Raw genomic sequence first — 139,639 nt, forward strand, 5'->3', positions numbered from 1 at the left:
AAGCAGCAGGCAACTGCCTGCATGATCTTGGCACCGGGACCTGGCTTGTGTTAGAGCAACTGCTTCCTCCCCCTCGTGAAGGGCCATAAATATGTTCAAACACACCCTACAACACCATGAGTCCCATGGAAGCCCAGGTGTCCCTTGTCACCCACGTTCAACTCCTTCCTCGGAAAAGCCAACGCAGGAAGAGCTGCCCGGCCACAACTGAGCCAGTCTGTCCAGCACCATGATCCCACCGCTCCTTGGCCACTGAGGGATCCTGCCCACGCAGCCACCAGCCCTGCCTGCAGCTGGAGACGGGGGAGACACAGGACTGGGCCTGGGAGCAGTGGGCTGACAAACCCCCATGGCCTTTCACTAGGAACGGCTGAGCGCAGCACAGATCAGACCCTGCGAGCTGTTGCCATGCCAGGAAGCAAAAACAAGCCACTTCCAATCAGCATCAAGTTCCCAAGGCCGTGCTTTGCCCGCCGGAGCGCGGTGCCAGGCTCTGGCAGAGCCAGCCCCGGCCCGCAGCGGGCAGAGCACAGCTCCATGCCCGGCTCACATCCCACCTGTGCTGGGAGCCCCCCGCCAGCAGGGACGGGCAAGGTCAAGAGGTACAATGTAAAAAGCTGTCAGTGAGAGGGACAAAGGTCACCGAGCAGTGACTTACGCCCGTAATCAGTTTATGGGATTTGATAACCGCTTCAGGCCAGCCAGCTGGGAACTCGCTACGACCGCCTCGGCTCAGCTTTAGCACAGCAGCACCTTCCCACGCCGGGGGCGTGACGCAAACAGGGTTTATTGATGCTCCTCAGTTACCCAGACACAAGCAGCACAGCAGGGCCAGTGTAGCACGAGCCCATCTAATCAAAGCCATCAATTAATACTTCCTGTGCAGCCCCAGGGAAGAATGGCCACGGCTGGGTCCTCGCCTTTCCTCCCCCCGAAGGAAGGGGGCTCGGAAGGAAGGCGAGTGCTTCCAGGATGTGAGTCAGCAGGACGTTCTGGCCATACCTGCTGCTCAAACACTGCCGTGCACAGCGGGCGTTACCCAAGCTCCAACTCACGTAATGCAAGTGCCAGCCCCAAAGGAACATGAACGCACACTCCACCATGCAAACACTCCTGATGCTGTTCGCAGGCTTCGTCCCATCACGTAACCCCAACCAAGACACCCTGCCGCAAACAGGCCTGGCCCAACACCAGCGGCCACCAAGGAGGAGGAATGAGCTCAGCAGAAGTCAGAGCTGTGCTGGGGGGAAGAACACAAGAACAAATCTATTTGCTGCCCAAGTGATTTTTCTCAGCTCAAAGGACTTGCACCAGTTTGTAGCTTCACCTCTCTGCTCTCGTCCCCACTGCCTGACTGTACCTGCCCGTACGCCCAGGCAAACGCTTCCTGGCTCCTCTCTGCCTGACCCATGCAAAGCCCTGCCTACAGCTGCCGATAGATAAAGACCTGGCAAGTCCTATCGGGGGAGGCCAGCCAGCTTGGTCCTGCTGCAGGCTGGCAACGAGAAACTGCTTTTGAACACCAGAGCCAGCTGCAAGTCCCAAGCTGGTCCTGGGGTCAGCCCACTGCACCCACTTGGGGACAGCAGGATTGCTCCTCACAGTCATATGGAGATGAGCTCAAGGACCTTTAAAGTTACCACACTAGCGAGAAGCGGAGTTACCAGTTGGTGTACAAAGACCAGGAGACAAGTGTGTTCAGCAGTGAGGGCGAGCCAGAGAGACATCAGGGTAAGCTATGCCGAGACCAGCCTTAAACCCCGCGGGTTCTCAGTTAAACACGTCTGATGGTCTCATCTGGAAAAGTCCCATTGCGCTGCTTTGCCATCAGCACGTGCCACAGCAACACACGAGGGACTTGTCCAGGGTACGGGGAAGGGAAAGGGTGGATTTGTTCCTCATGCCCCTGGTCTGGTGAACCCTGAGGTCCCACAAAGCACAGCTGAGTCAGGCAAGTACCACTGCCCCACCTCGGCTGCTTATCTGAATGGTGCCGAGTCAAGCACCTGCCCTATGCATTTACAGGGCTGTAAAGGATAAGGCCCAGATTTATCATTACATGCGGGGGCTTTGACTGCACCACGGAAAGCTCAAAAGCCAGTCTACCCTGTATGTCAGCATGAACACTCCTTCAAGGTCTTCCTGTGATCTCAAATTGCTTTCATTCAAAAAAAAAGTTCAAAGTCCACCATCTGCAAAACAGCTCAAGGCTCACTATTATTTCAGGGGTGGCAGAGACCAGGGAGCAGCGAAGGCAGCCAGCAGCCTGCTCTTCAGGACACAACCAGCGCACACAGCAGCTCTGAAAGAGCTTCTCTGCCAGCTACACGTATTGATGCTATCCTTCAAACTCAGAGAGGGAAAGAAATGAAGTTAAGACCAGCTGTGTTTACGAAAAAAACAATCTGCATTATCAACAGGAACAAAAGGCTCCTGGGGAGCGGAAGGAAAACACAACAGTTAGGACTGAGTGTGCTCAGGTACTTCCAGAAGCAGCCTGGTATCAAAACGCCAAGCTGTTCTCTGAAACAGGGGCTGCATCACCTTCACAGTTATTTTATGGACAAAATACTCTGAAATCTATTCACCCTAGGCTGGTGTGAGAATAGTCCCCAGCTCCTCCTGATTTCCAGTTACCTGAATTCAGCACTAGCAACAGTCACATCTAAGAATACCTCACATGATGCAAAAAGTCAAGCTAGCATCTTAATTTCAAACAACTGACACCTTTAGGATTGAACTTGGCAAAGCAGCTGAGCCCACTGCGGTTCCTTCAAAAACAAGGACACAGCCCTGTGTTTTGGGACACAGGCTTCCTTTAACACACCACCTTGTTGTACAGACAACACAGTCCTGGGTCTCTTTTGAAAAGCTCTGTTAATGCAGCTGAGGATGATGAACGCCCTCGTGTCCTAGCACAAGAATCAATCTCAATTCTTCGCATACAGCCCTGGTACCACCCTCCCGCCTTCCTGTTCAGCCCTGATGACAAGGATTACATTAAAGAGCCATTTCCACATTAAACACGCCATGAACACGCAGTCCTTCCACTCAGGCCCAATTAGGAGGGTGGGCACTTCCTCTGCGTCGTCCCTCGCCTCATGTTTCCAGAGGCATTAGTGCTCAGAGCAGACAGCTCTTCCTCCCAGCCCACTCTTCCTTTTCGTCTGGAGCCTGCCATGCTCATAAACTTGTATTATGACATCAAGCTGATATGAAATGATGATTTCACTGCAATTAAGTAAGGAGCAGATAGGGCTGATAGAGCTGGCTAAGCAACAAGTCTTCTAAATTGGAGAATACTGTCAAGAGAAATTAAAGCCTTATGCAAAAAGCCAACTCAGGATCACAGAAAAATTCCAAGGCATCTAGCCCACCCTCCTGCCCAAAGCAGCACAGCCACGACCTAGGCGCTCTCACCTCTGCTGCAGGGTTTTAGGAAAAGCACTGCACACAAAGCACGTTCAAGTTCCTGCAAGCTGTAAGCAACGCACCCATAAAACCAACTGAGAGAACAGGCAGAACAATGCAACAGCAGAACAAGTCAACACATAAGCTTGAAAAGTAACCCCCATACAGACAGAATTCAATGGAAATCAGAAAAAAAAGTTTAGGATGGCACACACCAGACAGGCTCGACACACATACCAGCAACATATCTAGCTTTCAGAGACTGACAGTGTTTTCAACACAGCCAGGGCTTGAATTCATCACTTCCTACCTATACCCAACACCAGCAGAACAGTAGGCAAGGCAGTGAGAGTGATGTTATTAATGTCAGTAGTAGCTGAAACCTAGAGCAGTCTGTCCTTCTTTCAGAGCCTTTTATGGGAGAGAAGAAAGAGGCTCTCAATTGCTTGTAACAAGGAATGGCTTAAATAGGTTACAAATAATGAACCAGTATGCTGCACATATGAGCTCTAAATTAAGCAAGCCTTTTTGAAAGGTGGCCTTAGGTCGCCTCTTGGAGTTGCTGTAAGGAGGTTAAAAAATTGCTTTGAAACTCCATACACAGCTTAGTAAGATGACTAAGAACCTGTTGTCACAGCCTAGTATCATTACCTGATTTCTAGCCCTTTCCAGGGAACATGAGGGTGTAGTCCCTGCACTTTATGGCCCCTGTTACAGTGATTGCTACTTGTAAAGGGCCTGGGATTGCTCGCAGAAGTTTGACTTTTCATCAGGACGGTAGATAAACCTCCCAACACAAAACCTCTGCAGAGCTGCAACCAGAAGTCAAGATCCACAGAGTTTTTAATGCTTCCAGTTTTATGTCTTTGTTACAAACCAAATAGATTATACAGCAAATGAGTGTTCAGTATCACAGCATCTCTTTAAGGAAGGTTGCCATCGTTCAGCATGTCTGGTGCCGGCCGGGTTTCTGCAAAGCAGCACAACAGTTTAAGCTCACGCTCCTGTGCATAAGTAAACTCTATTGACACACCACGTCTGAAAGACTAACTGGACTCCATGCTCCTCCGTAGGCCAAGGCTTGCAGTTGCAAGAACTATAAACCAATGCGTTTTGACACTCCAAGCATATGAACTGTCTTGCTTACAGTGCTTATCAAGGGCAGTTTTGTTTCTAAAATGTGACAACCCTCCTCAAAGTCATGAGTAAATTTAATGGACAGAGGAAATAATTTCTTCTCCTGAAACCAAATTATTTCCTCTGACTTTTGAATACCTCATGTCAAAGCAAGAAAAGTGGTGCCAAAATAATTCCAAGGAGCCACCCTGAAAACAGCTGCCAAGAAGGCATTTCATTGATGCTTCTTCCCCTTCTGCCAATGCATGTTGTCAGATGAACTGCCTAGACAGCAGAAATCATATGTAAGGACATAACGTAGTATTCTAGATACCAGTTCTTAGAAACATACCAGTTTTCATGTAACAGAGAGACACTGCTCTGATTCAGAAGAGAAAGTTTCCAAATGTGCACCGGTGTCTCTGAAGCCCGGCAGACGTTTTGCCTCCCTGCACTCCCAGATTATCTACACAAATGTTTATTGCGCACAATGTTCTCCAGCTAAATTTTAACATCTTCTCAGGGCAGATCCTTCTTGTAAAAGGAGTAGGCACAGTGATCGCACAAAAGCACGGCCTTGATCCAGATTACCGCTCCGTGACGACAGAGAGTGCACAGTGTAAGTATTATGATCTTGAGGAAACAGTTTTCAAAATGAGAGACCTTTTTAAACAGTAAAATATGAACTGTGAGCAGGAACTCTGCTACATGCATGGAAACTGTTCTCAAAAGCTAACATTCAAACAACATTTACACAATAGGCATCTGGCAGCATTTTCAGACATTTTTTAATTTATTCTGACATGCTATAAAGGAATAAATTACACTGTTAAAGAATTACCAGCAATAAAAGTATTTCTTTCTTTCAGCTGGGCTAGAATAGGAGTGAGAAGGAAGACAGCCTGGGGCAGTAACCAATGTGAACTCTGCATGGTGCAAGGCTGTCCCCAAGAACAAGAGTAAATCTGGTCATATCCACTTCACAAGAACTTGAAAGAAAATGCCTTGGTTTAAAACCATCCAAATACTCCATTCAATTTTTTCTCAAAACTAGCAATCACAAGTCAGTCCAGCCGATGCATGACACGGCAACGCTCAGGGGCTGCCAATACCAGGTCTGCAAAAGATGCCATTTCATTTTAAAAAAATCCAATCTTAGTATAGAGGGCTGGTCTCAAACAACAAGTTATAAAAATGCAAGACGGCCCCTTTCCCCTCAAGGAAAAAATACAAAATTTATTTAAAAACAAAATGAGGAAGAGTTACAACACTAAATCTAAAATGATTTAGAGAAAGAAATATGACTTCTTTTGCTTAACAAATGGCCTTGAAACTTGGTTTAAAAACAGGGTAATGTAGATTTCTTAAACTGAATTAACAAGGCAAATTAAAAAAAAAAATCATTTCCTTACAGAAACAGTTTTTAGTTTTTAATGAACTTGTAAACAAAAAAGCTCCCGCTTCAAAATAAAAACAAAATCCCAGATCATATAGATGTTTACAGTGATTACATTTATCTAAGCAACTTACATACAGGTTCAGTTGTAAGATGTTAACTAAATTTCGTGACAAATATGCTGTTTTTCCTTTTATACCAAGAACATTATAGAGTTAATGCAGAGTCCTAAAGAATATCTAGTAGTCGCTAAGTTTCTCTTAAGTCTTCACTTTAGATGCTGTTATTTCTAGCACAGGTAAGCAGGCAGAGTCTTTCATACGCTTAAAAACTGGAATCTTTGGTTACTACCATGTCAGCTGGCTTGGTATGTTGCACATAGAAGCCAACAACTTTAAGAATGTTTTAAGTGTACAACTTTCAAAACCCAGGGAGGAATAACCAGAAAAGAGTGCACAATTGTGAGCATTTACAATTATCACAACTGTTGCCGAAGACTGTTCATGCCATTCTTCCAAAACAATGAGATCTCATAAGCAGTGTAGTTCAAAAGTAAAAAGGTAACAAAAATTGGCATATGCACAATTTTCTCCACTTGTGTGTCAACCATTAGTTAACTTTTCCACTTGAAAAAAATGCAATAGAAAACTGGACACCATGTTTCACTATCTCAGTAATATTCACAATTACAGCTGCTACAACTCAAAGTGCAGCATCAGTGACACTGCCCAGAGCCAGTTTATACTGATATTAAGTTCTTTACACCAAGTAAATGGTTGCCCACAGCCACTGGCAAGTGTACGTATGAACTAAAATTTCTAGGATTTGGGGAGTGACAAGTCCTGCTCCGATCTGCTCTGCTTTGTCCCATCCTCGCCATGCTCAGAAACCTGCAAGATAAACACAAGGGCAACTTACTGATACGGGATGAAAATGAGAAGCAGCCTTCACAGTAGGAGAATTAAACATCAGTTATGGTCATTCAAAGGGGAAAATGCTGCTCCGCCTCAGGACTGCAGAGTTCCTGGCATCCATTTCCAAAGCTAACCAGCATTTGCCACCACCCTTTAGCTCAAACAAACACCTCTCTCTCACTCCTACTGCTGCACTGGAAAACAGGCTAACGCACCAGCTGGATGCCACGTTCCTCAAATGGGAATTCAGACTAACAGTTTGAAAACAAGATGTGTTATTGCCGCTAGGAAGCAGGATGTAATTTCATAGGATTGTTTTCTACTTGTCTGCAATGCCTCGTGTTTATATCCTTGAATGTCAAACTGTCATCTGATTGCAGTGGTGCTCTTCCGAGATGCAGTACAGCAGTGTCACACAGACAGAAGGGTAAGGAACACGAGTAACTTACCTTACAGTAACTGGTGTTTACTACATGCTTACATGTACAACCCTCTGGGCAACCACAACAAGTGAGAACATTTGACAGGGACTAGGAACCTAGCATACCTTCTGTCTTTGGAAGGACAAGTGAAATAACTCACGTGACACGGGAGGTGGAGTGTCGAGAACAACGCTTTTCAAGTTCAGAACTCCAAATGACAAGTTCGAGACATTGTGGGAAGGGGAGAGTAAAGGTGTACATACACAATCTCAAAGAACCAGTTACTGCAAGCTAAGCCAGTCTTCATGTGACTGCTTATATACTCATTTCTGGTGACTCAGGTAGTAGCAACTGTGCTTTACAGAGGTAACAGGAGTCTCAACCAAAGAGTACTTTGCCAAGCAAGCTTCCGTTCTGGATGCCCTCCAAACAGCATGGTATTCTGTCGATGTATGAATTCATCTGAGCAACAGCTCTGAGTTTTTGCAACAGAAATCTCTTCAGAGTGGAATACAGTCAAAGCTGACCTCAGCTATAGCTTGTGTTGTCAGCCAGAGAGAAGCAAGTGCAAACAAGTCTTAAACATAGCCTGACATTCAATCAAAAATGTATCTGGATAGTACCCAGAAGACACCCTTAACTCTTCCAGAATAGGCTACAGGTGATTTAGAAGACATTCCACAGCTTTGTTTGAACCCAATCTTAATGCACTGAAGGACAATTTCCTTTATCCAGCACTAGCAATTCTAAAAAAAAAATATCCTACACCGGAATTAAGACAGTCATTCTCACTTGAGCGGAAATTCTCACAGACACTCCAGTGATTCCTTAGTTCCACTGGCACAGAGTTGCTTATAACCCTTACTTGATGCACACAAACAAAAGTTACACTGTTTTTCCATGTAGTTTGTTCAGCAGTGAACACTGATTCATCATTTGAACCACTTTCTCCACCAAAGCAGCCAAAACTAAGTGAACAAAGGAGAGGTGTGCTCCCAGTGTGGACAGAAACAGATCAACACGTTGCTTTAGAAGCTCGGACGTTTCAAATGAAAATGCGACCCTGAACCGGAGGACAAATGACATGCTACCAAACATACGCTGTTACTTGTCAGAACACCTCAAATCCAAGGTACTACGGTACAGGCAAGAGAATGCACAACTCTACAGAGGGCAATAGGGAACTGGATTCAACCCACAAAGTCCTGTTAAGACCACACAGAAGTGTTCCCAACCACAGCTGTCTGATGAGATGTTGAGACATTCCTGTAGCACCCAAGACTTTGCCAGTACAAAGAACATGCTGAAGAGTTTATGCTGGCATCTAACAAATCTTCACCACATACAGGGCCAGCTCAAACCTGCACATGCATCACTCCTTGTCCCTCCAGGGTGTTACCCAAAACTTTGACAGTCACTATGCTACGTGAGGGATACTCAAATTGCTTCATTATTACTATAACTGCAGATCTGATCAACGGGGGAAGAGTAACTGTACTGTCATACTCTAAGAAGCTCCTCTACTCGAGAAGTGTTCAAACTTTATTAAGTAGCTGCTGAGACAAGCAGTGAAAAATATTTAGTTGTCATCTGGCTAGATCTCAAGCAGGGAACTAATAGTCTGTCCTGAGAAATACTGCCACGACCATAGGCGTCCAGTGAATGCTAAAGGGACAGCTGACAGGCTTACAGAACTCTACACTGACGTGAATTAAAAACGTCAGTCGCAAATGGAACTGATAGACTTTATCCTGGAGATTGACTGCTTGAGTCAGTTTTATGACTGAGGGAAGCTGACTGTAAGCATTGTTACAAATCACACCTGAACAACTGCTGCACTGTCAAGAGATCGAGTGCTAAACTTCCCAGCGTCAGCAGAGAAGCTCTGTCTGTTGAAACAGTTCACCTCTCCCAAGTTCAAAAACAGCTGATCTTGCTGTTACAAAAGACACTGCACAGGGTTCCAGAGAGGGACAGGAAAAAAATAAAAGAGAAAAAAGACCATTGACAGAACAGGCTCCCTGGAACCGAACAGAATATTCAGCCTGAATAACCTATAGGACACAGTGAGATGGTTTAACATGGATCTGAGTTAAGCCAGCCAGGAACATCTATAAATGAGCACACTGTCCAAATAATCTAAGTCATGTAAGTCTCTGGGTATTATTTGAAAGAAATAAGATTCCACCCCGCTGCTCCACTCCCAAGACGCACATCTTCAATAGCACTTGCACTTTATACAGTATACTGTCAGACTTCAACCAATATATGCACCTGTAAACTGTTATTTCCAGTACTCTCGTTAAACTGGATATGGTTACCAGAGGGGTAAAATTGGATACCATGAAGCCTTTTAAACCACTTCAGCATAGGCTTTGCTACAGCAACTACATGAGAATTTAACTGAACTCTGGAAAAAATAAACCAGGTATTTCATTAATCTTCAATGTGACAGCAACGTATAAGCCATTCAGCCTCCTGCCTGAGCTTAGCTGGTTCCAGAAAATCTTCATTAACAGGGAGTATTTTCCACAAAAAGGCATGTAGGATTTTAGAAATCGGGAATCTTTACTTTGATGAAGAGACTAAGCTAACTATTTTAGGAGCTGGGGAAGTCTTCAGATGTTTGCAAGCACTACTTTAATGCTTTGCTGACATTACAGCTTGATCAATCCAAAGGTCATAAGCCTTTTCTTCGTCTCGGGAGGGGGGAGAGGAGAGAGTCATTCCCCCAGAAGGCTGTTACTCCATGCAAAAGCCAATGAAATTCTGCTAGAAAAACAACTTCTCCATAGCTATAGCGACAGGCCTATAGTTACTAAAGGACAGTGTGATGGGCAAGGTCCATCAAGAAACAGAAATGGTCTATAAGGTTCAACTGCAAGACAGCCCCCCTGTTACTCACAGTTGTCAGCCAGCTGCAGCCTTGCACTCTGTCACTGAAGTAGAGGCAGATAAACATTATAATGACTTTTCCTTCACTTACAGTATAGCACTTGGTCAGAGATCACCTGAGCCAGGAAAGCGGCACATGAAACCTCAGAATACCTCACCAGCAAAACAGTATTTCAAGCACATACAATTTGATTTTCAGGGCAGTGTCTGTACAGATCATCACCTACGCTAAGGCCTTCACTTTAAACATGAGCCGTTGTGAAGAATCCATACTTTTGCTCAAGTTATTTCCTCCTGCTCTAACCGCCAACCTCTCCACACCCTGACATGAGGCTAGATTCAGTAGTGGGTTCTGAACTCTGAACTTCTGTGTTTCAGGAAGCAACCTAAGCCTGGGTGCTTCATCACCGAGTCTGCTACATACTGGTGTTACAGCTGGGAACTGCTTCACAGCCTTCAGTGTTGTAACACCTGTTGGCTCCAGCAAAACAAGTTGGACTCTCTATGCCACAAAGAATCCGACACATAATGGTATCCTATGAAAATTTTTTTTCTTCAAGAAACCGTTTCAGATAGAGTGAGTCTTGGGAAGACTAGGAGGTATTTTACTTCATCCAGAAAAATGAAGAAGTGTTATATTTTCGGATAGCTATTTTGACTAAAGCCACCTGGTAATGTTTGAATGCCACAATACATGAAAAACAGTGCTTTGGTAAGTTTACAGTAAACACTTCTGTATTTCTTCGACATTCACATCTGCCATGTTAACTTAATGTATAATTTTATACATATAAAAACGATAGTCAAGACAAGAACGTACTGAAGAGTAGCAAGCAGCAGCAATACTTCAAAAGGCTACCTCAGTAGAAATAACTTAAACCTAGCTTCTCTATTCTCACTTGAACCTCATTAGCTTCAATTTTATCCACAGCTCATCTTGAGGAATCAATTTCATTACAAGACTGGCTGTAATAGTCACTAGCTGTAGCAGTTTCATTCTAGTGACTTACTAGACTAACACTGGCAGATTTACATCACAAAAATTTTAAAAAGCTTCAAGAATATGTAAAAAAAATACAAGTGCCTTTTCAGAACTCAGTTTTCATTTTTTACACAATTACATCTTGAATATTTCACAGCATTTCCCTTTGAAACCATAATCTAGAAACATTAAAATTAGTCAAGAAACCTGAAGCCCCACCCCATAGCACCCAGATACTTCAGAAAATTGTGACTTGGCAGTCCACAGCAGTTCAGGGTTACTCCATGATTTAGGCAAGACATTTTGAGCTCACTGGTCCTTTCCTTTAACTCTGGACCAAATGTCTCAATGTAAACCCACTGGAGGAAGCCAGATCATTCACAATTTTCTGTTTCCAATGATTGAGGCATACAGAACAGAAATAAACCCACAGCACTATACCAGCTGAAACAGAGTAGAACCCAAACTCTCTAGATCCTTGCCTAGTTAATGAGAATTGTCCCTTAGGAAGTGTTAGGTCTAGGATTTTGGATTGTATTACATATTTATATATATAAAAATATATATATCATATGTATATATATATAAATAAAAATAAATAAAAATGTCACATTCCCAACACCAAGTCAGTTTCTTGTTTTTTATTTTTTTGGAAAGTGGTTAATGTGGGAGCAAAAGATGCAGTGGTTAAAATGACCCAACATCCCCAGAAGAAATGGTATGAAGAACAAGGACATTTTGGTATAAAGTTAGTAGTCAAATTCTCCAAGGACGTCTTTTTCTTCCGCTTTTTAAATTAACAGCCAAATATATTTTTTAAACCACCTCCTTGATCTAACACTTAAATCGCTGACATTGTCCAAATTAGTGTAATTTTTTTTTTCCTGTAACGTCACTTGGTTCTTGGCTACTAACCTTTCATGTTACTCTTGGATTTGTCAGTTTGCTTGCCTGTGGGGGTTTGGGCCTGCTGCCCCTGCCCACTGGAAGAGGCTGCCTGCTGTGCTGCTTTCTGCTTTAACATTGTCCAGTCGAATGTGTAGTCATATTGGTGGTTCAAGGTCCTAGAAAAGAGTGAAATACTTTACTGTAACACATCATAACTTCCTTATTGCTAATACCAAGCATTTGCTGAAAACCCAGAACTAGAGGTTAACTCTTTTTGTAAGCTGCTTTGGAGATTATGAATGGTATATAAACGCTAAGTATTACTAACTTAAAGGGATTCTTGAAGCAAGCCCAAATACCATCAAGCAGTGTTTTCTTCACCATTTACACAGAAGTCTGCATTTGTAGAAGCAGTGCTTCCTCACAACCCAGCTTATCCATTTGTCTGCACAGAGGTTCTCAGCTGCTTTTTTTTTTAAAAAAAAATATATAGTTTTAAGGAGAGACTGCACTATTGTAGATCATCAAATAAAAATTACTTTAGATTCCAGAAACCTGGAGGGAGACTCTTGAGAGATCAGTACCAGCTCTTCTTTTGACAGATGCTGTTCAGTCCACAAGGCTGAGTTTCTCTAAAAAGCTCAATGAAACAGCACTCTTCCCTCTTCATTGAAATCCATCTCCTGGGCACCACTGCTAGTCCCATCACCAATCTCCAAACGTAAAAAGCTTCAAACATTTCTACCAAGGGGTTAATTTCTTAAGCTACTTGCAACAGAACTCGAAGTGTAGGCTCAACCCTCTAGTGTTAGTGGTCAGATCATGCAACTCAAAACCAAGAGAATCTTTTCCTTCGTGTTTAACATTGAACAATATTTTTCAGGTCCTTTAAACAGCTTTTGAAACTCTGAAAGGGAAAGAAAGTCCCAGAAGAACTCCCTACACCACACACGAGCAGCTTTCTGCAGTGCAGGTCCCACAGAGCAGTTACCAACTGGTAAAGCACTGACAAATTTCTGTACTTTTCCGCTTTGAGACTGACCTGAAAAGAATACGGAATAATTGCCTCAGATACATGTAATCTGGTGCCTCTTCAAAGCGCAGGCCACGACAGTAGTTCAGATACATGGCAAATTCTGCAGGGAATCCCTGTAAATCAACAGTGTTAATCAAGCCATGGCTTGCAGTAAAAAGCTTCTAACGACCCTATAAGGCAGCAAAAAGCTGTATTTCTGTCTATAATGGCAGAGAAAAACTAGCTTAAGATTCATATGTGTAATTTTGCCTCTAGTTATTCCTTTATTCTGTATTTCAGAAAGTGGATTTGATCAGCAAGTTACCAGGTACACATTCCTTACCCAGAATTGTTACCTGATGCATGTTTTGCAATCACAAGTCCTCTGCTACCAAAACCTTCAGCATACAACAAATTTAAATCACTTCATCCTAATTAAACCTAGTTCTTATTAACTAGGTCTCTGAAGTAAGTAGTAATTGAGTCTCAAAAGATTCCAGTCATGTTTTCTCGATAATCTACTTGAGCATACTAGAGGCAAGGTCAGTTATCACTATTAAGTGTGGAGACTTAAACCACGAAGACTTCTTTCAAAGATTCCTTGCTTTACATATTTATACATTAACACTACATTAAAGCCCACATGTAAACAGATAATAGTGTACAGTACAGTGCTGTACTACAAGAAAGAAAACATGGGGTATAACAGTTCAGCAGTTTGGAAGATGTTGTCCAACTGTAAGGGTATACAGATGTGCATGACTAGGAAGTGCAATCCTTGGTGCTGCTGTATGATGTGCAGAAACTACCACGTGCTCTTTGTTAACAAGCATGTGGCTGCCACAGTTCAAGAGAAATCTTAAGACCCAAAGGACAGCATTGGAAAAACATCGTTCTATGATTCTATGGCTTTAAAGATCACTTGGCATCCAGCTCCACTACAGCCTCTGTTTGAGAGACAGAAGACAATCTCAACAGTCTTGAAGAGGCAGAAACAAGTATATACAGGCAAGCTATACAGCTCTACCTTGGTTTTATTTATCCAAGGGGGCACATGTAGAACTTTCACTGTAGAAGTTGAAGAAATGAACCAGCCTCACCTAAGAGAGCTGGAGAGCTTGCACAGCCAACAGTCACCAAGAACTGCAATGACGGTGGCACGAACTACACCAAGAAACAGCAGCGAATGCCTACCCTGTTACACACACTAACAGTCTTGTTGGGTGGCCCGAACACAAGGCACTCACGACTGCCAGAGAAGTATTATTCAGCAGCAAATGCCATGGGAGACTATCTAATATACTAGCTCTAGTTTTGAGAAACAAGAAAGAAAAGAACTTCCATTTCACAGTATGACATCATTTGGAAACTCTTACCTTACACAAAACCTCAACAGGAGTGGACATTTTCTTTTCACTAATCTTTTCATACTTTTGCTTCTTTGTTGCAGCCTGTGGAACATGTAGGTCACAATATAAGAGATATTGTGCAACACTGGATTAACAAGGACAGCAGCAAAAAAAAAATGACAAAAATCCTTTGGTCAACTGTAAGTATTTTATGTGAAATCTCCAAGTCCCACACACTTATTGCAAAGAGAATGAAGGTCAATCTGGTATTAAGATTTGGACACAGTTTAATACCATTTGTCGCAGTCTAATGCTTCCATCACGTGGCACAGCTCGTGTAGTTCTAGCTGCTGTTTTTGTCCATTAAACAGACCAGACTTGCATTTCCATTTGCCAAAGTTCTATTAATTCCCACTCAGTACCCGCTTCAAGGGCTGCCTGCGTGTTTCAGTGAGCAGCCATTACATTCATTTGCAGCTGAAGAGTTCTAGTGTTTCACAAGCTGCTTGCCTTTTTAGAAAACTTGCAGCTGCAACACCATTTGAGTTACACAATGTGAGTTACACATGTGAGAGTTACAACTCTCACATGGAGGAAGAAAAACAATTAAAATATGAAAACAAATCACTGAATTCTATATAACAGAAATAAGAAACATTTCCCATGCTTGTACTTGGCTACCACACATGATAATACTTGACACAAGGGTGTCACAGCTAATAATTATTCAGTCATACCATCAACTGGACTGAAGATATCACTAAAGCTGAACTTGCTAGGCAAGAGATTATTTCCACGCTCTCTAGAGCAATTCAAAAAGCCACTAACAATGTTATTTTCTGCTTCCCAAAGAGGGCCTCAGCCTACAACAGGACAATAATAATTTGCAAAGATGACGTAAGCTATTGTTTAGCATAAATGTTAAGACAGTCAAACAATACACATTTTGCCTGATGCATGAGAAGCAGAAAGAACCTTTCTTCTATATTCTATAAATATCATGGCTTGGGAAAAGCCGCTTTGTATAACCGAAGCTAAACACTATACACAGCCACCTATCCAGACCAGCAGGCAAAAGCACAACACCCAAACATAAAAAAAAAGGGGTGGGAGTGGGGTGGGGAAGAGCAACTTAACCTACCTTTAACCCTTGCCAAGGCAGACTGGTTCTGTTAAAGTACATCAACACATAGCCTAAAGACTCCATGTCATCCCGACGACTGGAGAAAGGAAGAACTCAATGAATTACAAATTTTGGCATGGCATACTTCATTCCAAATACCGCAAGCGTTACAAAATTAAAAAAAAAAAAGAATACTTAAGGAATAAAACCTAAGCTTTGGTGCAAAGGAAGGTCTCTTTCTAATACAGCTAATACATCTGGGTGTTCAGGATTCCACTGTCAGACATGTAACAAGTCTTCACAAGCAGGAAGGAGATCCTATTCATTTTTCAAGCACAGAATAGTCAGTAGATATTGTGTGTGGTAAGTTTCCATCTGCAGTTACATTAGAATAATTTGGGAAACAAAAATTTTGGAAAATAAAAAGATGAAACATTAAATGTCTCTCCCATTCAATTAAGTACCTTGCATAGAAACTAAAGTTTTACCTGCAGGAATGGAATGCATTGTAGGAGAGATACATGACATTAGCCTCAACTTCACTAAGGAAGATTTTTTCCCTGAACCTTGCCTCAGTCTGGGACCAATACTGAACATCTAGCCCCAAAAGGGCTTAACTCCTTTCTTTCCTCACTTCTGTTAAAAAACCCTGAATTGCCTCTGTGATTTTTAAAACACAAGCAACATTTAGAAAGCTGCATGCATCAATCTGAGAGGTGCCTCTGCTTTCTTCCCACAGAAAGTCTGTTTCAAGGCAGCTAGAGAACTCCAAAGTTATCCATCCCTAGACTTCACTGAGAATTTGCACGCAAACTCTCATCTAGAAGGCTTCAAATGTTTTCTGTACTGCATATGCTCCAGATTCACACTTTAGTCACACGAACACCATCCTACTTTGCTACACAGCTTTCTTGATTACTAAGGCTAGTACAGTTCACTGAAGTGGAAAAAATGCTCCATGTTTTTTTCCTCTTGGCAAAGGTCTCTCTTCCCAGCTGTGGTACAATCAGATTTTTCCTCTGACTGCCCCTCTGCAGCTGACATCTATTTAACATGAGACAGAAAAATAACTTATTTTTCTCCTCACAGCTCCTCTATCAAGAGGACCTGACAGGTGCTGCTGCTGCTTTGCCACCCAGGCAGATCTGCAAGAAAAGTAATTTAAATGGTGGCAGGAAAGACTACATACCTACTACTCCCACAAGGGAGTAAAAGGTTGAAAGTGGTATTGCAAGCAGGATTATATGTATAGGTGAGGGTAAAACCGCTCCCTTTAAGTGAGAACCATCTGTAAGAACCTGGACAGATCTACCTCCAGATCTTAGTATCAGAGGAAATAAGTTGTAGGTGATGCTTTATGTCATAGCCAACCCAATATAACCACTAACAATCACCAGAATGGCCTGTCACTCCCTCAACTCATGTTCCAGCTCTCTGACCCTTTGGGGAATCAGTTCAGGGAGCTATCCCAGAAGAAAATCAGCTTGGCTCCCTAAACCATTTCACCACAAGTACAAAAAAGCACCAGCTGTGCCCAGAGGTCAGGGAAGGGAAGGGAAGACTGGTTCACTCTTGACAGCAGCTAGCTCTGAGGTCATCTCAGCCGTAACATGAAACCACAGCCAAAGGCAGAGGGATGAAAAATGATACTAAGACCACAAACTCCAGCCTGCAAAACTTGCTAATTCTATTAGAATTGCAGATTTTAATCAACAGGATTCAGTGAACCAGTATGGGGCCATGAGAAAATTACATTTTCTGAGAAGGCAGTGGTAAATTCAGAAGCCATAAAGGGATTAATAGTTTCCATCCCCCATCCAGTTCATTGCTTTAATGTTTTATTCCATGATTTTGTAGGAGGAAACATTTAGTTCTGTAAATCTGTAATGGATATATAAGATTTGAGCATACACTGATAAAAGTGATTTTCAGGATTTGGAAAACAGGACAATACTCTCCATTACTAAAACAAAAAAACGGGTAAAATTGCAGACAGCTCCTCAAGAACAGCTGTCATTATATATGAAAACATGTTCTGTAACAGTTACAGTACAGCACTAACAGTTGAAATATTTTGCCATAAGCTTCAGGACTGGTTTCTCTTGATTACAGGAATAAATTGTTTGCCTCACTGTTGGCTTGATCTAGACAGTTTAATAGCTTTTAGCATGCACCAAGCTACATTTCTAATTATATTAGAAATCTCAGTACCAGCAGAGATGGTACATGACCTCCAACTAAATTCGAAAGCAATAGTCCTTTGCAGTTCCCTCGCTTCACTGTAAGGTGCTAGCACAGCTATTGCCGTACAAGAACGGCTTGGGTTCTATGACATGTACTTCAGAAACGACACTTGTCATTTACCCTACTTGACCCACATGTCAAGTAGGCTTAAATAATGACACTGACAGACAATACAATACACTTAAGGAACCTTAACGAAATTAAAGCAAAGAGGAAACATGGAGCATTTTAAAGTACCAAATACTTGTAAGTTACATGCTCTGTTGAAGCTGACCACTGGAAATTCCATCATTCCCATCTTGATTAAATTGGAGGTCAGAAGCACAGACATTCACGGAAGTTTTAACTATGTCTAAGCGATCTCAGCATCATGTGGTAAAGCCACACTGTTACACTTATACATTACAATATCTAGGTATATATGTAAGGAAGAGAGGCATTACTTCATATCACACGAGTACCTAACATACACTTCCAAACCACCTGAAGTGCTATCTCCGCTGGACTGCTGCCAGGATACTGTAGTAGCAATGTTTTTGATCAAGATGATAAAAATGTGTTTGTTGATTAAGCAAATCTCAAATATAAATATATATATATACACACACATACATGTGTACATACATACATAGCCACAACCAAGGTTGTTATACCAGAAACCAAAATACAGTGTGATGAAGTAGATCTTTATGTCTTGCTTGCAGGCAAAAGGATAAACAATAGTTTACTGTAAACTTGAAGGGAGAGTGAGAAAACAGGACACAAACACCAGCTTTAGAATACCGTTTCTGGCTACAGAATTGCATCTCAAGCCAGTCAGCAGTGGCATCAACAGGTACCAACACAACCAGAAAAGCACACCATTGTGTTTGTGAAGGTCCTCTGACAGATCCACATGAAAATATAGCTTATTCTTCAAAAAAAACGAAACAGTATGCAAAACATCCACCTCATGCTTGCAAGACTTAAGACTCCCTTCAAGAAGCAAATTAGGTACTTGGATTTTTTCCCCCTACCCTTACATAGGCAGCCAAAAAGAAAAGCACTTGCAAAGGGATATATACACTTATTCATACAAAGTTAGTTTAGACACTTCAGAAGCTTACAAATAAGATCATCTTGCAGCCTCTAAAATCACAGCAGTGATCTCCTTGAACTCACCTCTGCTCAATGCCAAGATGTGCATTGATACTGGCATATCGAGCTGTGCCAGTGAGATTTTTATCTTCTCTGTATGGTATGTGTTGTCTTGTCCTGTTGTCCCGGTACTTTTTGGCCAAACCAAAGTCAATAAGGAATAACTTAAAGAAAAATGAGAAGAAGATTATATTCCTATACAATGCGAGGAATCCCCAACCTCTTTCACTAGGCATTAGCTACATTTTAAGACATCCACACAATGTAACAGCCTACAGTTAAGAGGAAGCAAAGTAAGTGTAGAGTTGCAACTAGCTTTAACTAGCCAGTTCAAAAACTTAATAGTGAATTAGTTCAAGCCTTTTCTCAATCCAGTGGAATAGATTAGATTGTGCTACTCAGCATCTGCAGCTTAGTTCTACAACTATTTTGTGTTACTATTGTAGTTTGTACCACATTAGCTTGATAACCACAGTGCACAATTTAGGAAGGAAACTAATATGTACAAAAGCACACTTCACAAAACCCCACTCCCACTAGAGCAGTTTACACATACAGATAGTTAATGGCAGCTCAGCAGCTTAATGCACATGATGCACATCCTGTATTCTTCTCTACGTCTCAAAGAACCCTGGCCATTCTGCACAGCATAAGGCCAAAACCTTCAACAGCAAACAAGACACCTTGCTTTCAATCATATGCTCATTTTAAGACTACCAGAACACGATCACAGCAGCATGACACACTTGCTGATGCTATTAATACAGCCAGGAAGCTAGAGCCTAGTACATGGAATCCAATTTAGGTTTCTAATAACCAAGCTTGCCCAATGATTTGGTGTTTAGCAACAACTGGGTGCGTGCTAATTAGTGTGCTAACAGGCAGCCTATCTATGAAAGTTAATAGAGACTGTACCTTCTTGCAACAAGGTTTCAGAACTAGGCAAAAAAGCTGAGGCAGAAGTAGGTAAGGAATGTTTCAAACTCTAGCCATCAGTCTTCAAGCTACAAATCAGGCTGAGCTCCTGATTCCAACGCTGGATTAATGCTACACAATCGGGTACTATAACCCCTACAGATTAATGAATACTGCAAAAGTAACTCAGGTGGGGGAAAGAGACGATGGAAAGAAGACATAAGGTTCAAGAAATTCTCAGTAAAAACCTATTCGGTATCACCTTAAAAGGTGATTCCAGAACAGAAGATGCAGCTTTAAATGCAAACAAGTACTGGAGATTGATATGCAGGTATACCTGCATCCAAGACTGAAACAAAGGGTCACTCTGGCACACTGGAAGTGCTGTGAATTATAAAGTGACACTTGACATGGAAGTATCAAACACTGAAAGACTGAAAGTTTCTGAACTGCATGGTAGGTATGTTTTAGAATTCTGGTTGAAGAAGATTTTCTAACTATAGTAGTCTAGACAGGAAAAAACAAAGCTAAAAACCTCTTAATCCACTGATGTCAGAGCAGAAAACCTTGAGTTGAAGCCTTGCCATGATTTATATGCAACCACAAAGAACAGCAGTTCTACATTTGCTGTTTTAGTGGAAGTCATCCTGAAGTCCAGAATGCTTTGAGCAAGAGCAGGTAAACCCAAGTTTTTACATCAACCACACTAGTCAGACTGTTCAGGAAAGTGGGAGTCTTGTCTTTGTTGCACCCAGCACAGCTACTGCTAGATGTAGTGACTGACTCAGTGAGCACAGACATGCTCTCCAGCTACCAGGAAATTAGCCATTTTGATACTAAACTCCTAAAGCAGATAGTACAAAGCTTCTATGTGATTACTATACTGCAAATGCAAGTTCCCTAGAAGCAAAGCCTGAGCTTAAATACAGTCCCTTATATTCTGATTAAAGCTTTCTGATCCAATGACAGCCTCTGATGTATAGTTTGCAACAGCTACTTCTGCAGGGCCTTTGCCCATTAGTTTAAGCAAAACACTATGCCTTGACAAGGAGGCAAAACCAAACACTATACACAGAATATTTTCACTGCACATTTGGTTACAAACACTTTAAACAATTCGAAGTCTTCACATGCTTTCTGTAATCCTGGGGATCTTGCTATTAATTAATAGTACGAAGGGACAAAGTCACAGTTCACAAGGCAAAATAGTTAACGCTGGAAGTGTGCCTCTCATACATAAAGAGCTGGTCTCTAGCCCTGTTTAGCACAGACTTGGTAAGACTATTTTCTTCAAAAGAGTTATAAAATAAAGTTCTGCCTCTTCCACAGCTGCTACAAGCTCTCCGTGTTAGACCCAAACAAAGTAATTCTGCATTCTCTCAAGAGGTTTGGGTAGAACCTCCTATTAAAAAAAAAAAAAGAATCAATTCAGCAACACACACTAGTGAAGTAACTGGATATTATTTTACAGCACTGATTTCTCCAGGGAAGTTTAAGCTTGTTCTGTATTTCCCATTCTAGATGGGTGGAAGGCAAAGGAGTAAGTCCATCTTGCAAAGAGTTAAGTTGGAAGATACAGACTGATTTGGATGAGCACAGTACGTACTGATGCCAGTCAGCAGGAACACAGCCATACAGACGTATTTCCACAGATAACCTCACACCAACTTAATTCTGTTTGTTGCACAATCAGCAGGAAACTGGAGAATTAGGGCAAGATTTTTGCCAAGAGTAACTAGAGAAGTAGATCAAAGTCTCTGCCTCAACTGATAAGAAAGTTTCAGAAGCAGCCAACAGAAGCCTGTCAGCTCGCGTACAGCAGCTAGCTGCCTGGGATTTAGTACATGAAGACTATCATTGTGGAAAGCTACGGACTGATTCTACGGCCCAACTCCTGAGCTATGATTCATATTCAGCAATTTCCATCTGTCCTGCTACAAACTGGCATGTCTTCATTACTCTCCAATTCACCTTCTCTTAAAGAGTCAGAAGTACTACATTTAACACTACAAGATAAGCTCGTGCTTCTCCAAGACACAGCTTGTTGAAGTAATTTCATTTTATAAGCACAATGGATGAAAATATGAGTCCTCATTACACATTTGGCAAGATTTTGGACAAAAACTGCAAGGGAAGGAGTCTGGCTGAAGCAATAACAGAACGTCTCCACATGCATTCAAAGACACTGCAGGAACCCTACAGGAAGGCAAGCAGACAGCCCTACGCAGAAGCCCTGCTATTTCACTAGGGTGGCACACCTATCCTTCCACACGTTCAACAGATTGCCTTTGAGTTTTAAAGGACAAAAGTAAAACCTGCTTCTGCATCTGACATCAAGCACGTACATTTAGCCCTTTTTAATATCAAGTTTAGAAATAATTCCACAATTTAAACAAGCGCCACAGTGAAACATCTTAGTAATGTTACATGTTTGCCAAGTATGTCTGAATAATGCCAACATAAGAGGTGCTTTTGCAAGGTCTACATTCTCCATAAAAAAAAAAAAAAACAAAACCAAAAACAAAACCAAAATCAAAGTAAAGCACATGAATTTGGGGTTGAGGTTGGAATAGGAGACAGTTCAGACCTGGTTTAATCCTGAGAAAGATGGGTCCTGAGAAGTACTAACAGTCATGCTTCTTTTCCTCTTCCCCACTGGAGATTCTAAACACTGAACAAACAATAGAGGGTGGCAGTGCATCAAACAGTATTGCTTACATTGCAACAACGGCTGGCGCAGACAGGCAACACCGAGGCGTTCGAGAAAGAACAGGGTAGCCAAATGCCATCCTTCTTCCACCAAGCACTGTAGTTTTCAAAAAAACTATGTTTGTATTTTTTTTTTATTTTTTTTTTTAGCAAGGAGAAAATTTGAAAGATGTGACAAGGTAAATTTCAACTGTGAGCCGCTCCAAAATGGCACTGCCTTGACCAGGGATAGCAATGGTGACATTTGGCTCTATTAAAAAAGGAAATTGGAAGTTTTGCTTACAAAAGTGTCCTTTGGTTCCACAAACTGCCCTTCCCCCAAAAGACATTTAGAAAAAGTAAATCTTCAGTAAGGAAGAGGTAGAAGGCATTTAGTCACCTTAAAGTTTACTTTCATAAGCATGCAGGGCTTACTTCTAGCAGAGCTGAAAATTCATCTTTTAAGGTGGGAGCAAAATTTCTCCCTATCACCAAATTAAAATTTGAAAAAATCAATTTAATTTCTTTTTTTTTTGATATAACTGACAGGAAGCTACTGGAACAAGATTACCATGCTATTCTATTCTTTGTGGCTGATTTTCTTTAAACTGTGTACAGTCATCTCTAAAAAACCCCAAACTACACTTAGTTACAAAAAGAAACAAAGTAAATAAATACTGTATGGTGGCAAGTGTTCCCTAGATAAAGTACTTGGTTCCAGACTGAAGCAATCCACTCCTCCTTTTGCTCATGTAAACCTATTGATTTGTACTTCCATCAAGAACTACCTCCCTGATCTCTAAAACCTTGCCACAGTAACGAAGCCCATGCCTACAGCGTTTACCACCATATCATTGCGTGGCTTCCTAACTAGTCTACTAATGGGAAAAAAATATAATGGTTTACAGGCAATTTTGTTTTTCATTTCAGCTGATGCAGATCTAATGTGTTCCTCCACTAAAGTAAGCATAGCAGCATTTTCTAGGCCATTAATCCACATCAAGATGAAACAGAGTGCAGCAATGCCAACCTAGCATGACTGTGCAAAAGTATAGAAAAATGGCCCAAAAAGAACAATTAAAAATCAGAAACTAAAACTAGGGGGAAAAAAAAAAAATTAAAGTTTAAGTTATACTCTAAGTCATGCCAGAAAATTAAGGAGCCTAACTGCTTGACACAGCAGAGAAAAATAGAGCTCTACAGAGTGAAAAGTATGAAACTTGGGAACAAGCAAAGTTTAACAGCAACAGGATTACATAAAGACTGCCTTTCAGCTGGACTGACAAGCTTTTCCAACAATGGTTGTATCTAAACATTCAGTGCACTGCACCTCTTCAGACAAGAGCTGTTATCTCATGTTAAACAAGCTTTCCCCTTCTAACGTTCATGGCCCTGAAGTTGGCATTCATACAGGCAAACAAAGGTAAACATTTTAACCACTAGTAGTGCCTAAAGAGATGAGACATTCTCTGGTGGCATATAGAGAAGAGAAGTGGGAATCTTGCTTCCAATAAACAGCTTGATCACGTACATTTGTCCTGAAGTTAATTTCTATTAAGTAGCATGCTTAATGCATTGCCAATGCTGCCTGTCTGCCCGAGCTCGACATACAAATTGCAGGATTAAGCATATTTCACTCAAGAGAACTAAAAATAAAATAAAAACAGTTTTTTCTTCTATATAAGGTTTTCAACGGGAAACATGCACTTCTGACTACGTTTACCCATCCAAACAAGTGCAACAACCTCAGCCCGCGCTCTCGCCCTGCTTTTTTTTTCCCCACAAAATAAATAGAGAGCAGTTTTTTGTTGTACAACATACTCAGGTACTCTACAACTTAACGGTTTTCCATCAACATATTTGCATAAATTAATTATTTATAAAGACAATTGATCTACATGTTTGCTATTAGTTGTATCCACAATTCTGATAGCTGAAGAGCTCTCTTTACCAGTCTGTCACTGCAAGATTTAATGCCCTGATGACTGGTAGGTCACGAGCTCCCACATTGGCATGAATTTTTTTCATCCCAGGAACTCAGCCCCAAAGCCAAAGACAGGATTTGACTTTATCATTGAGGAAAAAAAATGCTATTACAACAGTCATCTCGATAATGAAACTCCATCATTGAAAAAAGTATCTAAGTATTCTCTAGGGTTAGTTTATAATCTTGTTGCAAGCCTAGAAATCATCTTGCAATCAAGTGCATCTCACAGGGTGGGTCAGACCCCTGCACGTGTATGCCACTGCATTTAGAAGCAGACACTGAGAAATCCAAGTTCCCACATCAAAGAATCATGGTTTGGCATCCAAAACATCAGTCTTAGCAGTGAGTTTTAAAAAGGTTGTGCAGCTTGAATCAAGTAACATAGCCATTCCCTTTGGATCTTTTAAACAAAGAGCATTAGACTAACCTTATTACAGTGACGCCCAATACCCATTAGGAAGTTATCTGGTTTAATGTCTCTGTGTATAAAATTCTTTGTGTGCACATATTCAATTCTACTGATCATCTGTAAAAAAAAAAAAACAAACAGCAACAACAAACCAGGTAAGATTTCAATGAGTAACAATAATTCTCTTAGACCTTCAATGAAAGCATGAATTTTTAGTGTTACCTTCCTCTGCAACTTAAGTTTATATATTTGATTAATTAAGACCAAGTCTTTTTTTTCACGTTATTCAAGTAAATTTATTTTTCTTATATGTTAAAATTTCATAATCTTGGTCAGGAAATGGCAGATTAAATACTTGAAACTATTTCCCAGACATTCAAGTTCATGTTCTAACTATAGTGTCCCATTAAAGAGTAATCTCTTCTTCCTACATCAAACAAAGGTTTTCTATACCTACCACAAGACAATTTTAAAGCTCATTCCCTCCCCCTGTCCCCGTTATTCATTCATCTTGTTATTCATTCATCATCAAGCATCACTTTTCCACGTAACAGTTTTCACGGAGCAAGTAACAACCTGATTATGGCCCATACTGTCATATCTAGGCTACCATGATCCAGGAATAACAGTCAGCAGTGAAGACGCAGAGAAACTCTGGCACATCTGCATCATCATTACAGTCATGCGATTTCCTGTGCGTGAGATCACAGCACATGCATTTACGCGGTGCAGCTTTTCAGCTACTAAAACACTCTTCACGCAGTCTTCAGTGAGTTGAATTGTTACAACATCATACCCTTGACAGCTGTTCTACTGGGCTGTGACGTAAAAGCCAGTTCCGTGCACCGATATCACATCCCGTCTGTTTCCCAGATGACAATCAATTAGTGTTTATCATCCAAAGGAATACTGCACGAAAACCAAATGGGTTCCCTGGAGATGCTGCAACACCCAGACTCTAGCTAACTGAGCAGGCAAATGGCTCTTTAAAGCAAGCATACCACTCACTTAAGGCAGCTGAGAATAGGGACAGCTGACCTCGTCTCCATACAAATGCCATGAGCTTCCTTGGACCACAGCCTGGGATTCTACAAGCATCTGGCTAAGTGACAACTTGGTACTAACATCAATTACGTAATATTAGATGAAATTTAAACTACCATTGAAAATTCAACTTGAGAAACCCTTACTGCCTTTTGAGTAGCTGAAGACAGCACAATCAAGCTGTTTATTAAATAGCAAGAAATAAAGATGGCTGGCCATTTCAAATGCTGTACTCATGACCAAGACGAAAAACATCATTTGCTAGAAAAAGACTAAACAGATAGGTACTCCTGACGCCTTAAGTAATAGACCTCAGTTCTAGAGGCCTTGATTAAGTTTGAGGCAGTGTCATCTCCACTAACAGCTTTAAGAATTTTCTTTAAGCACCACAACAAACAAAACCGTATTTATTAGCTCATGGTCTGGTACTAGAAGTTACAGGAGGTTGTGAGTGCATAGTGACATTCAATAAGAACAGACCTGTAGACTTGCATGTTGCCTACCTGCCACCACAGCTGGCCAACATGTAATGGGTTTCCACTGAATCACATCAGCCATAACTGGAGACTGCTTCAGACTTTCTAACACGACCTCCATCGTTGATATTGGGAGTTAATCCACCCACATTAGTCTTGATACTTTACTAAAGTTGCTCTTGTTAGATGTGCAGCATCAAGGAGTTGGTATCTGCACTGCCTTCCCAGTACAGGTCTACGTTCATTTTGCATGCCACAGCACAAAGAAGCCACCACAACTTTGTTCCTATATAGGTCAAGCGTTCACTTAGCTATACACAACACTGCATAACACATTATTTAACCCACTTAGAGAACCACATTGCACAAAATACTTCATGGTTTTCAACTTCTTCACAGGAAGATTTGGACGTACCTGGTCTGCTAACATAAGTACTGTTTTCATCGTAAACCTGCGAGAACAGAAGTTGAATAGGTCTTCGAGGCTGGGACCAAGAAGATCCATAACTAGAACATTGTAGTCCTTTTCTTGACCATACCACCTGCAACAAAAAAATATTCAGTATTAGCAGGAATCCTAATGCAGCCAGTGTTATTTAATTTCACAGAAACGTCTTTAAATGCTTTAGGCTTTGTTTTCAGGTATTAACTTCCCCGCAACAGACCAAAGCGGCTCACGCAGTTAACTCATATACTACCTCTTTGTTCATTCATCCAAATTTAACAAATGGCAATCAAGTTCTACTGTCCTATTAAGTAGAAGATAAAGGCTCTTTACAAGGTTTTCAACATCATAAAGGGAAAAACACTTAAGTGTCATAAAAGCAAAAATACAGATGTAGCAATATATCAATTGCAGCCAAATAGACCGTGGTATCCACCCTTAAGTGTCTATCAATTCAGGGCAAAAAATTAAATGTTACCAATGCTGTGAGGACAAGCAGAAGGCCTCCCATACATACTTTTCCTTCCAATCCATGTCTAGCATTCCCATCAGAGTAGTGTTTTATGTTATCTGCAACTGGGGGAGAATATTTCATCACCTAAGCTGCCTGAGAAGGCCTGGAGTCACACCCTTCACTTCTGCAAATCTCAGCTGTGAATTTCCACACTTTAAACGGGCACTGAAAGACAGAACCTAAACATTCTTCTCTACAGTCCTTCTTCACATCCCAGATACCTACAGTTAAGTGAGAGGTGTGTGTGAAAAACTGTTTGTGAAGCTGTGTTGAGTACTAGTACATCACTGTAAAGAGTCAACACCTTATCAATCAGAAGGCTGCATTTTGCCGTTGCTAGGCACCTAGCCCTTAAGACGAGGACCTAGTACCAGCAGTCAACGGATAAGGCACTGACCAGCTCTCTCCTTGACATTTCCAACAGTGGTGCAGACAAGATACACTAAGAATATACCCCATAATAAGAGCATGCAGATAAAAAAAAAATAAAAATCAAGATTCAGCTCAAACACAGTAGTAGCTGGGGCTTAAGACCTGTATAGACATTTTATTTCCACTTTAGGCAATGACTCCAGAAGAATAATGCATAGTTGTCTGGAAAATAGTTACCACTGATAAAGTCGACAAATTCCTTGGTACTCACAGGATTCCAAGCTTAGACAGGGTAGTGAAGTAAAATGTTTACAAAACCAGAGAGAACAGACTCTATATTTGGCTTTGTTTCAGGAACTACTGGCCTGCACCTTCCCAGTGTCGGATTCTAGCAGAAACCATGCACTTTTACCAAATTTATAACAATGTATTACAAAGTTATATACAGGCTGTGGATCATACTCCTTGTTTTACAGGTCAGTCTAGGACCTTTATTCATTCCCTACACCAAGAGGGGATACAGGAAATACGTATTTTGAAAGCAGTCATTCAAATGAAGTGTCAACAAAACAGTTCTCCTCCAGCATGTTAATGATCACACCAATACTGTTAAATAATATTTATCATTTTTTGCCTTCTAAAAGTTCATTGAATGCACTACGATGTATGAAGACCCACAAGTGACTCAACTGGGAAAGCATGCTGATGGTATTATTTGATAAAGCCTGCAATTCATGAAGAGGTTAATATTCACACTGCAACCTGACACCAAGCCATGAAATAAATGCATTTTGAAAAGACCTGCCTAGCTAGGCCCTTTTAAGGAGTGATCAGAAACCAGTTTCAACTGGAAGAGCAACCAAGAAGAGTATTTAAAAAATGCAATGCAGAGATGGAGAGTGTCAAAATGAGATGCTGCTAAGAAAAGTTCTTAATCAACTACAAACCAGCTCCAGTTCAAGAATTGTTGACTACGCCTGTAAATCTACTTCTTGGTTCCTACCGAAGTCACTCTCATGCAGACAGCTGAGCAGTTTAGACAAAGCTCTATAAACAACTCTACAGGTCACAGTTGAAAATGAAACAGTACGGTAATCTAGAGTAATGAAAACTGGACCAAATGACCAGCCTAGTTATTCTGTCATACGAAATTCAGGTTTGTTGTGAAAAAGCCTAAAGAATAATGGGCTGAATTGAAGCATTCTAAGGAATAAATCAAGATCTAGATAAAATATTATTTTCTTCAGGAAATGGAAGTCCAATTCAGACTCTAAGTGTAATCGTTCAGTACAGTAATGGTTCAGTGCCCAAGAGACTGCAGTACAAGGGAAAAGGATCAAAGATTGTCTTCAACTGAGCTAAGAAAATTTAGTTACAGCATCACAGAAAAAGCGAAGCTGATGAAAAGGAAGCCTACCCTGGGAGCTACATTTTAAAAAGCATTTGGTTCCTCTACAGGGATCTCTCTGCTTAGTAAGTGCAGTAATTCAGGTTGATTGCACAACCTCCATTTGGCCTACTTCTGCATATGCACAAGAAAATGTTAATCTCCTGACCATTTTGCACTGGTGGAAAGCAGAATCAACTCTGCAAGACAAATAAGATGGGTCCTCTTAACATTTCATGTTTACTTGCCTGTAATTCCTCACAGAAGATTGACCCATCTATTCACTTCACTACTGGCAACTGAAACTTCAGCTAGGGCAGAGTAACTTGTGCTTTATTTACTTTGCTAACACTGCAAGTAAGTTTTCATTTCCCTTGGAACATTCCCAGGGAAAATGGGATTAAGAAGTAATGCTGCATCATGTCCATTCAAAGTGTAGTAGTTGCTACTACTGGCAGCTCTGAGTAAAAATGTTAGAAGTCTTGGCTCTTCTCAGGAAACCTTGGATATTATGATACATTAGAGCTTGGCAAGTACTCCTTACTCCCATGTTCACATAATCAATGTAAGATGCTATATAAGCACACATCTTGGATGAGCACAAATTCAGAGCACTTTGGCATGCAAGTTCTAACACTACTGTGGGCTAAAGTGCAAAACAATATGGCAACAAACTGCACACAATTCAAAAAAAAAAGCTGGTGTCTCAACAAGAAATCTTCAGAAGTTCTAATACTGCAACAGCAGTGAAACTTGGAGCAAACTACTAATAGGAAGGAATGATCCATACAAAGCCCTGGGCAACTATTAGATGACACTAGCGTCTCAGAACACAAGTGTCCCACATGTCTGTTAGAGTTCCATGGACTTTTTTTTCTTAAGCACACCTGGAAGTACACTCTCATACAAAAGCTGAGGAAGCAACAGCAGCAATACATTTTAAGCAGGGAGAGTTTTAGAGGGGAGTGGAAAGTGGGAGCAAGAGATTTAACTACTTGACACTTCACTTTGGGTGGGTCATGATTCTGCATATAATTACAAACAATGCATTATTTCAAAAAGAAAAGCAAAATTACTAGACTAGGAAAACTCATTATTTCTTTAATTCACTCCCACCGTGCTCTATGTCCCATTAGGACATATTTCCTAAACAGAGAATTTTGATTCTGTAGCACAGGTCCATTTATACCTACTTACACCAAAAAAACCACACAAAGTATGGATTATTATCAGCTTTTTTTGAAGAACAGCAGTAGATTATCTTATTGAAGACTTCACAAAACTTTAACAGGACAGTATTACTATGAAGAGCTAAAAGTTACCCTTGAACAGGCAGTGTAACACTAACATCTGACACAGCTGCTAAGAACCCCAGTCCATATTCAGCTGTAAGGCATGCCCAAGCTCACACATGCATGAAAAAGGCTTTGTCACTCTCCCTCGTCTCATCTGTTTAAAGCTACAGACCAGTCAGAGTACAATAAATATCCTTTATGAAGCTTTCCATCAAAGCATGGTTAAAGACTGAACACAGTGACCTTAATTTGACTTCAGTGACTTGTCTACTTTGAAAGACCAAGACTCACCACGTCAACAAGTTTCCAAATCATGTGGTTTAGTAGCCCGATATTGCCCCAGTATAGGCACACAGCTGCAACTTTTTGTAAGATCTTGAATTTCAGTGTTTGTACCTCTATGCTGTGTCACATGATGCAGTGGTTTGAAAGTATTTAGTGTCCAAATCCCATACAGTAAAGCAGGTACAGTGCCAGATCACATGACAAGTGAATGTTACTTGAACTCATGTGGGGTGTTTTTTTTAATTCCCTTGACTAACCTTGAGACAAGCAAGTGAAGCAATGATGTACATCTAGCAATTAATAGCAAATACTGTTCTATTTGCCCAAACTTAAAATCCTTTTCTGTTTTCAGAGCTGCATCTTTCAAAAATTGTATGATGTCTGTTTCAGCAACTGCGTATTTTGTAAATAATGTCAACGACAAAATAAGTGTTTGAGAAAGTTTTTGTTAATCGTTTTTTTAACTAAGAAGCCCTTTTATTTGGTTATTAAAATATTCCCTTCACATCTAGTGTATCTTCCTTTGAAAGGGTCAAATTGAGGTAGGTCAGTTAGCAAAGAGAGGTGAGTGAAAGGCTAAAAGTATTCACATACAGCCTATGAAATTACAGTCTCGGCTATGGTACCACTTACACAATTTTAGTAGATAACCAGAAGTTTCATCCATTACACTGGCACTTGTAATTACAACAAGGTAACAAAACCAGCACAATTATCAAAGCTGTGTGAGCTAGTTATGTGCAAAATAAAAGGATTCAGAAAATTCCCACAAAAAAAAATATCTCAAATTCAGATCAAGATTAACTAAATTACTGAATAACTGTACAGCTGTTCATCACTGGTAAAGAAACCCCAAATCCCATGTATTCTGAAACCATGAAGGCAGTAAAGGCATTGTCACCATTAGCATAACGGCACATCATTTTGCCTACAGCTTATTATATACAAAACCAGAACATCAACTCAGTCACAGAAGTGTTCCTACTACCAGAGCAACTAACACAAGACTATTTTGTTCTAGCTTAATAAAAGTTCTCCTCAACCAACACCTGCTTTGCCAGGTAATCTATCCTCCACTAAAGGTTTCTGCCAATTCGATCACTGACTATTCCAGTGGAGCCTGTGGTAATCTGGAATTACAAACAGAACTGCAGAAGGTCATGCTTTTGTGAAACAAAAACGTATTTTCTGGTGCCTCACTGCAAGGAAGTACAATGCTTCTGTGACAAGACTTTAATGGTTAAACTCCAGTTTAATGGTAAACCTTTAGACTTCCAGAAACCTTTACAGTCACATTAAAAAAAAAAAGTTGATCTGGACTTCTTTGACATTACATAAACTTTTGCCACTTTCATAATTCATAGTATTTGACCCTTTGATTACTGTCTAGTCCTACGCAATTAGTTTCTCAGCATTTGGGCTTTCAAACATCAAGTGGAAGAGTTCACTTGACAAAAATGGAGATTGTCAGAAGAACTAAGGTGGATTAAAAAAGCTATTAAAACAAAAAGTGTACAGTGAACAAGCAAGCTGGAAAGAACTTGCTACTGGAATTACCTGAGATCACCTTATTAGTAAGTTTGACAAGTCAGCAGGCACTTGAGGGTGAATATGCAAGTCTGGAAGGCCTCATCAACACAAAAAGGATTCAGACATCCTTCAGAAAACCAAATGACACTGAACTGACAAGCACTCTGGAACTGTATTCCATTTCTGCAAGCATTACGTCATTTATACAAAAGTCTCTGAACTAGGCATTAGTCAGATGATGTGACTAAAGAGAAAACACAGACCTCCCTATAATCATATAGCTCTAATATCAGGCATCACTGAAAAATAAGAAGTAATCCTAATCAGTGAAAGTACAGGCGTTCCACAACAGAAACTGAAGCAATCTGTATCGATGCTTAAGGCACCGACGTGCAAGCCCTGTCACCAATATTCAGGGAAGGAAATCCAAATCAGAACAGGACAGAAAGGAGACTTGAAGACAGACAGGAAGGTGGTGACCTCTGTAATCACGTATTCAAACAGCTCCACAAGGCAGCTACGGAGTTACGCAACTATTCTTTATAGATACAGGAGGACTGTAATAGGGAGGAGGTTATTAATGAAAAACAGGGAAGAAATAAATGGGAGATGTCTGCGTGTGGGTACAAGCATTTATCTTTAGGCACAGAATCTCTCTCTCTAATGACAGAATCATGAGCACTGCCGTGCTAGCCTAGAAAGTTTTAACATTGCACCTGACTGATTCACAGAAAGAACAGCATGTTGTCCGAAGCAGGTGCTGGATTTGAACCAAAGTGGTCCCTTCTGGTACCATGTTCTAGACTTCTCAGGACAGACATCTCCCAACAAATAATGTTTCAGACAAACTGGAAAGTATATTCTGCCTGTAAAAATATACTAATTTGAGTCTTAACAGATACTGAAGCAACACACATAAGAAAGGTAATCTATCCTCATGAGATTCATGTCTAAATTGCTACATATTTTATATTTCTAGTTTACATCTCCCCTGAAGCTGGAAAAGCACTTCTTAACTGTTAGCCAGCTGGGAGTAATATAAATGAACTTAACATAATATGGCATGACTGAAATATTGAAGTGGAATATTTAGCAGATGTCATCTAACTTTAGTTGCCATGGCGAGTATGAATTAGGCCACCCAAGTACTAAATAAAGAAACAGCAAGGAACACCCTACGCTATGAAGTTAGATAGACTCTATAAATAAAATTCTGTATCATTTTTTGTACAGTTATGAGAGAAATATGAATACATGAAATATGCCAGTGCAACTCATCTCCTAAGCAACAGGGTCATTTCATCTGCCTAGTGTTATGTTGCATACATACTTCCATGTAGCTGACCTGCTGTTTTGCTAGCTGTTTAGTGAGGTACATTAACACCTGGTAGGAAGCAAGGAGAATGTAAGTCAAGTTTCTTCCATAAAAGTCAGAAGGTTCAGTTGAGAGGGTAAATAAACCATTAATCTGCAGTAGGTACAGGAAACACTGCTGAGGAAAGAGTGTTTCAGTAGTACCTCTGCTGATCACTTGTTCCAAGTAAGAGTAACACTGAACTGAAACTGTGTACTTCTGCAGCTGCTTCTGCAAAGGCTGAGCTATGGCAAGGAGGAAAAAAAAAAATAAAAAAGGGACAGCTTCTTTTGTTTTCAAATTGTGGTCTCTCTTGGATGCTTCTAAGGAGTCCACAAAGACCAATTAAGACAGAAGTTTAGACTGTTATAAAACATGAAATAGATTTTGTTTAAAGATGTTCATTCTCTCAGTAGAAAAATTTTAGTTATTAATTTAAAAGGCTAGCTTTCTATTTTACTTTGAGCTACCAGAAGAAGAGGCTTCCTCTTATCTACTACAGTGGTTCTGCTCTTCAGCATTGCAGCCTTAAGTAATAACAGAAGATTAATTAATAGGAGGCTCTATTGCTAGAGCCTTTCTCCTCATTACTCCCAGACCTGGGTAAAAGTATCAGTCTTACCAACAAAAAGAGGATAGAAAACTTTTCAGACTTTTATCTGACTACTAGTTTTGTAGGGTTTTTTTTGTTGGTGTTGGGGGGAAGCACTGGGGGTGCTGTTTTTTGTTTGTGGGTTTGGTGGGTATTTTTCTGGTGGTTTTTTTTTTTTTTTTAGGCTGCAGGAAGTTATTGGGAAAGCAGTTTAAAATTAAGGTGTTTGAGAGGTGTATTTACAGAATTTTAAGCACTGCTTAAAGAGATCAAAATTTGGAAAATCTATTGTGAGAACCACCCTAAAATTACCAAACTTACCACATTTTTCCATTACATGTGTTACTTAGTGAAGAGGAATACAGGCAGAGTCCGTTAATCTATTATTAACCAGCAACATGGCTGTAGGCAACCAGAAGAACAAAATTTGTAGATGCTTTCATAGATTATTTTTTTGCGAGAACCTTTAAAATACACTTTACTATTTAGAAGATTGCGTAGTGATACATGGGTGGCAATACTGAATTTCTCAACATCAAAATATTTTGCAAGAACTTATGCATTGAGAAGTTCAGAAATGCAAGGATTTACTTGTTCAGTTTGCAAGAGAATGTTGCATAAAAATCGCTACATCAGTAGCTTATGGTTTTTAAACTTACAAATAACTAAATTTAAAGATCCCCTTGATTAGCCTCACATGCTGTACAGGATCTCTTTGGCCTTGCCCACAAGAGAATACACACAGTATCTGTTTCACACTCACTAGGCTCTCTTCCTGCTCTTGAGTGCAACACTTCTAATACATTACCAATAGCCACAGCTGGTTCCAGCATAGCTGTTTTCCATGTGAAACTGATGACACAAAAAGAAGTTATCCCATGGTATTGCCAGGAGAAAATTCTGAAGCCCACTTTTCTTTCAAAAGTACATCTGAAAGTACCTAAAGGTAATCTTTGTAAAGGATATGAACAGTAGTTAATAAACACCATAAATGGCAAAAATCAACAGTGGCTGTCACAGATAATTTGAACAACTGTTTTTGTCAAGATTGCTTTAACAGAGTTACGCTATGAACAGAACATACAAAAATCACCAAACACTCTGCTGCGCTCCTCCAGGCCAGAACCAAGAATCTGGGAATAAAGGAAGCTAGTCCAAATTAATAGGATCAGTGCCCAGTTAACAAGATTACAGCTAAAAATGCTTTGCCACTGAAAAAGAGAGGAAAAAAGAAAAAGACAGCTGATGGCTGAGAACAATGAGAATAAGCCCAGCAGAATACTGCAGACTTTGCATTGTGTCCTAAAGGCAGATCAGATAGAATGTTAAGCTTGGTTCAAGAGCCTTTTGTGAAAAATGAAGGTAATAATTAACCAAAATTTGTGCATCACGAACATAGCACAGCTTAAAAATCTGTAGAGCATTTATATAAGGTTTTGTGAAACTCCAGAAACGAGTTCAGAAACTTTGCTGCTCTTCGAGGAAACAACAGTATAGCAGCGAAGTCAAAGATTTTCAAGTCTAAAAGGGTTTACAATATTCAGAGAATAAAGACATTCTAATCTCAACTTTTACTATTTTATGTCCAAACAACGTGTTGTTACAGTGGGAGCGCCAAGGCCCCTTGTTCACCCTCCACAAGTGAAGGCTCACAGTTGATCCCACAGAAGCAATATTAAAAACCTTTTAACACCAAAACTGAGATTTTGCTCATTAGCTTTCTTGCAATCAGCCAGAAAGGCCATCAAATCAACCTTAAAGGCTATAAAAAAAAATTGCTTTGCTCTAGATAATTTAAGTGACACTCCAGATATGCTGTCTTATCATTACTAAGTTTGCAATCACATCTAAAGGGCAGAATTCAGTTTTCAGAACAGGTGCCCAAAATGAATGAGCAATCCATATCTCACCTATAACTTCAGCTTTGTGAGTCAAAGAACCCCAGCAGACCACTTTAGTAAGGCCAAGCCACACAATGCAACTTCTAATAAGTTGATCTTGGCCACTGCATTGATTAAGTAGATTGAAAAGTAGAGAACAAGTCCCTCATTCTTAAACGAGGAACGCAAGATTGCATGCCTCTGTTTCCCAGATGTGTAGCACTGAGATAAAAATGCTGCTGAGCCCAGCTTATGCAAGCACAGCAACGGGAAAAGCTTAGAATGATTCCTTAATTTTCTATCAAATGCTCTGTTTTATGCTGCTGTTTTTTAAAAGTGTCACATTACAGACATTTTAACAAATGTCTTGAAAGATTTTCCTTTAACTTGATGCATCCTTCTAAACATACTGAGCCAAGAACAGTTTATTCCTACTTGACAGCATACCATTATAAAACAATGGCAGAGCATGTATTACCAATTACACATGCAAAGTGACCTAAGTACAAAGTCATACATTCTCCCAGCTTAGCTGCTGCCAAAAACGAACGTCAGAAAAACTTGAATTGTCTGAAACAATATGCACAGTAATTTCACTTTGGTCCTAGTCTTCGTCATCACCTATTCAAAGACATATCCTTGTTCAGCACCTCAGAGATACACCCCATTTGGTAGGTCAAGTCCTCCTTAGATTCAGAGTACCATGGATTCTACTTCTACTAAACACATCACATTTTAATGTTTGTCACAAGAACTGTCCTGAGTACCCAGCTCAGCTTCCTCTTAAAGAAGATTAAAAAAACCATAAAAATACTACTTTATAGATTTCTTCAAGCATCACCAGATGTCATACAGCAAGACGACAACTAGTAACAGAAGCCCTGTCAAGCAGCATCTGGTACATACAAATACATTTAAAATTAATGCTGCTTCTAAATACAAAAGGTATTTCAAAAAAAAACTTTCTGAAAGTCACTTTTCTAGAAAAACACTACAAAGATTAACATTGAGAACCTGAGAGTGAAAGACTTTAAGACTCACTGACTTTATCAAGTAGATCACACACCCTTAGCACAGAGAGTCTACAAATCAATTTGAATTGTTTTGAGTATTGCCTCAGTTGTCAACTCTTATTCAGATTCTTGTAATCTTGTATATTTTGGGGGGGTGGGAGGAGGAAGGGAATGTGTGTTAAAGAAAGGTTGTAGTTCCCCTGTGGTGTAAGACTTCTAAACCTCAGTCACTGGTTATACAGAAAACCAAGTCAGATACAAGAACATCAAATACAGAGCAAAAAACCTTGAAGATGACTGCTATAATTGAAGCTAGAAGCAATTTTCTCAACACACAAGATTACTCTTCCAGTATTTCAGCTTTAATTAAAACGCCCTCACAGGGCATTTTAACCAAATCCAAGAACTTTAACAGCAGTTCACTTCTGTTACATGGGAAAGCTGAAAAATTTGCAACTTAGGCCTCGTTATAGCTCAAAATGTTCATTTACTTTTTAAAAAAAATAGTTTCAGAAAGCCAGCTTTTCCCGTTTTGTGATGAAACACCTGATACCCACTTGCTTTGGCCGTCTTCCCAGTTATCTTTGTTTTAGCACGTAACTATACTGTGATAGCTTTCCAAAATGCAATTTCTGTTCTTTCAGTTATGAAATAAAGGCACCCATCTGAAGAAAAGAAGACAACTGTAGCCTGAAATAAAGACTAAATCTCTTTTCACATAAGCAACTCTGTTTAAGCTGCAAGTATTCTGCTGCTTATTCAGGTATGTTTATTCTGTTCCTGCAAAAGGCTGTAGTGAATGAGGACAGCCAAGACAACACTGTCTCCTCTGCTATACAGCTCCAGCTTACATTCAGGACTACAGCCAGTTGTGTTTGGGGGGGGGTGGGGAAGGGGGAGGAGGGGAGCTATTAACCTCAGAAACACAGCCTTGTTTTAGGTTTTGTTAAAACTAATACATGATCTAGAATATGTCATCACTATGACCTTACAATAGACCCTACAGGCCGCTATTGATATAGGTGCACATACAAAGTCAGGGAAGGGTTAACAGGTTAAATAGAATCCACTGTTTGACCCCGTATCTAAACTGAAATAACTTCTGCAGCTCAAGGAACAAAATTCCTTTATGCCGTAGTGCAAACATAAGAAATACTGACTTTAAAACTATTATTAACAAAGTTTTAAAAGGACAACTGCTCGTACAAAGTCTTTCTGAAGAAAACTGAAGTTTCATTTAATCCATGCATAGATTCAGTAGTTGGGAACTAACCCAGGATAACACCTCAATAATCTCAAGAGAAATAACTCCTCCTAGAGTCTGCTGCACCAGGGATTTTCTTCCAGATCAGGAAATTATTATACACTAGAGCAAGTTTCAGATAGAATATGAAACAACGAAGCCACATAACGAGCAACTGGGAGGGATTAATCTTGGCACTTTAACTGCCTGGAAACCCTAGTGACGCATCTGTTGCGGGTAACAGAAAGGGGCTGCCATTTCATTCCTGGTTGAGGTTCTCTGCCGTCTCAAGCCTTGCAGCACATAACTATGAAAGGAAAAGATACATGCCTGAGCACGTCCCTTGTCCCAACAGGAGAAGGGGGAGGGTTAATCACGTCCATCCGCCATTTTCTGAGCGGAGGAGGAAGACATGTTGGAACAAAAAAAAAAAAAAAAAAGCAAGCAACAAAAGAAAGCAGCCATTTCCAGTACTGGCTCCAAACTCTCAACCTCATGAAGAACACTGGCTCTCACCAAAAGTGTCTCACACTGTTCTAATCACGACAAGAATTTCTCACAGCTCAGGAACTGCTCAAGATCTCACTTTCAAAGCACAGTATGTACGGATAAGAGGAGACAGTGGGCCGGTGGGGAGGATACCCAACTAGTTGTAGAGCTTGGAATAGAGCATTTTTTCCCCCCAACAGCCCAATCCCTCCCAGATAAACCTCTTTTTAATGGTGGTGTCCTGCCTCACACTAACATTAAAGAAAATTCACTGTACTGGAATATATGCATGATTCCTACCGTATATGTGGGATGCCAACTCCTCCCTGCAGAATCTTGTATAGTTTGCTTTCATACAGCAGCTGAGGATGTCTAGCCTTCTGAGACTCCAACTTTACAGCAACTTCCTACAGTGAGAGGGAACAAGGAGTCAGAGCAGAGCGTCCACCAAGCACAGCCTTGCCACTGAGGTTTAAGGGGCACAGTACTTCAACATCCCCCACACACCCCTAGCTGCAAATGCTTTGAGGTATAATTTGTTTTTAAGCTCTCGGTGCTCAACGTCCTGCATTTTGTTGCATCTTCAAATAAAATCCATATCGTGATGATTTGTACTTAAATATCCATCCCAGGTCATGAAATTGAGCTGGAGATGTAAAGTCTTCAGATCCATGTAAGTGAGGAAGAACATACGTGGGTGTTTCTTCTTTACAGCTCAGAGCCGTGAGGGGGAGGAAGGAAAAAAAAAAAACACAACACCAAGAAAAAAGAGCTGAAGAAACAGGGGATCTTCTTTGTTTCTATTACTGTTGATGAAAATGAGACAAAGTGTTCCCCAGCTGAGAGACAGGGGGATAGATGATTGGTGGGAAAGGGACGACTTTGGCCGCTCATAAAAGACAAAGTATGTTTTCCCACAATGGTGGCCCCCTCCCCCTACCACTCGCAAGCCAGCTATGCAACTGCTGGGTGGGGGAGACTACGGCCGCACGGCTCTGCTCTCGCAAGGGGCAGCGCACCCCCCCCGGCGATGGCGGCGAGGGAAGCCCCTCAGCCCCGGGGTACGCACCTTCACCGCCCCACACCGCGGAGGGCGGCTTAGCCACCCTGGAGACGGGGCCGCCCGGTGCCCCGTAGGCGGCGATACCGGGGACAAGGGGGACAAAACCAGGCTTCAAGTCGGCCTCGGGAAAGTTATGGCTGGTCTCCGGTTGCCCCCGAGGTGCGGAAGGGACCGCGCCGACGGGACCATGGAGATGAGGGAGTGTGGGCCGTCCTTACCTCCCCGTTGGTGATGTTGATCGCCAGATAGATGTCCCCAAAGGAGCCCGACCCGATCTTCCGCACCAGCTTGTACTTGCCGCCGACAATGAACTCGGCCTTGGAGCCGCTGCTACTCGCCATGGCGAGGGGCGGCTGAGGGGCCCTCCCGGCGCTGAGAAGCTCGAGGGCAGAAAGAGGGCTCTACGGCCGCCTCAGAGGAGGGGAAAGGGGCAGGGGAGGGAAAAGAGGGGAGGGGAGGGGGGGCAGAACAAGGAAGGCTGGTCCCCGCTGCTCAGCTCCAGCCGGGCCCCTCCGGCGGGCGCCCCCCTCCGCGGCTATCCCGCTCCCTGGCCGAGCGGCTCTCGGCGCCCTCCAGAAAGACGACAGACGGCCACCGAGGTGCTGTGAGGGTAGGGAAGGGGACGGGGGGAAGGGAAGGGAGACACGAAGCCCGCTGGCCCCGGCCGCCGCCGGTCCCTCACTCGGCCGCCGCCGCCATCTTGTCTCTCAGCGGCTGCTACCGCGGACACAAAATGCCCCCAGCCAGCAGCCGCCGCTTCTTCACCGCGCGGGGCACGCTGGGAGCGGGGCGGGGCGGCCGCCGCGCGTGCGCCACAGAAAGGCCACCTCCTCCCGGCCGCGCGCCTGCGCGCGGGGCTGCGCGGGCGGGGAGAGGGCGGGACGAAGGCGGCACTGTGCCCCTTGCGCATGCGCGCGCACCGCCCGCCCTCAAAGCCAATGACCGGCGACGCTCTTCGCCCGCTCCCCGCCCAGCGATTCGCCGTGTGCGCGCTGTGCGCATGCGTACGACTCCAACCCGAGCCCGGGCGGAAGAGGCAGGAGAGAGGCCGACCTGCCCCCACCCGCTTCTTAAAGGGGCAGGCGTCCCGGCCCCGCGCCTCGGCTGGCCCTGGCTGGGGCTGGCGGCAGCGGGGATTCAAAGCGGCGAGGCTCCTGCGGAGCCTCCCGGGTGTCTGCTCTGCCCGCCCGCCCTGCGTCCCTCAGGCGGTGGGGAGCTCCGCAGGCTGCGGGGTGGCCCTTGGGGTTGGGATGAGGTGATGAGGCCGGTCGGTCGCCGCCGTGACGGTCACCGCCGTGACGCACGCTTTGCGCCTCTTCCGTTTGGGGCTGCGGCCAGGCTGCTGGCGCTGGTTCAAGGTTCTTATCAAACCCTGACGTGCGTGCATGCTAATGGTCTGGTTTCACATATAAATGAGTTGGCAACAACCTGTCTCCTGTCCTGCTGCGGTATCCGCAGCCCAGCGGGGCACAGGCCTGAGCTGTGGGCCCAATGGCGCCTTCCCGCTCCTGTGCACACACAACAGCTGCTTCATTACCCTTCCCTGCTCGGCCTGCCACATCTGATCTATCCCTCCAGCCTTCAGCCTCGGCCTGCTCAGGTTGCAGCACACAGCACTGCAGGTCCTGGACGGGCCACAGGCATTTCTGATGGGAGTTTCTCAGTCCAGGATTCAGGAGGAGCCTGAGGAGGCCGTGGACACCTCACAAGGACCACACTGCGGGCAGAGCCACCCAGCATGGCCACATCTCTTGGCCCTTCAGCCCCCGCCTTCACGTGGCCATTACACTCTGCTCCTTTCCTTCCCCACATTGCTTTGACCCAGCAGCTCGTGTTCCAGGAGCTGTTTCTTGCTGTCTGTCAAAACCGAGATCTCCTCCGTTGCCCCCTTGCTTGGTGCTGTGAGTTTTCCCTTTGCAGGAACACAAAACTGTGAATTCCCGGTGACTCATCATCACTCCCTGTCAGAGCGGTGTCTTCTGCTTTGCAAGCCTACGTTTGGGAAATGATTCTGTCTGCAGGAGAAAGAAAGCTCCTACAGTAATGTAGCGCATATATGTAGAAGGAAAGCCTACTCAAGGTGTCTGCTTTTAAGGGGAGCAGTCAGAGAAACCGCTTTCCAGCTGCCTGGTGTACCCAAAGCCGTGAGAATAATAAAAAGTTTGATTTTAAGACTGGTCTATGCATGGATTTTTTTGAATAGCTAACTATTTTGGAGAAAAGTGAGATTACGAGGTCCAGGTTAGGACACTGCTATATCAGTAGAAAGTTGTTGATGTAAAGGTAGAGGAGTCCTCTTAACAGAACACCATCCACATGGTGATAGAGGCTTTTATTGCACTCACCATGTTGCTTTCTAGCTTGGTAGAGGCACTGTGGTACAAACACTTTCTGTGTGCACAAGTGCAAAAAAGCCCTGGCTTGTGTCCATCTGGCTGTTGGGCAGCGAGGGAAGTCTGTGATTTGCCTGTGTTTCTTCCTGTGGTGGACTCAGTCAGCTACAGGATGACTCCACAGTGAGAGACTAGGAGAAATGGAGAGGGAAGATTGGCAGCCAGCAATGCCCTGAACTGCAAATATCAGCTCCAAGTTCCCTTTGTGTTTCAGGGAGCTTAGATCCAAGGTTTTACTACAGGTCTCTCTGCACCTCTAATAAAAATAAAACAAGAAAGATTAAAAATCAGCCTGAACTGTGCCAGATGCACCAGAATGAAAATGATGCTCTGAGAGCAAGCTAGCCTCCAACTCGTTCCCACCTCGGTTCTGTCAAGGAGCGTTTGCGCAAGCGAGAATATCTGCACTCTTGTCACTCAAAGGGAATGTAGATCTTGTGCGGAGGAGCTCAGATACATCACACGCTAGTTAAGGGGGCTGGAGTTTCAAGGGCAAATGAGGTATCTTTAAACATCACACTCATTTCTAAATGCAGAGCTCTGTGTCCTCAGTTGCCCTCACATTGCTGTTAATGGTGATTTGCAGACAGCTTAGGACCGATGGGCACTTAGCGGCCTTTGGGGTTTAGTTGTTTCTAATGGTTGCTCTGGATGGGATTTGAGCAGTTCGGAAGCATTTGGCTTGAGTCACGTATCCTTGGAGGAGCTGGAAAAACAGGTCTGCAGCTCCTGGCCTGTAAATAGACCACGCACGGGTATGCAGGAGAGCAGGATCTCCTGGGCTATGCAATGCTGCCATCTCCTGCCTGCCGGGGGACATCTCTGTGTCCAGGGGACACTGCCGGTGCCTGGGGCCAGGGGACATCACACAGGACTGAGACTGGCCCAGCCAAGCCCGGTGCAAACATGCCCAGGCACACATCTTCCCCAAAATGCCTGCAGTCTAGTTGGCTGTTGTGCGAAAATGACCAGCAGCCAGCGTTTGGTATTGTTTTGGCTTGGTCATTTTTAATGTGCACGCACTAATGGGTCCTGCAGGAGGGACGGGAATGGGGGGATTCAAAGGAGGATCAGTCTAGGCACTGTGGGAAGGGCTGCAGGCCAGGCTGGAGGATAGCAGAGAGATGGCAGAAGTCAGCCAGCATAAACCAGGCTAAAACCAGGACACAGAAGAGATGAAAGACCTACCAGCATAGCTGCAGCTCCATTACCCCTGGCCAGGAGCAGAGAGGATACCTGTGAATACCCTCTTGCACTGGGACCAGGAGTGTGGGGAAAACCTTCCCCCCATGTCCAGCTCTGGCCACTCCAGGCATCCTGATGTTTATCGGCCAGGTGAAGGAAGAGCTGGAGAGCCCCGTGCGCCAGCGTCCCACCATGTGTCACGCCGAGATGACCTCAACCTGTTTCCTGTTTCCTCACTCCCATGGTTGCAGACCACATCTGTTTGTGGGCTGGGGACACTATGTTGGGTCCTACCTTTCAGATTTACATCTCAGTCACTCCAGGGCTCTGTTGATGTCTCCACAGTAGCAAGGAGATGTTGGTTCAGTTTCAGAGAAGAGGGAAGGTGCCTGTCTGTTTCTGGGTAGGCAGAATTTAACCCAGTGTATGAACAGCACTAATCAGAGCATGAGGTTGGAGGAGACTCATAGCCTGATGGACCCTAGATGTCCAGAAGCTGATCAGATCTGGAGGTGGGTCTCACCTGGTGTGTCGTCCCCTTCTGTGTCAGGATGAAGTCCACCTGTGCAAGAGTTTTTGCTCTTTTTTATTTTGGCCCACGGATCTGTTCTGTCTTCATGCCACGGTGCAGGAAAATTCCCCTCCTAGCCCCTTGCAGAAAACCACATCCTATGGCACCGTGTTTGGGGTTTGCCTTGCTGAGCAATGAAGTTACTGACAGTCTGAAAGCAATCCTGGCCTTGTGAAAACCCTACCACAGCCTCTGCCTTGGGAGTTGTGTCCTGAGTCTTTAGGAAAGCGCAGAAGTCAGTGAAGACAAACACAAACAATAACAAGATCTGTACAAACATAAAAGCCATGGAGATGCTGATTGGATTTAAAATTATATCAATTAAAAACACTGCACTGCAAATGTAAGTTGGGAGGGGAATTTCAGGCTGCAGTTTCACATCAGCTGGCCTGATCTAATGACTCGCTGCTGCTCGTACAGGGTGGTCTCACTTCTGTGTCCTTCTGCCCTCCTACTCACCCCACTCCCAATGCCCAGCTCTGGCAACTCGTCAGACCACCTGTGGGTCTGTTTGGCTCTCCAAGCCTACAGAAAATTGTCCAACTAGTTTCTCCTGGTGTTTTCTCTGGGTTACTGTTCTGTCAGACTAGTGACTCGAATGGCTGAAGGAGCTCCAGGCGGTCCCTGGGACAGTGCAACGGTTGTCCCGTGTTGGCAATGACATACTGCCAGCCAAAACTCCAGACAGGAGCAATCAGATGGGAAAACTGAAGAAACATCCCTTGCTGCCCAGAAAGGCATGCTGCAGACACCCAGGAGAGACCACAAGAATTACTGAAGTCACTGCTAACAGGGAGAACACCACAGCCTCAGCACCCCCACCAAAGAGGATGGGGTGGAGTGGACTGCTAGAGCATCCACAAACTATTCTTTACCTCCTGATCATTATTATTTTTCACATCTTTCAGGGACACTGAGACAATGAAAATACGTTTATAGCTGCATCACTTGATAAAGTGAAAGGAATAAATCCCGTCTCTTCTCTTTCCAGAAGATAGGCCAGAAGTCCTGCTGCGTGACGAAGCCTCCAGTGTCACCAGCCCTCCTTTATCCCAGCATTGCTCATCCTTTACTTGTGCCTGCTTTGCAACTAAGCATCCCCAAACCTCTTAACTTGATCCCAGCAAAGGAGAGGAGTGTTTTTGGTGTCCTCTTTGCATGCTTGTAACCGTGTCAGCAAATATGTGCGGCTGTGAAGCTGGAGCAGGAGGGAACAGCTCATACTCCTGGGCAGCAGGGGTAACCCAGGCTCCTGTCTAAAGGCTCCTGGGGAGGGAGGAACACTGAAATGACAAGCTAAGAAAAGTCAGGACTGAAAAAGTCAGAGGGCATGCAGCACCCCTGCTCCGGAGCAGTCAGCTCACATTCAGGTCAAGTTATAATTTCAGATCCTCTCCGGAGTGGAGCTGCTGTCTCCCAGGGCTTTCGTTCTGCTACCACAGGTAGGACCTACGAGCGCCAGGGATGCACATCCTGAACGCTTCTGCGATGTGGACCACAAAGGGCAAAGTTACAGACCACAAAGGGCAAAGCTGCATGAGCTGACAGATCCTATCCCTCTGCCCAGTGGCAGAGTCCTGCTCCCTGCCTGCCAGCCGCTCCAGCAGTCCGGCCCCTCACAGAGTTGAGGTACCTCCAAGCCTGGCAGGAGATGATTCCCTTGTTTTGCAGAACTGGTTTTCTGATGATTTAGGGAATCAAATTGTCTCATGACAGGGTCCAATAAAGCTGGAGCTGATGCAAAGGAGAAAGACGAGGGGGGTCATCAGAAGCCCCAAATCTTCAGAAATAAAACTGGTATCTTCCATCTTCATATTGTCCCTCCAGCTACGCAGCATCAGCCGCTCTCCAGAGGGGCACATTCACCCTGTGTAGACTGTGTACCCAAGACAAGGCGAGGTCCATATCTTCAAACTGAGGTCCAGTCTGCTCTCTGAAGTGTTTATTGTCGCAGAGAGATGGAGAAATCAAGGCAGTTTTGCCCCCAATTTTCCCTGTAAGTTGGCAAAATCTGGGTGCACATGAACAAGCTGAGACATCACCAACGGGCTTTGTTGAGTCCTGGGAAGCAAAAATAATCTCAGTATTTCTTTGCTCTTTGGCAGGAGAGGCAAGTGAGATTCTAGCACGGCTGAGTGATTTGTGTTTTAAATTAGATCTGGGTTGCAGGTTTGTAGACACAGCATGTTGCTTGTCTGGGGACACTTGTTCTGCTCTAGCATCTCCTCACGCTCCCCCTGCCTACGCCGTTACACCAGCAGCGTGCCCTTCATGCAGGGGCGTTTGCCCTCCCTCCTGAGCCCCTGGGCTTCAGCTTTGTGCTGACCTGAGCTGACTCTCAATCCAGCTATTTTTAGCAGAGCTTACGGCATTTGGGAAAGCAGCTGGAGAGGAGCAGCTTGTGCCAGTAGGAACCAAACCAGGCTTGTGCTGGGACCCTACATGAGGTAGCTCACCTTTGGACTGTCCCGTCTGCGTTCCTGCTGAGGACACCTCACAGGGTGGCTTTGCCACTCATCTGGCCAAACCCTGTTCCCCCGCAGGTGCCTCTGGCAGAGTGGGGTGATGTGGGGCTCACCAGGGTGTTGCAGCGGGGCGGGAGGGAACCAGTCCATCCGCATTCCTTGGGCAATGTCCTGCCTGACACCTACCCAGGCCAAGGGCAACCACAGGCACCAAAGAGGTGCTGCTGCCACCCCTGCCAGGGCCACTTGTCCCGGCCCTCCCGCTGCTCCCTCCCCTGCGCTGGCAGGGCCAGGCATGGGGCTGCGGGGAGCCAGCCCAGGGAACGGGTCCAGGTTGAAAATAACTGTTTTTCCGGAGCAGTCTGACACCGGCTGCGTTTGCCAGGCTGGCTCTCAGCACAAAGCTTCAATGCCAGTGCTGGCACAAGGCAAGAGGCACCATTATTTTTGGGAAGGGTGCCTGCTTTAAGTGTTCACACATCATCCTCAGAAAGTTGTCATCCCTTGTAGTCCGGGGTTACAGCCAGCACAGGCGATGCCTTATTGCGTTAGAAAAGATATGAGCAGCCGTGCCATGTCTGACCCAGAGCCTGGGATTTCGTCTCCGTCACCGCTGCAGGAGAAGGGCAGCAGAGGCATTTCTGCTGAACCCTTGCGTTTGACTACATCGTGTCTCCAGACAGACCCCATCATCCACAGCCACGGCAGCGTGGATGTAGCATCGTGCCTTGCTCATCCTCCAGCAGGGAAAGGACACGGGGGGCCCTGGAGCTGCGGCACGGCTCTGGCCGGCTGGGCAGAGCCTGGCGCAGGGCTGGGACAGGGGGACAAATCTCATTCTTGCAGCGCTTGAATTGAACCAAAGGTATCTATCTGGGTTTGCTGAGAAGGTGTCCATGAGCTAACAGTGCAATTTCCAAGCCTTGGAAGAAGTTAGAGGGGAATTCTGCAGTCTGGGACATTCTTGGCTGTTTGGAGAGAGGGTTTTTTTTTAAGTACTGCAGGAAAAGGGGGATTTTCAAGTAATTTTGATGATTCATAGGAAATGCCGTTAGTGCACATCTGAAGCTCTACCAATGAACTTGTTTCCTGGAAGACTCTTTCCTGCGGAGTTTCTCTAGTGAACATATTAGCGCCAAGCAGCAGTGTCTGCAGGCTGCTTGGATTGCCCCAGCTCTGCTGCAGAGCTCCGACTATCCACCAGGCAAAAAGGTCCAGAGACATGAGATCCCTAAAGGTTTCTTTCTTGATGGAGCTCATCTGATTTCCTTTGGGATACCTTGTTTACCTTGCCTTAACTCTCTGAAAGCCACGAGATTTCCAAAAGCAGGTTCCTTCCCTAATCCAGTGCCAAGAGGCTATGCAGCCCCAGAAGGGTTTGTAGGTAGATGGAGGAACTGCAGCTCCTTTCCTGTGGCGCAATCACTGGGAACAATTTGCTGAACAGGACTGAAGTTGAAGTACAATCTTTCCAATGATGTCAGCCTTGAAATGGCTTCGGGTACTTGAGCAGACACACTGGGAGGTGAGGCGAGAGACTCTGAAGAAGTCACGGGCCAAAAAGATGTAAATGGAAGCACAGATGATTCACTGCATGTCAAGTGCTATGGAGAAGTCTTCAGGAGCAGTTTCTCAGGTGCTTTTGAATTAATTACCCTGCTAGTGCAGAGCACTGGTATTTGGCATCCGAGGCACATTTCCTCTGTGAGACTGCTGAAATCAGTCAGGTTCAAATCACCGAGGTGAGCCTCCTCTAACACAAAATAATTCAGCTTGTGGATGACAGGTGGTACACCCGGGAGTAAATCTTCCCCCCAAGTATAATTTCTTGAACCACTTTAGGGAACATGGATTTTTATACATGCCATGTGATGAGGTTTAGGATGCCAGGGAGGATAAGAGGAACGAAAGCAGGTGGTGCAGAGTATCTGCTGCAACAGCAGAGCAAGAGCCTGGAGCACAGGATGCAGCCAGCTCGGTCCTATCTGCCCAGCACAGGCTTTGGCCATGCTGGGTGGACACTGCTGCTCTCCGGCGGCAGGAGCCAGCTAAGCACAGTCCATCCCAATGGGCTCCCCGTCACCCTCTTCTCGGGTGCTCTGTATCTCTTTACACATTAGGGGAGAAATGATAGGGTGCAGGGAGCAGAAGCTGTGTCCCCCTGTGCCCCCCACAGCAGGGATGCTCCCTCTGCCTCCCACCTCCTGAATCTTGAAACACTTAGAGGCTGCCTGAGGATGAGGATCAGCACTTGAGCAGATTGCAGATGAGGGACCCAATCAAGGGCTGCTGAGTCTGGTGATTTTATCACTAACACTGCATCATGCAGTGGCTTTCATCAGCACCTCCTCAGGGGTGATGGAGTTAGTCCTGTGGAGTCAGGGCACTACCGTTCCTTCCATTTTTTTTTTTAAAGCAAGTTGCTTCCTCCCAAGATTGGTAAGAAAAACATGTTTGAGAGCACCCCAGAGAGCCTGGAGAGCACAGCGCAGCAGGAAGGAGCCCCACCCCTCCAGGGGCTTGCTTGTAAATGTCTCTGTGATATTTAAACATGGTACTTCCTAGGCCATCCTCCTGATTTCTGAATCCTGGGGAAGATTCAATAGAGACTAGCTCTGAGGGATGCTGAGTGCTGGCCCATCTCCTGGATGTCAAGCACAAGGGCATGGTACTGGGATGCTACTGGGCAAAGTATTCCAGGATTAGGACTCAGGCTGGAGCATCTGATTCCAGACAAATTGTGGCTGGAAACCTGGGGCTCCAGCCCCTTTGTGAGCATGTCCTCCCAGGGGTAGGATCCACTAGTGTCTTGTCCCTTCCGACAGTCACCTGCAGGCCTGAATGTCTCTACTCAATGGAGCAGTTTTTCATGGCATTCAAAAGTTAATTCTTGTTGAACTAAAAAAAACAGCATGGGCTGAAAGATGCTGTTTGATTATGCCTGAATTTTTTCTCTCCCCTCCGCCAAAGCTCATCACAAGCTCTGGTTCATTAGCGTTTGTGAAAAGCGCAGAGTGGAAAGTGCCAGATAAGGGGAAAGGCTCATCACATGTTATTGTCGCCACAGTACTGGAAATATCACTAACAAATCAATCCGCCCCTCGATGCGCAGGGCCCTGCTCCACATCCCTCTAAAGCAGCAGTCACGCCATGTGGGTCCCACTTTGTCATCTGAGGAGCTGAGCGAGCAGAGGAAAAGGATGCAGGATGTCCTGCTGTGATGCTCTTGAGAGCGAGCTCTTTCAAGGGCTCCTTCATTGATGGGCCTTCAGCTAATTTTAGCACCAATGAACAGCAGCTCAGGGGAGCGGGGGCCATGGTTTGCAAAAGCAGGTGTCCGTGTTAGATGCTCCAGTCAACATATAGGCAGCCATAGAAATGACTCTACGGGATCTTGCTCCAAACCAGCTGGGGACACGCCAGCTTCAGTCCCAGAGCTGGGTGGCAGTGGGACCCTGTGGGGACAGCTTAACTCAGGCTCTGTGACACAGCAAGGCAGCTTTCAGCCACGGTGTTTTCTGGCAGCTGTGAGACCACGTCTGCGTGATGGTGACTGACACCTGGCACGGGAATGTCACACAGCAAGGATGGTTTGCCCTGATTACAGGTGCTGCTGGCCTGGTCCAAAGCCCACTGGTACCTGGGGAGCAGATCGAAATCTCAGTGTGACTCAGGCACAAGACTCGTCACCTCTCTCCTAGGTCACCTGTCTCCTAGGTGAGGTGGTTCCCCTGCTGTCCCAAGGACTCTTGTGATCCTGGCTCCAGCGGGACAGAGTCCCCCGGGGTCCCCAGAGGAGGGGAAGGTGTGCGGTGGCTGAGCCACAGTTCCCCACAGCAAGCCCCTGCTACCCGGGTTGATGGAGCCAGGCTCCTAGGACTGGCACACAACCTGCCGCCTGAGACGGGTGATTTACATCACTCTGAGGCTTCTCAGGAAAATTCAGATGTGTGGGACCTGCCTCCTCTCTGCAGGGAGGGAGACGAGGAAAGCTTTGAGACCAGAGGGGAAGAAATGAGTGTTTGACGTTCACCCAAGCATATACGTGCTGCAGCCGTGGGGTGCAGCAGGTGACAGGCCTCTGTCCTGTGTCACCGCTGGCCGAAAGCTGAGCTATGCATCCAGAGCATCCCTTGGATGCAGCAGGAGGAGCTGCAGCAGCAATACATTAAGTCAAAACAGGCGCCAGGTCCTGGCTGGGAGCTCTCTGCTGGCCACGGCACTGGATATCCCCAGCATCTCTGTGCTGCTGTACTGGGATGGTTTCTCATGGCAGGTTGGGGCAGGAGCTACAAAAAGGATCCTTCGCTCCCCAAAGTGGGACGTTTGCTTCCCAAGGGTCAGGGAGCTGCCAGTGACCCATGCTGTGACTGGTGTCACTGCACATGAAGCCCTGTCAGTCACGTCTTTGAAAAATTATCCTGAAAACAAATGTTTCTAAAAATAGAAATTTCTCCTTGTTTCACCTCTGCTGGACCCTCACCCAAACAACAGAGAAGACAGACCAGAGTCAGATTGTCCTGTTAAAGCTGGTGGAGTCACATCTCCGTACCCAGCAGCTGGTGCCTGGCTGCTGAGAACTGGTGCATTGCAGGGAACTCCAGGCACATGACAGCGTCTCTCTGCGTGCCCTTGCTGCGATGTTTGCTTTGTCACCCCGGGGAGCTGGAGGTGATGCTCGGAAATCTCCAAGCTCAGACTGAATTCAGTACGGCTGCCTGGGTACCACAGTGATCAGATCACATCAGGAGACCGTGTGGCAGCAGGCGAACAGAAGACACGGGAGTCAGCCAGTGTGTCCGAACAGCCAGCTCCTGCCACCTCTGAGCTGATTAAAACTCTCACGAGCATTAAGCGGCAGAGGGGAGACGTGCACGCAGCGGTGCGGGCTGGTGACAGAGGCAGGACTGAGTCCTAGCAAAAGAACTTTTTTAAAATGTTTTTTTTTTGTGACCAGAACATGTGTTGTGGTTTCCATGAATTCCCAGAGTCTTTTCCCCTCCTCTGTCTCAAGGACATCACCAAACAGCCGTCAGCAGCAAAGTACTTGCTTTCGGTAGGCTGTGTGCTGCCTGAAAATCCAGAGGAGACCAGGCAGAGGGGTGTTCCCTGTGGTGAGGCATTCTAAAAAGGGCTTCAAGAAGAGCAGTGCATTTCAGTTGATTATTATCAACTATTCTCCTAAAACCAAAGGGGATGGGACCATCTTGTGGTGGCACGGCTGGTCCAGCACGTGGCACAGGTCAGGCTGAGCCCCCCGTGTGGGGCAGCCAACCTGCAGAGCCTGCAACCGGAGCAGCCCAGGCTCCCCTTGGGCGAGGAAGTGGTGTGCTGTGTTCCCGGGGAGATGCCCAGTCTGTGGCTTCATCTCAGGACGAAACGTAAGAGCCATGTGACAGCTCATCTGGCCAATATCCTGGCTCCAGCTGTGGCCCACAGCAGGTGTTTACAGAGACACCCAGTAAGGGCAGAGCAAGACTTCCCAAGAATAGTCCCTGAGCTGCCACCAGTCCTCCAGCCTTAAGGAAGAGATGGTGGTTCTTTGTATTTAATAACCCAAAGGATTTTTCTTCCATTAATTCATCCAGTTCCTGTTTAAATGCTTTGCATCTGTCACATCCTGTGGCAGGGAGCTCCACAATTTAACTATGCGTTGCACCAAGAACCACTTCCTTTTCCTGGTTTTAAACTTCCCTCTAGGTAGTTTCGTTGGGAGCTTGTACTCCTGTACTGGAAGAGATGGTGAGTAATCACCCCCTCCATACCCTCACATGCCTCCCAAGACCATGCAGATCTGTATCACACCCCTCTCTGTCATCCCTTTTCCTGGCCATGGAGCCATTCCTCACACAGAGGCTGCTCCAGAGCTTGAGTCATTCTTGCTCCCCTTCTCTGAGCCTCTTCCATGTCCCTCTTGAGACGGAGGCAACGGAGAGAGCCAGACCTGTGCGCAGCCTCCTGAGCGTGGGCACATCGCCGGCTTATGCAGCAGCAGTGTTTCCTTTCTCGTCCTCTGTTTCTTTCCCACTCACTTCCAACATCCAATTTTCTGCTTTCTCTGCTGCAGACATTTTGGAAACATCATTTATCACTATTCCCAAGATCTCCTTCCTGGGAGGAGACGCACCAGTCAGAGCCCATCACTGGGCTACCAAGGTTAGGACTGGTTTCTGTGTGTTTGCTCTGCTTGCTCTGCCTTTACCTGCGTGGAGTTTCCTTGGCCACCTTACCATCCCACTGCTTGGTGAGAGGGACCTGGCAGCTCCTCGCAGCTTGCCCTTGTCTGCTCTGCTCTGAAGAGCCCGGTGCTGGTGGCAAACATGGTCACTTTGGTACCCTTACCCTTTTTCAGATAATTTCTGGACACACTCAGTGGTTCTCCATGGGTAACATCCCTCCGCTGTGAAAACAGACCCTTTACCCAGTAGACCACATGAACCAGGTTTCCTTCCCTGCATCCTTGCTGGATGGCCCCGTGATCCCCCTTGGCCAAGAGCAGGACCCAAGGCTTGGCAGAGAGGTCTCTAACTGGAAGTCATCAAGGCTGGTGGCTCTTCACCATCATGGCCTGGGGAGGAGACCTGCAGCTGGGGCATAGACTGGTGAGTCAAGGCGGGTGGAAGAGCCGGAGCTGGCATCTCATCTACACACATTAATAATGGAGACGTCCCTCTGACGCTGCAGTCATCTTGTGGCTGGAGGGAAGGCGATGAAGTAATGGCTGCTGACGCACAGAGGAGTTCTGCTTTCAGCCGAAGCGATTGCCGGGCAGAGCACACCCGGCCAGGCGCTGCTGCTTTGGCAGGAAGCCCCACGCTGCCGGAGCCGGGATAACCCAATAGGTACGGGATGGGGCTGAGCTGTACAGGGCCCCTGCGCCTGGGCAGGTGGTGCCTGGGCTGACTGGGAGACTCTCCTCTCAGCTGCCAGACCTCAATGCTACCAGCACATGGGAGTCCTGGCCATTGTTTTATATTCCATGGTGTTAGCTGCTGGGTTTTTTCCACAGCAAACTCCTCCCCAGTAAGACATCCTCCTTGCTAACATGTGAGGAGGTGGGTAGATGAGGACGTGGGCAACACTGTGAGCTGGTCCTGGAGCCTCACAGCTGCTGCTGGGGCTCCGGGGACCCCTGGATCTCTCCTTCCACCTCAGCCTCTTTTCACCCCTTCTGGGTTTGTTTGGCCACATGTCTGTCTCCTCATCCTTGGCTTGTGGCAGCCCCACCAGCACTGTCCTGCCAGGGATCTGCAGTCAGACCTCCATTAATGCCAGGCAGCTGCCCACCTCCAGCTCTCCGCCGCCTACAGTGGAGATGCCCGGTTCTCCCTGCTTGGTTGTTTATCTGCTCAAGAACAGAAGGGGGATCCCAGGAATTAGGCTGCTCCCCTGAAAATGCTCTTGGCCATGGGCTTCCCCAGCCCGTTGCACAAAGCTCGGGGGCTGCCCACCCTTGCCCTCCTTCCTGGCAATGCATGGAGCTGGTGGCCTACTGCAAGGTCTTTACTTCAGGCGTCCTTGCTATGCTGTGAGACACAGCACATCGGCTAAGATTCCTGGGCTGGGTTTCTGCCTTCAGTAGTGAAACAAGCCCACGATGATCCCTCTCAAGGGGGCAGCTGTTACGCTTGCCTGTGGCGTGGGCACAAGCCCTGTCAAGGCAGAGGCACTCCCAGTTGCATCAGTGGAACAAGGGATGGAGAGCTTGCACATGGACTGGCTTGGCAGCTTCAAAGGGCTCCTTTTGCCTCCCTCCCACCCTTCGTTTCTCTCTCAAGCAAGAGAAGGCAGCTCCTGCCACGTCTCCTGCGCAGGCAGCAGCTATTGCAGTGACTCCAGAATAACCACTCTTGCGGGAACTTGCCTGGAGGAGCGGGTGCTGGTGGGACTCCAGAGGTACCTGATCCCAGAGGAGAAGGTGAATCTCAAGGGGATGTGCCTCTGCTTATCTTCTCGCGCCCTCACCTTGTGCAGGAGAGCAACTGCACCCCAGGGTGGGGTGCCGGCAGTGGGGTGCCTGGGTTCATGGGTGGCCCAGGGCGAAAGCGTGGGGTGCCACTGGCAGGAGGCGGTGGTCACGTGGAGCTCCAGCTCTGCAGGTGCGTGGTTGTAATGACTCGGCAGGAGCAGCAACTGTACAAAGTCAGGCAGGGAGAAGATGTTGGTTTGATCAGTAGAAATGACTAATCAGCATAAACCACCAGAATTTTCCGAACTCTTCTTACCTTTCTCATGTCTCATTACCTCCTCACTCCAGGCAGAAGGCGCTCGGCGGGATGGTGCGCCCACCCCTCTGCGATGCTTTGGGCAAGGAGCGCTGGCGTTGCCCTGTGAGGGGGTGTCGTCTTTCCTCCCAGAGCTGCAAGGTGCCGCAGACACCCCCATCCCTCTGTCCCTGGGGGATCTGTGCAGCCCTCCCTGGACCCCCTGCCCCACGGACTGTGCACACCTCTGCAAGGCAGCAGGGCCTCGGTGGGGAGAGGGAAGGACCACAGAGGCTGGTGGACAAGAAGCTTCAAGCACTAAAATGTGGATACCGGAGGCTTGAGCTGCTGTAGCCTCAGAGAGGCTGAGAGGGGCTGAAGCCTCCTCCACAAAGGAGACCTGCCTAAAGCCCATAAATAACCCTCTTAGACATGAGGAGCTGTCTCTTAATTTATTCCTCTCAGATCAAATTCTCTGCCTATTTTTAGGCTGTGCTGTGCCCCGTGGTGCAGGCAGTGCCCACCAGCCACGAGGCTGGAGCCTGCAGCTCCTTCCAGACGGCTGGAGCTGACACAATTTCTGCCTGCTCAGGATCAGGCCCTCGGCACAGCCCTGGCCAAGGACGTGGATGGGATTATCCCGAGCAGGTACGCACACCCTCCTTCCCTCCCACGGAGGATTAAGCACAGGTTACATTAGCTGGGAAGGGAAGAAGGAAGAGAAAGGAATAGCATCTGTATGGTTTTTCAGGAGTTGCTCGTGCAGATTGCCAGCTCAGCAGAATGAAGACCTTTCATTTCACGGGCATTTTCCTCCTTTTCCTAGCACCTCAGCTCGAATTCCCCTGCTTTGCACAGCAGGCACAAGCAATGGTGTTGGAGACAAAGTCCGCTTCCCAGACCTGCAGTGTGGGAGGAAGTTTTGCGATTAGGACGCACCTGCAAGCACATTCTTGAGCTGTTATTTTTCTTCCCCATGTTTTCATTTCCACCAGGAATGGCTGATAGCGGCGTGTGGTCACAAAGTCCTTTCAAGACGGGAAAGAAATCTAAAGAACAGTAATAATGGAAAAGATTAAATAGAGGAAATGTAACTTTCCTGTGCAAACCTGCTGCTTGGAGAGGATCTCCCGCCTGCTGTTATTAGGCATAGCCCGAACTGTCGTGCTTTGCATGGCTGCAAGTTGTGTTTATTTTCTGAGCAAGCCCTGTCTAACTCAGAGCTTATCTGGTGTGTTCCCAGAGAGCCCCCTGATGGCTTTAAATTTAATCCCAACAGCCTGAGTTTTAAAGCTTTGAGTAGCTGGGAAAATCCCTGTCAACAGCAAATGGCTTTCCAGGAGGCAGCAGAAGTTCGGGGTGAGATGTAGGTGGGCAATAACCACTTTCTTGGCTGAGATGGCACCTTATCCCCAGATGGCTGCATACACCCTGGGCAGCCCCACGTTCCTGCCTGAGCCGGGCTCAGGCCGCTGGCAGCCTCCAGCCCTGCAAACCTGCCTCCCTCTTGCTGATGCCTGTTCTGAGCTGGAGCTCAGCACCATCGAGTAGGTGTTTCTCCAGCCTGTGGACTGAGCCTGTGGTCGCCACACAAGGAGTGTCACGGGGGGACCTCATCCCACCAGCAGCTTGGGGTTGATTTTTTTCTCAAATATTGCCAGAAAAGAGCTGGCTGAGTGCTCCTGCCGTGGCAGTGGGTATGAAGAGAGGCGGGCGCTGCCGTGGAGGTAGCTCAGCCTTGCTCTGTGAGAAGCATCCTGGAAAAACAGTTTTGCAATGAGGTTACACAAACCTGGCTCTGTTGCGGGAGAAGGCAGCCCTGCCTCCCTGTTGCCCTCCGCAGCGGCTGCGGGGTCCCACGCGCAGTCCCACACGCAGTCTCACGCCCTGCCACCGCTTACCAGGTTTTGTGTTGGCAGGGTGGGAGCACTGGCTGCCCACACGGGTGCCGATGCCAAGAGTGCCAGGGGACAGCCCACCCCGCTGGGACCCTTTGGCTTGGCTTAACCTGAGCACAACACCTCGCCCGGGGACACAAACAATTGTGCTGGACCAGCTAGCGCCTATTTGCTTTTCCTTTGTAAGGAGAGCCAGGCCAGGGCAGCCAGCCTGCTCTCACACCTCCCTGGGGAGCCCTGGAGTGGTGACAGCGCTGTGACACTGCTCCCGGTCCCCGAGCCACCCTCGGTGAGCCGAGCGGAGCCACAGCAGCCCCAGCCCTGGGGCTGGACGGGAGCAGAGTGGGGCCAGCGGCATGGCAGGAAGGAAATGGCTTGCACAGGGGGGAAGGAGGTGTCAGCTGCTCCCCGCGGGGCTCCATGGTGAGGCCATCCTACGAGGAACTCGCAGGAACCAGGTTTGGCTCTAGACACAGATGCTGCCTGTGACGTGCGTGAGTCACTGAAAGACTCCCTTTTACTGTGGCACTTTTTGGGCACTGCAAGTCAGCCTGGAAAAACCCAGGTGCCGCTGTGCCCTCCCTGTGGCGGGGCTGGGGACATGCTCCCAGCTGCAGGAGCTGGCTACACATCAGCCTCTCTCTTCTCAATAGCTTGTTTATAAGCATGCAAACACCTCACGAGTGAAAAAACAATTTTATGCCAAATAGCCACTGGCTACCAATGGCCCAGCCTGTGCAACCACTTCCTCAGTTATGTATTTTCGTTTGTTTGCTCTGAACCCTTTTCCATGGCCGAGGAGCTGGGAAGCGATGGCAGAGCAGAGGGGCATGTGGCCGGGGGCATGCCTGCCTGCAGCATAATGCGGGGGAAGCCTGTGTGTTCATGGATGGGCTGTGGGAGCACCAGGGCACCAAGTGGGCTTCCCTAGCTAGCACTGAGCCAGCAACACACTGGAGACGTAGCAAGGCCATAAAAAGACAGAGAGGACTTCAGAGAACCATAGACTGGTTTGGGTTGGAAGGGACCTTAGAGATCATCTAGTCCCAACCCCCCCGCCACGGGCAGGGACACCTTCCACTAGACCAGGTTGCTCCAAGCCCCATCCAACCTGGCCTTGAACACTGCCAGGGAGGGGGCAGCCACAGCTTCTCTGGGCAACCTGGGCCAGTGTCTCTTTCCTGTAGCCCCTTCAGGTACTGGAAGGTGCTAGAAGGTCTCCCCGGAGCCTTCTCTTCTCCAGGCTGAACAGCCCCATCTCTCTCAGCCAGTCTCCATAGCAGAGGTGCTCCTGCCCTCTGATCATCTCTGTGGCCTCCTCTGGACTCGCTCCAACAGGTCCGTGTTTATTTACGACACGTCCGTGTTACACGCGGCTTGTCCGTGTTTATTTACAGCAGGAGCGAGCCGCCGTGTCCCCTGCTCTGCGGCCGGAGCCTGGTCACCGGGACGCCGGGGGCTGCCGTGGGAGGACGGACGAGGATGACGGCTTGAGGGTGGACGGGGGGGAAAAGGGGGGCTGCGGCTGCGGTGCCGGGGGCTAGCACAGCCGCAGGCACGGCGCTTGGGGACCAGCTGCCTTTGCAGGCAGGAGCCCCCCCCGCCCCGCCGCCGCAGCAGCGGCCCCCCCGCCCCGCGCTCCCCCGCTCCTCTCGCTCCCGGCCGGGCTCGGCTGCCGGCGGGGGCGGGGACGGCCCGGTGCCAGCCCGGCTCCCCGCCCGCCCTCGCTGCTCACCTGACCGGCGCTGCCGGCCGGGCCCCCGCCCGAACCCTGCGGCGGGTGAGCGGCGGGGCCCGGGCTCCGCGCCCCCCCCGCGGCGTGGGCCCCCCCCGCGCCGTGGGCCCGGCCCCTCCTGCCCGCGCCGGCCCGGCTGTGGCGCAGCGGGTTTATCATTAACCGCCCGCGGGCAGCGGGAGCGCGGCCGCAGCCGGGCACGGCTCCGCGGCACCGGGCACGGCTCCGCGGCGCCAGCCCCTGCCTCCTCCGCAGGTAAGAGCCGGGTTCCGGGGCGCGGAGGTGAGGCCGGGGCCGGAGCAGCGGCTGGGGGGCAGCAGGGGGTGCCCGCGCCCGCCCCCCGGGTGCGGGTGGGAGCTGCGGGGCCGCAGCCCCTGCCCGCGGGTTTCTGGTCATCTGGGGGCACCCGCCTGCCTGGGGACGCTGCCTGGTCCCTGCGTTACAGACGCGGATGCCGGGAGCCCCCGAGGCGGCAGAGCCGCGCCGGCTGCAGGCAGCTGCTGGGGGGAGAGCTGGGGGATGAAACCCGCTCCTGCTCGCGCCGCCTGGCCCGGTGCTGCCCAGAAACGCTGCTCTTTAGTTTTGCACAATTCCCTTGTTCCTCTGATGTTTCAGGCTGGGGGGGGTGAGGGGAGGGAAAGAGGCTTCCCCAGCTTGGAGACAACCCCCTAAAGCAGCTGCGTGCTCTGGGGGATGCTGGCACAGGGCCCAGTGACACCCCAGTGCCTGCACACCCCGGAGCTGCAGGGCATCGCTCCAGGGCTCAGGGGGTGTCTCAGATCACGGTTTTCCACCTGCCTCCACTGCGGCCCTTCCTCTGAGCAAGGGTTTTGCTGTCACCCCCAGGCAGAGGACACTGGGCTTGTCCTCTGGATGGGCATCCTTTTGCCTGGGCACCTTGGAAGCACCCCGAGGGGCTCAAAAAGTGTCTCCCTCTCCCCGTGTCCCGTAGCAGCCAATGCCATGCCACAGGCAGGGGCTGCAGCCAAGCCCGCAGCGGGCAGGGATGACAGCTGGCAGGGTAACCTGCCCCTGTAATGCAGGCGGAGGTCCCGTACCTTCTCACTGGCATTTCCTTGCTGTGCCAAGCCCAGCTCTCCTCCAGCGCAGCTGTGGGCGTGTGCCAGGAGGGGACATTCACCCTGCCCAGTGCTCGCAACTGCATCACCCACTTATTAGCTGGACCTTTCCCCAGCAGAGGCTCGGGCTGTCCGGCCAGCCCCTCTCCCTGCTCCCCCCGCAGGCGCCCGGTGCTGCAGCCTCTGAAGCAGACACCTGGCCTGACGCGGTCTGGCTGACAGTCGGGCATGGAGGTTGGCACTGGCTGGGCAGGCGGCGGAGGGAAGATGCAGAGCTGCCCTCCCTGTGCTGCTGCTTGTGCCGTCTCGCTTTTATCCTGCCAAACCACCTCCGCCCTGCCTTCGTTCTTCACCTCCTCCGCAGGCAGGCTGCCTGGCAGCATCCCTCCCCTGGCTGGGGTCTGGATCCGGCCGAGCTGTGCACTGGGCTGGCGAGGGCTGTGCCGTGACTGTCTCTCAAGGCCTCCTGCCTGGGACCAAGCATTATCTGTGGTGCTCTGGGAGCTGCTCCGTCCTCCTCGGCATCAGTTAGAGCAGAGGATGTTCCCTGAGAAGGAAACAGCATGAATCTGCTCTGATTTTTCATGCTCTCCACAGGCAGAGAGGAGAGGGGAGCGGGCTATGCTGGGCAGGGCACGGGCATTGTGCACCAGGGGCTGCAAGTGCCTCTGGCAGAGGCACCAGCAGCTTTGCCCACTTCTCCCCCCACCCCTGTCACTTAAATCATCTCTCCCTGCCACAGAAACGCCTCTTGTTCACGCACTGCAAAAACACTCTTTGTACTTTGAATAGGACTCTTGAAGGCGAGGCAATGTGCCAGGCGCCGGCAGCCCAGGCGGGGAGGGAGCAGCTAGCCCTGGCAGGCAAACCCTGCTCTGCTTTTGGGGGCCAGCCCCTGTGCAGACCCAGAGCCGGGCGAGTGCTGCCGGGCCCCTGCCTGCACCCTGGGCTCCCCTTGCCTGCACCCCAGCCCCACGTGTGGTCGCTGGAGTTTGGGCACGTGTGTAGCAAGTCCCTGCCTGCCACACGTGGGTGTTTGCCCTCCGCAGCCAGACCGCTCCCGGCTTGCAGCACCTTATGGTTTTATGGCTTTGGAGTGTCATCCACGCCTTGCTTGTAAACGCAGATGGCTTGAGTGTCCCTGGGGATGTGCTGCGGGGTGTCCCCAGCACAGGGGAGGGAGCACGGGCACTGAGCTGGGTTGGGCACCAAAGCACCAGTCCCAGGGCTGCCCTTGCCACAGCCTGCCCCTAACCCCCTGCCACCCCTTGCAGAGCGTCCCGCCGAGATGGCGAGCGCCCGTGGGGCAGAGCCCGATGGTGAGGACGCAGCCGAGCCCGAAGAGGCCGTCTATGAGGAGGTGATGGCCTGCGAGAGGATGGAGCTGAGCCAGCGGCTGGCCGTGGAGGAGCTCATCACCACTGAGGCCAGCTACGTGCACAGCATCCAGCTCTGCGTGTCGGACATCCGGGCACACCTCCAGAAGAAGCAGGTGAGAGGGGGTACGTCCCCCCACCCAGGAGCCGGGGACCGTAGGGTGAATCGGTCAAGAGCTGCGAGATGCCCAGATCACTGCAGAGAGGTCACCACATGCTCACCTTCCACCTTCCTGGGCTCCTTCTGATCAGCCGAGGTCCTGGGTTGGATGGACATTGGGTCTGACCCAGTACAGCCATCCTGTGGCTTTAGCCCTGCATCTGTAACATGAAGAGGCCTGCCTCATTGCCCCGCTCAGGAGCACAGCCATGTCTCAGCATCTCCAGTGCCTCCTGCAATAAAGCATTGCTTCAGCCCCTTGGGTGTCACGTGGGGCAGCTGGAAGGACACAAGTGCTCAGGAGGGCATGAGTGCCTCCAGAACACAGAGTCCACCTCTGTCTGGTGTATTTGGCTTACCTTGGGGCATCTTTGTTCCCTTCAGCTGCCTGATCTTGACCTGGAAGGACTCTTCTCTAACACCGACGACATCCTCCACGTCTCCAGACGGTTCCTGAAGGGTCTTGAGGCCGCAGCCACCCAGGAGCATGAGCAGCTGCTCTGCATCAGTAAGTGGTGCAGCGCCGAGAGCTGACCCGTGCCCACCCATGCCTTTGCTTGTGCTGGCAGTGCCACTGCCTGACACTGTGCCCAGGTGCAGCCCCCAGCCCACCCACTCCAACAACTCCTGCATCTCCTTCAGCTCCGGGAAGCGCTGCTGCCTGTACACCACCCTCCATGGGCAGCCACCCACACTGACCCTGCAGCAGTGAGGCAGACCTGCCCAGCCTGCAGAAAGCAAGGGGGGTGCAGCATCAGGCCGAGCTTAGTGGAGGTGCCCGGGGATGCAGAGCACTGCCCTGGCACTGTTCTGCTGCCTTCACCCTTCCAGCAGGCTGGGGAGAAACCTCCACCTTTCTCTGAGGCCGTAGGAAAGGACCGTCCTTTCCAGCCTCACTTTCCTTCCCCAGGCACCCTGTTCCAGGAGTTCAAGGAGGAGATGGAGACCGTCTACAAGATCTACTGTGCCAGCTACGAGCATGCCCTCATGCTGGTGGAGAGCTACCGTAAGGACCCCAGGCTGCAGGAGGAGATCTTGGAGACCCTGAATGCGACAGTGTAGGTACCTGCTGCTGAGGCCAACACCTCCCTCTCCATGTTTTACCTACTGGCCTTGCCCTTCTCTTGGGACAAGCTGCCTGCACAGGTACGTGCCACCAGGCTGAGTCTTATATGGCCATCACCTTTGTGGCACTGCCTGGTGTAGTCCCTGGCAGCCTGTCCTGCATCCTTGGGGCCACTTGCCAAAGAGGTGCTACAGCCTGGTGTTTTTTATGGTGGATCCCAGAGCAAGGGATGGGGTGGCATCTATAGGTCCTGCCTGCTCCACGCCCTCACATCGCTCACAAGCCAAAGAGGGTGTGACCACAGAGGGCACGTGTTCCCCAGCTTGAGCAGAGAGATGGGCTGGCCCTGGGGACCTGCTGGACCCCTCCTGCACTGCCAGGGGGGTCACAAACACTATTGGAGCCAGGAGAAGCAGGAGCGGCAGCAGGGGAGCTGCTGGCGTGTTCTGCTCCCTGTTTCTGGGCACAGAACTCCCTAATGAGCGATGCCTCGCATGCGGGTAGAAGGGGAGTCCTGCCTGCAGCCTGGCTGCACTTTGCCCACGCCCTCCCTCCCCGCTGCCCCCGGAGCAAACGCTGATCCCGTGCCTCCTCGCTAGACAAGCGCAGCACTGTTCGGGGAGGCAGGGCGCCCGCCCGAGGCTGGCACTGCCTTCGGGGCTGGTGGGGACGGCGTCCCCCTGCCAGCACTCCCACGGGGGTGGCCCTGCAGCTGGCAGGGAGCAGGGGTTCACAGCCAGAACTTCCCCCACGGCCACTGGGCACAGCTTGCCTGCGGGTCCAAAGCAGCGAAGCTTCCCCGCAGCTGGAGAGGTGCTGCTTTCTCCCCAAAATGCTCACAGAGAAGCTGAGAGGAGCGGCAGGGCGGCAGGGCAGCCCTCCACGCCGACCTCGAGCAGTTCCCCTCACCATCAGGCCTCACACGGGCGCGTCGGACCTCAGCTTCTTCCTGGTGATGCCGGTGCAGAGGGTCACCAAATACCCGCTGCTGCTGGGGAAGATCCTGGAGAACACCCCCGCCAGCGCCAGCGCCTACCCGGCCCTGCAGGCAGCCGTCCGTGCCATGGCCCGGGTCAACGCCAACATCAACGAGTACAAACGGCGCAGAGAAGTAGGTGAGCGGGCAGGGGCCACGGCGCAGGCATGGGGCACGGTGCCTGGGAGGCCCCAGCCCAATCCCAGTCGTCTCCCCTTGGTGTTGTGCTAATTCCTACTTAAATCAGTTCAAAGCTCTCCTGCCCTCCCACGCGTCCTGGCCGGTAGAGCCGCAGGGTCGTGTGGGCAGCTCCTGGCATGACGCAGGCAGTTTGCGGCACTGCCCTGGTCCTGCAGATGCCACTCGGGGCAGGACCTGAAGGCTGCAGGAGCAGGGTGGCATGGGGGGGCTGAGCATAAAACCAGCCTGTCTGCATTCCCGGGGCTGGGGAATGAGGAGGAACAGTCCTGCCCTTGGGATAGGAGAAATCAGGCTCCCCACAAACGGGAGCTTACTCTTCTTTTTGGTTTTCATAGTACTTTCCCCGGAGCTGCCCTTCTTTGATGTGGGTTGTGCTTATCCTGTTGATCGCGACTTGACAGCTCCAGGCCTCGGTGCTTCTCACCTGCGTTGACTGCTGCCCTGAACTTTCCTCTTTTGATCTTTTTTTCCTCCCACCTTGTGTGCCCCCATCCGAGGCAGCAACCAAATACACCAAGGCCGAGCACCTGACGCTGCGGGACCGCTTCGCGCGCCTCAACACACACTCCATCGCCAAGAAGACCACGCGGCTGAGCCGGCTCTTCATGCACGAGGCTGGCATCGTGGCCAAGGTGGGCAGCCCGCACCCCAGCCGCCTGCATTCACAGACCCGCTGCCTCTCCTTGGGTTGTTTCTGGGGCTCTCCGCTGCCTGCCCAGAGCCTCGCTGGCAGAACCGGGAGAGCGGAGCGGAGGTGGCACGGCCGCTGCTGACACCCAGTGGCCCCTGCTGTCCTAGGAGCCACAGTCCCATTTTCCAGCAGCCTGCTGGTGGCTCCTGGTCCCCCATCCCAAGGACCAGTGGGGTAGGAGGGATGCAGGCACACACCTCGCTGCCTGCCTCAGAGCGTTGCAGGGGAGCACTTTGGCCCCCAAAGGACCTACAGGATCCTCGGGCACCCCGGCAAAAGGAAAGACACCCCAGTGTTCCCCAGCACTGCGACCACACCAAAAGCCCCATTTCTACCTGCATCGCAAACACCCCGGATCTTGGCTCTTTCCAAATTCCTGGAGCCTCCCAGGGTCTCCCCTGCCTGTCACCAGCACTGTGAGCTTCAGGCTGGTGCTTGGCTGCTTTTTACGTTGGCACCAGTGAGGTGCGTCAGCCCTGCCCGTGCTGGGGATAAGCTGCCCCTTGCCTTGTAGACAGAGGACAAGGAGTACGATGACCTGGAGGAGAAGTTCCAGTGCGTGGTGTCCTGCGTGGCCGTGCTGAAGGAGAACGTGGCATCCTACCTGGGCCATTTAGAGGTAAAATCCTGACCACTTGCAGGGGGTTGGCCCCATCCAGGCCTCAGGACCTGTTTCTTGGGGTTGCAGAGTACTTTCAAGCCCTGTGGAAACCAATAGCAGTTGGGGACGTTCAGGGACTTGCATCTCTCAGCTAAAGTGTACTCTTATGCCAGGGGCTTGCACAACATCCAAGGATTGCTCAGGTCCAGGGGAGCTTAACACAAAGTTGAGGCTTGGCTGACACAGTTTGAGCTGGGTGTCATTAGAGAATAATGAGTCCTTAAACCGATCATTATTTCAAGGCGTTAAATAGCTGAAAAGGCCGAGTGTTGTTCAGCCTGGGAATTCCTGCGTTAATAACAGGTATAAGGCAGAAGTGTCCCCAGATCAGGCCCGACAGCAAACTTCCCTTCTGAGATCATCAGGGTCAGTAGCTGCTGTGATTTTCTCATGGAAATCCCTTGGGGCGTCTGAGGGAAATGAAAGTGTGAGTGATGGCAAAACTTGCAATCCCCAGACACTGTTATCAGGAAAGTCTCAGGAAACGGCAGAGGGTTCAGAAAGAAGCAATTCAAGGGCTGGGAAGACCTTGTCATGAAAATATTGACAAGGGCTCCCCACATAGGATTGGGAAGGAGGAAAGGGGGATTAAAAGACTCCTGTAACCCAAAGAATAGGTAAAATAGGATTAGAAGAAAAAACATGAGGATGGCAATCTGTGTGCCAGAGATCTGTATGCCAGCTAGGGGAACAGGGTATATCCGTTCCTTGGGACATCGGGTGCTGCTGGGGACCTGCCTGGCACTGCCCCTCATATCTAAGCCAGCTCCTTGGCTTCAGCTGGAATGTCAAGTGTCTGCAAATAGGCTAGGCAGCCTAGGTAGTCAGCTGTGGTTAGAAGTCATGCTCGGGCTTGGATGCAGCTTCAGAGGAGCTGCTGGTGGGGGAAAGTGTGGCTGTGTGCATGCCCCATTTCTCTCTGAAAGCTTCTCGCAGCCATCCCGAGGAGCTGATGAAGATGCGTTTTCCATAGGGCAGAGATAGCCTGGCCTCTCTTTGCACTGGCTGGCAGTTAGTTCCCTCTTGTGCACCTGTCTGTACCGGTGCCCGCATCACAAGGGGAGACAAACCTGGGTTCATACAACATAGTCACAGCCACCTCTGCTTGTGCACCCAGGGAACAGCACACAGGTCTCAGAGCTGCTGCCTTCTGCTCAAAGCATCAATCTCTTTCCCCTTCTGTGTTTCCATCTCCAATCCCTCCTGCAGCAAGGAGGGCTACAAAGGAAAGGTCTTCTAAACATGACCACAGGCAGAAAGAATACAGAATTCAGGGCAGAGATCAGGGTACTTTTTGAGAGAAGCCCATGGCAGCCACGGTTGATGGGAATCAAAAACTGCTCCTGCTACTCCGGAACTGACTGCAGGAGCAGTGCTCCAAGGAGCAGAAAAGCCAAGCCCAGGGAGACGCAGGAGACCAGGCTTCCCTTGGCACTGGCAGCAGGCCGGAGCTCTGGGAGCTCAGTGCTCCCTTCTCTGTGTCTAGAGGTTGTGGGTCAAAATCTGCCTCCAGGCAGGAGAGAGGCTGCTGCCACAGGGTTAACATTAGAGCAAAGCCTCTCCAAGCAGAGGAGGGTCTCCCCCCATACCTTCTCTAGCTGCTTTCCTTTCCCCTCAATCTCACTGTCTATGAGAGGCAGGGGGAAGGTTTTGTACACAAATACAAGAAACTCTGTGGAGCTGCTGGAGCACCAAACCCAGGTGTCAAAGCACCAGGCAGCATCAAGCTGGGACAGGCTACCTGGGAGCACCGGGCAGCCTTGGCCACCTTGCTGGGGTAGGAGTGCTTTTGCAAGCTGGTGCATGACCCCTGCTCACGGGGAGAGGTTTGTTAACACCCGAGCGAGCCCCCTGGGTTGCAGACAAGAGTAGCCCAGAGCATTGGTCCCACCAGGCTGCTAGCACAGAGCACCCAGGCTGGAACATTGGCATGTCTTTGGGAACACAGGGGTAGGTTACAGACAAGTTAGCTGGTGTCAGGCATCTTCCGCAGCTCAGGTTTGATGGCTTTCTCCTTTTCAGGCGTTTCTGTTGCCCACCCCACACAAGTGTGAGCTGCAGATCGACGAGGGACCTGCCCAGCAATACCACCGCTTTGCAGAATACCTCCATTGCACTGTTTTCCCAGAGTTTGTGAGTGCTCCTTCCCTGTAGATCTCCTTCAGGGTCATGGCCAAGCATTGCTCTCACACCTTCTGCCCAGGCACAGCAGGGGCTGGCTGCTCCTCCAGGGCAGGGCAGCCAAGAGCTGAGGGGGATCCCCAAGCAGGGAGTGTCCTCACTAACAGGCACAGTCCCCTGGGGCCTCAACACGAAGGGGCAGGTAACAGGGTCCATCAGTAGTTCCAGACAGATGAAGTGAAAAGCCGGCTCCAGGGTCCATCCAGGAAACAGGAGACAGGGTCAGAGCCATGGCTACAACACAGCTCTAAGGTCAATCCAGGAGACTGGAGACAAGCTGTAGAGTCCATCCGAGGGGTCTGTCCAGGAGTTAAGCTACCTACAGCAGAGATCCAAGGTCCACCTAGGAGACAGAGGCAGAAACCAGCACACCCACAGCAATACTCAGTCAGAAGCTGAAAGCCCTTAAATGGGCTGTGGGCAGGGGTGTGGGTGGAGGCCCCAGGTGAGGCTGGTGTGGGCAATTAAAGACTATGAGTGGCTTTAAGGCCCTGACATGTGGCAGTGGAGCCCAGGATGGTGGAAAACCAGGCGTACTGTTTATGTGACTCACACAAGGTGTTTGCCACCAAACCCCAGTCCAATGTACCCACACCTTGTGGGCATCCATACTCACCTTTGGGAGCCCAACAGCCCTCATCTGTCTCCTTCCACCACCCCTGCTTTGTTCTCCTGGACTCCCTCTTGGGTGGTGGCTGCCACCATGAACTCAGTCAGGGAGGTTTTCTGAGCAGTGGAGTGTGGCAGGGCAGCCTGAGCCCCACACCTGGATGCTGGCATCCCCAGGGAGCACCAGCACGGGGAGGGAGGGTAGCTACGTGGGATAACCACACAGACCCTGGGCTGAGGGCCTCTGTCAAACCAGGACACTATGACCTGAATGAGACAGTCACTGCAGCGTCCCCCTTGGCCCGTGGGACCTTGCGCGTGAGGGTCCTACCTGATCGTTTACATGGAGCACAAGTTTCAAATCGTGGCATGCTTGGCTGCTCTCTACCAAGGGTTTGCTTTGGTTGGCATCCTGTGTGCCTTCAGGGGAGGATGCCTCAGATGCTCCCCACTCCACACAAGCCCTTCAGTGGGTCCACGAGCCTTTTTTTCCTGTGTGAGACAGTGCTCCATGCAGACAGCTGGGCCTGTCTGGGGGGCTCACGTGGAGATTTGGGTTCTCTCGCCCCACAGAAGCGACGGCTGGACAGGCTGGTCTGCCAGCCCCTCTGCAGCCTTTCAGACATGCTAGTGGGGCCACAGCAGCTGGTCAAGAAACGCCTGGACAAGCTGCTGGACTATGAGGAGATCCAGGAGCGGAAGAGCGAGATGGGCAGTGTGACATATGACGAGGAGGCAGCCATGAACACCTACCTCGCCATCAATGCCTTGCTCGTGGCCGAGCTCCCGCGGTTCAACCAGGCGGCTGTGCAGCTCGTGGGGCAGATACTGTGCTCCCTCAGCACCCTGCAACGGGACTTGGCTGCCCAGGTCCTGCACCAGGCAGAAAAGGAGCTAGAGCAGGTGAGAGTGACCCGTCGGCGTGTGTGCCCAAACCAGTGCACGTGCTGAGCCAGACCTGCCTTCTTCAGGCTTGGAACATCACTCGGACCTCAGGGCACTGAAGGTTTGCTGTAGCCCAAGCCCGCCCTTGCAGACACCCGGCTCCCTGTGTAGCATTTGTAAGTGATCTCTCCTCCCCTTTGGCTGGGGAAAGCCAAATTTTCTCTTCTTCACTGCCAGGAAGTGTCCTGCTCTCTCTTTGAGGACACCACTGATAATTTATTGATGTGGTGCCTGAGAGATCACTGTTAACTCTGAGCTGCTGAGAGCTCTGTGTCAGGAAGGCAAGGAGGAGAAAGGCAGCTCCTGGCCTGAGGAACGAGCATCCCTCGAACCCCCATCCCCTGGGAGATATTTCCCAGAACTCCTCACTGCACAGGCACTCTCTGGGCCTGACGTTTGCCAACGTGGTGGGTCAGGCCAGTCCACAGCCCTGGGGTAGAGCATGGCCCTGGCCTGACCTGTGACCAAGATGAGAACAAGATGCAGGCATGTAAAGGCACCCTCTCAGGCACTGCTCGTACATACCTAGTCATGAGGGTGGATTCCCCTGCTCAGTCTGAGATGCTTATGCTGCAGATGTCTGCCCCAGAGCTCTATCCACCCATCTTCCTTTATAGTCAGGTGGGACGGGCTGTGGGCTCAGGTCAGGACAGCAGGACCCAGGGACTGTTGTGGTGGGCTAGGTGCAGTCCAGGAGCCCCATGTGTGATGGCCCTGCGCAGGGAAGGTGGCTCGAAGCCAGAGAGGAGCAGCTTTGATCCTAGATGCAAGATGCATCTTTAGTGCCAAAGTCTGTTCTCTTGCTTTCTCAGCCCTACTCTTTCTGCTCCTTCTCTTTTGGCCCTACCCACAGCTTTTCCCCTCCCTAGAGCCTTCTCTCATCTCAGGGTCTGTCTTCACAGATGCCCCATGGCCACATGCCTCTGCCCAGTTTCTGGAAGATGGTGGAAGACACCTTGCAACAGTCTGGCACTCAGCTCCGTACCTTCCGCCAGACGTTTGAGACAGTCACGCCGAGCCCTGTGACACAGGTAGGAGCTGGGAAGGGGGTGTCTCAGGCCAGCTAGATGAAGAGGCAGGACTGCAGCTCTCCAGTGCAGAACATCTCCTTGGGAGGGAGGTTGACTCGGAAAGCGGCACGGGGGGTTGCCACAGTATTTCCCCCCGAACCCTGGTGGCAGCTTGCTGGGAATAACCAGGGATAAAATGTCTCAGCTCTTCTGGTTCTGGACACTCATCTCCAAACCATGACCTAGAGCAGATAATTAGTGTGAAGGAATTTCTCCTCTAACCTCTTGCTGGGATGTGATCCTGCAGGAAGGAGAGCACATGTGCATGGAGGGCCTGTCTCCTCTGTCTCATCATATGCTCCTGTGTCTCTTGCTCCCTGCCAGCCTCTGAACCCTGCTGAGGAGCGAAAGGTCCTTTCCCTTGTGAGCAAGCACGGCCCAGACAAGCTTTACCAAGTGACAAGCAACGTCAGTGGCAGCAGAGACTTGGACCTGACCTTGCAAAGGGGACAAATTGTAGCTCTGCTGCAAAGTGTGGACACTAAGGGGAACACGAGCAGATGGCTGGTGGATGCTGGAGGTACTGTGAGCGCTACAGGGAGCCTCTCCCTGCCTCGGCACCAGGGTCAGAAACCAAACCCAAACCACTTCCTCATCTTGGATGAAACAGTGGGCCATTGCCTCCCGGGTCCTCCCTTCCAGGGTTTGCTCAGCCCAAACCCACCTCTCCTTTGCCAGCTGCACCCATAGCCGTTAGCTGTAAAGTTCAGGTTTCCCCATTCATCCCCCAAGGGAGCACTCGTGAATTGTCATGGCTGGGAAAGGAGAATCTGTGCACACAGAAACGTCTTGAAACCCCTTTCTGGGGGGTTTTGCTGCTGGATATCCCCTAGCGATGGACCAGTTTGAACAGGGCTACTGTGCTGTGCCAGGCAACAGCCAAGTTGTCATTCCTCTCTCCTCCAACTAGTCCTACCTGTGCTGGGCAGCGGGGCCCCATGACCTGTGTGTGTGCGTGTCCTCCAGGTCCCCGAGGGTTTGTGCCTGCTGGAAAGCTCCAGCCCTATTGCCCGGTACAAAGCCAGCAGCCCGGGATGCAGATGCCAGCCCTGGAGACCGGCACAGAGAGAAGGCGACATTCATATGTGTCACCTGAAGCTCCCAGGCCCCAGGTGGCCACCTTCACCCCAGCTTTCCAGGTGAGAGTGGGGGGGACACCCCCAAGGACCATTCCTAGCAACCCCACCAGCTCCATGCTGGCCCTTGTGTGTGCAACACGGGGGTGGGAAGGTGGCCCTGCTTTTCCAGCACACACGTGGTCATACATGTGCAGCCATGTGCCTCGCAGGGGAGTGTCACACCCCTGGCCGAGTGCCCCGCGAGGCTGGTGTCTGCCTTGCTGGGACCCAGGGTGGACGGAGCAAGAGAACTGTGCTTGGTGGGGTCCCCAGCGTCCCTTCATTGGTGGCACTGCTGCGCTGCCCTCTCAGAAACAGCCTCCTGCCTTGCCATGTGTGTCCTTCCCCCTTTGACTCTCGTGTCCAGCAAGGGCTTCCTCCCTCCTTCCCCTGCCTTTCGCAGGTGGTCGCTGGCTTCTCCTTCGCAGCCAGGAGCCCGCAGGAGGTGAGCCTCCAGGCAGGGCAGCCCGTGGTGGTGCTGGAGCCGCACGACAAGAAGGGGAGCAAGGAGTGGAGCCTGGTGGAGGTGAATGGCCAGAGGGGCTACGTGCCCTCCAGCTACCTGGTGACCGTCCCTGTGCAGGAGCCCACGGGCTGGAGCTTGCCTGTGTGAGCACGGCCAGCCCGCACCCGAGGGCACAGGCTTCATCAGATGAGAGCTGTCTGCTTGGCACCGGAGGAATCGTCGTGGGAGATGCTGGAGGGGGGTGGCCCTGGGCTGGGAAGGCGATGGGAAGCAGAATATAGCTCAGGGGATGTGGGTGCGAGGGATGGCAGTTGGGAGGCACATTTTGATGGGGAGGCGTGAGGGTGCCACATCTCATACGTGTTTGCACAAAGGAAAGCAGCATGAGGGAGGGAGGGCAGGTGGCTGCAGTTTTGCAGGGGTTTGCTGACATCCATGTCAGTGACAAAAGTATCCCTAGGGGTGACGAGACAGCATTGTCCCCAATGGGATCAGGACTGAGCTGCAAAAGGGGTCTTCAGCCTGGCATGAAGCATCTGGGGCTCTTGGAAAGGGGCTCTCAGGGCTGGCATGAGCGCAGAGACCGAGGCAGAGAAGCCGTGGGGACATGGCTCCCCGCTCCTCACCGGGGCACTGCGTCTGCCTGCGTGCCCACCCGGATGTGCCATTTCGGTCCCTTTGTTAGCACAGCCCTCATGTCTTGCCAAAGGACACGGCAACGCCAGCCCGCGCCCGGCCGCACCGTCAGCAATGGGAAGGTGCGGGGCTGGGTCCCGCGGCCGGGGTCCTCCCCAGCCCTCCTGGGCACCGAGCACCGCTCCTGGCCTCGGTTTCCCCCCGTGCCCTGAGGCTGATGCTACTGACGCCTTTGGGAGGCACTTTGAGCCCTGGTGACGAGGACCGCTCTGCACGCTACCGATGCTATTTCGCGTGACTGATATACTGACATTATAATGTATTAACTGTCTCTCTGCCCCACCCGTGCTGAAGGGCTCACCCCTACACGTGGGGCTGTGCTGTGGGGCTGCCAGCACCCCTGGCAGCCCGGGCAGCTGTGAGATAGCAGAGCCGCCGCGCCAGCCTCCCAACACGCCTCGGTGGGGCACTGGGAGCACTGGTTTAGGGGCTCTGGTAGGCTATGGAGGGGTTCCGCTGCGGCGGTGGAGTGTGCATGTCCGTGGCCGGCATGGGGACAGGCTGAGGTGGCAGGGCTGGCGGTGCCAGCATGAGCACGGCTGTGCTGGGGGAGCGACTGAAGGTGGGCTGTGCACTGCTTCCCTCCCAGCCGGTGCTGCTCGGGGCCGGGGATGTGGAGCACAGCTCCTGGGGCTTGCAGGACACCCTGTTCCCCTTGCCGACTCACACAAACCTCCAGCGGTGTGACACATGCATGCTCTCTAGAAACACAGGCCCTGTGGAAGAGGGTTTTGGGAGAACCAACCTGTGACGGTCGGTCCCTGACCTAAGGCTCAGTCTGAGGATGGAGACAGCATGCCCTCCCACCGCTGCCTGAGGCATCACAGCTCCGTGCCTCAGTTTCCCCATGGCTTACTCTGACGCTGTGCTGTTAGTGGTGCTGATGGGGCTCAGGGCAGGGAGCCGTGCCCACGGCAGCACTGACACGGTGTCGGGGGAATTTGGGAGCTCTGGTTGCAGCCCTCAGGGACCGGCCCCGTGCTCCCTCCACAGGAGAGCCCACAGTGCCACGCTCCCACCCCTCACCCACCGCGGGCAGGGGAGTGCGGGGGCACCCGCCGGTGCAGCAGCCTGGCGTCGTCCTGGCTGCCCTGGGCTCCAGCATCAAAGGTGCGGTGCCCGGCTGGCGGGCGCTGGCACGCCGGCCCTGAGCGCCGCCGCAGGGACGCAGCACACTTGGCCACCATGGGCTCCCCGCAGGACACGCTTTGGTGGCACAGCAGCTGCGTGCGGGTTCCCGCGGTGCTGCCCTGCGGCCGTGGCTGCGGGCTGGGCAGGGGGGCAGAGGTGGCATGTCCTCACCCCAGCTTGCACTGTGTGGGGAGGGACCGAGCGGGTGCCAGGCAGGTGGGGACAGGCCCCAGACACTGCTCTGCGTTCGCTCTGCACCCTACACGGTGGGTCCAGGTGCCTGGTTTGGGGCAGAGCTGCCTGTGGGGCTCACCCTGCTTCATACCTGCAGGGTCCTGGGGTTTATCTGCGGGGAGGCTGGGGGCTTGATACCTCTGCCCAGTTGCCGTTGAAAGCCCCGAGCAAATGCTTACACACACGAAGCCCGGGAGGAGATGGCAGCAGCAGAGCTGGGGACATTGCCAGGGGATGCTCCCAGCCTGGGGAAAGGCTGATGGGCTCCGTGGGATGGGGACAGCGGGCAGGCTGGGGGCGAGGGCCGCTGCGCAGGGGCTGTGTGTGAGGCTTGCCCGCCCAGCCCCGGCCCCGCAGCGGCAGGGCTCACACCTCGCTGCTGATGGTTCCTCCGGATTGTTCCGTTCCTAATCAAATCACAGCAGGTCCGATTTCCCTCCTGAGCCGCCTTCCTGCCAGCTCAGCGGGGCACAGATGCAGTCAGCCCCACGCCAGTGCAGGCGATGGCAGGAGTCAGCGGCTCGGGCAGGTCCCACTCCGCAGCCCGCGGGTGCCCGGGACCCTTCGGAGGGTGAAAGGTAGCAGCGGGACATGGGAAACTGCTGCTGCCTGTGCCCTGATCTGGCCGCTGGAAGGAGACCTGGGGCAGGCAGGACTTGCTAGGCAGCTCATAAAGCCATCTGGGCTTTCTCCATCCCACTCATCAGGACTCTGGATTTCACGTGCTCTGAAGCAACAGCTCCCGTCCCTCCCTCCCACCACCGCCTGTGCTGCCTGTGCGTCAGTGCTGCCCAGGAGGAGCTCTGGGCCCTGCCTGCGGCCGGCACGGGGGGTGCAGGCTGTTGCGAGGTGTCCTGGGCCCCGCTCTACCCATCAAGTGTCCGTCTGCCAGCGCTTGCCAGGGCTGACAGCCGTGAAGGGCGAGATGGAAACAGCCCATGCCCATTCCACCAGGAGAGGTATGTGAGCTGTGCAGGAGGTGGCAGCATACTGGGGACGCGCTGCTTGTGTCAGGCACCGGCTGCCAGATAACATGGTTGTGCTCCAAGCTGGGGGCAGCCGAGACACCAAGAGGCTTCTTTGAATGGCGCTGAGCCAGCCAGCACCAGCACCCTGCCTAGCAGCGGTGGCACCAGTGCCCTGCCTACCCCGAGGTCCCGGTGGCGGCTGGAGCGTGCTGTGGACATCCCCGCTAGGAAAAGGGGAATTAGCTCGTGTGGCTCCGAAGGGGCGAGCTGGACTCTGCAGCACCCACCAGTCCTGCTTCCAACCTCGATGGTGGCACCTTCCACACAGGGTCTGTCCCAGGACGTGCCCTGGGACCTGGCTGCAGGACACGGAGCACTGACATCCCTCACTTGTCCCCTGATTTCACCTAAACTTGTGGCACCGGTTTGCTGCGCCAAGCCTGGAAGTGCCCCCTTGAAGTCACCGGGTATGGGGCTCTTCCAGCCTCAACACGAGGGGCAATAAAGGGCACAAGTGTGCCTTTAAATAGCCCGGCAAGGACAGGCTCTCCTGGGAGGAATGCTCTGGCCAGCCCGGTGGAACACGCTCGTGGCCGGGGGTGTGGGGGGACAGCCGGGCAGGGCCGGCTCCTCGCCAGGAGGTCAGGCCAAGGTTAGGCATGGCCCCGGCCGGGTGCCGCTGCGCCATGGCTCAGCGCCGCAGGAGCAGGGCCATGCAAGGGGGAGGGAAACGCCTGCCGGGCCGGGGTCGGGCCATGTCCGCGGCTGATCTGCAAGGTGGCAATGGAGCCTGGCAGGCGTTGCTGCCTGCGGCCTGCCTGCTGACCTGCCAGGGGGCTGGCACCGGTACAGCCCGGCTGCAGGAGCAGCCTGCCGGGCAGCTCGGCTTGTCCGGGAGCGGCTGCTGCGCTCCTGTCCGGGCTGATTCACACCCTGGAAGTGCAGGTGTTTGGATAGCGTCCACCCGTGGGGTGTGACAGCGCAGGGCCGCGTCCCCAGAGTGCAGGGAGCCAGCCCAGCCGTGTGCCGGAGAGCAGGACAGTGGCGGCTCAGTCTCTGCTCTCCCCTGCCTTGCAGGGCATGCCTATCCCCAGGGACACGGTGGTGGCCCTGGGCAAGGTGCAGAGCCGCAAAGCACATCTCCAGGTGGAGACACCCGGGTGGCAGGGAGGATGGCTGCGTGCCCGGGTGTTGATGTGCCCGCTGGCTCTGCTGGGGCACCCGGGCGGCAGGGAGGCGGGAGGAAAGCAGCCGCCAGCGAAGCCCCAAGCCCAGGCTCCCAAATCCAGGCCTGTCCCCTCGCCGTGGGGTGCCAGGAGGGGAGCTGGGACGCAGCAGGGTGGCATGGGCAGGGAAGGAGGGCAGCAGGGGGGACCCGGCAGGAGCAGGGCGGCTGCCCCAGGCTGAAGGGCACGGCCAGCCCGAGCGGAGCTGTGCTTGCAGGCACCATGCTCGATCTCACGGCTCTGCCAGGCTGAGCTGGCTCCCAGCAGAGCCAGCCCACAGCTGCGCTGTCCCCAGGCGCCCAGACGTGTGTGGGAGCAGGGTGGCCCGTGGGAAGCAGCCCCCGGCAGCCCGCGCTGGCCCTGCTCGCCGTGCCGCCAGCCCTGCACAGCACGGCCCGAGGGAGGGCTGAGCCCCGCGGAGAGCGGCCCTGGGGCTGCAAGACAGCAGCAGAGGCACGAGCAGCAGTGCTCGCTCCAGGCTTGCGCAGCCGGCACCTGAATTGTCTAATAAAGTGTGAAATTGCTTTCATGCTCTGCTACCTTCGCTGAGACGGACCATCATTACAGCCCTCCCTTCGCAGCTGGCAGCAGCGGCTGCCAATGTCCCTGCTGTCGCGGCACTGCCAGCTGAGCCCCTGGCTGGAGCTGTGCCTGGCATGGCCCCCGGGACTGCTCTGCCGGGGGTGCCGGCTGGTATGTGCTGTGCCAGGGATGAGCACCCCTCCTCTCCTCCTCAGCCCCTCCATTGCACCCACCCCACATAAAAGCACAAGCTGCTGTGGGTGTATTACCCTGGCAGGGGGGGAATCCCTGACAGAGGGCTGGGCGGGCGAGGGGCTGCAGACCCTGGTTCCTACACCCCATCAGACGCGCTGGGGGTACAGGGGTCAGCTCAGGACTGAGCCCTGCCCTGGGGCTGCGCCACTGCCAAAGCCCTGCCCTTTCCCAGGAAGGGCTGGCCGGGAGCGTGCCCATCAGATACAGCCCGCGAGGAGGTAGGGCTCCGTCTGGCTGTGCCAGGAGTGCCAGGAGCTGCCTTGGATCCTCGCTTGGGCAGTGGAGGGCTCCCACCTGGGCAGGGACAGAGGGGCAGCCTGGCCCCCCCGCACCAGAGGGTGACTGATTGCTCCCGAACCACCTGGACGTGCACAGCAACCCTCTCCAGCCTTAATAACAATAATCAATCATCCTGGGCAGGGGTGGTGGAAAGCTTTACAGGGCTGGGGAGCCGGTGGTGCTGGTGGGGAGGCTGTGGTGCCAGCGGGGGGGTCCCCTCGAGGGGACACAGAAGTCTCTGCTCTGGTGGTGGCTTTCCTCCCGCACTGCCCGCCACGAGGGCGATCCGTGCCCAGGTACACCCTACAACGGGCAGCGCCAGCTCCTCGCTGCTGGCACCATGCCGGCGTGCCTGGGTCTGTGCAAACCGTGATTTTGGAGGGCAGATGGGGCCAGATGGGAGCCCAGGCCGTGCAAGGGGCGCAGGGTGCTCCCTGCCCCAGAGGGTCCTGCGGTTCCCCGTGCCTAAGGGCCGAACAGGAGTGCCAGAGAGCTGCCGAGTGGGGCCCAGGAAAAGGAGCCATGTCTGGGATTTCTGCAGGGTTCGAGACACTTTGCCCCAGGGAAATGGTGCCATGTTTTTCCAGACACTGATAAAGTTACACCCTTGATCTGGTTAAAGATTTAGCCCACAAGGCAAGCCTGGGTAGGACAACAACGCTGTTAGTGCTGCCGCCCTGACGCTTGCCCAGGCAGAGGGGACTAACCGTGCTGCCCCAATGCCTGCGGCCGAGCCCCGCTGCCGGAGCACAGCCCTGCAGCCAGACCCCGCTGTCAGAGCACAGCCCTGCAGCCAGACCCTGCTGTTGGAGCACAGCCCTGCAGCCAGACCCCGCTGTTGGAGCACAGCCCTGCAGCCAGACCCTGCTGTTGGAGCACAGCCCTGCAGCCAGACCCCGCTGCCAGAGCACAGCCCTGCAGCCGGATCCCTGGGCCACATCCAGGCCCCTGCACGGGGGATGGAGCTGGAGCATCCCCAGGCGCTGAGCGGAGGCCAGGCAGACGGATGGCACAGAGCTAGGGAGGAGAGCGTCCTGCCGGGAGCTGCTCTTTCTTCGGAGTAACCTTATAACCCACGCCCCGCCGCTGCCTGCCCTGCCAAAACCTCGGCCCAGTGCCACCAGTTGCGGGGGGGCTTCATGCCGCTGGGAAGCCAGCCTGGCCCTGACGTGACATGAGTCAGCTGGAGCAGCCGGGCAATGCTACCCACCCCGAATAGCTCAGCCAGTGTGCCAGCCCCCGCACCATGTGCCCCTGCCCCGCCATGTCCCCAGGGGGTCCCCAGGCAGGGAGCCCCCAAGCCAGTGGTCCTGAGGCAATGCACCCTTTCACTTGGGGCTTCCTCAGCCCCATGGCACAAGGGCCTTCGTCTGCCTGGCAGCAAAAGGCAGATCCCTCCGGGCTCATGCTGTCCCCAAGGTCACTCCACTGGCTAGAGAGCACTCCGGGGCTTTCCAGAGGCCACAGGAGTTAAGGAGGGATTGTGGTGGGGATGATGTGCAGGGCACCCTCCTGCCGGCTCCTGTGACAGCCGCCCTTTCCCACTGCCCAGCCTGGCAAAGGGGACAGACACCCACGGCCACAGCTCTCCTCCCCCGGCCCCGTGCCTGCATCCTCGGGGTGGCTGTGCCTGGTTGTTGCAGCGGTACTTGAGACTGCAAAGGCTCCCCAAATACATCCCTGCAAAGGCATCCCAAATAAAACCCTTGGTCTGTCTCTGGGGTGCTGGTGCCCCCCAGGCTGCAAAGGCAGCCCTGCCTTGAGCCATTTTGGGCAGAGGGGCTCTGGACCCCCTCTCCGTGGTTGAGCAGACAGCCTCCCCTGCCCGGATGGGCTCACCGCCCCGGGGAGAAGCTGTGTGGGTGATCCCTGCGTGCCACGAGGCACTGCCATCGTCCCCTTTCAAAGGGGCCACCAATTCAGCATCAAGAGCCCCCTCCTCGCAGCGGGCAGCGGAGGCAGAAAGGCTGCCGAATTCCCACCTCACGTCCCCTCTGCCCGGAGCCATCCCAGCTGCTAGGGAAAGCCAGGCGCTGGGAGCAGCGGGGCGAGCGGCACTCGAAGCCAGCAGCATCCCCAAGCCCTCCTTCATTAGCATTCCTCTCCTCCCAGCCTGCACAGCCTGTTCCTGCACTCCCAGTGTTAATTGAATTGCTTCCCCCAGAACTGCTGTGGCTTCGGGGACTCAACACCTGCGTACGCCACGGGCAGCCCGCACCGCCCCAGCTCAGCCCTTCCCCGCGCTCCCCGCTTGCCCCCCGGGATGAGACAGCTGCGGGGAAGAAAAACAGACCCGGTGATAGCAAGTCCAGGTTGGTGTGAAGGTGTGAACAGCCCCATCGCAAAGACTAACAGAATGCAGGGAATGGAGTCACAGTGTGAACTGGGAGCCCCGAGGGCTTTGGGAGCCCCCCAGCAAGGTCTGCCCGCGTTCAGCGGGCTGTGTGGGGCTGGGAAATGTCCTGCTGCTGTTAAAGCCAGCGCTGCACCCGCTGTTGGGCGGTAGCCCACCGAGCCATCAATCCGAGCCTGTTACTGCATCTCTCCCTGGAGGAGGTGATTTATGGGTCTAAAACTTGCCTCCTTTGGGCTGCACCCATCTGTAGCTACAAGCTACAGACACGAACCCCCTTTGTGTGCCCAGCCCACATCCTGGCTGGGGTTTACCTAAAGCAGCCCCGGGGAGGAGCGGCTGGGCAGGAGGTGGGGAGAGGGAGGAAGGCTGCCTGGTGTTTGTTTTTACTAATGAAGCTCCATAATCAAATCATTTCAATTTTAATTGTAAAGCCAGCAGGCAGATTTCTGTCTCCGGATGGGATGTGAAGCAATAGTTAAAGGCTGGGCACGTTCTGCCGCTCACCTTAGCACTCGGAGGCAAGGGGAGCAGCCCCAGGGAGGCTCCCACCCTGCCTCAGAAAAGCCTGGTGCCCCGAGGCATGCGGGGACTGTACAAGCCACCGTGGCATCATTCAAAAAAAAAGGACCAAGGTAAAAAAAAACTAAGAAAAGAGGGGTTCCTGCACCCCGAGCCCTTCCCAGGTGGAAGCAGAGGTGCATCCAGCTGCAGATCCTGGGGCAGTGGAGCTGAACTGCGGCAGTGAGATGTTCCTTGGGGCACCAGGCCAGCGAGTCAGCATCCTGCCTGCACCAGCCTGGGACCTTGGCTGGTCCAAACCCCGCCGTACCCAGGGGCAAAGAGCATCAGAGCCCTTGGGGTTGGGCAGGGGGTGGTGGCTTTCCTAAGCAGTTCATAGGCAGTGTGGGACTTGAGCTGGGGTCAGCCCCAAAGCCCCTCCTGCTTCTTGGGCCTGGGAAAGCCAACCCCAGGGAGGACATGCTGCCATACCTGGTCAGGGCAGGGGAGGCAGGAGCTGTTTCCTCTGCTTTCATCTCCTGGCTCTATCAGGATACGTGAAATCTATTTGTGGCTTCCACTTACTGTCTCATTTTTTGGGTGCTTGGACTTTGGGAAAAGAGGAAAATAAAGAAACTGGGTCATTTTCTGTTTATCTGGAAGAGCTGAGATGCTAGCCTGGCAGCTGCAGAGAGCTCTGCTCACATCTCTGCGGGACTTGCGGAACTTGGAAGTAAGTGATGGGGGAGAGGAGAAACCTCCCCCTCACCAAAGAAAATGTGCATTTTGCCCAGCCAGAGGTGTCAGGGGAAGGAGAAGTGCTCCTCTCCTCCCCATCAGAGAGGTTTATTCCTCCCAGAAGAGGACGAGGTCAGAGGGCTGGGGTGGTACAGCACGATCCGGGCAGGTCATGCCAAGTATAAAATACCTATTGCTCTTGTCAGTGCGATTGCCACAGCCATAACAGGGCAGAGCCCACCTCTTATCAGGGATGGCTGCTGCTGCTTTCATCTCCCTGAGCTGCTGCCCGCTCCGTGCCCGCGGTCCTGCTCCCAGTGCCGACAGCATTTCTGGAATCTCCTGGAAGGGATCCAGGCTGGGGGACACCAGGCACCGAGCAGCCACCAGCATCCCTCCCCCCAGGCCTCTTTGCTCTTATCTGCTCTCCCTTTTCGTGCCTGAGTCATCAGAGACAAGAGCATCAAATCAGAAATAAAGTCATTAACTCACTAAGCAAATACAGGTGAAAATCCTCACTTTATGTTTTGAAATCGGAGCCCCAGCTCCTCGGGGCTTTAAGCGGCATCTTCCCTCCTCCAGCCCTCCCATGGCCAGGTCCGTCCCAGCCCCACACATGTTGCAGGGGTGAGGAGAGGAGGGACACACGGGCACCCGCAGCTGGCCCGCAGCAGCTCATGCCATTGCCATCGGTGTGGCTCTCCGGTTGGGACAGGGGAGCCCTGTGCCTGGTGTGCTCCCTTGCCAACGGGCTCCAGCCACACAAGCCCGTGGGCACTCTCCCAGCGCGGGCTCAGGCACGCTGGGCACATCCAGTGGGACCGGCGTGTCCGTGTCCTCCTGCTGCGGCACCGTCCCTGCTGCCAGCACAGCACCCTCTGCCCCGGGCTGGGCGCATCCCCAGCACCTCGTGCCTCCCATGTGGCTGCGGCTTCTGCATCCCCATCCCAGCCCACCCGTGCCTATCCGTGATTTCACTCTTCTTTCTCTCTTAGTTTTTTTTCACCACGTACAAACGGGAATTAAATTGAGGCCACTAAGCTCATTTGCGCTCGCAGCCGTAATGGGATTGCAGGCAGCGTTTCACCACCGGCTCCTCACAGCAGCTGCCTGTCTCCGCTGGCAAACCGCGGCGTGCCGCTGCCTGCTCCCTGCCCGGCCCTTGTGCGGACAGCCCGCGTGGGAGAGCAGGGCCGGGGTTAAACTCAACCAGACCAAACCACGCGCGAGCAATTTCTTGCTCACGTGAGCGTGCCAGGGGCCAAAAGGCACCACTCAGCTCCTGCTCGGGCTCCCCCAGCTACTCCTGGCCCAAAGCCCCATCGCAGTGGGTTTACCCTGGTGTCCCGGGGGTGCACACCTCTCCGTGCCCCTGCCCTGGGAAGCTGAGTGTCTTTCGGCGTGGGGGGCTGGTTCTCCCACTGGAGCTGGGGGTGCGGCGCCGGAGGCAGGCTGGGCAGCTGTCCCCACTGCAAGGAGCACCCCAGGGGGTGAAGCACCGTCACAAGGAATTGGGAATGAGCCGGGGATGGGGAGGCAGCCACAGGGCACCCGTAATGGGCGCAGGGGCTGGGGGTGCCGGTGAGCACGTGGGGCTCCTGCTGTGGGGTGAGGACCCAGCCGGCCCTGACGACCCTCTGCTCTGGGGCAGGGGGGAGGCACCATGGTGGTCTGAACCCCCCAGTGGGTTCAGACACCCAAACGAAGAGCAGCCCCCAGCTACCACCAGGGCTGGCCAGTTATTTTTAGGAGGCGGGAGGAGGAGGAGAGATGCTGGTCGCAGGTGAACTTGCTGGAGGACACTCTCCCCTACCACCCAGGGAAAAAGCCCCCAAAAGTGCCTGTGGACAGCAAAGAAGGGTGGGTGTGAGCATGCTGGGAGGGAACAGCTGCTGGGAATTTAAATGACCACCCGTGAATGCGGGTTTTGTTTTGTCCCAGCCGCGGCTGCACTCTGCTCCAGCCAGGCAGCATTCAAATACAGCCACTCACGGGGCTCCCGCCCGCAAATAAAGCCGCTCTGGAAAACCTGGGGAGAAACTGAGCTTGAGAGGAGCCCCGGCACAGCACCCTGCCCCTACCTGGCACCCTGCCCCTGCCTAGCACCCTGCCCCTGCCCGGCCCTGCCGAAAGCCACGGCGCCGCAGGAGAAACCAGCGGAGCCAGCCAGAGCGGGCAGAGCCGCAGGGGCAGGGGTGCAGGAGCCTCTGGTGAAGCTTTATTCCTGCCTGCCAGAAGGAAAAGTAATGGAAGGAGCAGAGATGCTCAGGAAGAGAGCGAGGTGTGCTTCCTGCTCGCTTCTTGCTCGCTTCCTACTCACCCCGCCTGTTGTGACACCGCCGTGGGGCTGGGGAGCAGAGCCAGACTTTTCCACGGAAAACCTTGGGGTGAAGCTCTTGGCTTGGCCATCAGCCTGCGGCATGAAGCACTGCCCATGACCCACCATGGCTCCCTGGGCAGATGGAGATGCCGCCGGTCACCAAGGCTTGTGGTCTCAGCCACACACCTACTCAACGCATGCTGCCAGATCTGTGCCCTGGGAATCTAGTTTCGTATGGATAAACAGTCTTTCTTATTACTGTCACTAATGTGGTACCAGCGCATTACAACATAGATATTTTAATAATACATACTCTTTTAACAAAGGGGCTTAACACGCTAATTTACTTTCCAACATTTGTATATGTCATACTTGCTCGTTTATTCATGCAATAAATTAAGTTTCTAAACATTTAGAAAATAACAAATATATGTAAGAAGTGCACCTGCATATTAAAAAAAATAGATGGGCTGCCCGCGGGCACGCGCTGCCGGCCATCTCTTCCTCTGCCCGTGCGGCAGTGCGGGCTGGACGGGCAGTGCAGCCGGGCACTGCCAGTCCCCCGTTCCCGGGGGTGCTGACAACTGTGACAACCCCCACATTTTTACCTTTATCATGCCGACGACATCGCTGTTTAGAATAGCTTTTATTAAAAATAAATAATGCCTTTAAAATGAAGCTGGCGCTGGGGCACCAAACTGTGACAAAGGCCAGGGAGGTGGTGCTGAGGGTGATTAATGGGATTTCTCCAGCAAAAAGCTGCAGCAGTTCTCCCATGCCGAGGGCTCTGCCGGGAGGTGTGGGAAGGACGAAGGCGCCCGGTGCCGCTTGCAGCCCGGTGCCTTGTCTGCAGAGGGCACAGCCCACGCCCGTGAGAGGTCTGGCTGCAGCCTCACGCTCTCCCCAGGCCAGGCTTTGGTGGGCACGTGTCAGGCTAAGGCGGGAGGTTGAGGCACGGAGCCCTCCTGGACCCTTCGCAGGTCCCGGCTCTGTGTCCATCCCTCCTTCGGCTGTTGTCCCCCACGCCTGCCTCCAGCAGACCCGCCTGCCCAAGCCCAGCTGGGTGATGAACACTGCTCACCTTCAGGGTAGTTGAACAGCACATAGGATGTGCACTGGCAAGCAGCGGACAGGGTCCCTGGGGCTTTGGTAATGTCACGTATCCGTCACTTCACCGTGCTGCACAGGCAGAGAGTGGCCCACGCCAGGCACGTCTGTACTGCCTATGGAGGCTTCCCCCGTACCACAGCCTCCAGGTGAAGCTCAGCAAACCTCCAGCGCCCCGGGAAAACTCCCGAAGGCTGGTCAAGGACGAGCTCGCTTCCCTTGGGCAGTCTCAGCCTGCTTGGGCTTCCCAGGAGGGCGCACCCAAAGAGCAGACGGGTTTTGCTGCACAGAGCACTGGTGCAAGGATATATCTGCCTCTGCTTATGGCCGGAGGGACTGGGCTGCAGCTGCTGCCCTGTTGTGACAACCCCAGTTGCAAAACCCCTGCAGTGAACAAGGCTTGTGGCTGGAGAGCTGTAGCCCTCGCTTGGAGCTTGTCCAAGCAGCTTTCCCCCGCTTCCTGCTCACAGCGACCACAGGGAAAAGTAATGAGCAAAGTCTTAGGCAAACATTTTGGAAATCAAAAACTCTCACTCTCTGAGTGTGGTTTGGCTCAACAGCTGGACGGGGGATGGCATGCACTCAGTGTGCAATCGGGAGCCAGAGACCTGCCCCGCGGAGCTTGCAGTTACCTGCTCTGGCAGGGAGGGAGACTGCCGCACATTGCTTTGCTCCTTTTATCCTGGTCCCTCCCCTGCCTTTCCAGGCCAGAGCGTTTTCCAAACTCTGCTTTATCGCATCCCTGCCGCTTCCTTTCTAGCACCACCAGCATCGCTAACAATAACAGCTCTAAATTCTCGCCCAGCGCTTAGTCGGTGGCAACGGGCGCTGTGCAGCCTCGGTGCATCTCTCCGTGCGTCCGTTCAGTCTGCGGCTGTATGCGCGCCCTTAAATACATGAAATGCGTGGGCAATCGCACACCACTCCCTCCTCCCCGCGTTGTGCAATTCGGGATGCAATATCCAACCCCCTGGCTCTTTGCTCTGGGAACACCGTGCCCGTCCCTGCGGCAGGCAGCGTAGCGAGGTGGCTGTACCCCTCACTTCTGAGCTGGAAATAGCCCCGGCTGACACAGAGACCTGTGCAAAACAGCAGGGCCCTGCCCTCGCCTCGGTGACTGCATGCTGTGTGGCAGGGGGTGCCCGCAGCCCCGCTCCCCCCGCCTCCCCGCACGCTGCGGGCAGCACTCGCCACGCTCCGCTCGAGACCGCTGGGTTGGCGACAGGCCGCGCACCCCCGGGAAGGGGGCCCGATGCACAGGCGGTGCAGGCAAGGGGAGCAGGGAGGGGATGGGAATGAGAGCATCTTGCAGCTTTTTAAGCTCTCGAGATGCTTTCAAGTGCCAGGAAGACTGCGCGAGCTGTGATTTTGCTGTTATTTCCGTTGCTCGCCATCTCTGCGCGGGGAGCTCCCATGCGCACCATAACCGCTCACAGCAAGCAGGCAGGCGCGCACCGCCGGGCCTGGGGGGGGCTGAGCCCCCCGGCTGACATCCCCCGCAAGGGGCCAGGGACCACCCTGGGACCAGCCCTCAGCACTTCCTGGGCCTCTGAGATGCGCCCCCCTTATCTCAGCCACCGCTACAACCGTGACCAAAGCAGCTGGAGAAGGAAGCGATGTGTCCGCTCACCCCGAGCTCCTCGGCCATGGCAAGAAGACCACATCAGCAGAGCTCTCCATGCTCCTCCTCATCCTCCTCCCTACAGTGGGGGGCTCAGGGGCTGCCTCGCTGCTGGCGATTGCACTGTCAGGAGGAGATTAATAAATAATTAGCTGGCAAACTTCCCCCAGGGAGCTTTGTTTCTTCTCCTTCAGTGGTGCCGCCAGTTCAGAGAGCTAAGACCAGGGGAGAGTGGCTATCACCGGGGAGAGGGGCTGGAGGGGCCAGCATTTTCCCCACCATGCTGGCAGCTCCCCGAGCTCCCCCGCAGCTGACTTCACGTACCAAAGGGACGCAGGAGGGAGGAGGAGGAATGGGTAAAATCAATGAGAACCTATTTGGCGGGATAAAAGAGCGTGGGTTTATTTATAGTGCTGGCTGGAGCTGAAGCGGCTCCTGCCCAGGGACACTGTGCTGAGGAAAAGCAAAGCGGTGTCTGTGTGGGGCTGGGAGATGCGCCAGTGCCTGCTGCCCCGACACCCTGGCCTCCAGCCCCACCGAGCCCACGGTCCTGCCCCTGCCGCTCCCCAAAGTGCTGCGGGCAGCTCTGCTCACCAGGCTGGCGAGGGGAGCAGGGGGGGATGCCCGCAGAGGGGCTTCTGCTCTAACACCAGTGCTTGCGGTCAGGGGGAGCCGGCACCTGACAACCAGCCCCTTCCCACTGCTGGTGCCCGGGCCAGGGGTGCAGTAGCTGGAGACAGTGATGGCCAGTCACTGTGGGGGATGCTTGGAGGAGGGCAGGGGCGGTGTGGAGGGGTGCTGTGGGATGGGCGTGCAGGGACAGACCAGGGCAGCCTGGCTGGCAGTCGCCCTGGGCTGGGAGCCACGAGGCAGGGACATGCCCATGGACGTCCCTGCCAGCAGTGGCTGCTTGAGGAACAGTGAGTCCTTGCTCGGCAGTGATGGGCATCCAAAGCAGCTCCCTTTGCTGCTCACCCCCTTGGCCAGCTCTGATGGTGCATGGGGATGGAGACCCGCTCGGGTGGTCGTGGCGTGTCTCTGGGAGGAGGCAGTTAAACAGAAAGAGGAAGAGAAAATAGTGATGGCAGCACCCAGACTCTGAGCAGCCCCCAGGGAGAAGCAGGAGGATTTGTCCTGCTCGGGGTCAGGGCTAGCAGAGGAGGATGAGGTGGGTCTGGGTCTCGGCCAGCCTCCCCCCTGCCCCTCCTTCTCCCGGGGAGCAGAGCAGAGGAGCAGCTGGCAGCAGGATGATGGGGATGGAGAAGTCACCCCAGCTCCTGGTGCTGTCCTGCCAGGCAGGGACAGGCAGGGAAGGGAGGCCAAGCAGTGCCACCAGGACCAGAGGCAGCCCTGCAGGCAGGGAGAAGGCAAGCGGGCTGGTGAGGGGGCAGCAGGGTGACATCGATGAGCTATGACAGACACCCACAGTGCAGTGTGGGAGCCACCAGTGGCACGGTGCGGCGGGGAAGCCGAGTTCAGCCAGAGTGAAAATCACGAGGGACATGTGCCGTATGGTGCAGCTCCCTTTGGTCCCTGCGCACCGACGGCTGGCCCGCTGCACCAGAGCAGCCTGGGGAGGAGGCCAGGCTGCTTCAGCTGCTGCGGGTGTGCAGCGTCCTGCGGGCAAATGAGTCACTGAAAACGCCGTGAGGAGCCCATGGTCATCCTGCTCTCCTCGCTCAGCCCACACAGCTGGTGGGCAGCATGAGCCATCGTGCAGGAGCCATCCCCACCCTCCGCTGCGCTGCCCGGCCTCTGCCGCTTGCTCCGGGAAATTCCCATCTGTGTCAATAGCTCATCCACACCCCACAACGCCCTTCTTACTCCTTTGCCACCACATTTCTCTCTTCATAGGTTTCCTCTGCAATAACTGCATGGCTTTATCTGCACAGCATGTGCAAGGCTGCGGTTTTGGAGAGGAGCAGGCTGCAGAATCGGGCAGGCTTGAGCCCTGTACAACATCATCCATCCATGCCCAACACAGTGGAAGTGTTCAAGGCCAGGTTGGATGGGTCTTGGAGCAACCTGGTCAGGTGGAAGGTGTCCCTGCCCGTGGCAGAGGGTTGGAACTAGATGATCTTTAAGGTCCCTTCCAACCCAAACCAGTCTGTGATTCTGATTTCCAGAGGTTCACTCCTTGCTGACCATTAAAGCACCACAGAGCCCTCATGTCACAAACCGAGGAGGAGGAGGAGGAGGCAGGAGCTCCCAGGTGAACACAGCTGATCAGGAGTCACTGGACACAGAAGGCGTGGAGGAAAAGCGACGCCAGGTCCTTGCGCTCGGTGACTTCAGGTGAAGGACAAGGCTGAGCTGAGTGCTGAGCGGGGCTGAGGGGAAAGAAAAGCCGAGTTCGTGGAAAGGAGCCAAGCAGAGAAACTCAGTGAAACCCAGGGGCACGGCACTGCTAACCACTGCTGCCCCGCGGGGAGCCAGGTCTCCAGTTAGCAGCCCACGTGAATGAAGATTGCTTTAGGGGAGGGCTTTGGGAGAGCCTCAGGGGCACCTTCCCCATCAGCTGCCCCAGCTTACCCAACCGCCGGCTCGGGGATACCCAGCCGGCCCTGAGCCCCCCTTCCTGGGTCCCCAGCGAGAGTGGCCACGGGGGTGGTCGTCCTGGCCACCACGCAACTTCCCCCTGGGGTTGCATTTAATTCTAATGCCAAGGAGTGAGTGTCACAACGTGGGGGGCTGGCGAGGACCCAGCAGGGGCTGGGGATGTTGTAACTCGGAGGAGCCCCATGTGCCGCCGCCTCTCACTGCCCGCTCCTTACAACATTTTCCCATCCACAAACAGGGCGAGCTGCAACACGAAACCGAAGGCGGGCGTTTGCACAGCGCGGGGTGTCTCCTGTCCAGCCGCCGCTCATTGGCTCCTGCCCCGGTCCCACACTTGGCCTTTGGGTGCCTTCAAACCCTGTCCCCTCCTGACCGCTGGCCTAATGACATTACTCGCTCTCTGCTGTTTTGAAAGGGCATTTGCAGACTTTTCCTGTTATATTTTACCTCGGTAATATTATCCCCAGCCCCTCCGGGCTTAGCATCGTGTTGCTGCGGCTGGCTGCAGCGCCGGCACGGTGCCACGGAGCGCTCTGGCTTAGCCGGGGCTGGCAGGCGAGGGGTGGCCGGGGGGACTTGTTTCTGCCCGACTGTGGCTGACACCTCTTTGAGTGCATAAACACAAGGAGCAGCAGAAGCCGGAGCTCTGGCAGCTCTCCTGCTCACAAAGCTCCGGTTCTGATGCAGGAGGAAAGCCGTGAGCACTTAGCAAAACTCTGCGGTCGCTCTGGGCGCAGACAGAGAAGGGTGTGTGTACATGGGGATTATAACATCCCGTTCACACCGTTGCGCTGAAGTACCATGGATCGGACACCCTCTCTACCCACCGTGGGTATTTCTGAGGCTGCCACATGACTGACTTCTAAGGAGGTGGAGACAATGCCAGCTGTAACATCTTGTCCTCCTTTGCCTCTCTCCTGGTGCTTTCGAAGCCCTTTTCATGAGCGTTATTCAACCAATCCCCTCCAGAAGCTCCAGGGCACAGGGAAGCAGTGTGATCTCTGTTCTATAGGTGGAAAAACCCAAAAGGCACAGAAAAACACTTGGACTGCGCAAAAGTCAAGAGCAGTCAGGAGCAGAAGTTGGAGCATGTTAACACTGACTTGCAGCCACATGAGCAACTGTACTTCGTCCTCCAGGATCTCACTGAAACCCAGCAGCAGCAGCAAGTCCACCCCTCTGAGATGCCCCTGTTTCGCTCCGTCTCTGCTGTCCTCTGCCCCCCTCTCAGCACAAGGACAGCCTGACCCCGATGTCCCAGCCTGACCCTGATGTCCCACTCAGTTTTGCCCACTTTGCTGAAAGAAGCCCTAACCCTTCTCTGTCCGGAGGAGAAACGGGGCAGTGCAAGCTGGGCTCTGCTCTCCTCGTGCTCCTCGGTGGCTCTGGGCTGCCTGGCCAAGCCCACCGTGCGGGTCACTGCTGCCAGGGTGGGCACCCCATGGCCCTGCAGGATGCTGACAGCTGGGACTGGAAAGGGCTCATCTTCTTGGGTTAGAAAGCAAGGAGGGAGGAACTGTGCTTGCACACATACCAGAAGGAAAAAGGTATTTCTGAAACACACGGCAATGCATAACTTGATTTTAGAACAACCACTCACGAGTCATTCCCATGAATGGTTACTTCCTATTTGAGTACAACTGCTATAAAGGAAATCACGAGATACTCGAGCGAGAACCTTGCCTTTTGTGCAACAAATTCTTCCCCAAAGGCTGCTGTCATGGTGAGGCCTTCCCGTCCTGCTTTTCCCACTGACGGGGCGAACGTCCCTCCTGTTCTCAGCTCACCTCCTTGCTCCGTAGCGTTCAGCACTCGCATCTTCTGCAAAGGAGGGACTGGGGGGGGAACGTACTCCAGGTCACCGTCCAGCAGGGTCAGCTGGGAATTCGAGCCTTGGTCTGCAAGGAATCACACGTGCCTCAGCGCAAGGCCATTTCCCTCCCCACGCCCTTCCAACGCAGCCCAGCAGCACCCGGCTCTGCGCTGTGCCTACTGCGAGCTACAGCTGTGCGTCCTGGCAGCGGCGTTTCTGGGCCCCGACCTCCCACCCACGGGAAGAGAGGTTTCATTGCTGGCGGAGAAGTTTGAAAAGCACCTTGGGTAACTGTTTCAGCGCTTCATAACAGTAATTAGTAATAAAGCGCTGCAGCAATGAGGAAGAGTTGGCGGCAGCTTCTCTCTTGCTCTGCCCCATCCCAGCAGCCGAGCCGCCCCTGCCCCCAGCTCTCATCAGCCGTATGATATTACACATGCTGTCTGCTCACATCTTTTGGTGCAAGGCTCGGGATCATCAGGGAAAATCCAGTGTTGCTACATTGCATGGTGCTCACAGCCCGTCCTGAACCAAAGGAAGGCTGGACGGTATTAAAGAGTGGCTGCAAACAGCTCTCCCTTTGAGCGAAAAGCACGGCGAGAACGCGGACGGGCAGCAAGCCTTTCCCACCAGAGGAAGAGGCACCTTCTGTTCACCCAGCAGAGCCTGACGCAGAGCTCTCCACCTACATCGTTCCACATCACTTTGCTTCATCAGCCATTTACACCGATCCTGCAGGCCCATCTGAGCCATCTGATGGGATTTGAGGAACTGGAGCCCTTAGGCTGCAGGTGTTGCCACTCGGTTGGTTGTGTATCAGCTAATCCAGGCTGCAGTGCCAAGCCCTGCTCTTTCCTGTGTAACTGCTAACGGGCAAGTAAATAGAACATTCATGAGATTTTGGTCCCGTCATTAATTATTTCTGAAAGGGCTTTTAGCGTATGCCTGAAAACCCCAGACAGAAAAAATGACGTGCGTGACATCGAGATGCTCGCAGCAACAGTGGGTTGAGCATTGAGATAAAAACGAGGGAAATCTGAAGGTATTTTGCTCCTTGTTACTCTTTTCTCCCAATCACCTGGCCCCACTCCGGTGCAGACCCATCGAGCCTGGAAGTGACCCTCAGCCCAACACGCTGCACTCAGGGTTTATATATCTCAACATGGGGTGATCTAGGGACTGTTCAGTGGTGCTTGGTGATACTGGGTGCCTCCACTTTTAAGGGCTGGTACTTCTCAGGTGTGCACAGCGGTGCTTAAAGCGGGTGCCCTGGGTGGGTGCACATCCTGTGAGAAGGTGCTCGTGTCCCATGCACCGAGCCTGGATGTGACCCTCAGCCTGACATGCTGCACTCAGGGTTTATGTATCTCAGCTCAGGGTGATCTAGGGACTGCCGAGTGGCACCTGGTGACACTGGCAGCACCCCAGGTGCCCCCAGTTTCAAGGGCGGGCACTTTCAAGGCATGCACAGCGGTGCTCACAGTGGGTGCGTGTCCCGCGGGGAGCTGCTCGTGCCCCACGCGTGTCTGCAGCCCCCCCGGGGCACTCTCCAACCGCGGGTGCCCCCCCGCCGCGCTCCCTCTCACCCCCCCAGCTCCGCCGCCCTCCCCGGCTCCGCAGCCGGCGGGCGGGGGCTGCGGGCGGCTCCGCCCCGCCGCCTCCCGGCTCCCGCCGCCGCCGCGCCTGCTGCATGCTCGGTGCCGCCTCAGCCCCAGCCGGAGGTGGAAGATGGCGGAGCCGGGGCCGGATTGCAGCTCTTTGCTCGATGAGGACCTGTCCTCCTTCGTCTTCAGTTACCTCGCTGACAGCCAGGTAGGGAGGGCGGCGGAGGGACTTCGCTGTCCGGTTCCCCAGCGCGGTGCAATTTGGGGTGGGGGGAAGCCGGCAGACAACCCCCCCGTTCTCGGGTCACCTGGGGGAAGAGGTGACCCGGTGCGGGGACCTGCTCTTCCCCCAGGTGCCCGGAGGATCTGCGTGGGTCCCGTTTGCTCCGCGGATGCACAGAGGGGCGACACGCGGAACCCTGCCGCCCCACGGCTCTTTCCGCGCCCCTCCCCGTAGCTTCGGGGCGGCCCCGGCGCGGTAGCAACCCCTCAGCCCCGCCGGTGCTTTCAGCACCACTCGCACGTGGACTCCCGCGGGCCCCCCTCTACCTTCTGCAGGGAATTTTTTGGCGAGGGGGGGAGAAGTGGATGGGTCAATCGGTTTTGGCATATACCCCCCCTTTTGCAACAGCCCCCCCCGAGATGCGGAGGTGGGGAGGGGGCCGCAGGGGGCTGCGCGGTGGGGGCTGATAAGAACCGGGCTGTGGGATGAGTCATGGCGAGCGTCAGTTACACGCATAGGGGCTGGGATCTTGGGGGATGGAGGTTTGGGGAAGGGGGGGGTGGGTGGTTGGCAGGGAAAGAGGTCTTGGTGCTGCAAGTCAGCGGCTCCAGAATCTGGATGGGTTCGCTTTTGGACGGAGCTGGGTATTAAAATCAGATTAAGGCTCCTTGGCAGCTCCCGCACGATCACGAGAGCGAGCCGTGCTGGCTATAGGGCTTGCATGCTTTTCCATTTTGGGGGGTGGCAGAGAGGCGCTATACAATAAGCCGGGCAGTAGTGAGAGCCGTGACTGATCTGGAGCACAACCGTGCGTTTTGCAGTCGGATTGATGAGGCTGGTGCAAGTGGGAAGAGTTTTCTGTAGTTATATATCATCCCTCCAGCCCTTCACTTTCATAACCAGAGATTACAAAATAGCTTTGATTGTGAAGCTAGCGCGTTCATCCCAACCCTTGCTCTCTCACCAGTTTAGCTCCGGGATCGCAAACAGCAGGAGCATGTGTGCGGGGAACGGGACAGGGACTAATCCTGCTGTTTGGGCTCAAAACAAATAAGGCCTCAAGCCTCGGTAAATCAGATTTGCCCCCGGTGCATGTGCCAGACAGAACCAGGCAGGTCTTGCCACCAGCTAGATTGATGGAGTGCCGGCGCCTCTCCTCGCATGCACCAGCTCCAGAGCGCTCCGGCTTGGCACGGGACCCGGGTGGCTTGCGGGGGGCAGAGCAGGGGGGAGGCAGCAGCTTCGATTGTTAACGAAGAGCTGGTGACAGGTTGATTACGGCAGGAGGGTCAGGAAGGGTGAGAAGTGGGCCGAGAAGATTTTTGTAAGCGGTTTGCATTTTCTGATTTGGACGGATTTATTATTGCCGAGGGAACCGTTGGCTGGAGGAGGCCGGTTGGGTGGGATGCCGTCCCTAGGAGGTATGGCAGAAAGGCTGCAGCTCCCACCAGCCCCGTTGCTCCCTGAGCAGGTGAAAGGTCCCAGCTCCACTTCCCTGCAATAACCTGCCTGTTCTCTGCATGCTTAACATGAAATGAAAAGCTCTTGTGATTGCAGCATGCATCTCAAGGCTTGTTTCGTTTTGCGTCTTTGGTCAGCATTTGACATGCCAATTTAGGAATCTTATTCCAAAAAGGGACTGCTATGTGGGGGGGGGGGGAGGGAAATCCTGGGAATTGTCATCCTTCTCTAGTGCAAAACCACCATGTTGTGAAAATCCCCTGCAAAATTTGGGACTGCGAAATGGCCTGTGATTTTTATGGCATCTCTTAAAATACGATTTGCTGTGCTTTAACTCTTTTTTTCTCCCTCTTCGTACGTGCACTATATTGGGGGGAGCAGTGTAGGTACACGCACAGAGCTAGGGCCAGTCTGACGTCTGCGGGGTGTATAATGTGAAGAGCAGCAAAGGGATCCTTGCAGCCCACCGCAGGTTCCCTCGGCAGCGGCGTGCAGCCTGCGTTTGCTCTCCCTTTTGATAATTGCATTTCCTCTCTGTCCCCACGTGCGCCGAGGGGTCCAAGACTGGGGTGAAAAGAAAAGAAAAGTGAAGAAAAAAAAAAAAGGCCCCCCTTCAGCTATGGTTTGCATACATTTGCTTAAGAAACGCCTGAAGTTGTAAGCGCGTGTTTTGCTTGTACCTTAACCTCTGATGAAACTGCGGGGACGGCTCCAGCCCTGGCTGCTGTCACATGCCTGCTTTATAACTCGGAGCAGGAGGCGGGCCGGGCTGCCCGCTGACGTCTCGCCCCATTACTACTGTATGAGCTTCTGCTTACAACTGGGTTACTGACTTCTCAATGAAGCCCGAAAGCTACTTCCGCAAAGTCCCCAGCGCTCCGGCACGAGATCAGATTATCCTGAGAGGCTGCAATGTCAGGAGGCCGTGAGATCATGGATGTTAGCCATTTCCTTCGTGGAAATCTTGAGGAACTCTGACTCCCCTCCTCTCTCCCCCATGCTCCTCCCCAGTCCTTGCTTTCGCAGCAGGTTTGGAGAAAGGCGCAGTTGGGTGCGTGCAGGTGCCAGGTGATCGGTTCCTCTGCGGGGGTGGGATCCTCAGGAGCGCTCTGGGGGAGATGCACGGTGAAGGTTTGATGTGGATATTTGCATCAGTCTCTTAATTCTGTGGGCTTGTGCTGAGGATGCGTGCTAACCTCTATTTACATATCGAGGACAGCGATGATTCACGTGGTACCTGCATTGCTACAGACAGAAAATCGGGGTTTTTTACTTCATACGTGCCTTTCTCCTGCCAACTCTTTTTCGCTTTTTAACAGCAAAAAAAGTGATTTTTGTTATGCTGCGACTCAAAACGTGTCATTTCTGGGCCTGCTTAATCCATTTTGTGCAACTCTCTGTCACTCAGAGGTACGAAGCTGGTTGTAGCTGGTTCGTCTGCTGGCACCGGGCGCTGTAAAGTGCCAGGCAGGCAGCTCTGCCAAGAGCCCCGTGGAACAGCCGGTGACTCTCAGCATCCCTGTGAGATGCAGGAGCAGTTTGACTCTTACGGCTTCGATTTGTTTAAAAACCCCAAAGTGCAGCATGGGGAGGAAAAAAAAAAGGCTGCTTCTGGGAGAGATGCTTAAAGATCACATGAACTGAAATACAATATTCCCTCTTTAACTTCTCAGCCTTCTGCTAACAGCTTAATCCATTGATGAGGCAGGAGGCACAGGGAAGCCCTCGCTGGAAAAGCAATCCATTGAGTGGATTATTGCTGCTAGTAATGAAGTGGGGACGCATCCCTAATTTCTGATAGTCCTCGCAGAGCAGACCTATGTTCTGCTTTTTCTGTGGCTTTTCTCTCAAAGATTTTTTTTGGGGCGGGGGGTGTCTGAATGACTGAGCCAGCCCAAGGGCCTGTGCAAAGTGTATCTCCAGCCTGGCTGCGCTGCTGCAGCTTGGGTCGAAGGGCTGCTGCATTGCTGGGGCCGGAGACCCGCCTTGCTCTCCTGGGAAAGCACTGCAAGGTGGCTGTTACCGACGGTGTGGTACGTTTGCAAAGCGGGGGGTGGTTGCTGGGGATGCCGGCTGCCGCCTGCGCCGCAGCGATGGCTGCGGGAGATGGAGAGCACGGCGTGCTGCTGAGCCTGCCGCTCGGGGCCCGGAGAGAGCAGCTGCTGGGACCAGCGGTGGGGAAGGGAGGGCTGGCCTGAAATCTGGCCCCTTGGAGAGCCTCCCCGCACACCCGCCTGCTCTCACCCCTGCTTTTGACTGGATCCCCTGGTGCTCCCCATGCTGGCAGGGCCCCAGGGCTGCCCCACGCCGTGGGCTTTCCTCCCTCCTGCCTGCGCATCCCTGGCCCGGTCTCATGCCCTAATGGAAAGGCACCTCTCCAACAGGTGAATAATTAAGGTCTCAACCTAGTGCCTCCAGCAAAGGGAGCTTTGTGAGGGAGACGGATCTCTCTCTTACATTAACCTTTCCAATGTCAAAAGCCTCTTTGTAGTAAGAAATCCCACTTGCTCCAGCAGTTCAGTGCTGTCGCTTGTCCAATGAGAAATGCCCGGGGGATGCCCTTCCTGCCTCAAACCCTTTCCTTGCTTTGCGGAATGGGTCCCATGGTCCCTGGTGCGCGGCTGGGGACAGGGACGCCGGGGCACGCTGGCTCCTGGCAGGCGGTTTGCTGTGCTGCCAGCCACGGCCGCCTGCTACTCCCAAGGTGCAGGAGCCCACCAGGCTCTGAAATCCCCTTTGGTGGGGCTGGAGGCCGGCTTGTGGCAGAGCGTGGGAGCCCCAGGTCTGCACTGCCAGCAGGCAGAGTGCTGGCAAGGGCACGCTTCCCCCTGGCCGGCATGTGCCCACACCCATGGGAGCTCGGGAACATCACCCATTTGGCTGGGACAGAGACATTGTGCAGGGACAGTCTGTGCCTTTGCTGCCTGGTGCCTGCAGGGCAAACACCACTGAAGCCACCGCTGCTTCTGACTGCCCATGGCCTTGGGGAGATGGTGTCACCGGGGTGAGGGGCCCCTTCCCCGCCGGGCACTCTGAGCTCGAGCGCCCCATGGGGCTCTCCAGCACGGAGGAGCCCTGGCTCTGCCGGGGAGGGGAAGGGCTGTCCCCAGCGATAAAGCTCCTCCAGGACCACGCGTGTTGTGCTCACTCGCCGCCACCGAGGAACTGGGGACACAAGGTGCTGGAGCCATGAGGTGCTGGAGCCACGAGGTGCTGGCAGGGCCTGTCGTCAAACGCATTTGCTGGAGGAATTGGTGGCCGAGCCCCGCTCCATGGCAACCCCGTGCGGGCTTATATTTCTCGTGACTGCTTGGCAGCCTGGAGTGATTTAGCAGAGGGGGAAATTTATATGCGCCGGAGCCGTCGATTGCCAGCGCGGCCGTGCCAGGCTGACCACCACGGTCCTGGCCATGCGGCACTCCTCCTCCCTGGGGGGCACGGGCTGGGGCAGCCCCTTGCCCGCTCCCCAAGAGTGGGCAGCCGGCTCCCCTGCCTGCGTGCCGTGCCGGGAACGGCAGGTTCCCACCGCCTGCCTGGTGAGCTACCCTCTCGCGAGCGCCTGGAAGAGGATGTTTTAAGCTGCCTCTGCTTGTACTAATGAGCCAGAGAGTAAAGGTTGAAGTTAATGGGGCTGGTGGTCAGGTGAGGTAGTGACCCGCTTCCAGGGGCAGCCGTGCTGTAGGCACCAGGTGATGGTCCAGCCAATGTGTTTCCCGTCCCTTATCGCTCAGCTGTTCTGCTTTTCAGCACTTTTCCTGAGCTCTGGCTCACAAATTATTATTTATTTATTTATTGCTTTTTATAATGGAAGCTTCCAAGAAACGCCGAAGGACTTTGCACAGATCTGGCTGCGCTCAGGGTCTTGTCAGCCTTGTCCTTACCCTGCTCCATCTCACTGCACCTCCCCAGGCAGAAGCAACAGCCAGGGCTGAGCTGCTGCAGATTGCTACATTAAACCGATTCGCTTCAGAATTAAGACGGGGAAAAATAAAAGCTGGAAATCTCCTTTGGCCCGCTAAGAGCTGGAAACTCCCTGGGCAGGGGTTCCCCATGTGGCAAGTCTGGTCTTTGCTGGTGGGGGTGTGTGGAGACTGTGGCAGCCCTGGGGGGTCTTTGGGGTGGCCCCATCCAGTAGCCAGACTAACCTTTGATCACAGCTGGCTCCAGGGCAGCACTGTGGGGCTTAGGGAAAATACTTCGCTTATCTTGCATCCCTGCTGTCGCCAGGCAAAGCCGGCAGGCACTGGGTGCCGGGTGCCTCCCCAGTGCCCCCCGTACCAGGAGCTTTGTTGGGGGACCACGGTGAGGGTCCTGCTGAAGTATTACAGGAGCTTTTTATATCTGCCTGTGCGTACCCACCCTTCCCACAGCACCCTGCCCACCCAGGCAGCGAACAGGCAGGCGTTTGCCCTTGCAGCTGGGCGCAGGAGGCCTCTGGGCCTGGCGCGGGGGAGCCTGTGTGATGGGGGCTGAAGCGGGAGAGATCCCGGTGCTCCGGGAGGGCTGATGTGCTGATGTGACACTTCTCTGCTCCCCTGGGATGGAGCAGTACATGCTTTAAATGGATGTTTTTGTGCTGAGGTGGCGGAGGATAAAACGAGTGCCTCGAGCTCTTGCAGCGACTACGGTTGCAGGGCAGCGTATCTTTACTGAGATGCATTTTCTGAATTCTTGCTCCGCGCCCTGCGGTCGCTGCCTGCAGCGTAGGGAGCATGTCGGCCCAAAGGGCCCCTTCTGCCGAGCCAGCGCCGCTGGGCAGGCTCCTCCGTTCCTGTTTCAGTTTGCAGCAAGTTCATCGCTGCTGTTGCTTCTGCTTCCCCGGCCTTTGTCTGGGGAGGCTGCAGGACCCCGTTTGACCCTGGCACAGGGGCAGCAGGCGAGGGGTGTGGGAGGTGTCATCCATTCCCCCCACCAAAAGCTGCCTTCCCCACCTAGTCCCCAAGGAACCCTCATTTCCTAATTTTCGTGCGCATCAAGAGCAAGGAAATCCTGTGGCGGGGGGAGATGGAAGGGAGAGGGCCAAGCGTCCTGGCGCAGGCAGGGGGCTGAGCTGGGGCTGTGCGGCAGCCGGAGCAGTGTGCTGGGCCGGCCGGCTGTGCCTGCGGACGGAAGGAAGCCCAGCTGCCTCTCGTCATGGTTCTTCTGCTCCCTCCTGCCCGGATGAGGGAGGACTGCAGGTTTTGCGGTCTGCAAGTGACAGCTGGGGACTGGGTTGTCCTGCCACGAGGGGACCCGCAGTCGGAGCAGCCCCAGCTGTCCCTTGGTGCACAGAGCTGGGGTGCAGGGGAGCTGCTGCCGGGAGCAGGCAGCATGGTCCCTGTCCCCCAGCCTCAGCAGCCTTCTTGCTGAGCCCTTTCTTGCTTCATTTTAGCCAAAGTGCTTATGTAGGAGCGAGTTACGTTGTTTTTTTAATGAAGAAAGTGCAAGCGTAGCTATGGGGTGTTTCAGGAAACATCCCAGCAGGACACTGCCACGACCCTTTGCATGTGCAGGAGACTCATGGGCCGAGCTCCAGCCGGGCTGGGTTAGAGCAAAGAGCAGCGCTGATTGCAGCTGGGTGATGGCTGTGCAAGCACTTGGATAACAGCAAGGGGCTGGAGGTGTAAAACATGGCGCTCGCGCGGCTCCCCTTGTGGGCCAAAGCAGGGGCAGGCCCTGGCGTCGCTTTCCCCTGCAGAGCATCCCCAGCCCCTCGGCGAGCATCGCTGGGCACAGGGCTGGGGCGGCCGCGGTCCCGTGGCTCCTTGCACATTGCCCAGGCAGAGCGTGCGCTCCCGGGGCAGGCGCAGGGGCAGAGCCACTGCCCGTGTGCCGGAGGACAGGGGCCCTGCCCGCTGGCGGAGGGCAGGGCAGGGCACGGGGCTGCGGGCGGTCTGTGCCAGGTGAGCTGCGCAGGGGTTGCTCACCGGACACCCAGCACGGCGGGGCTGAACTTTGTTCCAGCTCAAGTCCCTCACTCCTGGTTTCCTGGGACTTGCACAGCCTCGGTGCAAATGTTTGCCACTTCCATGGCCCTTGGCTTCAGCTAATTACACTTTACATTCCTGCTGGCTCCCTTTAAACCACCCTTAGCTGCTTTCCTTTCCCCCTCCGCTCTGGGGCCTGCAGCCCTGCCTGTGCGAGGTGTGTGCAGCTCAGAGCTGCCTTCCAGCATCTTAATGACGGGAGGATTTTTAAACCTTCCCTTGAACAGCATAAAACCCAGAGCTCTGCATAGCTGGAGCTGGAGATTTCAGCCAACCAGCATCATTTCTCCTTGTGAGCAAGCTTGCACAGATAGTCACGACCAAACTGTGCTAATAATGAAAAGAAAATTGCAAATGTTTTTCTTAAAAAGGAAGTTTCTGTCTCTGTGTGGGCCCCACCAGGAGACTGGCACATGTCAGTTTTGGGTGCTAAAACCCATTTCCCAGGTAACAGAACTCAAGCCTATGAGAACTGTGTGGTTTTCTCAGACTGAAAGGTTGGATGGTATTTGAGCTGCTTTTTTTATTTCTTGTGGCCATGTCCTTTTAGGAAGGAATAAGTATGTCTATTTATATATAGTTTGAAAGTGAAAGCACGTGGTACATGTCCCCAGAAAGCCCTGTGGTGCATGTTGTCACCCAGCTCTGCTGGGGACGCTGCTTTGCTGATGACCAGCAACCAGCCCTCCCCAGCAGCTGAGCTGGGGAGCAGGGGCAGCCCCTGCCCTGAAGCCCCGGGGCTCGGGGGGAGCAGCGGTAGGTGTGCGGGACACGCTTGTGCACGCGCAACTCCTCTCCTCGTGGGACCCGAGGCTTCAGGATGTGGAAGTGGATGCAGGAGGAAGGAAGTCGGCAGCTGAGCAGGGAGGGATGTCGCGGGGGACTGTTAGGACAGGCATGGATGGGGAGGGCTGGAGCTGCTCGGATTATTTACTTGTGTTGACTCCTTCTGCATGTGCTTTCGGTCGTGCTGCCTGGCCTGCCTGCGGCCATGGCTTCTCCGTTCCTCTGTTAGTGCATCTGGGACGCGGTGTGTCGGCAGCCTCGGGCCCTGCCTCCCTGCGGTGACCGGGGTCTGCCCGTGAGAGTCCCTTGCCCAGGCTCTCTCTTCTCTGCTTGCACCGCTTGCCTGCTGCCTGTCTGCCTGGAGGAGCTGGAAACCCATCCGCACATCCAGCTGAGTCAAAAATAAATGAAAGACTGTCCCTGTCGCTGCTGCTCGCTTATGGCAGTGCAAGGACCTGGAAACACAGCTTTCAAGTTTCTCTCTGTGTTTATGTAACCCAAACTAGCTCTTTTTTGGAAAGAGCCACTCTGTCTCATTTCGATACCTAAATATAGCAGCCGCTCTGGAGGGAGGATTAGCCTGCGAGTGTCCCGGACGGTATGGGACCTTTGTGGATGGGTGTTAGGGGGAGTTTAAACCTCGTTCAGTCAGGCCCAGGGGGGTCATTCCCCTGCCTTTAGCAGGGTGGGCTTGCAGCCGTCCCAGGGCAGCAGGGAGCTCACGGCAGTGACCGCGCTGTGCAGGCTGGCAGGGAAGCAGGAACCTGCGGAGATGTGGACTGCAGGGTTTTTTCTAAATGTCTCGATGCCTTTTGAGGCCAGAGCCCATCTATGCCCAAACATGCTGTTTGCAAACGTGCCATCGCCTCCCCTTGGAGGAAGGAGCCGTGCTCCAAAGCACTGAAGCAGAGCTGAGCTATGGGGCGAAACCTCCGCGTCCTGCCCTGCGAAAGGGCCCCATGGGGCTGCGGCACCTTGGGGTGATCATTCAGGGCTGCTGGAGCAGGGTCACTGCTGCGACCGTGGGCTTGGGCAGAAAGGCAAGGAAGGGCGAAAGTCCTTCTGCCCTCGGGCGTATGGGGCACCACGGGCATCCAAGTCCTTTGAGCTCTTTTAGTGGAAGATGCGGGACTGACCCTTTGACACGCTGAGCTGAGGGATGCCCCAGAGGTGCCATTTCCCCTTGCCAGGCGCATACGCTCCTCACCCGCATGGGCACTGGGGCCCATATGCTTGGCTGAGACACAGGCGGTGGCAGGATCTGGGCACTGTGCACATCCCACGGACCCGCTTCTGCTTCTTCATACACGCAAGACCTGTCGTTGCCAGCACAAGAGATGGGTTTGCCTGAGTGGTCTGACCACGCTGTGGTGGGGCTGTCTCATACCCTGTGGGATCAGCAAGACTTGATGGCTCGGAGGTGTCCAGCGTGGCCCTTGCTTTTGTCTCTTGACATCTCCGACTGCCCTGCGATGAGGGTGCCATGGGTCCCTTCCAGGGAAGCAGGGAGCAGCCATCTGTGTCGATGCATGCCGGTGTCCCAGGGACTTGGGGCATGGGACACACGCTGCTTGAGTCTCTGTAGCTGGCTGTTTATAAGGGCACGGAAGGGGCACCCTTGTGTGTCCCTCTGCTCCTCCCCACTTTGCAGTGCCAACAGCCAGATCCTGGCTCCCTGGCCCAGTGCTGCTGCAGGGGCCCCCTGATCTCTCTTGTGGTTCAGGCCCTGATGGACATGCACAGGAGCTGCCTTCTGTTTTCTGTGGGAAACCAGAGGGTCCCTCTGCTATTTGAGCCTTCATCTCTGTGCTTTCGTTACTGCCTCTGGACCCGGCGGCTGGGTCTCCCTGCACTTCTCCACATCTCCCTGATGCCCATCCCTGCCCCTCACCGTGCCCTCTGCGCAGCTCGGAGCTGTGCAGCCTCGTGCCAGTGCTCAGTGTGCAGGGTCCTCTGCCCCCCCTGCCATCCCACCGGGGCAGGAGCCACCTGGCTAAACCATGGGACCCCCAGGGAGGTGTCAGTGAACACACGCACGCTGGCTTCACACGGTGCCCTTGTACAACCTTGCAAACCCCGGTGCGATGCTCCCTTGGCTCCCATCACACGGGCAGGGACTGTGGCAGCCCCACCAGTCCCTGCCTGGGTCTGAAGGAAGGACCCTGCCGCTTTGGCGGTGCCCTGCTCAGGTCGGGGTTATTTGGCTCTAGGAAGGTGGAGGTGAAATAGAGAAGGTAAAGGCTGCGCGTTGAAGTGGGAGGAGGCAGCGCGGTGGAGATGTGGCCGGATGGCTCACAGCGTCCCCAGGACGCCCGAGCTGCCCCAGCAGATGGCTGCACCCCTCCACCCTGCTCTAAGGAATACAAATGTGCGGCAGATACGGTTACCCAGCCCCGAGAGCGGTGTTAGCTTTCATCTAGATCGATATCCCTGCCTGCCTGTGTCTGAGGGAGCGCTCAGCTGGCAACCCAAGCCCGGCCAGGAGGAGACACCCGCCAAGGCTCTGCTGCCCGCTCCAGACACTGCCCGTCCGTCTGCCTCGGCGTGGAGGCAGAGCCAGCGCCGACCGCAGCGCCGTTGCCGTGCTGTCGGACTCCCTCATGCGTAAAATGTAATAAATAGAGCCATAAGCCTTTTACGAAGTCTATTTCCACTCTTGGATACAGGATTTAATGCATGGCTGCTTAGAGAGGCTGAGGATTTCAGGGGTCAGCAAGGCTAATTGCACTGCTGGAATAAAAGGGGCGTGCGGCAGGATTCTGCGTGTGGGTGGGAAGGGGTGCTGGGGGTCCCAGCCGCCCGCCACACTGGCCCAGCCCTGCCTGCTCCCCGCCAGCAGCCTGGGAAAGCAGCGGCCACGCGCGGTGGCTTGGCGAGGGATGTGGTCCCTGGGGAGGGCTCCTTGGCTGGGCATTGGTGGCTTTGGGGGCTGGGGGGACCGTGCCAGCTGGGGAGTCATATGCTGCAGGTGTTTGGTTCCCCACTGCTCTGTGGTGTCCTGGGGCATCTGACCGAGCACGTCTGGCTGGAGCGCTTGATCTTAGATTACCTGGAAGCCAGGGAGAGCCTTGATGGGGGCCTAGGGCTGGTGAGGATCAGGGCTGTCCTGGTGCAGGCTGGTACTGCGGGACTTGGCTGGCCCTGGTGCCAGCTTGGCCCCAGCCTGTGGCATCTCCTTGAGCTGCAGAGGGGAGCTGGGTGCTGCCCTGCCCGGCTGCCCGCTGTGCCGGCTGGCCCCGGCACCACCAGCTGGGGTGTGGAGGGATGTTGTGCTCGGGGGTGGTGCTGCCGGGGAGACAGCCCCACCAGGAGTGGAAATGCAGCGCCGGGGCGAGAGCCAGGGGTACAAACCCGGCCAGGGGCTCTGGTGCTGGGTGTGCGCCTGGCCAACACGGGGCTGGGGGTCGGGACTGGGACTGCGCTTTCCTGGAGGCGTCGGGGAGGGACCCATGGGATGGGCAGGCTCCGCTTCATGGGGACAACTGGCAGCCAGCACACGCCCTGTCAGGCGAGGGGAACCCAGATGCCTGGAGGCTCCCGGGGCTTCGCCCTGTGCCAGGCAGCCACGCAGGGCTGTGTCGCCGGCCGCGGCAGACGGAGGACGCCAGCTCCGCTCGGTTACTTTCGTGGCTGATCCCGTCATCTCCATCTCGCGCCAAGTGCTGAAGTCGTCATGGAAACGGGCCCGGCGGCAGCCTCGGCAGCAGCTCCCGCGCGGGATCCTCGCCGTGCGCGGGGTCCTCGCTCTGCGCGCCCGGCCAGCGCTGCTCTGCCGCAGCGGTGGCGGGTGCCCGGCTCAGTCGGCCACTTGCTCCTGGTCCTTATTCCTTGAGGGCATCGGGCTGCTGCTGGACTCCAGTGATGAGCACGTACGGTCGCTTCCCTGATGTTGTAGCAGGGCCCAATCCGTTAGCGTTCCCCAGTCCCACAGAGCGCCCTGCAGAAAGCATAAAAAAAAGCCCTATAGTGTTGCTATTAATAGTACCTGCTCACAGCATTGTCTTCAGCAGCACCGTTCCCACCTTCATTCATAATAGCCATCACACGGGCCTGATTCTTCTCCCTGTTGCCCAAGTGGCTTTAAGGTCACCCCGACCTCCCGGGGTGCCCCACTCACCCCGCGCTTCCACCGCTCACCAGCATTTCGTTTGGCTGTGGAAAGAGACAGTCTGCGGACCTTTCCCTGCAGTGGGAAATGGAGAGGGATTTTTTTTCCAGGGTTAATTTTGCTCTGGTGACAGTACCTCTGAACTCTGCTTGCCTCTGCCTCTCCTCCCACGCCGCTCCTGTCCAGCGGGGCTGTCTCATGCCAAAGGCTTTATCCCTGGAGCATCCCCGCTGGAAGTCCGTGCTGGGGCTGGGATTTTGCTTGATCAGTGGAGGAGGCAGTGCCTGAGCTTGACTATTGGGGATGGAGTATTTTCCACTTGTATTTCAGTGGGTGTTTTCATAGGTTTCAAGCTATGGTCCTCCCTTCCCAGCATCTTCTGTCTTCAGAGCGCACACAGGCTCCTGGGAGGGTGCAGGGCTCTGGAAGGGCTTTGAGGATTCACGGGTTCAGCCCACTGCTTTGAAGCAGCATCTCCTACCCCTGCCAGGGAAAGGCCAATTTCTTCAGTTCTTGAACTCGGCAGTCACAGAGTTCCTCGTGTTCCTGGGCTAATCCGTTCCTGCCTTTAACGAGCTGCCTCATTAAAGTGTTTTTCCCTAATAACCAGCCCTCCGGGCTGGGTGAGAGGCTGGTGATGTTCAATTGCAGATGACTGGAGACCCGCAGGCTGCAAAGGGCTTTTCCAGCTGCTTGCCGGGGGGCAGGATGAACACCAGCCCTCTCGTGCCATGCTGGCGAGGCTGCGAAGGGGGCCGCAGCCCGAAGTACCCCAACCCATGCTTCTGGGCTCCAGCACCAGATTTGCTGGATCCACAAACCATGACGGTGCAGCTAATGGGGGCAGGTTGCGCTGGGGAAGGCATCTGCACTTGGGGTGCAGCAAACTGGGTATGCTGGGACTAAACTGCCCTGCTGCACAGTGTTCCTGCACAACGTCCTTACCCAGTGATGTGCCGTGCTGGGGCTACTTGACGTCACCCTACGAGCCGAACCCGTGTGCGCACGCTGCCAAGCAGGCACGCCTCTGCGCCTCGGGCCCAGGAGGGGTCTGCCCAGCCTTGATGAGGGGTTTTGAGCTTGTTGCCTTGGTGCTTGGGAGCTGGGGCGGCTGGTTTCAATAAAGGGAAGTGGAAATCTCCCTCCTGGGAGCCTGCTCTGCGTGGAGGAGGACACACAGGGTTTGCAGCCGTGGCCTCCTGGGAGCGTCCACGTGGTGGATGTTGGTCCCACCTCGTCTCCCCGCCTCCATGGTGGCTGCCCTGGCTGAGCAGGGCACAGGGCTGGGAGTCCTTGAGGCGATGGCTACGAAGGAGCACATTCAGCAGTGCCTCTGGTGACGTGGCAGCATCTCACGGCTGCCACAGCCCGGGCTGGGCCAGCCCCCATCTCCAGGCCATGGTTTTTAGGGTGGCAATGATGCAAGGCAGGAAGGTGCCTGGTACCAGCGCTGCTGGGGCTGCTCCGTTTATATATAGCTGACCCACTTGCTGAGCGGGGGCTGCCGGCCCCTCCTGGTGCCGCGCTTGGGGTGCGTGCGTGCACCGGGGCTGCACCTGCCTTGTCTGGAGCACGGGGCTGCAGTGCCTGGGCTGCAGCTGCCTCCAGCCTGCTCTGCGGAGGGGCTGCAGGAGCGCTCTGCTCGCAGGCTGCGGGCTCTGGAGCCTGCCTGCTCCCCGGCACCCCTCCCAGCCTCGCTCCCCGCTGGCACCCCGGCTCTCCAGGGAAGAAGGAGCAGCCGTTGCCCAGCAGAGACGGGAGCGGGCAGGAACTGCTGCTGGAGGGACCAGCCCGAGGCTCTTCCGGCTGTGCCCGGGCTGAGGCAGGATCCCAGCCCAGGGCAGTGCTCAAGCCCCCATCCCGAGAGGCAGCCCCACATCCTGGGGGGTTCCTGCCTCCCGGCCGTCCCCTCCCCTCCCCTCCGGCCAGGCCGGGGCGTTGGGTGCTCAGTGGGCTGGGGTTCGGGTGCTGGAGCAGCCACGTCACTGCTAGCCTCAGGTCTGTGCGAGCAGGCGTGTGCGGGACATGCGTGTGTGTGCAGCGATGCGGCAGGACCTGCAGCACACGGGGACGGGGTGGCAGAGGCGTGGGTACCTCATCCCTGTGCCCTGGTCACTGGGGAGCTGTGCTGCTACCCGGAGCTCGCATTGTCCCAAAAGCACAGCCTGGTGTGGCATGATGGCCTCCCAGGCTTGAGCTCCTGTGGGGGACAGGGTGCACAGATGGGGCTGAGCAGAGTAGGTGGCAAGAGGAGAGAGGGCTGTAAGAGGTGAGGTGCAGCCCTGTTGTGGGGTCATGTTCCCTTGGGCCAGAGGGCTCAGGAAATAAGGGAGCAATAACCCACCAAAATTCATGCCCCGGACCACTCCGAGCACCAATCTTGCGTCCCCTCTCGTGCTTGGTACTGGTGGGGCTGTCCTGATCTGCAGGTACCCCAGCCCCAGCTCACCCCTCCAGCTGCCCGCTGCTGCTTGCGGTGGGTACTGCCGGTGTACGAGGGGCTTGGGGGAACGCTTGGAAGGCACTGGGCTGCCAAAGCAGTGCCTCTCGGTGCCAAGCAGCTGGGAGCCATCCGCTTCCCTGGAGTGGGAAGGAGATAAAAAGAAAATCTCTTTCGAAGCGCATCTGGTGGGACACCCTGCCATGTGATAGCTGCGGCACACAGGTCACCCCGGGCGAGGGAAGGAGGAGGCGCCCGTGCCCCAACGTCTGCACCCACATGGGCCTCAGTCGGTTTTTCAGTGAGGAGACAGGGTGCGTGGCTGCCTGCCTGTGCCATGGCCCTCCTGGTCACAGGCAGGCATAGGGTGAAGTGGGAAGGACCAGCCCCTTCTGGGTGGGCTTGTACTGCTGCCCAATGGAAGGGGGGTCTGCCCCTGTGGGAGAGGGTCAGCCTAGTGGGCTGTGGTTTGGTAGGAGAGGAGCTGGGAGCCCACCAAGGCAGCAATTGTCCAAGCTGCCCCAGGTGGCTGCACAGAGCCATCTCCCCTCCTGCCCTATCAGTTTTTTGCCCACCCCAAGCCCAGCCTTCGGGACAGAGCATCGCGGGGGTGCCGGCAGGTGTAGGGACAGGGTCCGGTGCAGAATCACCCATCACACAAGGCTGCAGGTGACAGCCTGCCTGAGCTCTCACCTGCAGCGAGCTGCTCCATGGCAGGACACTGGACCTGGCACAGGGAGGCGGGTGCCATAAGAGCCAGGGACACGGCAATGGGTGGCATGGGAGCATGGCAGGGTGGCCCTGGCCAGACCGCAGGACTCAACCCTGTTACCCCTGCAGCTGCCTCCCCGGGATCAGGGCGTCTGGCTAGGATGCTTTCCCGAAAAGAGCCACTGTCCGTGCGTAGTTGCCCCTGACAGATTAGAGGGGACGTGGTGTTCCCATCCGATGGCCTCTTGAGGTCCCTTTGGCTGGGTGTTTCCAGAGCTGTTGTGGTTGGCACACCTGGAGAAAGGCAAGTCCCCAAGGTAGGTCAAAGCAAAACGCTTGCTGCGGAAAGGGAAATTAATTATAGGCGCTTTGCTGCACGCCAAGCAACTGCAAAGGCTGATGTTCCTCCTGTTGGCTGATAAACTAATTGTAATGACAAAACCTCAACAAAAGCAATGCTCTTAAACGCTTTCGTAATTAATAATTCTCAATAATTACTTGACGTCAATGACCAATAAACATTTCAGGGAAGGGAAGTTGCTGTTAAGTGCCCGATACCTTTGCTCCGTCAGTCACTGCGCGTGGTTCCTGCAGCGCTGATGAATCCCACAGAGCAGCGCAGGGAAGGCCAAGCCCGATGTTTTTAAAGGAAAACATTAAGCAGGAAAAACGTGATAATTCACGTGCATGTCCACAGGGAAAAGAGAAAGGAAGCTGAGCAACCGCTCACCCCTGCTGCTCCCTGCCGAGCAGCTAGCACGGGATGGCAGTGCTGACGGGCAGGCACCCAGAGGGGTGGCACCCATGGGTGCCCCTGTCCTGCCCCTCCGGTGCTGCTGAGCCCCTGGTGGGGTGCGTGAGGAGGAGGGCACCTTTCCAGGGAGTCCATGTTCAAGGGGTCTCCAAGGCCCTGCTGAGCGTCCTGCACCCGTGGAGGGTCACCTCCCTCCCACAGGCATCTGCCGCATGCCTCTTCCTCCTCCTCCTCCTTCCCACGGCCTGTCTGAGGGCAGCATCTCCCGGCTCGGTGCTGCGAGGCCTGGAAGCATCACCAGCTACACTTTGTTGGGTGGGAGTCGGGGGGACCCTGGTCCATCTGCTGTTAAGCAGGGACTCGGGAAACCTGCCATTCGTCCTCACCGCGGTGCTTCTGGCTGCAGCGCAGTGCCGGTAGGGTTAATATCCTCCTCCTCCTTCTCCTCTCCGCTTCACAGCCATCTTAAAACTGCTGGAGCTGGAGCTGTGCAGTCCCTGTTCCCATTCCTTTTACAGTATGGGCCAGCTGGCCATCCCGGGAGCCCAGCGGCTCCTCCATCCGTCCGACTCCTTTCCTTCTTTGGACGTCCCCTGCGCTTGCTGCCCGGGCACTGCCTCCCTCCCACGGGACCCGTGCCCCTGCCGAGGGGTGAGGGGCTGCCCAGGGCCGGGGGGAGGCAGGCACAGGGTACGATTTTTGCAGAGGTTTCTCCAGGACAGCGCTGGGTGTCTGCCAAGACGGATGCCAGCCGGCTCCCGGGCACGGTTAGCACTTAGCGAGCCCTTTATACCTGCAAATCCCTTGGCGGGCATTAGCAAAATCCCTCTGCGGGGAAGGGTGGGAGAGGGTCAGTGCCGTGAGCCAGAGGAGGGTGAGGAGGGTGGCAAAGTCAGGGGACGTGAGCTGTTCGGGATGAAGGAGCCTATTGCAGAGCATCCCATCAGGGCTGGGGACAGGGCTCCTTCCAGCAGGACAGCAGCAAGCCTCACCCAACACATGTCACCATCCAAAATAAGCTGCAGTCCTGGGGGGGTCAAAAGCAGTGATGCCACGGGAGGCCCCTGCCAGCGCAGAGAGCTGCGGGCAGGGAGGGCAGAGCTGTGGGCAGGCAGGCTCTGCTCCCCTCTGAGCTCTTCTCCCATCTGCCACCCCTCACATCTGGACTCGGGGGTCCCGGGGGTGTTTGCTGGCGGCTGTGGGAGAGTTGCTGGAGCAGGCGCTGCTGTTGTCCATCCGTCAGGACAACAGCAGCGCATGCTCCTGGCTCTGTATCCCCAGCACTCTGTGGCCTGTTACCCAAATACCAGCTACTGCCCAAGGGTTTATGCCCCTCTGAGCCTGGGGAAAGCAGGAGAAAGGCCTCTGGGGCTGAGGGGGGAGGCAGAAGCAGGGCATCCATGTGTCCCCTTTCTGCTGCTTCAGCAGATGTCAGCACAGGGAGGAGGAGGTCATCCAGAGAGCGTGTTTGGGTTTTTTGGGGGATTTCTGTGAGGCTTTGTGCATAGCGTGGTCCCTGAGCAGGGAATGAGGGGAGAAGGGGGAGCAGCCCCCAAAGGCACAGGGTGGTCTCTGGTGTGCTCCTGCCTCGTGAACCCAGACATTCCCCCAAAAGAAGGGCTGTTGCCATCTGTAAGGTCTGGCTGAGAAATGTAGCATGGGACTGGCCAGCTCACCCCGAGCATGGGGGTGCAGTGAGGGTTGGGATGCAGTGAGGCTTGGACTGCTTCAGGCTTCCCCATGCTCTGAAAACCTGAAGGTTGCTTGGAAGATGGTGAGATTTGGGGGGAAATGATCAAAACATGTCCCCTGTGGAGACTGAATGTGAATTTCCAGACTGGGAGCATCCCGTTGTATCCAGAGTTGGGCTGAGGGATGTTTGTGGGCACAGGGATCCTGTGGGCTTGCAGAGCCCCAGCTCCCTCTCCGCCGTGCTGCTGCAGGTCCCCGTGGGCCACTGGCAGCAAGAGTCTCGCTGCAGCCCCCATGGCAGCAGGGACACTCCACGGGGTCTGAGGACCCGTCAGTTGGAGGGTGGCTTTTTCAGTCACCTCTGCCCCTGCCCGGGGGATGCTCGGGGTGCCTGCATCGTACCCTCCCCGTGCCAGCGATGGGCAGGAGTGCAGCAGGAGTGCCATGCAAGCCCTGCAGCTTCCCGGTCCCCCCGTGAGCAGTGGCACAGGCACAGCGGGCGCCATGGCTGCCTTTGCTGCTCCCACCACATGATCCGATGCACCCAGAGGAGCATACACTGCCGGCCCCGCTGCTGGCAGGACGAGGCAGCCCCCGGCAGAGCCCTGCCACTCTGCGAGACCCTTGGGCGGTCCCAATACCGGGTGTGTGGGGTGCAGGGCTGCGGGTGCCATGGGCCCTGGGTCCAGCCGCCCTCAGCAGGGATGATTAATGGCTTAACCCCGTCCCTCCCGCTTGGCCAGTGGGGTGGCTGTTGGGGAAAGGCCGGGTCGGATGGGGAGCTGTTTCCTTTGGCGCCGTGGTCACGGGGCAGGAGCCGTGGCCGAGGCCGGCGGTGCTGGCAGTGGGGTGCCCTGGCCACCCGGGGAGCAGGTGTCCCGGCGTGAACTGTCCGGGAGCGCAGGAGGCAGGAGGCAGGATGCCTGGAGTTCCCGTCCTGCTTGGCCCCGTCTCAATGGGACTCGGCGCCAAGAGCCGGGGGGTGGCTGCTGCGAGCAGCCAGCAGTGCCTTGGCCCAGCCTGGCTTCCCGGCCGCGCAGGGGTAGGGGCTGACTTGCAGTGTGTCCCCTTTTTTCACCCATTTTTCTCCAGTGATGGAGGCAGCAAGCACGCAGCCTGGGACTTGATGGCACCCACGGGAGCATCGCTCCCTGCCCCTCCTGCCTCTTGCACAGGGCCCCTGCTCCCATGTCCCCACCAGAGAGCAGTGGGAAAGGTCCCGGGAGCTTGCTCTGCCCGGGCAAGAGGCTTGCGGGCAGCTCACACCAGCCCTGCATCTCCTGGGACGGCTCTGATGGGGCCTTGGGCTGGGGTCAGTGCTGGGGCTTTAGCGGGAGCACCTTTGGGGTCCCACCCAGTCCCAGCCCCTGGAGTGCTCCCGCGGGAGCTCGGGCACAGGGGCCGTGCAGGTTGGCCTGGGGTTAGGGAGGCCGTGCAGGGCAGCTGCCGGGGGAGCGGTGCTGTGGCACGGCAGCTCGCGGCTGCGTGTGAGCGTGGGCGGCAGCCAGCAGCGTTTTACGGTATCCCGGGCTTCACCCCTCTTGCTCCTGCCCCGCCTCGGCCCCGTGGCAGCTGCCTTCGCACCGTGCCCCAGAGCTGAGCCTGGCAGGATTTTGTGCTCTCCCGGGTGTGCAGGATGCAGTCTCCATCCTCCCCTGCCTGCCCTGCCCTGAGCATCCTGCCCAGCACCACATTCCCATCGGTGAACAGCATCTCTCAGGAAAACCTTGGCAACGTGCCACAGAGGCTGCAGGTCCCCAGCAAATTTTGGGGCATGTCTCCTTCCCTCCGGTATGTGCAAAGGAGGGACAAATCCTGGTGTGCCCTGAGTGTTTGGCAGAAACAATCCCTTACCCGTAGTCCCAGGAAGACAGTAAGTGCAGCCAGGTAGAGCGCTGGCATCCGTGGCTGGTTTGGGGGAGGAAGCACGGCCACGTTTCATCAGCAGGGAAGCCACAGGAAAGCCCTGTGTCCTTCGCCGGGAGGCCTGGGTACCGCCGCTGCTCTCGCCAGGAGTGGGGGACACCCCTTCCCACCCAGGCAGGACCTGCCCATGCCAGCGCATCTCTAAACCCCTCCAGGATGCGGAGTGGGAAATTTGGACCCACCACCCCATTTCACCAGCAAACCAGCCCCATTTCTCAGGAGACACTCGGGCAGAAGGCTCATGGTTTGTTTTATGCTTTGCACCCTGTTGAAGCCAATGTGAGCGTGCGCACTGGGTGTGTGCAGGCAGTCCCCAGCCGCAGGCGAGGGGGAGCATCAGTGCAGCCCCCCGGCTCCTCTTGCACCGCATCCAGTGCCAGCAGGGTGATAAATGAGGAGTCTGTATTTAGAGGCAGCGGCTGGAGAAGCGTCACAGTGTTGCCAGCGGGTTTTACTATTCAGCGCAGGCAGGTTTCCCCACTCCTCCAGCTTGATGCCACCTTTGTGGAAAAGCTCATCAAGGACATCCAGCTGGAAAAATACCCCAAACAGAAAAACTGACACCTGTGACAAGGTCTTGGCACCCGCCGAGGGATGGGTAGAGCGGAGCATCCCAGGGAGCCTTGGAAGGAGCTGGCTTGGGGCCGGTTTAGTTTGGCAAAGGTCTTATTTTGTTGCATGGAAGTTTGTAGTAAAGAAATGTGCTGCAGGGATGGAGCCGTGTCTTGTGCCACCCCATCCCGGTGTCAACTCCCTCTCCCAGCACTTCTGCGGGTGCAGCCGGGCCGGCGTCTCCCTCTCCGTGCGCTGGGCTGGCTGATCCCTCTCCCTTTGCCAACGAGCTGTACAAAGGCTGTCTCTGCAGCCCTTCTCTCTCTCCGCATTCCCCCCCGAGCTCCCTGGGTCGCACACCGTCCGTGGCCGGAGCCCCGCAGCCCTGGTGCAGGCGGGCGGCTGGCTTCATCCTGCTGCACCCTGCGGTTCAGCGCGGCGTCAGCTATCGCCCCGCCGGGCTGCTGATCCGTACGGTGCCGGGGATGGCTAGAGAACATCTCCCTGCCAGAGCCAGGGCTGCCGGGCCTCCGCTGACTCAGTCGGCAGCATGTGAAGTTCCCTGCAATCCGTGTTGAAACCTGAGGAGAGGCTGAAGTGTTGTGCAAAGGACGAAGGGCCCTGTGCAGAGCCTGCAGGTTTCCTGCTGTCCCAGAGCGTGAGGTTGGTACCGGCTTGGGAAGGATGAGATTTGCATGAAGATGCCTGGTGCTCGGATCTGGGTTTTTTTCCCCTGTTTTGCAACATGTCGGAGGCTGTTTGGAGCAGATGTTCTCCACATTCTGGCTCCTCTCCCCTTCTAGCCAGGGGGGAGTTTCTCCAGGGAAAGCCAAACACTGACCATTGCCATGAGACGTGAGTGTGGCCGAGCCAGCCGGTGACAGATGTGGTGACCAGCTCTGCCAGAGGCCTCCTTTGTGGCTCATGGCACCCTTACTCTTTTTTCCTGCACCCTTCCAAATTTTGATCGCAGCAGGTCACAGGGAGCAGTTCGCTTGGGTTCCTGCATCCCACCAAGGATGCAGACAGGGTGAGAAATGCCAACATGGGCACAGTGCTGGGTAAAACTCATCAGCAATGGGGCAAACAGCTCCTTCCCCTCCTCTGCTGCACCCTGGGGCTTGCACGGCCCCAGCTCCCTGCTGCTGGCCGAGCACCATGGGTGTCGTGTGGGTGCGAGCTGCGCGTGGACAACCTTTCCTCTGACTGCCCATGGTGCACGCTGTGCATCGGCAGTGCTGGGACACTTGAGGACACCTCAAGGACTGTGAAACCCGCTGACGGGGCTGGCTCACAGCTGTGCTGGGGGATAGCAGCGCATCGTGCTGGGGGACTGCGAGCCCCCACGCCTGTCCCCACCTCCGGGGCACCCCAGGGAGGGAGAGCCCCTTGTTCGCAGCAGGCACGGCGTGTTCGGCGTGGGGATGGGGGCACCCGCGGGAGCCTGGGCAGCTGCTGGCAGGGGAGTGGCAGCCGTTTCAGGAGGAGGAGGAGGAGGAAGGCACCTGACTGCCAGGCAGCAGTCCAACTAGTTGAAAGAGCTCCCGTTGCGGTTTGCACAACCAAGCATGGCTCGGCCGGGTCTGGGGATGCGCGGCTCCACCCGGTCGCCCACGGTTGGAAACCGCACTGGCAGAGCAGCACTGGGTGGAGAGCGCGAGGGGTCTGCTGGCTGCGGCACTGTGCCCGCCATGCCCACCGTGCCCGTGCTCCTGCGGCTCGGAGGCGCGGGGGGGCTCGTTCACCTCCGGCAGTGGCAGGAGGGGTCGAACGCAGCTTTACCCGCGGGCTTAGCCTGTGTGGCCCGGGCAGGTTCCCCCACCAGTGCTGTGCCAGACCCATCGTGCTCCCCTCCAAGGTGACATTGGAAGCTCTGCCCAAGGAAACCTGGCCGCGCTCCCACATGGCAGCCCCCGACACGGGGAGTGGAGGCAGCCGAGAGAGATGGATAGCCTCTGTGGAGCAGTGAGATGGACAGGATAAAAGTGGGGTGCAGAGGCGGCGGCGGTGGGGCCGGTAACTGGAGCTGCTCACATGACTGGGGAGCCACTGCCAGGCGCTGGGACCATTCAAAGTGCATGAAGGTGGCACACCCAGCAGGCGCCTTAACCCCTGTGAGCCCTGTATGGAGATTCGGGCTGTCTGGGACGCGGCACTGCCAGGGCAGAGGTGGCTCCCACGCACCAGAGGGGACCCTCGGCTCTGGTGCTCCCGACCCGGAGGCGGATGCTGGGTCAGACCAGTTTCTGGGCACCAGGCTGTCGGATCCAGATTTCAGGTCTGGATTTCAGGCCAGCCTGCCCTGGGGTCTCTGGCTTTATGTTGATCTGTGGATTAGCTAGGGTCAAAAATAGGCGGGGGACAAGGCTTGGGAGTAGGCAAGCTCAGGGCAGGGGTATGAGGGGGCTGGACCAGGACATAGAGCAGGTAAAAGGGTCTGATTTAAGCATGGGAAGTCATGTTTGTTGACTTCAGCCCCACTGGTTTGGCAGGGGGAGAGGGGTCCCAGCCCCCAGTCACAGCAGGGAGCAGCCGGACCCCACCTGGGCGTGCAGCTCCCGCGCCCCGCCGGAGCCCCTCGGGCTGGGTTTCGGGGAGAGGAAAGGTGTGGGCTCTCGCAGGGGGGAATTTGGAATAGCGCGAAGCTTTGTTATGTGGGTGAGCGCCCGGGTCTGCATGTGCTCCTGAAGGAGCGTTTGCCCTCGGAGGGATTTTTCTATCTGGAGATCTTGGAGCAGTTTCTTTCCGGGGTGAGTCAGTTGTTTGCGGGGCAGGGGGAGAGAGGGGAGTGCCCGGTCCCGACGCTGGGGAAAGCTTGGAGAAGCAGCTGGGTTGGCAGCGCCGGCTCCAGGCTGCGGCTCCCAGAAATGCTCCCTGCAGACCCAAAGCGCAGGGACAGAGCCCCAGCCCTGGGTCCCCGGGGGCAGGTGGCCTCGCTGGGACACCCGCCACTTCCCGGGACACCAGCAGCGCTCTGGTTCAGACCCAGGCACGGCAAAGCCTCGTGCCCGTTGGTGTGGTGGAAATCCCCAGGCCAAACAGGTTGTGCTAGTGAAAGCGCGGCGGGCGCTGGCAGCCCCAGAGGTGCTGCTCAGGAATCACACCTCCGCCAGCTGCCTTGTGAGCTGTGTACACAGCCCGTGCTCACGGGACCTGCTGGGACCTGCTCTCATGTCACCTCCCCGTGCCTCAGTTTCCCCACTGTAATAATTGCAATAGTATCAATACCATTGATCAGTTAATACCGGTGATTTCCTAGCACTGATGATGCCCACCTGGAAAATACCCAGCTGTTCAGCATCCCACCACGGTTTTAGGTGGTTTGGGTCACTGATGGGGCGATGCAGCCGTGCCAGCTCCCTGCAGTTTTGGGGTGCTGGGGCTGGCACAGCCCTCCTGGGGCAAGCCTGGAGGCGGCAGTGCCCGTGCCATGCCAGGCCCCCAGTGCCCAGGCTCCCCCGCTCCCCCATCACCGGCTTTCCTGGGGAGCAGGGGAGAGTCGTGCCGGAGTGGAGCCAAGCGGTGACCACACCGGGTCACACATCTCCTCCAGCCAGGACATCTCCAGGCACCGTGCAGAAAATGGGCAATAATTTAATCAGGGAGACTGCAGTACTTGACTGATGGGCCCAGTCGGAGCGGGGAGAGGAGGGAGCCCCTGATTCAGGAGAAGGGGTGGGGGGGAAACCGCTCCTTGCTCTTGCAGGGGACCCACTGATGGGGAGCGGTGAGGTGCAGGCAGCATGGCCACACCATGGGGTGCCAGGGCCTTGTGCAGGGCAGCGGGCAGGAGCTGGCGTGGGCAGCACTGCCCATTCCCCCGCAGCCGGGGTGTGCAGCGAGGGGTGGCCAGCAGTGCAGGGAGGGCTGGCAGGGCTGGTGCTTCCAGCCCCGCCAGGATATGGGCCCAGGCACGCATGGACAGGCCTGGAGGGAGGGTATGGACAGATCTGAGCAGTTTTACCCTTTCCACAGCGGTTTTCATCCTTCGAGGCCTCGCACCTCTAGCTGAAAACTTAATTTTTGACGTGGGAGCTGGGCACAGCGGGCAGCACCAAACAGTGCAGGGCACCACGCTGTCTTCCATGGTGAGCATCAGTGAGGCCCGGAAAGGCGCCTGTGGCTGGGGGAGGTGAAGAGCATCCTGCAGATGATGGGCACAGACCTGTCAGAGGGATCACACCGGGCTGCCGTGCCCGGCAGTCAGCAGGTTCTCTCCACCCGCTCGTCAGATGTGTATGTAAGGGGGGGCAGGATTCAGGCCGGCTTTAACCTCAGCTCCTGTTCCATGGCCGTGGATCTGCGGAGTGCCAGGATGCGCCGGGAATTACAGCCCCCGGCCGAGCAGCCAGGCTGTGTGCCCAGCCGCTGCCTCCCGCCAGCCACCCAGAAAGCCCCGTGTTTGGTGTCCCGAGCCAGGGGAGGAGGATATTTCAGTAATGACAGTTCATCCCGAGCTGGCCTCCGCTCCCCTGTCATTTCACAGCCTCGAGGCAGCAACCCCAGAGCTGGTGGCACCGAGGGGCAAGTGGCTCTGGAGCGACTGAGGGCCTGCCCTGCCAGCACGCTCGCTGCCTGCTGCCTGCCCGTGGGCCACGAAAGCCTCCTGGCTTCCCCACGTTGCCTGTGCCAGCCCCAGGGAGTCGTTCAGGGATTCCCAGGACCACAGTCTGTGGCTGTGGCTCCTGGCAAGGCCAAGGGGAGCTTTTCCAAGTGCTACACTGTGGCAGATCGCGATGCTGTGGCTGCGGGTAGGGAGCACAGCTGAGGCTGGGCAGCCTGGGCAGCTCTGGAGCTGGAGTGGGACCCCAACGGGGCATGAGGCGGCTCTGCTTTCCTCCCTGTGCTACTGCAGGTTCAACCTCCCTCCTAGTGTGGGGAGCTGGAGGGACAGTTGCTTGGTGCCTCCTGGCAGGGATTTGCTCTTGCAGCCAGCTGAGAGGGGTGAGGAGCTGTCAGTGCCAGGGCGAATGGTGCCCACGGAGCGGAGCTGGTGTTAGCTGGGAAGGGCTGCATCAGGGGAGGATGTTTGCAATCTCCTCCAGACAGAAAGGGCCTCGTGGAGCCCCGTCAGCCCGCGAGCTGGTGACCAAACCTCCAAAGAGGACGGTGGCTGGAGCAGGGCAGGGGCAGGGCTGCTCCTCCTCCGGCCCCTGCAGCCACCCCGACCCCGGGGGAGCCTCCTTGCTGGCGTCCCCCTGCCCACAGCCGTCACGTGGCTGCTGGCTGGCAGGACATCAGAAGAGGAAGGTCTGAAAATAATCACCCCCTCATGTTTTCCTTTCGAAAGGAGGGAGTTGCCATCGTGGGGAATTTTTGTGACCAGCAGAGCTGGCTAACAGTCACCTCCTCGGTGAGTCAGGCGCTTGCCCCCTCCCATGGCACAGCCTGGACCCTTGTGCCGCCAGCCTGGCTGGAGCTCGGGGCACCCCTGCTCCTGGGGCTCCCCAGACCGTCTCGTGGGGCCACAGCGTTTCCTGCCACCTCCAGCTATGGCTCTGCGAGTGGAAGCAGTCCCGAGAGTTTCGGGGTCTCATTGCCCCCGCTGGCCTCAGCCACGGCCCCCGCTGCCCCCTGTCCCGCTGGGCATCCTCTGCGGAGCCTCTCGAGGTTGCAGGGCTCGTGTCGCCTCTTGCTCCGTCCCGGCCCCGCGCAGGCTGTGCTGCCTCGCTGGAGAAACGCTGCGGCGAGGAGATGCTGGGCACAACGCCTGCCTGCTCCTGCCTGTGCCTCTGCAGCCACCCCCAAAGCAGGGGATGGCAGGGCAGGGCTCGACACCTCCCCACCCGAGGGGACCTTTCCGTTCCTGCTGTGCTCTTGTACCAGCTTGGCACATGCCAATTGCTGTTTTGGTCCTGCCTTTGCTTTTGGGGCAGATCACAAGGCATTTCCCTCGGGGGTTCAGGATCAGGCGTGTGCCCTGCTGGGCTGCTGCCATTGAGCAGTGCCAGCCCCGCTGCCTGCAGCAGCACCCTTTGGTGACCGGGGCAAGGCTGGCTGCACCCGCCGGCACGTGCATGTTCAGGGGTGCTGCTCTCTGCAGTGCCAGGGTCAGCGGGTGGTGGGTAGTGTTTGCTGGGCTGGCTGCTGGCAGGGTTGGCACAGGGTGCTGCTGTTTGGCTCAAGGGGTGCAGGATAAAGCTGTCACACGTCTCTTGCAATGGGAGACACTGTTATCAGCATGCTCTGTGTGCCCGAGCATGCTGGCACTGCCCGGACAGCCCTTTGCCTGGCAGACCGTATCCCGGGGACATGGCATCAGCAGCAGCCAGCTCGGCACGGCACGGCACGGCACGGCACAGCACAGCAGCAGCCACAGTCGGCAAGTGCTGTTTCCATCAGCTGATGTTGAGAGAGGAGCATCCCTCTTTGGGAAGGGTCACTCTGGAGGGTTATGGCAGTGGGGAGGTGCTTTGGGCTCTGTGTGGGGCGGCTGGGGCTGCAGGGTCTTCCCGGCTGTGCCGTGGCACCAGCAGGTCCTGCAGCCCTGGGTTGGCCGATCCCAGAGCTCAGGCAGAAATAAAGTGGACTCTGTAATTTGGAGCCCAAATAAATGGCTGCTGAGTTTAGTATGAACATGCAGCTCTGTAACCTGTGATATACTTTGCTGCTGCCCTTCTTCTTAAACCCGACCCACCTTTGTTTGAAGTGTTCTAGCAGAGCGTTGTTTATTCAGGGCATTATTACCAGTATCTCGGGCTCCTTTTTTTCTGTCCTGTGACTCAGGGATAGTTTAGTGCAATTTCTTCCATCTTTCCTCCATATCAAAGATATCCTGGCAAGTTCGTGTTTATTGTTTGCAGTTAATGTTTAATATTTCCTATTACCGGCATCTCATGGCTGATCTTAATTACACCCTTCTAATGTAAGACAAAAGTCAGCAAGCGAGACTGCGTTCACGCTCGGGCTGTGGCTCAGAGCCTGGCACCGAGCACCTTCCGTCCTGCTGGTGCCGGTGCCTGTACCCTCCCCTGCCCACCCTGCACATCACGGGCTGTGTCGGTGCGGGGTGTCCAGCATGGGGTCCAGCACTGCTGCCACGTCTCCCACGTGCCACGGAGATGCAGACAAGCCATTGGTTTTGAGCAGCTCGAGTGGAAGAAAGGAGAAACCTGCTATTTATTTTGTCCGGGCTTTAAATGCTAGTGCTGCTTTTTCCTCTTGCTGGCTGGGCTGAATCGTTAAAACAGATTAGTAGGAATTAAAAAAAAATTAAAAATCAACAGAGTGCAGAGGGCGAAATGCCCCGCTCCTAGCAGGACAGCAAGGTGCTGCACACCCCTGTGCAGACCTGGGAGGTTCCTGTGCTCCTTTACCCCCCAAACTGGGGAGCTGGACGGGGGAGCAGCAGCGCAGCCCTGCCCCTGCACTCCCCGCGCCTCCCTCCGCCGTGCCACATCGGTGTGTTTGCAGGCAAGGTCCCCCCCACCCTCGCTGCCTCCCGAGGAGGGACCGCTCGCCCTCCACTTTGGGGCTCTCAGGCTATAAATATCGGGGGGTGGCGAGGGGCGGCCGGGCCAAGGCACAACCCGACACCACCTCGCCCTCATTCACAGTGACATTTTCTCAAATGCCAGTGGGAAGGGGGGTTGCTTATCTGCTGGCACACGCTCCGGTGACCTTCACAGCTCTGGCCAGGTGCCTCCTTGCTGTATTTATAGCTCTCTCCTTCATCCCCACCTCTGCCCTCCTCCCTGGTACTGGAGGGGGGCTGCCCGCCCCACATGAGTCCCTCTGGGCTGGGAGGGCAGGGAGGGAGCTGGTGCATCCTTGGGGATGACAAGGGGCTGACAGCACCCAGCGTCACCCCCCTGGGGTGCTGGTGGCCTGACCGCATGGGGACCGCGTCCCCTGGGTGGGAACCGTGGGGACAGCAGGGTGCACCCCGGGGGCAGATGGGGCTGGGTTTGGCCCCAGCATGGGTCGTGATGGCTGCGTGCCCCCATCGCCTCCCCACTCTGGTGCTGGGGCAGCCCGGGAGGGTGCTGGGGGTCTGCAGGCGCCCGTCCCTGCCTGCCCGAGGGGGCTCCCACCTGCCCAGAGCCTCTAGAGGGGAAGGCAGCCGTGCCCTCCACTGCACCAGCCAGCCCACTGCCGCCTGCCCGGGGAAGAGTTCACCCCGGTGGAACAGCCGCGCGGTGCCCGTCCCCCTGCGTGGCTCTAATCCCTGTTTCAGGCAGTCTGTAGTTACGGATTTCCCTGATAAGCCTGGACTGCTCTCTCCAAAACCCCTGCCCCAGGACTTTTTTTTCCTTTTTAGAGACAAGCCTGGGGCGAGGGTGAGGAGGGGGAAACTCCCCGGCTGGCCACGAACGCGGGCACTGGGAGCCGGCGCTGCCCGTGCCGCCGAGGGAGGGCTGGCAGGAGCCGGCGCTTCGTGTTCTCGGCATTTCTCACCTTCTGCGGGTTTGGGTCCGCGCCTAAATGCTACCGGCTAATTTGGGGCTCTGTCTCCAGCGCGTATGGATGTGTATTTATCCCTTAGTGCCTTGTGTAGGCACTCGGCTGTGGGGAGGGAGAAGGCTCCGTGCGGGGCTGAGTCACCGCGTCAGCTCCTCGCCCAGGAGGTGGGCTGCCTGCTTCTGGCCGGCTCCTTCGGCCTCGCCGAGGAGCAGCCACTTTCCTTCCTTTTTTCCATACAGCGAATTGGCATGTGAGTGACAAGGCAATTGCAAAGCGTCCTGGGGCAGTGTGTGCAGGCAACAATGCAGCTCTGGCCCCCGAGGCTTTAACAGGGTTCGGTTCCTGTGCAGGCGCTGAGCCCGTCCAGCACTGCTCCTGTGTCGGCACGCTTCAGAAGCTGAAACGTTTGCAGCCTCACTAAGCACAAGCACAATGCGTGTGCCATCGCCCAGTGCGCCTGGAGCCTCGCTGCAAAATACTTGGCCACAACTTCAAGGGGCTGGACCCAGGGGGTTTGCAGATAAGGGAAATTTCTACCGGTACTGTTGTCGGTGGTGCGGCAGACGGGAGGACCTGCAGGTCTCTTCGTCACGGTCACTGCCCCGTCCCCAGCCTCTCCGAGCCAGTTCAGCACCGCAGGCAAAGCCCAGCTGAGCTCTCTTGCTCGCCCTGGTTTAGGTTGCCATTGCCTGGCAGCCGGGCTGCGGTTCCTCCAAGACAGTGTCCGGAGGCGGCATCGCTCCTTTGCTTCTTTCCCAGGCTTGCCGCAGGGAAGGCAGAACCCCAACGCGTCAGCGTTTGCCTGGAGGCTGCTGAGCTCTGGGTGGCAGGTGCCTGTTTTTGGGCTGGCAGGCAGGAGGGCCGCGTGCTGCCGGCTCCCCAGGCAAGCTGGCTGCACACACGTGGAGCCAAGGTATGCTCTTGGTGGGCTCGCTGGGCACGGCTGCCCTCGGGAGCCAGCAGCCCGGCCCCAGCCAGCCTCTCCAGCCCCGCTAACCAGGGGGGTTTAATCTGAGGAGCCCAAGTTGACACTGAAAAAGAGGAAAACATTTCCTGTCTCGTTAATCCAATATTTGAGTTAGAGTTGGGCTTGGAGAGGAACCTCGTGTCTCTGCAGAGATAAGACCTCACGTGCTCCCACACCAGAGTTAACACTGCTCCAAGGCAGGAGAAGGACCTGAAAGGGGAAATGTCCCACCTGCTGTCCCCACGACGTCAGGAGCCAGCACTGGGCTGTGCTCAATGGGGCATCCTTGGATGTGGCTCCAGCCAGTGGCTGCTCTCGCTCTGCTGCAGGTCCAGGCCAGGACACGTGCCGGAGCTGCTGGGGACACTAGAGATGGTTGCCCACATCGGCCACCCTCACAATCGGGCAGGGAGATGAAGCTAACCCCCATGCCAGCTCCTTGTCCCGCTCTGCCTTGCCACTGCCCCGGGAAGGGCAAAGATCAGGGGCTTTGCAGAGGGACGGGCAGTCAGAGCAGCAGGTGCCCTGGGGGGTGCAGTCCCCAGAGCCCCCGGGAGCTCCTCCATTCCCAGCCCCCAGAGACTGAGGGGTGCTGGCCCAGGAGCCCCCAGAAGCTCTCAGACTGATTTGCTCGCATGGGGTTTCCAGGAGAAGGCGTAGTGCAGGCTGGGGGGCAGCTGGGCCATCTTCACTCCCAGTGCTCAGGGAGAGGCCCCGCTGGTGCTTGTCTGGAAAAGTTTAGGTGCGGCTGAGGTTCCCTGGGACAGGAGAGTTGGCGAGGTGACCTCTGGATGTCCTTGACTGCCAGTTTGGAGGCTGTCCCTCACGCTTTCTCGCTATTGCCAGCTCCGCCGTGGTGGACATGGGCGGTGGGGCTGGAAGCAGGCAGTGCAGCCATGGTGGGCAGAGCCCTCCTGCTCCCCAGGCTGTCCCTGGGCACGCACAGCACGGCTGCTGCCGGATCCGGCCAGCCTCGGCAGGGCCATGAAACGAGCACAGACCCTCACGCGAAGGTCCCTGCCAGCCTCCCGGGGCTGCCACAATGTAAGTTATAAACCCCTCGCAGCGGGGAAGGGCTGTCCGAGCTCAGCAGTAAATGAATAAAACCGTTAATGCTCCGTCCTCCCAGCGAGCAAAGCCTCTGCAGAGGCGAAGCTCCCTGCAACACGCGAGCGAGCATCAGCTGCGTCTTTGTCCTGTAATTGCGGTTGCGTTTCTGCTAGGGCTGAGGTCAGAGTTGGTTCGTGCTTTGAAGAAAGCCGAGGAGGACGTCTCTGAAGGGAGGCCGTTCCCCCAAACGCCCTCCACCTTTTAGCTTTGGCTTTCAGGCGCAGCTGCCTGCGCGGTGCCACTGCGGGAGGGGAACCCAGGCTGGGGCTCCTGCTCCCCCAAAGGACGTAGGTCTGTGGCACGGGGGCACCCGCGTAGCTGCCTGGGCATCCCTCTTCCCCGGAGCAGGGATTCATCAGACAAGTCGCAACGAGCTGCCGGCAGCTTTCTGGTCGCGGCCGCGCTGCAGCGCACACGGGCCAGGTGTCTGGGCTGGAGGATGCCTCTGAATTTTTGAGCGTGTCTCCATGGGTGTTTGCTGGCTGCACACCAAGAACCCATGGCTGATCTTCCTACAAACTCCCGAGTAAAATTAGAACAAAAGTTCACTCCTCTCCCAAGGCAGCAGGAAATGCAAAGGGTGGGAAAAGGGAAAGTCGGAGCAGAGGAGGTCCCGTGCCCACAGGCAGCCTCCCCATCATTGCCACCCCCTACCCGGGCGGGGGGGCTGGGTTCCCCCCTCCTGCGGCCAGCCCAGAGGGGCCTTGCTCTCGGCGCTCAATGCCGGGTCAGAGTGATGGATTCCCTCCAGAGACTCAGGCCCTCGGTGTCTGGCACAGTTAAACGACCCTTCCTAGCAGAGGGGGCTGGCTGGAGCCGCGCTGCGTGCTGGGATGCCCTGCCAGGTGCCCATGCGGGCGGCCGCGCTGAGCAAAGGCTCTCCCCGCTTTTTCTGAGCAGGAGGGGGACCGACGCAGGCTGAGCTGAGTTTTCAGGTCCTGCTGACCTGTGCTAACTGGGAACCTGGGAGCATCCGCTGCCAACCACTGCCTCGGGACGGCTGCACGCAGCGTGGCGGTGCCGGGGCACTCCTGCCTCCGGGGTGCCCAGAACGGGCAGCTCAGCAGCGTTAGATTGCAGGAGTTTATTTTTACCCAGCCCTGTTGCCAGTGGGGACGTGTCACATCTGTGGAGCTGATCAAAAGATGTCCCGAGCACTGGTGTCAGCTGCTCCTTGTGATCTCAGCACCAGGATCTTTTCCCTTGTGGCATATCAAAAGGAGCAGGAGAATTTGACTGCTTTGCTATTTTTAATTGAACGCACACACAGACACACACATATATATATGTATGTATGGCTTTTCTAAAAATAAAATCCTTTGCCTGTGTTCCCATGGGAAGATTTGGGGAGAAGGGGGAGCCAAAGTTGTCGCAAGACTTTTTCTGGAGCAGGCGCGGGAGCGGTGGCAGGAAAGCAGAGACAAGCCACAGCGGGTAAGGGACGCATCTGAAAGGCCAAAGGACGCCTGATCCCAGAGCAGCCCTGGATGCCCCTGAGCAGAGGGGACAGCAGAGCTAGGGGAAGGGTGACATCTGTGTCCCCCAGAGCTGGCAGTGATGAGGACGGGGACCCTTGACCTGCTACATGCGTTCTGACTGCCCTGGACGTGGACCGTCCAGGACATGGCACTGGCTTGCTATTGGGCCATGAAGCTGCTCTCCCCTGCCCTTGCTGTGTCCTCCAAACCGCTCGCCCTTTTCTTCCACTGCCCCTGGGACTGGACGGGGCAGAAAGCGGGTGAGAAATGGGAAATGGGAGCGGGTGTGTGCGCAGGAGTGTCCTTTGGTGTGGCACAGGGCGTCCTGAACCCATTGGGGAGCATGGCACGCAGGCTCCTCAGCCTGTGGGTACACAATCAATAATCCCAGGTTATCCCAATTTAAAAAAAAAGGTAAGAGAAAGAGAGAAAGGCTGTCTTTTCCATTCCTGCAGCTCGGTTTGAAATCCCTTTTCCTTCCCGTTGACTGTCGCAAGAAACCCTTCCAGGGCACTTCAGGAGGGACACCCCCACATTCTCCTGCCCCTGCAGCCTCTCTCACGTGCTCAGATGTTTGCCTGCTCCAAAATCCATTTGCTCTGTAAATAAACTTGCTTCCCTCATCACCAGAAAACTCCCCCCGGGCAGCCAATACCAGGAGGACTTGCACCAGACCTTTCCCCTCCGTGTCGGGGGCAAACCCGAGCAGGGCCGTGCCGGTGCCAGCCCTCGCTCCCGCGGATGCTGGGTGCAGCCGTGGGGCTTAGAGGCTGGGCAGGGGCTGGGGACCAGGCAGAGCGGGGCAGGTCCCAGCTCCTTTCTGTGGTTAAATGGAGATTTTCAGCTCGGTTCCTACACCTCCCATCGCCCCGTGTGCACCCACACATCGATTTGTTCCCATGCCATTTTTCTCATCCTGCGTGTGCGATGCGGGGCCCAGGGTCTGTATTGCCTCGGCAGTGCCTTGGGATGTGCAGCTTCCCCAGAGGGACCGTCCCCGAGCGGCTCTGTGCCAGGTGGCGAGGGCAGGAACAGGGACTGGGTGCGGAGCGGCCACGCTGAGCAGGTGTGAGGCCGCCGGCCGGAGCCTGGCCCCCAGCGTTGCTGTCTCGTGTGTGCCCGAGTCTCTTGCCTCGCTCCATTATCGCTGATCCCCAGGGCAGCTGGATAACCCTGGATGTCACCCTTAGGGCACCGAAGGCAGGGATGGCTTCAGTGTCCTCGAAGAGCACCAGCAGCTGCTTTGCCGCAGTCCGGGCGGCTGTTCTGTGCTTGGAGCCTCTGCTCGCTGGAGGGGACGAGGCTCTTCCCGTGCAGACGCTGCTGTTGTGACACCTGCCACAGCGCGGGATGCAAGGGGGGGGGGGTTTGGTGGCAGTTGTGGGGTGGCTTTCAGTGACCAGCAGTGCCAGTGCCAGTCTGTGCAAACTGGTTTGCAAGACATGCGGTGAAGAGGTGCTCTCCGTGCTCTCCACTGCTGTGTACGTGCTCCTGGAGCCACTTGCCAAAACTAATTGGAAGGAGGGTCCGAGTGATGGGCTCGAGCAGAGGCGACAGCACGTGGGGACACCGTCCATCTCTGCAGGTGGTTGCTGCTGCCCGTTGCTGCCTGCTCCTCCGGCATGGCAAGGGGCTCACGCCCTTCCTCTTCTCTCCTCAGTACGAGGTGTCCGGCGAGGAGCACCTCTACTCCGACTTCCCCGAGATTGATTTTTCCCAGCTGGATGCCAGCGACTTCGACTCGGCCGGCTGCTTCAGCGAGCTGCAGTGGTGCGGGGAGCACTCGGAGACCGACTCCAGCCAGTACAGCACCGATGACTCCGAGCTCTTCCAGGTACCCCCATCCCCCTGGCACACGGCACCCGAGGATGGAGGCAGGGGCAGGGCAGGAGAGGGGGAGAAGGATGGAGGAAGGAGGGGATCCACACAACTGTTAATAGCTCCTCCCCAGCTGATTAGTGCTCCATTAATTTGCAATCCGGCTCTAAATGGAGCAAGCAGAGTAAGGCTAATGAGGAGGTGGCCGAGCAGAGGAGGACTGCTGAGCCAGCCCTCCTGTGATGTGTTATGAAAAGGGAGTTACATCTGGTGCACAGCCCGCCCCATTCGATTCCCGGGACGGCAGGGTGTGTCGGGGCGGCGGCGCGGGGGTCTCAGGGCTGTGGCGTGGGGCAGGTATATTCATTTCCCAGGAGCAGAAAGCAGCCCCTTCTCCCAGCCCTCCAGCTCTGGCATCCTCCCTGTGTCTGGGGCTGGGGTCTCTCTGGCAGAGGGCAGCTGGTTTCTCTCCTTGCCTCTGTGCTGGGATGGCCCCATCACTGTGCTGGCACCTGGGACCGTGCGGTACAAAGTGGTGCCGGGGCAGAGGATGCTCCCAGGCACTGGCAGGGCTGGTCCTTGTCCCTCGGCACATTTTTGCCTCTCCTTGCATAAGAGCTGAGCATCTCGTAGAGCTGTGGTGCCAGGGCAGGGCTGTGAGCATGGCACAGGCAGGTTGGAGGCAGGGAGCTGTGGAGGGTGCCTGGGGATCGGGGACAGACGCAGACTGGGCAGCCCGCTTGCCCTTCACAAAGCCCATGCCATGCCCTGGATGTGCCCTGTCCTCGGGGGCTGGGGTCTCTGTGCCCTTCTGAGCAGCACCCAGGCCCTTACCCCCTCGGACAAGGAGGTTGTGACCTGCTGGTGCCTGCTAGTCACCGACTCTGGGTTACATTTTGGGAGGGAGGAGGATTTTTATTTAAACAAGGGGAAAAAAAATAAAAAGCCCCAGTATTTTCTAACCTGGCCATAATAACAACCCTGTGGCTTTTCTGCTGTGCTGATGCTGTGCTTGAAAAAGGTCCAGTCCAGCTGAGGGACCTTCATCACAAGATGCATATTTTCCGCTGAACTTCCTGGGGAAAAGATAAACAGAAAAGAAATGCAAAAGACAGGCCCATGAGGAGCAGCGGAGTATGATGAAATGTATCCCACTGAACTTGTATGCACAGCAGTCTCGTGCCAATAACAGGAGGAAAAGAAACGGAGCCAAAAAATGGAGCATCCTGCTGCCTTTCCCTGCAGCCTGCACTAGTAACTGTGAGCAAGGTTAGGGCATGGACCAGAAGATATTTAATTTTCAAACAAGATGAGAGAAACACGGGAGGCTGCGTGCAGTCAACAGTTCTCCTTGTGAGCCTGAATTTACCCCCGTGCTAATTTTATAGCTGATGGTAGCCTGCTTCTTGTTGGACATGGTTTACGTTCAGAATATGATGGAGGAGGACCAAAAAGAAGGAACTCCTGGCTCACTTCAGCCATTCCTCAGCTTCTGCATCCTCTTCTGGGCTTCTGCACCATATTTCCAGACTGGAAGAGGACTCGTGGGGCTGTGTGGGACTGCGAAGCCACTGGGAGGGCTGGAGGTGCATCAGCTGAGGCGAAGCCCAGATGGAAAGAGGGGCCTGAGGGGCAGCAGGCAGGGAGGAGGCAGGAGCAGCTCTGGCACAGCCCCAAACACTCACAAACTCCTGTCAGCATCCCCAGATCATGCCATTCGCCGAAAAAAATAGATCAGGGCAGCCGTAACACAGGACCCATCTCATGCCGGGGGCCATGCTCTGTCCACGGGGGTCCCTCGCAGAGCACAGGGCACAGCCGGCTGCAAGCGGGAGGGCTCCGAGCCCCTGTCGAGCTGGAGGTGCCTGCTTTTGGGGCCTTTTAGTGAAAACAAGACTCCATACTGCTTGTTGCAAGCTGTGGCATGTGGCCGGCGGTGCAGCCTGGGCTGTGCGTCCCCTGTGCCCTCCCGGGGGGGCTGTGCCCTCTTGTCCGCTGGGCAGCCCTGGGCTGGGCTTACCACTCTCCACATTTTCTTTGCTTTCCCTGTCAGGAGGGCTGCGAATAACCGGCCAAGCCCTCGTGGGCCTCCCCAGCTCTGCAGAGGGCAGAGGGCTGTGCCTCCCATCCCAGCTGGATGCTGCTCCCAGCCCCACTCAGCCGTGCTGTGATAGCCAGCGCCGGGGGAGCTTACAGCCCAGAGTCAGGAGGATTTGGGCAAGGAGCCTTTTAATCACAGATCCTTTATCTGCTGCTGTTTGCCTCATGGGGAGGTGGAGGCAACTATGGGGAGAGAAGATGCTCTGATTCGTTATTTTCCCGCTGGGGGTGCAGGGGGACAGACTGATGCTCTCTTTCATAGAACCGTAGAATCACAGACTTGTTTGGGTTGGAAGGGACCTTAAAGATCATCTAGTCCCAACCCCCTGCCACAGGCAGGGACACCTTCCACTAGACCAGGTTGCTCCAAGCCCCATCCAACCTGGCCTTGAACACTGCCAGGGCGGGGGCAGCCACAGCTTCTCTGGGCAACCTGGGCCAGCATCTCACTGTAAAGAATTTCCTCCTAAGATCTAATCTAAATCTCCCCTCTTTCAGTTTAAAACCATTCCCCCTCATCCTATCACTACATGCCCCTGTAAAAAGTCCCTCTCCAGCTTTCCTGTAGCCCCTTCAGGTACCGCAAGGTGCTATAAGGTCTCCCTGGAGCCTTCTCTTCTCCAGGCTGAACAGCCCCAACTCTCTCAGCCTGTCTCCAGCTGGGTCTCTCTCCCCCCAATCCCATCCTAGTGCTGTGATGGGGAGAAGCTGACCTAGGTCCCCTGTGGAGTCACTGGGAAATGTGGGTGCTGGTGTGGCACTGCCAGCCCCTCTTCCCCACTGCCCAGCATCCCCCGGTCCCTCTGCCCAGCCTAACTCCCCCTCTTTTCTCTGCCTGCTCCTTCCAGATAATAGACAGCGAGAACGAAGCGCTGCTGGCAGCCCTCACCGAGACATTGGATGATATACAGGGAGATGACATGGGCCTGGCTGCCTTCCGAACTCTGGAAGAGGGGGACACGCTCAACCATGCCTACACCTCGCCTGCCCCCTCCCCAAAACCCACCGCCCCGGTCACGGGGGGGCCAGCCCCGGCCCCCGAGTTTGATGAGCTGTCTCTAGTAAGAACCCACTTCCTACTGTTTAAGGTGGATTTGGATGAGCCCCTGATAAGCCGGCTGCATGGGTATGATAGGAAGCAAAGGTCTGAATTTTTTCATTCTAGGCTTAAAACTCTCTTTAACCGTCAATACCAAAGCATATACTTGTATTGTATACGTATACATGTTCTGCATCATTGCTGTCACCTCCATCACCATCCTCACGGGAACAAGCTGTGTGTGTACAAATATATATGTGAAGGGGGTGGGGGCGGGTGTCAAGGGGTGGTGGCTGCTTTGGCAAGACCCACACCTGCTTTTAACGGGACGTGCAGCTGTGGGGCTGCCCGGGTGTCTCCCTAGCGTGTCCCAGCCCCGTGCCCATGGGCCAGGGTGGCTGCTGCCGCCTGGCTCTGCCTCAGGGCCGAGCTCCCCGCTGCTCTCGCAGGAGGGACAGAGGGGGCTTGGCCAGAGGGTCAGACATCCCATGCCCTCAGCTTTCAGCGGGAGGGTGTGACCCTCCCATGCCTTCCACCACAACCCCCTCAGGGGCTGCGTGGCCTCCAGTCCCTACAGATTTGGTGACCGGAGCATCCCTCTTGGTCCCCTGCAGTATCGGGGCTCCAGCCCCGCTCCCCCTCCTGGCCCGCACTAATCCCGCCGCCGTCCCCAGGGGGTCCCCTGGGACAGGGGCACCCAGCCCGCTCCCTCCTGGGGCTCACGGATCCCCCCAGCCTGGCCCCGGGGTGTCCCCGAAAGCCGGGGCTGTGGCGGGGAGGGGTGACATCCAGTGGTGAGCGCGTGCATTTCCACCGCCCACGCCCCGCGCGGGGGGTATATATCACACACGATATGTATGTGTATATATAGGATGTATACGTTGCAGGGGTGCGGGGGAAAAAGGTGCTGATTGCTTCCACCAACGGGAGCTGCACACCTAAAGCTGTGGGTGCCCCGGGTGACGTTTCCTAGCAGACCCTGACCCGGGCACCCCCTATTTCCATCACCCCTTTAAACCCCCCACACCCGCCCTGGGGCCCTGGGGCTCTGTGCCCACCAGCCAGCACGGGAGCCCCAGATCTGTCTCCTCCGTGCAGTCCCCCGGCGCCTACACAGTCGTCTTGCTGTTGAGTTGTTGTTGCCTTCGGTTGTTAGCGCGACAGGGGTGGAATAGCAAATGTTGTTGCTGGGTGTGGGGTTTGGGTTTTTTTTTTTCCCCTAACCCAAAATGGTTTTGAGTAGAAGAAAAATGTTTTGCTGCCCTTGCCATCAGGAGTGGCATCACTGTGGGTAACCCAGGGAAAACCCCACTCCCACCGCCCATGGGCTCGACAAAGCGTGTTGGGGAAGATTCTCAACAGGTCCCGCAGGGGCTTGCATCTGCAAAACGCCTTGCAAGCTCGTTAATGACTTGAGGTCGTCCCTGGATGTTTCAGCTAAATGAGCCTTGCAGGGCGACTGGGCGAGCTGTCCAAACCTGTCACTCATGCCAATGTAAAGTCTCTGTCACCTGAGGGCAGAAGTGATGGAGTGAGAAGTTTGGGTGCCACGACAGCTCCTATGTGTCTGATGGGAGCAGGGATGCTCCTGGGAAGTAAATTCCCTCATGTCCCCACTGCCCCGACCTGCTTGGGGGTCCCTGGGGATGCAGGTGAATGCTGCGGAGATGGCCCCGACCCCCCCGGGGCTGCGCACAGCCAGGCGCCCGCCCCCGCAGGGAAATGCCTCCTGCCTTTTTAGCTTTCCTCCCCCATTTTTGGGTCGGATGCTCAGCCCCGGACAGGCGCGAGCTGAGGGGCTGCGGCCCCGATGGTGCTTTCTCTTGCCCTCGCTGTGATGACGACTTCTTTTCTTGCCACTTCTCTTTGCAGCTGAAGAAGTTGCTCCTCTCTCCGTCGCACGTGCCTCCGAGCTGCGAGGCTCAGCGGGACGGGAGCGCCCGGCGCCCGGGGACCCCTAAATCCCGACCCGCACGGCCCTGTGCAAAGGTACTTCTTCAGTGGGCACAGCTCGAGCCCATCCCAGCACTGACCCTTTCGGGAGCCATCCTAAAGGAGGTCACCGAAGGATGGTGTTGGGGAGGCTGTGCAGGGGCTGCAGGCCGGGCTCGGCAAAACCTTTGGGCTCGGCTGAGGAACGTCTTGATCTCATTTGAACCCAGTGGGGTCAGGCCTCTCCCAGCTTCCCTGAGCGCTGGTTTGTGACAGCCCCGTGTGCCCCCTGGCCGCCCCCTCGCCCCGCTCCCCGCTGGCGCACAGCCCGAGCCGGGAGCCATCGGCCGGGGAGAGCTGCCTGCCGCGCTGCACAGCCCACCCCCTCACTTAAGCTAATCTTCTGAAACCCAGCAGAAGTTGCCATCAAAGATTTTTCTACTTGGCTAATGGTAATTGTGCGGTGCGTTAGGCCTGGCAAATTAGATTGCCTGGGGAAAGCAGCAAATCCCTCCCGGGGAGAAGGAGCATCATGGCATGTCAGCTGCTGGAGGGGCAGCGGGTGGGCTGCTGGCCCTGTGTGCCCGGTGGAAACCCCTTGGGGCATGGGGCTGATTCCCAGGCAGGTCAGGATGCCGGTGGGCCCGGACTGGGGGATTCGAGGATGCAGGGTGGCTCTGTTAGTCAGGGGGGCTTCTCCCCCCATGCCTGGTGCTTGCATCAGGTCGTGGCTGCAGGGCTCGGGGCTCGGGGCTGACTTTCTCCTCTCTCCTCTCCAAAGGTGGAGGGTCCCCGGGACAGGAGGGCGAGCGTCCCGCAGGCACAGAGCCGCAGCTGCACCGAGCTGCACCGGCACCTCACCTCCACCGGCCCCTGCCCCCAGACCAAAGGCCCCCGGGCACCCGAGGAGTGCCCCGGCAGCCGCCACCACCCGTCCCCAGGCGACTGCACCCATCACGGGGATGACAGCGACTGCAGCGAGGACTCGCTGAGCTCCGGCGACTCGGTGACCCCCACCTCCTCAGCGGAGGACGGCTCCAGCAGCCAGTTCTCCTGCGAGGGGGAGATGCACTCGGTGGTGGAGCTCATCCGGTACATGCACACCTACTGCCTGCCGCTGCGGAAGCTGCCCGCCCGCGACGCCGCCGACGCCAAGCCGCAGCCCTGCAGCAGCCCCTTCAAGAGAGCCAAACCGGACTGCCCTGTGCCACTGGGCCCCCCCAGCAGCGCCCAGAGCCGGCCACGCTGCGCCTGGCAGGCGGCCGGGGGCTGCAAGAAGCCGGGAGCATCCTTCTCCATCCTGAAGGAGCTGCTGGCGCGGGACCTGCTGTGCGATGTGAGCAAGCCATACCGCCTGGGCAAGCCTGTGTACGCCGCCCTGGCCCGGCCGCCTGGCTCCCGCTCCCCTGTGCCAGTGGCCCGGGATGGGGAGGACGCTGGTGAGACCTGCACGTCCAGAGCCAAAACAGCACTGGAGAAGGGCGAGCTGCGGCAGAGCCCTGGGGCCGAGGCGGAGGCACCGCGGGAGCCGGGTGGCCTCGAGGACGATGCTGGGAAGCGTGTGGGTGCCCCAGGCGCAGCCGTGGGGAAGGTGGCCCGCAAGCAGGAGAGCACCATTTACGCCGTCCGCCGGTCCAAGAGACTCAACCCTGAGCTCGGCCACTGGCTCTCCTTCCTCGATGAGCCACCCCCCGAGCTCTCTGTCCCCCGGGAGGCAGGGGACAGCCATGGCCCCGAGGACGCCCTGGCCTGCAGGGAGCCCACACCGTGCCCAGCGCCGGAGGGCTTCTCCACCGAAGAGCCTGCCACCGAAGTGGAGGTGGGGGCCACGGAGGAGGGAGACAGCAGGAGTACGGCAGCACCGACAGAGCCCCAGCCCCTCTCCCTGGGCTCCCTGGGGGACGGCGAGGTGGGCTATGGGGCTGAGAGCCGGCACTGTGCCCTCCTGGAGCAAGCAGGTGAGGGGGGCCGGGGGCTGTCGCTCTGCTTGCCCCCTCCCCGGTGTGCCCGCGCTGCCCGTGCCGTCCCTGCTGCGGGCGAGCGCTGCTGGCCAGGCACCGCGCACGCAGCTGGCGGTGAAGCTGTGAGCAGCCCCAGCACAGCCGAGCCCTGACCCATGTGCTGGCTGGCCGGGGGGTCCCATTCATGGGGAGCTGGGGTGCTGTTTCAATACATGGGGGCCTTCTGCCTCAGTTTCCTCATCGTTATAATGAGATGAAGGTGGTGTGGCACTAACCCAGCCGGGACCGGGCTGCCCCATCCCTCCAGGTCCCTCTTCCCCGCAGGCTCGCTCTGTGCCTGGGCATCGGGGCTCAGCTGTGCCGGTGCCCCAGAATCGCAGCTATCCGCAAGCGCTTGGTGAGCACGAGTGGCTCAGCCCTGGCAGTGTCAGCCCTCTCGCAGGCAGGCGAAGACCACAGTCCCCGACCCCTCGCCAGGCCACGGGGCGCAGAGGGTCCCTGTCTCCTGCCGCGCGGGCGTTGGAGGGAGCACGGCTCCGCTGGTAACCCTGCTTCTCTCCCTGCCTTTCAGAACCACCCAGGTGTCTCACGCTGTCCTTGTCACAAACGTAAGTGTGCACAGGGCTGAACGGCCCGCGCTGGGGCTGGAAAGCTGCCGCGGTTCGTCTGGCTGGGCCTGTGCCTGCAGTGGCCGAGCGGAGCTGCCTTTGCAGAGCAGACCGAGCCGCACGGCTGGGCACGGGGCTGTGGGGGGCTGTGGGGAGCCGTGACCCTCACTTGGGCGCAAGGAGCTCGGAGAGCCCCTGGCCGGGACAGGGCATTTCTGCGTGCCAGGGGCAACGTGCCCCGGCGCTGTGGCTGGGACAGGGAGGGCACGCTGCTCACCCCGCTGCCCCTCGCGTCCTTCGCAGGGTTACTCGCAGGCACTAGCCGTGGGGGGAGGGCTCGCTTGTAGGCAGTGTTTTCTCAGCTTTTGTTTTTTGGGGACCGTGGTTCACCTGAACGCCTTCTCTCTCCTTGTTTTCTCCTCTTCTCCAGTGAGACGACCTTTGGGAAGAGAAACTTTGAGCCGATGCTGACCGTGGAGCTGTGTGGGACGGCAGGTAGGACAGGCCTTTATTTTTTAAATTTTGCAAAAATCCTCCCTGGGAGAGGGCAAATTCAGTCTAAATTCAGCGTGGAGTTGCCGGCTCCAGCCAATCTCATCCAAATGGACACATTCATCCCCCTGGCCCGGGAGCCCCCTTTGCACCACGAAGGCAGGGGCCTTCCTGTGCGCTGCCTCCACATCCGAGCACTGCAGACAGCTCGCAAGCTGCATCCTTCAGAGATGCCAGTGCTGGGGGGGACACGTTTGGGATGCGGGGGGGCAGTTCAAGGGGCCCCTCCATGAGCCAGGAGGGAAGGGAGAGTCCTCTGGTCCCTTCTGGGATCAGGCATCCTTTTTCCCCAAGTGCCACTGGATGGATGAGGCTGCGGGGCCGAGCAGCCTCCCTTCCTTGCAACGCCTGGCACAGCTCAGGGGACGCGGTGGGACGGGGCAGGACGTCGGGGGCAGAGCTGACTCCTGCCCTTTGTTCGGGGGGGTTCAGGTCTCACGCCACCCACCACTCCACCATACAAGCCTGCCGAGGAGGACCTGTACAAGCCAGATATCCCCCAGGATCCAGGGAGGGAGGACAGGACAGCCCCCAGCCCCGGGGGTGCAGGGGATGCGGCAGCCTCCAGGAAAGCCCCCAGGAAGCACCCCGAGAGGACAGAGCTCTTCGCCCACCTGAGCCGAGCCGCTGGGCGCCCCGCGCTCCCCGAGCAGCAGGGCGTGCTCAAGCGGCCCTTCTCCCGCTCCTTCGGGGACCACGACTACTGCCAGGTGCTGAAGCCCGAGGCCGCCCTGCAGAGGAAGGTGCTCAAGTCGTGGGAGCCCCCAGGCCAGGTGGAGATGGAGCACAAGAGGAGGGTCCCGGCCGCCCACTACCAGGGGCTGGACCTCAGCGGCAAGGAGGCACGCGGCGAGGTGCTGTGGAAGGATGGCGTCAAGCAGCTGAGAGACCAGGAGATCCGAGCCAGCTTAACGAAGCACTTTGGCTTTCTGGACAGTGCTCTCGATGACGAGGACATGGTCTTCTGCAAGACCCCTGAGTACGACACCGTCTTTGAAGACAGCTGCAGTGAGAGCGGCTCCCCTGTGGAGGAGGAGGAGGAGGAGGAGGAGGAGGAAGAGCACGGTGACACCAAGCTGTGCCTGCGGAGAAACCCCCTTTCCAGGACCAGTTTGCATTACTGTTCCCGGAGCAGGTCCAGCTCAGGGTCTTCATGCTGCCGGTCCCGATCGCCCACAAGCAGACGGACCTTCAGGTACAGGGGGCAGTGGGAGGGCACTTGGGGCTGTTCTTCCACCTGTGTTTTTGCCCTGGTGTGTGGCAGCCCCGGCTCGCTCTGGTCTGCTAGCCCAAGTAATAAAGATGGTAATTAATGAGAGAAAAAACATTGGAATAATTGGTACTACATCAGCAGCTGCTGAAAAAATCAGCCGTGGCCAGAGAAAGCAGCACCCGGGGGAAGCAGCCAGGGGTTTCCATCGTGCTGGGGGCAATGGGGCATGGGCAGGGGCCGTGCCGGGGAAGGGGTGAGCACTGGCTGGGACCCCCCCAGCATCTGTCAGAAAGGACTTTCCAGTGTCCTTCCCAGTGTTTCCAGACTGCCATCTCCTCAGCTGCTGGTGCTTCTGAGCACCCACCCACCCACTGCTGCAGACCCCACGTGCCTTGGCTTCTCTTTGACCTTGGATGCGTTCCCCGCTGGGTCCATCCCACCCCCCGTCTGACCTCCTCTCCCTCCCTTCCCAGGTGCGAGAACGGCGAGCAGTGTCAGGGCGGGAGCGGGCACCGGGGCCAGCTGGAGAAGAGACGGGAAAAGGCCATCGTAAGTGAGCGGGGACCCCGCCCTGGGACAAAGCAATCCCCAGCCCTCGGTTCATCTCCCGCTCCAGAAAAGCAGCAGTGGAGCCCATTAGCATCCCTTGGTGCGAGGCCAGTGTTAAACAAGGACGTGGGGGTGGAGGGGGGAAAGAAAAACCTAACGTGAAGCGGAAGCCAGCAGCGATTGGCAACACACGGAGTCCTTGGCACAGAAATGCCCAGAGCATCCTACGCCGGTGCTTCAGCGCATGTGGCATTGGCAGTTAGTGGGGTGAGCTGGGGAATCCCTGGAGCTGCTCAGCCGTGATGGATGCGGTCCTGCAGCACAGGCGGCCTCGTGCACCGGGAACCCTGCGTGTGCCCAGGGGTGGGAGCTGGGTGGGTTGGGGGGCATGTGGGGAGGTAGCTGTTGGTCCTCTCTACTGTTGTGCGCGCACACGCACACTCTCACACATGCTTCTGGCATCTTTTTTGTGCAATGCAATTGAATTTTGCCCCTAGCAATTCTTGGGAATATTTCCTGGCATCTTCACCAGGAAAAGCTGAAAAAGCTGCAGGAATGCAGGAGAAATTTAAAGGAGAAGACGGCGGGGGTGGCTGCTTCAGCCTGGCTGTAACACTGTCCTAAGGGACGTGGATACGGCTGTCCCCTGCAGCAGTGGTGTCCTGGGAGTGACACCCATGAGCTAGCTGGAGAGGAGACAGCCAGACCCCGGAGATGTCAGGCTGTGCCTGCAGCAGCACCGCCCTGCTCTGGCCCTGCTGCAGCCTGATTCCCGGCGCTGGCTCCTCGCGGCTTCTCCGCAGCCCTGCATTTTCAGCGCCTGGCAGCAGCACCGAGGCACGGGGCTCCCGGAGCCTGAAACCTTGCGCTTGCTTTGCCAGGGCGAAGGCCGGGTGGTGTACATCAGAAACCTCTCCAGCAGCATGAGCTCCAGTGAACTGAAGAAACGCTTCGAAGTGTTTGGTGAAATCGTGGAGTGTCAGGTCCTGTCCAAGACTAACAGGTGGGTGGCAAGCAAGCCGTGGTCTGGGGCTCCAGCAGCTACGGGCAACCCCTCTCCTGTGGCAGCATCGGCACTGCCAGGCACGTCCAGCTGTGCATGTGCCAGCAGTGCGGTTGTGCCCGTGGGGTGAAGTGCTCTGTGCCACGCCAACCCCCTCGGTCAGCCGAGCCCGCGCTCTCGGTGCTTTGGGCGAGGGGATGCAGCGTGTCCCAGGTCCAAGGGCACGGGGAGGGCTGGTGGGATGGAGGGACAGCAGGATGGAGGGACGGGTGCAGTGCTGGGCAGAGCCACATCGGAGTGGCTGCAAGGCCCATCGCATCTTGAATTCTTTCTCTGGTTGCTCAGGGGGGATAAATATGGCTTCATCACCTACCGGTATTCAGAGCATGCCGCCTTGTCTCTGAAGAACGGCACCTCACTAAGGAAGAGGAATGAGCCTTCGTTCCAGCTCAGCTCTGGTGGCCTCGGGCACTTCTTCTGGACCAGATACACTGACTTGGGTAAGAAAGCAGGAGCTGTTCTTTCCGAAGCGTCCTGCTTATCAGCACAGAGCCGTAACGGCACATTGCACTGCTGAACCCCAGTCACTCAAGGATCCTAAACCTCTTTAGGGCCTGCAGGGAAAGCCCACCAGCTGTCCTGTGGCTTACATAGCTGCTCTTAGCTCAGTCAGATGGCTTGGGAAACTGGGGGGAGAGAAGAAAAGCAACTGGCATGAGGACCCAGAGTGTGTTGGCTGCAAAATGTAGCATCACACCCCAGGGCTGCTGGGTCTGACAGCGCTGGACCCTTTCCAGCAGCAGAGTCCCTAGTCGATAGAGAAAGCAGTCAGCAGCATCTCATTAGCCCAAGAGGTGATCTGCGTGGTTTGCTGCTCCGCAGGACCGATTCACCACACTGCACATGCACTTTTGAGCCAAAATGACAGCACTGAAATGTGCCGTGGTTGCATTAACTCCCGTGCTCTCTGGGCTTCTGCAAGACCTCCTGCCTCCCTCGGCGACCGCGTTGGCCAGGGCCTCGCTGGACCCCCATCCCTCCGTGGGTGGTAGGGCTGCAGCCTGGGCTGAGGGACAGGGGCAAAACCCTACGCCAGTCCTGCAAGGGAGATGTGATCCAGGCTTCGCTCAGCCCTCGCTGCTGTGATCTTTGGTGTTTCACGAGCACTGCGTGTTTATTTCTGTACCCTCTGCAGGGGGTGAAGTGGTTCTGGTGTCCTCCTTCATGCATGAGGGACTGAGGCCCAGAAACTAAAGCCCTTAGTCTTGACTTATCTCTAGATGCCCACTCTGACACAAGCACTGCCCGATCTTTTAGCACCTTATAATATCTCGTCTGCTCGGAGCAGCAATCCCCCTGACTTTGGCTGTGGGCACAAATGCCCATTGTTCATCTAAATAAATCCCAGGGCCTCTCATTTTGGGCACGGAGGAGGTAGGAAACAGACAGCACCCCACAATGAAGGTGCTGGCACGTGGCTGTGCAGTGCTGTGGGGAGGCAGGCACCCCCTCCCCGTGACCGGCCCGGCTCCCGCGGGGGCAGCCCTGTGTCAGCGCCTCGAATTCAGCCGCGTCCGGCAGATTTTTGCGCGCTGGGAACGGGTGTCTGTGGTGTGTGACCTGCTGGGCTGGGCACTGCTGCAGCCCCTCTGCCCCATGGCTCCTTTTCCATGGGGGAGAGACAGCACCATCCCCGCTCCCCTGTGCCGTCACCACCTCGTCCAGGCTGGCTTTGCGGTGCCGGGGTGCAGCGTGCGGGTACCAGGGGAGCGAGCAGTGCCCTGCCGTGCCTCAGTTTCCCTCCCTGGCAGGCAGCGAGCGCGCTCGTGCCCCGCTCCCTGACCCGGCTGCCTTGTGTCCCTGCCGTTCCCAGATTGCAGCGCGGAGGAGTCCTCCCCAGCTTCAGTGAAAAGCAAGTACGAGACCATGGATTTCGACAGCTTGCTGCAGGAGGCCCAGCTAAGCCTGCATCGGTAACAGCCTTAACCTTGGAGGAATACCTCAATACCTCAGTCAAGGCACTTCCAATATGTTTACGTTTTCAAAGAAATTATTCAGTCTATGGAAAGCGAGAGAGAGCGAGAGCACGCGAGAGAGAGAGAGACTGCTGTCCCTTCCAATCGATGTTTACATTGAACAAAGCTGCTTCTGTCTGTGAGTCCCCATGGTGTTGATGTCTCACTGCCACACGTTAGTCCCCCCGCTTCTGACTGGTTGTTTTAGGGTGAGCCTAGGAGCCCCCCCGGCCCCTCTCCCCCCTCCTGACCCCCGCCCCGTGCTCCCGCCGCGGAGTTGCAGCTGTGTTCACCATAACATTTTTTTGTCCGTAGTGTGTGATGATGAAATTGTTAATTGTGAATAGAATCAGGATTATAAACTAATTTTTAATAGAAGAAGAGAAAAAAAAAAGTATATACTTAAAAAAAATGTATTTATGGCTCAGATGTACTGTAATTCAGATTTATTGTACCGCTTCCTTGATTTTTAACTATGCACTGTAATGAGGCACTTGCCACTCAGCAAATGGGGGTCAGAGCAGAGTCACGGAGCTGGCGTTCATCCGTCGGCCATGGAGGCACCCATCTCCCTGCCGGCAAACCAGGGTGCTCGGCGGTCGCGTCAGGGTCCCCCACTTTGCAGTCAAAGCCATTCTTCTCGCTCGTGTGGCCCCAGCCCCCAGCCTGGCTGGGTCACAGCACCCAGATGCTGAGCTCGGTCCTGGTGCGTGGTGGAGCCGGCGGGCAGTGGGGCACGCCAGCCCCGCGCCGTTCTCGCTGTGGGGCCAGGCAGCTTCGCAGGCGTGAAGGAGAGGGGTGGTAGAAGGATGCACTGCCCAGGGGGCTGCGGGACCGATGCCTGCCAGTCACCGCTGCCTTTGGAGCCAGGACAGAGGGGTGGGGGGCCGGAGCCGGCCAGGCTTGATCCGGGGGGTCCTGCCGGTGCAGCGTAGGGGACCAGCACCTCCGGGTCTGTGCGAGGGAGCTGGCTTCTCTCTGGTTCCTTGGGCAGCTGGGAGACCCGCTGGGCCAAGCGGCTTGCTCTCCGCTCGCTTCCACCCCCTGCAAAGCAAGCGGGGCAAGGAGACCCGTCTGTGATCCCCGCCCGGCACCCAGCCCCAAATCCAGAGAGGCAGCGAGGTGGGACGGGGCACGGCAGCCACACCGGACATCTGCCCTACTCAACGCCCTGCCCGCACTCTGCCTGGTACCTGATAAGCCATACACCTCCCCAGCACCACTTGGCACCCAGCATCCGTCCCCCACGCCCGCCGGCACCCCGTGGCACGCTCGCCTGCTCTGCCTCTGCCCAGGGGCCCTCGGGGCTGCCTGGCAGCGCTGGATTTAAGGCACGCTCAAGCAGCAGCCCCCCCCTGAAATTTGCTGGCAGACTTGCCCCCCATCTCCAGGTGAGGTGGGATGGGGAGAGAGCCCACCACC

General features: G+C 54.5%; 3 protein-coding genes and 1 long non-coding RNA gene across 8 annotated transcripts in view; 3 read left to right on the forward strand and 1 right to left on the reverse strand.

Annotated features, from left to right (window-relative positions):
• Window positions 1-4,236: 4,236 nt before the first annotated feature.
• On the reverse strand, window positions 4,237-40,659 carry CSNK1A1 (casein kinase 1 alpha 1). Of its 5 annotated transcripts, XR_011048811.1 has the most exons (12): window positions 40,092-40,659; window positions 39,111-39,217; window positions 26,827-26,953; window positions 24,910-25,008; window positions 22,395-22,478; window positions 18,917-19,056; window positions 15,530-15,608; window positions 14,416-14,490; window positions 13,067-13,173; window positions 12,052-12,200; window positions 4,687-6,813; window positions 4,237-4,381 (listed from the first exon to the last, which is right to left on the reverse strand). XR_011048811.1 is itself a non-coding variant. In XM_068408460.1 (11 exons), exons 1-11 carry the CDS (start codon window positions 40,212-40,214, stop codon window positions 6,806-6,808), a joined length of 1,062 nt encoding a protein of 353 aa, XP_068264561.1. In that variant the 5' UTR covers window positions 40,215-40,659; the 3' UTR covers window positions 4,237-6,805. The 5 variants fall into 5 exon arrangements, 4 of the variants coding, with proteins under 4 accessions (XP_068264561.1, XP_068264559.1, XP_068264562.1 ...); XM_068408460.1 differs by having other exon boundaries at window positions 4,237-6,813; window positions 12,088-12,200; XM_068408458.1 differs by having other exon boundaries at window positions 4,237-6,813.
• A 14,541-nt stretch (window positions 40,660-55,200) lies between these two features.
• LOC137668112 (uncharacterized) lies at window positions 55,201-55,785 on the forward strand. The gene is made up of 2 exons (XR_011048875.1): window positions 55,201-55,339; window positions 55,687-55,785. It is a non-coding gene; the product is annotated as an uncharacterized lncRNA (long non-coding RNA).
• A 2,708-nt stretch (window positions 55,786-58,493) lies between these two features.
• On the forward strand, window positions 58,494-71,890 carry ARHGEF37 (Rho guanine nucleotide exchange factor 37). Its single transcript, XM_068408465.1, has 13 exons — window positions 58,494-58,579; window positions 60,678-60,895; window positions 61,324-61,447; window positions 61,850-61,997; window positions 62,921-63,120; window positions 63,684-63,814; window positions 64,388-64,492; window positions 66,557-66,667; window positions 67,898-68,227; window positions 69,172-69,300; window positions 69,664-69,859; window positions 70,306-70,478; window positions 70,861-71,890. The coding sequence occupies exons 2-13, from the start codon at window positions 60,692-60,694 to the stop codon at window positions 71,068-71,070; spliced, it is 2,061 nt and encodes a 686-aa protein (XP_068264566.1). The 5' UTR covers window positions 58,494-58,579; window positions 60,678-60,691; the 3' UTR covers window positions 71,071-71,890.
• Window positions 71,891-90,956: 19,066 nt separating this feature from the next.
• Window positions 90,957-139,639, forward strand: part of PPARGC1B (PPARG coactivator 1 beta) — a 52,199-nt gene continuing 3,516 nt past the window's right edge. Inside the window, exons 1-12 of the mRNA XM_068409212.1 lie at window positions 90,957-91,058; window positions 125,088-125,261; window positions 128,194-128,406; window positions 130,257-130,373; window positions 131,098-132,274; window positions 132,849-132,885; window positions 133,316-133,380; window positions 133,870-134,632; window positions 135,124-135,199; window positions 136,081-136,202; window positions 136,548-136,702; window positions 138,076-139,639. The exon at window positions 138,076-139,639 is cut by the window's right edge and continues 3,516 nt beyond it. Of these exons, the coding sequence (XP_068265313.1) occupies window positions 90,975-91,058; window positions 125,088-125,261; window positions 128,194-128,406; window positions 130,257-130,373; window positions 131,098-132,274; window positions 132,849-132,885; window positions 133,316-133,380; window positions 133,870-134,632; window positions 135,124-135,199; window positions 136,081-136,202; window positions 136,548-136,702; window positions 138,076-138,179 (3,087 nt within the window). The 5' untranslated portion in view covers window positions 90,957-90,974 and the 3' untranslated portion in view covers window positions 138,180-139,639. The remainder of the gene's footprint in view (window positions 91,059-125,087; window positions 125,262-128,193; window positions 128,407-130,256; window positions 130,374-131,097; window positions 132,275-132,848; window positions 132,886-133,315; window positions 133,381-133,869; window positions 134,633-135,123; window positions 135,200-136,080; window positions 136,203-136,547; window positions 136,703-138,075) is intronic.

The sequence above is a fragment of the Nyctibius grandis genome, chromosome 10 (genome assembly GCF_013368605.1).
Source record: "Nyctibius grandis isolate bNycGra1 chromosome 10, bNycGra1.pri, whole genome shotgun sequence".
In the NCBI taxonomy this organism is placed as follows: Eukaryota; Metazoa; Chordata; class Aves; order Nyctibiiformes; family Nyctibiidae; genus Nyctibius; species Nyctibius grandis.

Bases quoted from the DNA above. Each gene is read 5' to 3' on its own strand.
- ARHGEF37 (XM_068408465.1), top strand. From the start codon at position 60,692: ATGGCGAGCGCCCGTGGGGCAGAGCCCGATGGTGAGGACGCAGCCGAG. The intron at 63,121-63,683 runs GTGAGCGGGCAG...CATCCGAGGCAG, and splicing joins CAAACGGCGCAGAGAAGTAG to CAACCAAATACACCAAGGCC. The intron at 66,668-67,897 runs GTGAGTGCTCCT...CTCGCCCCACAG, and splicing joins GCACTGTTTTCCCAGAGTTT to AAGCGACGGCTGGACAGGCT.
- CSNK1A1 (XM_068408458.1), bottom strand. From the start codon at position 40,214: ATGGCGAGTAGCAGCGGCTCCAAGGCCGAGTTCATTGTCGGCGGCAAG. The intron at 15,609-18,916 runs GTGAGTTCAAGG...TCCTTTCTCCAG, and splicing joins CATCTTGGCATTGAGCAGAG to TCGTCGGGATGACATGGAGT. The intron at 14,491-15,529 runs GTAGGTTAAGTT...CATGTTCCACAG, and splicing joins TGCCTTGGCAAGGGTTAAAG to GCTGCAACAAAGAAGCAAAA.